The sequence below is a fragment of the Armigeres subalbatus genome, chromosome 3 (assembly GCF_024139115.2).
Source record: "Armigeres subalbatus isolate Guangzhou_Male chromosome 3, GZ_Asu_2, whole genome shotgun sequence".
NCBI classification, from domain to species: Eukaryota; Metazoa; Arthropoda; class Insecta; order Diptera; family Culicidae; genus Armigeres; species Armigeres subalbatus.
The window spans coordinates 248997344-249141522 of NC_085141.1; the positions used below are offsets into that span (position 1 = coordinate 248997344).

The 144179-nt window shown below is 38.3% G+C and overlaps 2 protein-coding genes across 8 annotated transcripts in view; one reads left to right on the forward strand and one right to left on the reverse strand.

Annotated features, from left to right (window-relative positions):
• LOC134227870 (proton-coupled amino acid transporter-like protein CG1139) overlaps positions 1–4608 on the forward strand; it is a 10122-nt gene extending 5514 nt beyond the window's left edge. For all 7 annotated transcript variants that reach the window (XM_062709558.1, XM_062709559.1, XM_062709561.1 and 4 more), the window contains 5 exons: positions 2888–3038; positions 3096–3217; positions 3507–3833; positions 3888–4100; positions 4160–4608. In XM_062709558.1, the coding sequence (XP_062565542.1) occupies positions 2888–3038; positions 3096–3217; positions 3507–3833; positions 3888–4100; positions 4160–4571 (1225 nt within the window). In that variant the 3' untranslated portion in view covers positions 4572–4608. The remainder of the gene's footprint in view (positions 1–2887; positions 3039–3095; positions 3218–3506; positions 3834–3887; positions 4101–4159) is intronic.
• A 9572-nt stretch (positions 4609–14180) lies between these two features.
• On the reverse strand, positions 14181–103781 carry LOC134223341 (proton-coupled amino acid transporter-like protein pathetic). Its single transcript, XM_062702489.1, has 8 exons — positions 103617–103781; positions 103073–103212; positions 59604–59681; positions 59371–59521; positions 42362–42483; positions 15299–15625; positions 15025–15237; positions 14181–14954 (listed from the first exon to the last, which is right to left on the reverse strand). The coding sequence occupies exons 2-8, from the start codon at positions 103144–103146 to the stop codon at positions 14525–14527; spliced, it is 1395 nt and encodes a 464-aa protein (XP_062558473.1). The 5' UTR covers positions 103147–103212; positions 103617–103781; the 3' UTR covers positions 14181–14524.
• Positions 103782–144179: the final 40398 nt, after the last annotated feature.

Consider the following 144179-nt stretch of genomic DNA (forward strand, 5'->3'; position numbering starts at 1 on the left):
TCGTAAAATCTTCCTGTAGACATGTTTTATGTTGTGAGAATGTAAAACGAAACATCTCAAAAAACCAAACAAATGTCAAAAATTGACATGTTATCAGCAAGTTGTGAGAATGTAGTACGAAACTTCTTCTCTGAACAAATTACTGTTTGTTTTGCAAAAACCTTATCATAGCTTTCCTTGAATATCACATGTTTTGTATTTCATTTTCCCGACCTTTATTCAACATCATTATTAGATCTTCGTTAATAATGATGTTTTCGGTGTTACTTGGGCTACTATATAGCATCATCAACAAGCACTGCCCACACGAAGAGAGACCCGACGACGAGAAAGAAACTTTTAATGCATAACTGGAGCAGACATACGATGGATGCCCACTGCGGGACGTCAAATCGTCATCGATCACATGAACTCTCAGAGGAAGGGAGGACATGTATAGACCGGTCATCGGACCGGATAGTATGCATACCGCATCGAACGACAACGGCCAACGATGCATAATCTTTGCAGCGTCCCGCGGAATGGTAGTCCGAAGCACTTTCTTTCCTCGCAAGAATATCCACAAGGGCACATGGAAATCACCTAATCAAGAAACGGAAAACCAAATCGACCACGTTCTAATCGACGGTAAATTCTTCTCCGACATCACGAACGTACGCACTTGTGAATATTGAAGCCAACTACTACTTCGTTGCAGTATGTCTGCGCTCAAAACTCCCGACCGTGTACAGCACGCGTCGGAGTCGTTCACCGCTGCTAAACATTGGGCGGCTACAAGACGGTAGACTAGCCCAAGACTACGTGCAGCAACAGGAAGTGGCACTCCCAACGGAAGAACAGCTAGGCGCAGCTTCTCTTGAAGATGGCTGGAGAGATATTCGATCCGCCATTGGAAGCACCGCAATCGCTGCACTAGACACGGTGCTCCCGGATCAGAGAAACGACTGGCATGACGGCGAATGTGAGCAGTTAGTTGAGGAGAAGAATGCAGCATGAGCGAGATAGCTGCACACCGCACGAGTGCGAATGAGGCACGATATAAACGGTCGCGTAACCGACAACTCGATTTTTCGGAGGAAAATGTGCCAGCAGGAAGATCGAGACCGCGAAGAGACGGAGCAACTGCACTGCGCTAATAACGCACGAAAGTTCTATGAGAAGTTTAACCGTTCACGTGAGGGCCACGTGCCAAAGCTCGATGTGTGTAAGGACATAAACGGGAACCTTCTGGCGGTAGCACTACGAAAAGCACATGAATGGCAATGTGGCAGACAACGATGGCGGTATGGAAATGATCCTAGGAGCACGCGCGTAGGACATACGACTTCCGGATCTGAATCTCCATGAAAACCAGGAGGAGATCGGCCGGCTGAAAAACAACAACGCCCCTGGAGCTGACCAACTTCCAGGAGAGCTGTTTAAACACGGTTATGAGGCACTGGCTAGAGCGCTGCACTGGGTAATTACCAAGGTTTGGGAGGATGAGGTTCTGCCGCAGGAGTGGATGGAAGGTGTCGTGTGTACCATCCACAAAAAAGGCGATAAGCTGGATTGTAGCAACTACTGCGCAATCACATTGCTGAACGCCGCCTACAAGATACGCTCCCAAATTTTATGCCGTCGACTAGCACCAATTGCAGGAGAGTTCGTGGGGCAGTACCAGGCGGGATTTATGGGTGAACGCTCTACCACAGATCAGGTGTTCGCCGTACGTCAGGTATTGCAAAAATGCCGCGAATGCAACGAAAATAGATTTCCAGATAAACTGATAAGGTTGATCAAGGCGACAATGGATCGGGTGATGTGCGTAGTTCGAGCTTCAGGGGCATTCTCGAGTCCCTTCGAAACGCGCAAAGGGCTACGGCAAGGTGATGGTCTTTCGTGTCTGCTATTCAACATCGCTTTGGAGAGAGTAATACGAAGGGCAGGGATTGACACGAGTGGTACGATTTTCACGAAATCCGCCCAGTTATTTATTATGTCACGTAACTGTGAGAGGATGGAGGAAGCCTACATCAGACTGGAAAGCGAAGCTAAACGGATTGGACTAGTCATCAACACGTCGAAGACGAAGTACATGATAGGAAGAGGCTCAAGAGAGGACAACGTAAGCCACCCACCACGAGTTTGTATTGGTGGTGAGGAAACCGAGGTGGCTGAAGAATTCGTGTACTTGGGCTCACTGGTGACCGCCGATAACGATAACGAAGACGTATCATGGCAGGAAATCGTACGTACTTTGGACTCTGCAAAGCGTTCCGATCGAACAGAGTTCGCCGCCGTCCCAAACTGACTATCTAAAAAACGCTTATTAGACCGGTAGCTCTCGACAACGATCCGACGGGAACAAGAAGGCGAGGTGCACAGCGGGCAACGTGCATCGATCAGGTGGAGTACGATTTGCGGACCCTCCGCAGACTGCGTGGTTGGCGACGTGCAGCCATGGGTCGAGCTGAATGGAGAAGACTTTTATGTATTGCACAGGCTACTCCGGCCTTAGTCTGGTAATAATAAGTTTCTTTTATGCCAACATCATTTTACTGGTCGTCGTCGGATATACTTCCGGTCGCAATCGAATTAAGGCACAATCTGCCGTTAACGCAGTCCTCCGTTGGGCCACTTCGGTAGGGTTATCTATGACAGCTATAGCAAATGCGTTCATGGGCACGTTTGTCGAGGAGATACCAATTGTCCGGTCCGAGCATACCATGCCCAACCGTTACATTTTAAAACTGTTTGGTGTATCCGTTGACTGGTGTCTAACCTTGTTGCCCCACTTCTGCGAGGTAAAACTTAACTTTGAACCGAACATTATCCAATCTGTACAGGGCCAACAATAGGGCGTCGTTTTGTCGATTTTTAATGCACTAATTAAATTTTGATTTAGATCCATCGGCACCCTCATCCACTTGGTGAAAGGCTCGCTCGGAACAGGCATACTGGCAATGCCTTTCGCTTTCAAAACCGGTGGCCTTGTTTTCGGTATTCTCGGTACCGTCCTGGTGGCACTCATCTATGTTCATTGTATTCATTTATTGGTAAGCTATTTTTTTAAATCACGGGATATCAATAACAATCATGTTGTCTCTCCGCAGGTCGGAACATCGCAGAAAGCATGCAAACGTAGCAGAATACCCGTGCTAGGGTTTGCCGAAACAGCCGAAAATGTGTTTGCTAATGGACCCTTCGGAATTCGTAAATTTGCCAGCATTGCCAAGTAATGGTTTGTTTCTACTTCTAAGGCTAGTAACTCGTAAGCAACATTCTGTTACAGTGGAGTATCAGCGTGGAAACTGATATTGCTTCACTGGCTCAATTTACGCGCTGATACTCTCTTCGGAAGCTTGGTAGAATAAAGGCCGTACGATTTATGTCAATATCGTCTACGTTTTGATGATAAAATTGGCATTTCCATATCATTGTAAGATTTTTTTAACCTGGAATTAAACTATCTGCCAATCGCCTCAAACCCTCAATATATTCAAATGAGTTCTTTTCATTTGCAGAGCATACATAGACTACATACTGCTCTTGATCAGTTACTTTTCCGTTTGCGTGTACCTCGTGTTCATCTCGACAACGCTTCAAGATGTGATCAATTACGAACTGCAAATCGACTGGAGCACTCGGATATACATCCTACTGACGACATGCGCAGTAGCTCTGATAACTCAAGTACGTGAACTCAAATACCTGGTACCGTTTTCCCTGATCGCTAACTCGTCCATCATAGTGGTCTTCATCATCACGCTATTCTACATCTTCAAGAAACCGGTAACGCTATCGAATCTGCACTTCTGGCCAGAGCTGGAAAATTTGCCGTCGTTTTTTGGGTATGATTGACGCATGTGAGAAATTCCCAGGCGTAATCGGTTTTCCATCCACAGGACAGTAGTTTACGCAATTGAGGGAATCGGCATAGTACTTCCGGTGGAGAACAAAATGAAGCAACCGCAGCATTTTTTGCAAACGTTCGGAGTTGCCAACTTTGCCATTGGTTTCATCACTGTAATGTACAACATAGTGGGATTCTTCGGCTACGCTACATACGGCGAAGATACCAAAGGCTCAGTTACGTTGAATCTACCAACTGATGAGCTGTAAGATCCGAAACATTTAGTTTAGTTCAAGTCCCAATTTTAAACCAGTTTATTTACAGTTTGGCGAAATCAACACAAATTTTAGCGGCGTTCGCCATTCTTCTCACGCTAGGTCTGTACTACTACGTCCCGATGGAAATTCTGTGGAAAAAGATCGGCCATAAAATACCGGAACGTAGACACAACGTTGCCCAGATAGGCATTCGCCTAGCGATTGTGGTTGCAATGATGGGTCTTGCCTTGACCGTACCGAAGCTGGAGCCGTTTATCGGTTTCGTGGGATCGATAGGATCGGCAACGTTGGCATTGTTGATCCCCACCACGCTGGACACCGTGTATCGATGGCCGTCGGGATTCGGTTGGATGAAGTGGCGATTGGTGAAGAATGTTGTTCTGTGGGCATTCGGTCTGTTCATACTCGTCGTGGGAACTTACTTTAGTTTGATGGATATTATTGCCCTTTACGAATAAAGCTCAACACTTTTATATTATTTAAGTAATCATAAAGTTCTAATTATTATTATAATTATTATCATGTCATTAAAACGGCGTGCAAAACGTCCTTCCCATTTCGCATTATCGATAGCTGCTAGGTATACTATGTAGCCTTGGAAGGCCCCGGGAATCGTTTTTCACAGAGCGGTTCATTTTGCCATTTTGCGTGCCTGCTTTTCTAATATCTACCAGAGAAAACATGTTTTTCATATGATGATCATTTTTCCAAAAATAGGAAAGGAAAAAATAGAAAGGATTTCATTTCTGTGATTTTTAACATTAAAAGATAACACAGAAAGATGTGAAGGAATAAGAAATTAGTAAACAAAAAAATTTAAAAAATAAAACTGGAAGAGGACAGCATATGATCGGCTGTACGAACTGTAGACGTATGACTATGAAGATAAGTTAAAAAAATGAAGAAATAATAAAAAAAGATATGAAGAGATGCAAAAATGAAGAAATAAAAAAATGAATAAATGAGGAAATGAAGAAATGAAGAAATGAAAAATAAAGAAATGATGAAATGGAAGTATAAAAAACGATAAATTAACGGAAAAACAAAGAAATGGGAAATAAAAAAATGAATAAATGAATAAATGAATAAATGAATAAATGAATAAATGAATAAATGAATAAATGAATAAATGAGTAAATGAATAAATGAATAAATGAATAAATGAATAAATGAATAAATGAATAAATGAATAAATGAATAAATGAATAAATGAATAAATGAATAAATGAATAAATGAATAAATGAATAAATGAATAAATGAATAAATGAATAAATGAATAAATGAATAAAAGAATAAATGAATAAATGAATAAATGAATAAATGAATAAATGAATAAATGAATAAATGAATAAATGAATAAATGAATAAATGAATAAATGAATAAATGAATAAATGAATAAATGAATAAATGAATAAATGAATAAATGAATAAATGAATAAATGAATAAATGAATAAATGAATAAATGAATAAATGAATAAATGAATAAATGAATAAATGAATAAATGAATAAATAAATAAATGAATAAATGAATAAATGAATAAATGAATAAATGAAAAAAATAATAGATGAATAAAATGAATAAATGAATAAATGAATAAATGAATAAATGAATAAATGAATAAATGAATAAATGAATAAATGAATAAATGAATAAATGAATAAATGAATAAATGAATAAATGAATAAATGAATAAATGAATAAATGAATAAATGAATAAATGAATAAATGAATAAATGAATAAATGAATAAATGAATAAATGAATAAATGAATAAATGAATAAATGAATAAATGAATAAATGAATAAATGAATAAATGAATAAATGAATAAATGAATAAATGAATAAATGAATAAATGAATAAATGAATAAATGAATAAATGAATAAATGAATAAATGAATAAATGAATAAATGAATAAATGAATAAATGAATAAATGAATAAATGAATAAATGAATAAATGAATAAATGAATAAATGAATAAATGAATAAATGAATAAATGAATAAATGAATAAATGAATAAATGAATAAATGAATAAATGAATAAATGAATAAATGAGTAAATGAATAAATGAATAAATGAATAAATGAATAAATGAATAAATGAATAAATGAATAAATGAATAAATGAATAAATGAATAAATGAATAAATGAATAAATGAATAAATGAATAAATGAATAAATGAATAAATGAATGAATGAATAAATGAATAAATGAAAAAATGAGAAAATGAATAAATGAATAAATGAATAAATGAATAAATGAATAAATGAATAAATGAATAAATGAATAAATGAATAAATGAATAAATGAATAAATGAATAAATGAATAAATGAATAAATGAATAAATGAATAAATGAATAAATGAATAAATGAATGAATGAATAAATGAATAAATGAAAAAATGAAAAAATGAGAAAATGAATAAATGAATAAATGAATAAATGAATAAATGAATAAATGAATAAATGAATAAATGAATAAATGAATAAATGAATAAATGAATAAATGAATAAATGAATAAATGAATAAATGAATAAATGAATAAATGAATAAATGAATAAATTGAATAAATGAATAAATGAATAAATGAATAAATGAATAAATGAATAAATGAATAAATGAATAAATGAATAAATGAATAAATGAATAAATGAATAAATGAATAAATGAATAAATGAATAAATGAATAAATGAATAAATGAATAAATGAATAAATGAATAAATGAATAAATGAATAAATGAATAAATGAATAAATGAATAAATGAATAAATGAATAAATGAATAAATGAATAAATGAATAAATGAATAAATTGAATAAATGAATAAATGAATAAATGAATAAATGAATAAATGAATAAATGAATAAATGAATAAATGAATAAATGAATAAATGAATAAATGAATAAATGAATAAATGAATAAATGAATAAATGAATAAATGAATAAATGAATAAATGAATAAATGAATAAATGAATAAATGAATGAATGAATAAATGAATAAATGAAAAAACGAGAAAATGAATAAATGAATAAATGAATAAATGAATAAATGAATAAATGAATAAATGAATAAATTAATAAATGAATAAATGAATAAATGAATAAATGAATAAATGAATAAATGAATAAATGAATAAATGAATAAATGAATAAATGAATAAATGAATAAATGAATAAATGAATAAATGAATAAATGAATAAATGAATAAATGAATAAATGAATAAATGAATAAATGAATAAATGAATAAATGAATTAATGAATAAATGAATAAATGAATAAATGAAAAAATGAGAAAATGAATAAATGAATAAATGAATAAATGAATAAATGAATAAATGAATAAATGAATAAATGAATAAATGAATAAATGAATAAATGAATAAATGAATAAATGAATAAATGAATAAATGAATAAATGAATAAATGAATGAATGAATAAATGAATAAATGAATAAATGAAAAAATGAAAAAATGAGAAAATGAATAAATGAATAAATGAATAAATGAATAAATGAATAAATGAATAAATGAATAAATGAATAAATGAATAAATGAATAAATGAATAAATGAATAAATGAATAAATGAATAAATGAATAAATGAATAAATGAATAAATGAATAAATGAATAAATGAATAAATGAATAAATGAATAAATGAATAAATGAATAAATGAATGAATAAATGAATAAATGAATAAATGAATAAATGAATAAATGAATAAATGAATAAATGAATAAATGAATAAATGAATAAATGAATAAATGAATAAATGAATAAATGAATAAATGAATAAATGAATAAATGAATAAATGAATAAATGAATAAATGAATAAATGAATAAATGAATAAATGAATAAATGAATAAATGAATAAATGAATAAATGAATAAATGAATAAATGAATAAATGAATAAATGAATAAATGAATAAATGAATAAATGAATAAATGATAAATGAATAAATGAATAAATGAATAAATGAATAAATGAATAAATGAATAAATGAATAAATGAATAAATGAATAAATGAATAAATGAATAAATGAATAAATGAATAAATGAATAAATGAATAAATGAATAAATGAATAAATGAATAAATGAATAAATGAATAAATGAATAAATGAATAAATGAATAAATGAATAAATGAATAAATGAATAAATGAATAAATGAATAAATGAAAAAATGAATAAATGAATAAATGAATAAATGAATAAATGAATAAATGAATAAATGAATAAATGAATAAATGAATAAATGAATAAATGAATAAATGAATAAATGAATAAATGAATAAATGAATAAATGAATAAATGAATAAATGAATAAATGAATAAATGAATAAATGAATAAATGAATAAATGAATAAATGAATAAATGAATAAATGAATGAATAAATAAATGAATAAATGAATGAATGAATAAATGAATAAATGAATAAATGAATAAATGAAAAAAAATTTTTTTCTCTTTATTAAGGTGTTTTTTTAATCTACAGACTAAGTTCAACACCGGAAAAATGAATAAATGAATAAATGAATAAATGAATAAATGAATAAATGAATAAATGAATGAATGAATAAATGAATAAATGAATAAATGAATTAATGAAATAATGAATTAATGGATTAATGAATAAAAGAATAAATGAATAAATGAATAAATAAATTAATGAATGAATGAATTAATGAATTAATGAATTAATGAATAAATGAAGGGCACGGCAAATGCTGGGTAAATCGTACCATTGGAATAAAATAGACCCCATTTTGCGGTCCTTAGCCTCTTACCCAGCAACTCCTATCCCTACTTCCTCGTGGTGCTGGCCGGGATACGAGCAACTTTAGGGTAGATCGAGTAACTAACCTCGGTGGGAACTATGGTCGTATGCTGACAGGGAAGGGGAGATTTGCTCCTCTCTGGAGGTGCAAATCTGATCGAGCGTCTGTTCTCCATGTTAGGATTGGCTCACAACAGCGTCTATTCCCCATGTTAGGGGCGGCTGATCATCGTCCGAGTGCCAGCGAGGGACTCTGAGCCAAACTGTGCACATCATGCTGCACCGTGTCAGCATCGAGAAAGCAGCCCCTTCAATGCGATGTAGGTAGCGCAACCCTGGTAAGGTGGCCTACCGAAGATTCTACTGTTACCAATTAAGGAAAAAGTAGAGCAAACGGATTGATTGAACGGCAACGAATAAAGGACAACGTTTGGAAAGTCGGATCTTGGAACGTGAGAACTTGGAATGAACCCGCACGTGTTGGACTCCTGGCTTGTGAGCTGCAGAAGGTCGGCGTGAGTGTGGCAGCAATCCAGGAAATACGGTGGCCCAGAACTGGAGAACGTGAATTCCGGGCGGTGGATCCCATAGCGAACACTTTATTCAAGTACCACATCTACTATAGCGGCGGTGACAGAACAGAACGAGGAGTTGGCTTCATGGTGATCGGGAAGCAGATGAAGCGTGTTATCCGGTGGAAGCCGATAAGCGACCGCATTTGCGTGTTGAGAATGAAGGGCAAATTCTTCAACTATAGCATGATCAGCATCCAACGAACGATAAGCCTGATGACGTGAAGGATGAGTTTTATGAGAGCCTTGATAAGGCCTATGAAGAGTGCCCAACACACGATGTAAAGATTGCCATCGGGGATGCAAATGCGCAGATCGAAATAGAAAGTTTCTTTCACCCTGTCATTGTTACGGAAAGCTTTTGTTCCGCTACCAACGATAATGGTCTGCGATTTGTAACCTTTGCTGCTAGAGGGATGGCAATAAGCAGTACCTACTTCGCACGTAAGAATATCCGCAAACACACCTGGCAACATCCGAGTGAAGACACATGCTCACAGATAGACCACGTGCTGGTCGACGGACGACATTTCTCGGAGTTGCTGAACAGTACCACCAGAAGCTGGACGAGCGGATAGGGGATGCCACCGGATCTGGCGACGTCAACAGATTATAGGAAAATATCCACGAGGCTGTGACTACAACAGCGCAGGAAGTTTTAGGTGCCCGCCAGAGTAAACGCGACGAGCGATGCGATGCGACGCGACTCACGTAAAAGAATAACAATCATCAACAGGCTGTCAAATTGCACTGTCGCGTCGCGTCGCATCGCACGTCGCGTTTACTCTGGCTTCACCCTTAGGCACTGCACAGCGACGCTAACAAAATGGTTGGTTTGATGAGGAGTCCCAGCGAGTGACGGACGAAAAAAATGTTGCTAGGAGTCGAATGCTAGTGGCTCGTACCCGTTCCAACAGAGAACGGTACAGTGTAGCAAGGGCAGAAGAGAAACGAATCCACCGCAGAAAAAAGGCAACACGAAGAGAGTGTGATAGCTGAAGCGCAGAAGAACCTGGATAGAAACGATATGTGGAGGTTTTACGCACTGTCAATGGCGCGCGGTATAAGACTGCGCCAGTGCCCGCCATGTGCAATGACCGAGAGGGGAATTTGCTGACAGATAAGACTATGGTGGCAGTCAGGTGGAAGGAGCACTTCGAAAATTTGTTGAAAGATGAAAATGAAGGTGTATTAAGGAGCAGGATGGACATAGTCGGCGACGGTCAAGCCGTGGAACCACCAACGCTGGACGAGGTTAAGAAGGCTCTAAACGAGCTGAAAACAGTATAGCTGCTTGGAAGGACGAGATCCCGGTCGAACTTCTCAAACACGGAAGTGAGTAGCTGCATCAATCAATCCACCACATTATCCAGAAAATATGGAAAGATAAAGAACTGCCTGCCGGCTGGTTGCAGACTCACAATCTGTTCACAGATTTCAAAGCAGCGTACGATTCAGTGAAAAGAAATGAGCTGTGGCAGATAATGTCCGAACATGGTTTTCCGGTAAAATTGGTTAAACTGATACGTGCAAAAGCGGATGGCTCGAAAACAAGTATTCGGATTGCAGACGAAGTGTCAACCTCGTTTGTGACCTTAGACGGATTGAAGCATGGTGATGCACTCTCGAATTTATTGTGCATTGTAGTACTCGAAGACTCTATTAGGAAATCTGGCTTGCAGAGGCACGGCACTATCATCACACTGTCGCATATGATCTTGTGCTTTGCGGACGACATCGACCTTCGAGGATAGGCTTAACCATTAACTCCATTAACTCTACCAAGACAAAGTACATTGTGGTAGAGGTAGAGGTAGGTAGAGGTAGGTAGAGATAGAGAAAGACCTGTTGATTGGTGCTGAGGTAGTGCTTGATGGGAAGTGTTTGAAGTTGTTGAAGAATTTGTTTACCTTGGAACGCTTGTGTCATGTAACAATGACGTTTCCCGTGAAGTGAGAAGACGTATTGCTGCTGCGAACAGGGCCTTTTATGGATTACGTAACCAGCTTAGGTCTAGCAACATGCAGACGCAAACGAAATTTACTTAGCTGGGAGAAGTGGAAAAGGAAAAATCGATAGTGCATGTTCGAATTGGTGTAAAACCAATTTAAATGATCTAAATGCATTAAATCAAAATGGGCTATCAAAAACAGTCAATTTTGCACCAACTGTGTGGTAATTCATACCATTTTAGTTGCTTGAAATTGATGGAAAAAGATTGAAAAATTAAGAGTTGTTTTTCCACTTAACCCAGAAGGATGGGGTAAGTGGAAAACCCATGTTACCTTGACCTTCAGTAGTTACATATAACCACAGATAACAGATATTTAGGCTAGAACAAATTTTATTGAAAATCCTGTGTAAACTTTTGAATTGATATACGTTGGCCCACTACTGCCATCTACTCAACTGATTGCGGCAGTATATACGGACACAGCTGATCAAAGCCGTCGAATGCAGCCAATGCACTTGAAAGCCGCATTCTGGCTGCGTTTTCAATAACAATGATCCTTGCGCCATCTCCATCTCCACGCGGTCCCAATTTAAAATACATTTGAATTAACGGTTGCCGATGTTTATACACGTATCGGATGCCAGCCTCAATATCTGTTATCTGTGATATAACTAAAATTAAAACGGTAATTGCTCTGAGTATCTTTTGTTGAATAATTCCATTGGCTTAACGGAATAGGTCCCCAAGGAATTCTCGTAATAGCTAGTGGAGGGCTGGTTTTGCCTTCTCGAACATTAAGTGTACGTAAAATCTATATATTCGTCCCAAAAATGAACTTTTTGTAGGAAAAATGGGGTTTAAAGGTATATAAACTAATCAACTTAGTTTAACGAATTGAGATGATGTCTGTGTGCGCGTGTTTGTATGTATGTATGTGTGTGCGCAAAACACGTACAAAATTATCTTCTATTTTTAAGCACTTGTCCTTAACCAATTTGTTCGCACAAAAAATTGCATTTAACTGCAAAACTGGAATAGGTATATTCACCTACCTTACTTATGGATCCTGTACACCTCCGGTGGTGCAAAGGGCCGACTTGAAAGATCTCCATCCTGAGCGATGCCCGGCTATCGCTTTAACCTGTTGCCAGGTTAGATTTCGGTCGACTTCTTTTATTTCTTTATTGAGGCTTCGCCGCCATGAGCCTCTGGGTCTGCCTCTGCTGCGATGTCCCGCTGGGTTCCAGTCTAATGCTTGCTTACAGATTTCGTTTCCGCCCCTACGTAGAGTGTGGCCGACCCAGCCCCACTTCCGATCCCGAATTTCTGTTGTTATCGGCCTCTGGTGACAACGACGATGGAGCTCGTTTTTTGAGATCCAGTTGTGAGGCCACCAGGCCCGAATTATATACCGCAGGCATCTGTTAATGAACACCTGCAGCCGTTGAGTGTTCTCCACTGATACACATTATGTTTCGCTAGCGTATAACAGCACAGATTTCACGTTAGAGTTGAAAATTCGTATTTTGGTGCGTTCACTTATCTGCCTGTTTTTCCAGATATTTCTTAAACTCGCAAAGGCAGCCCTTGCTTTCAGCCCCCATATTCACCTACCGCTGCTATTTTTTTCCTTCTCATACATTTTTTTCATATGTAAAACATGTGAAAAGCATTAATACCTATAGGTGGATTGATCAGGCGTTTTCTTCTATACATTAGTCCAATTACCACTGAAATCACAATGATAACAAAGAAGGAACATATTAAGTTTCACAACTATCAAAATAAACCCTGGAGGGAAGGAAAAATTTGCGTAATCAGAACATTTTCCACTTCCCCCGCAGTGTTTGATACCAGGGGAAATTGTAAAATCTTTGACTTATTTGCTTTCATTAATAACCACTACAAATTGTATGGGATTAGTTTAATTGTATTGTAATAGTCACCTGTGATATAAATTCACTTGAAAAAAGGACAATTGGTGCCAATAAAATTTGATTTTATGAATGGAAAACTCAACTCCTCGCGAAACCTAAAATGACAGTTCAAGCGTTAACGATGTTAGTGTATGTATTATACAAATTTTAATATGGTATTAGTGTGGGCATCAAAGTATATTCTTGCACAATGTTATGGTGTGGTAAAAACTGTAAAGTATGTACAATTTCAATTTTTCGAGTCAATTTTTACACTTACCTCCTTTTTCCACTTCCCCCAGTGTACCTTTCGGGGGACAAAACAAACTTTGAATCTACAAGTGGCCCTTTATGGACATGAAGCATGGACGTTAAAAGAGACCGACCGGAGAGCTTTCGGGGGTTTCGAGCGAAAAGTGTTGCGTACAATACTCGGAGGGAAACTAGAAAATGGTGTGTGACACAGACACATGAATCATGAGTTGTATCAAGTATACAAAGAAGAAAATATTGTGAATAGTGTAATATACGGCAGACTTCAGTGGGCTGGTCACTTAGTGCGAATGTCGGAAGAATAGGAAAACCACGAACGCGCTGGTTGCACGCGGTGGAATCGGACCTGGGGACTCTGAACGTTCGGGGAAACTGGAGGAACATCGCCCAAGATCGACGATTATGGAGCTCTACAATACGCCAGGCATAGGTGTATCGACGCTGTAGACAACCAGGTATCCAGGTAGGTAGGTATTCAAAAAGTCTTTTTCATATACGATATTGTATTTTTACAAACTGTAGTGATATTCACCCAGGTCCACAAAATCGAATAGGAAGTGAAAGTTTTCAGTTTCGTTTATTCATTTCATTGAATTCAAGTAACTTTTTAATCACACTTCTAAACTAGATAGAACAGGCTTTAAATATTACGGTTCTTTTAAAAATATACAGTGTAAAATACTGTCAAAAATTCTAATGCATTTTCAACGCTTCTAGATCACTGTTTAAGGCCCTGCATAGGTTCATGAAATCATTCGTTTCTGTTTTAAATAAAATCGCACAGCTATATCAATCCTCTACGAGGCGACTATCGCTTCGTCAGGAGTATCTTAATGTAAGATGGCATAACAATGGCTCGAACTACCAACGCTGAGCTAACCTACTCTACCCCCAATTCTACACTACTCGGTATGGTCATCTTCGGTGTACAGCTTGATGATTTCCTCAATACTGACGTACGATCCGGAAACAAGCGCGAAAATCGAAAAAGCCCCAAAGATGACATTTTTGACCAGAATCCATTTGAACGTTCCGAGCTCGTTCGGCCACAGAAAGACGGTTTCCACAACGCACGGCACCAGGAGGCCCAAGCTGGAGAAGAAGACCGCACCAACCAGTCCGATGAAGGGTTCCAGATCGGGAACGGCCAGTGCGATTCCTCCCATCAGGATCATGATTCCCGTCCGGATGGCGATCTGCGAGAAGTTGTGCTTGTTTTTCGGAATCTTGTCGTGGATCTTCCTCCACAGGATGTCCATCGGGACGTAGAACTGCAGGCCGAAGGTGAACAAGATCGCGGCAGCGATCAACAGTTGTGCGATTTTAGCCATGCTGTGGAAGTAAATTGGGGGCCGTTAGTCTAGAATTCTAATGCAAAGCTTTGATCATGAATGGAACTTACACATCCTCAGTTGGTAGATTCAGGGTGATACTGCCTGCCGAAAGTTCGCCGTATCGCACGTATCCGAAGAAACCGATTATGGCATACAGAGTGATGACAGTGCCCATGGCGGTGTTCAGAACTCCTGGGCATCCGAGGAATTGTTGTGGTTTTGCCATGGAGTTTTCAACGGGCATGACTACACCAATGCCTTCCATGGCGAAGATGACCGTACTGCGTAAAAAAATGAAAGCTTTAGGTATTTCAATCTAAATGAATTTTTGTATAAACCTACCTGAAGAATAAAGGAAGTGTGGCAAACGACGCAAAATTCGGCTTATCATTGAACTCCAATGGGTCTTTGAAGATATAATACAGCGTGATGCCGAAGGTAACGACAATGAACAGATTGGCGATTGCTGAGAACGGGACCAAGTACTTCAGTGAACGGATTTGACCAATCAACAGGACGGGGATCATTGTTAGGAGGATGTAGATGCGGACGCTCCAGTCCAGTTCGGCAGCCACGTTGATCACTTTCTCGAGTGAACTACCGATGAATACGATGTACACACAACCGGCACTAAAGTACGTTGCCATAAGGCCGTAGTCCACGAACAATCTGAGAAGTAGAAAAAAGAATTATAGAACAATGAATTCAAGTTGGAAGAAGATGTGTGCTTTACGATTATCATTATAGAATAAGAAAAGTCCCTGAGTTTGATGTTCATTAGCAGTATTGTCCTACACATTCTGCAAAACAATATTGCTCTTTGATTTTGCACCATCCAAACGATTACATAATCTTAATTCAGTGAGTGCAACTAATTTTCATACTTGGCAATATCCAACCGTTTAAAAAAGACCAGCGCATGTCGCTTTAAGGCCACCATCGCAAACAAGTTCATCTTCCGCGAAATTGCGAATAGCGAATAAGATCCAATTTCCTCAATGTCGATGTTCAGCGGAAACTTTCTAAAAAACCACAGTAAACACTGCTCTGCTCTGACACATGATGACATGAATCCATCAAGCAAATCACTGTTTCCTGAACGCAAATCCTTCAAAGAAAACCGACCGAAGTTAAGCTAGATTAGGTTCAAGAACCGCTATCCCTGTGAAATTTTTCGACAAAACTAGATTGCCATTCGGCAAACGATTTCATTCCAATTCCTTTCCAGACCAACTTCAGGAACCTAGGAAGGCTTCTATATGCTGAAGAAACAGAAACACCTTCATCATAGACACAGCATTCAACGTGCTATAAAAACACCAGCAGCCAATTCAGTGTTTCATTAAAAAGCCAGGACATCGAACGCTACATCAGCTAGTTCCGGAACCTTTGGATCGACTTATACATCTGCTGACTAGAAAGACGAGCTCGGTGGTTTAGTGTCTATCGCTTCTGCCTCAAGCTGGAGATCGTGGGTTCAATTCCAGGCTTGTACCTTACGCCATTTGTGGGTAGTTTAGTTCTTTTTGTGTTTCACGTTCTACCAAAACGATTCCTACTGTTATGCAGCGTGAACACGGTCAAGCAGTTCGACCAACATTGACTCCACCACTCGTTTAGTCAAGCATCTACCACGTTTTACAAATAGCAGCACGAAAACTCAATTTACTCGACCAATAATATCTATCATATACACGAACGACCGAAACGCCAATGTGAACAGCAACCATGAAAAAATATATGGGGCTGCCGACATTCAAACGGTTGTTCAAAGAAAGGAGCAATCCAAGCCCTTTCTTGGAGGCGGTAGCGGGAATGTTCCAGAATATCTGACGGAAATGTTCCAGGGATTCCAATGAGAATTTTGTGCAGACTCCGATTAAAATCCTCCAGGAATTCTGACAGGAATATTCCAGGCATTCCGACGGAAATGTTCCAGGAGTTCCAACAAGAATGTTCCAGAGCTTCCGTCGGACATCCTCCAGGAATTCCAACGCGAAGGTTCAGGGATTTCGTAGGCAATGTTTCAGGGATGTAGAAGCAAATCGTCGAAGGATTCCTAAGCAATCTGTTAAAGGATTCCTAAAAAAATTGTCGAGGGATTTCAAAGCGAATCGTCAGAGGGATTCCGATCGTCAAGAGATTCCGCAGAAAATCATTGAGGGATTCCGAGGCAAAACGTCGAGAGATTCCAAATTAAATATTCAAGGGATTCTGAAGCAAATTGTCGGAGTATTCTGAAACAAATCGTCAAGGAATTCCGAAGCAAATCGCCGAATGATTCCGAAACAACGACTTCAAAGCAAATTAACGACATATTCCGAAGCAAATCCTCCATGGATTATGAAGGGTATCCCCCACAGATTCCCAAGGGTATCGATAGCGGAAGGAATCCAGTGTGAATTGTTTTGGACTCCGGTTGGAATACTTCGATGATTCTGGAAGAAATTCTCTAGAGATTCCAATGAGAACTCTTCTCGGATTCTGATGGGAATTTCTCTCGGATTCTGATGGGAATTCCTCTCGGATTCTGATGAGAAGACAAGAGGAAGTCTGCTGGAAAACTGTCACTCCAGTCCGAGATGGTTGACCACATGTCTTTGATACCGTTGGATCACTAAGACTACTAATCCAGCACGGTTCGACAACAGCCCCAATGGGGACCCAATAGCAATCAAATTCTTCAAGAAAAAAAGTTGCGTCTGGGTTGGAGGAGGTGCCGGTCGATGTAAAAATGGACGACCCTGCTGGAGGCCAGTGAGGAGGCCGAACATAAGATCCGCCTACCTGCTGAATAGAAGGTGTTGGTGATGTACCAGGCGGCGAAGGCCAGAGAGGAGGCCAAATCGAAGATTCGTCTCCTCTCTGAGGAAAAGCGGCTGGCAGAGAGCCAGACTACTTCTTCTTCTTCTTCTTCTTCTTCTTACTGGCATTACATCCCCACACTGGGACAGAGCCGCCTCGCAGCTTAGTGTTCATTAAGCACTTCCACAGTTATTAACTGCGAGGTTTCTTAGCCAGGTTACCATTTTTGCATTCGTATATCATGAGGCTAGCACGATGATACTTTTATGCCCAGGGAAGTCGAGACAATTTCCAATCCGAAAATTCCCTAGACCGGCACCGGGAATCGAACCCAGCCACCCTCAGCATGGTCTTGCTTTGTAGCCGCGCGTTTTACCGCACGGCTAAGGAGAGCCAGACTACGGTGCTTCGTAAACGCATGGCAACAAGCGTTGCAACTCTGAAACTAAATAAGATCTTGCAAGCGGCATACCCGAACAGTACCTCCGAAAAGAAAGTCTACCGAAGTTCGCCGTGAGAAGGTCATGTAGGTGGCCGACCCTAGAGAACAGCGTCAGTCAGGAAGGTGACTGGAATTTCCTGGGATGAAGACTTATCTTGGAGAGGGTTCGTGATCCCCAAAATGGCGAAGAAGAGGAAACAGCAAGCCGTTAGAGGTGCGGCAAGTGGAGCGGACCAGGCAGTGATAAAGAAAAGTAGAGCCCGTGTTGAAAAGGATGCGTCTTTTAATGGTCGTGGCTAATGAAAAGACAGAAATGAAGCAATTATCGTTAAAGTCTGAAGGTTCAGAGTTTAAGTTTAAGCCCTATGTCCAGTTTCGGTCATTCAGTGCAGAGGCCTGGATGAGATAATCTAAGTAGGAAATTTGGCAGAAGCGCTGAGAGATCAGTGCAACGTAGAGATCCAGAGCTCCGCGATTCGATTGCGGAAAGGCTTTGCGGCAATGCTGGTGGCCTCATTCAAAGTACTTCTAGTTGATGCCAAGAAGAAGCTGGATAAGGCTAAACTGGAAGTGGGCTGGTCGGTATGTACGTTGAACATAAGCCAGCCACCTCAGACCTGCTATAGGTGTCTCGGTTACGGTCATAAGTCTTTTGGTTGTAACAAGCTAACAAGAAAGATAACAACAAGCTCGCACATGTGTGGCTGCCCCGAGGTGTCTGATCTGTTCACTGGGCACTAGGCCTCTAGAAGGGTCCAGACCTAGGATAGGATGTGCCAAGTAGTCGTACCGATTTTCTGTCACAATCGTACCGGTTGCTGATTGGTTGAAAATGACATTCGATTACTTTGATTGGCGATGGCGCGTTTTTCGTAGGGCAGCATGTTGTTAGTTTGGCCGTGTTGCTGGTTTGTAATGTTGATATTTAGCAATAAACGTAAATGTTTGAGTTCGAGTTTTTTGGCACAACATTAATTTATATTGAACTGCAAACTCCATATAAATTATTTTCAAGGGTTGCAAAGGTTTAAAACTGTTGATTTTAAGCATTATCATTCACTTTTCTGTCATTTTCGACCTCAAAATCATTATTTCATTCGCGAAAATGTCTCTCTGTTAGTCTTTCCCTTATTTATTTATTATCAGACTAAGGCCGGAGTGGCCTGTGCTGCACATAAAAGTCTTCTACATTCAGCTCGGTCCATGGCTGCACTTCGCCAACCACGCAGTCTGCGGAGGGTCCGCAAATCGTCCTCCACCTGATCGATCCACCTTGCCCGCTGTGCACCTCGCCTTCTTGTTCCCGTCGGATCGTTGTCCAGAGCCCTTTTCACCGGATTACTGTCCGACATTCTGGCTACGTGCCCGGCCCACCGCAGTCTTCCGATTTTCGCGGTGTGAACGATGGATGGTTCTCCCAACAGCTGATGCAACTCGTGGTTCATTCGCCTCCTCCACGTACCGTCCGCCATCTGCACCCCACCATAGATGGTACGCAACACTTTCCTTTCAAAAACTCCCAGTGCGCGTTGGTCTTCCACGAGCATCGTCCAGGTCTCGTGTCCGTAGAGAACTACCGGTCTTATAAGCGTTTTGTAGATAGTCAGTTTGGTACGGCGGCGAACTCTATTCGACGGGAGCGTCTTACGAAGTCCAAAGTACGTACGATTTCCTGCCACTATGCGCCTCCGTATTTCTCTGCTGGTATCGTTATCGGCGGTCACCAGTGAGCCCAACCCAAGCCTTCAACCTCCTCCATTTCGTCACCATCGAAAGAAACTCGTGGTGGGTGGCTTACATTGACCTCCCTTGAGCCTCTTCCTATCATGTACTTCGTACTTCGACGTGTTGATGACTAGTCCAATCCGTTTAGCGTCGCTTTTCAGTCTGATGTAGGCTTCCTCCATCCTCCCAAAGTTACGTGCCATGATATCAATGTCGTTGGCGAAACCAAATAACTGGACGGACTTCGTGAAAATCGTACCACTCGTGTCAATCCTTGCCCTTCGTATTACTCCCTCCAAAGCGATGTTGAATAGCAGACACGAAAGACAATCACCTTGCCGTAACCCTCTACGCGTTTCGAAGGGACTCGAGAATCCCCTTGAAACTCGAACTACGCACATCACCCAATCCATCGTCGCCTTGATCAACCGTATCAGTGTATCAGTTTATCCGGAAATCCGTTTTCGTGCATTAGCTGCCATAGCTGGTCCCGATCGATTGTATCATATGCGGCTTTGAAGCCGATAAATAGATGATGTGTGGGCACGTTGTATTCGCGGCATTTTTGCAATACCTGACGTATTGCGAACACCGAACTCTCTTGCAATTGGTGTTAGTCGGCGGCACAAAATTTGGGAGAGTACCTTGTAGGCGGCGTTCAGCAATGTGATTGCGCGGTAGATGCTACAATCCAGCATTTTGTAGACGGGACACACGACACCTTCCATCCACTCCTGCGGCAGAACCTCATCCTCCCAAACCTTGGCAATCACCCAGTGCAGCGCTCTAGCCAGTGCCTCACCACCGTGTTTAAACAGCTCTCCTGGTAGTTGGTCAACTCCAGGGGCTTTGTTGTTTTTCAGCCGGCCGATCTCCTCCTGGATTTCCTGGAGACTCGGAGCTGGAAGTCGCATGTCCTGCGCGCGTGATCCTAGGATCATTACCATACCGCCACCGTTGTCTGCCACAACGCCATTCAGGTGCAGTTCGTAGTGCTGCTGCCACCTTTGGATCACCTCACGCACGTTTGTAAGAAGGTTCCCGTTCATGTCCTTACACATATCGGGCTGTGGCAAGTGGCTCTTACGTGAACGGTTCAACTTCTCATAGAACTTTCGTGCGTTATTAGCGCGGTACAGTTCCTCCGTCTCTTCACGGTCTCGATCTTCCTGCTGGCGCTTTTTTCTCCGGAAAATCGAGTTTTGTCTGTTCCGCGCCCGTTTGTATCGTGCCTCGTTCGCCCTCGTGTGTTGTTGCAGCATTCTCGCCCATGCTGCATTCTTCTCCTCAACTAACTGCTCACATTCGCCGTCATACCAGTCGTTTCTCTGATCCGGAGCCACCGTGCCTAGTGCAGCGGTTGCGGTGCTTCCAATGGCAGATCGAATATCTCTCCAGCCATCTTCAAGAGATGCTGCGCCTAGCTGTTAGAACCTGTTGTAAATATTTTGGACTATGTTTGTATGTCAAGGTCAAGCCCCCCTTAACCCAAATTTAAATCTACTCGCGTTTTCAAGGGCACCCCACTCAATACTAAAGTAGCGCACAACTGCCAATTTTATTATTCAACATATGCTATTGAATTAATAACAATAATAGTTGTGCGTTGCTTCCTTATGCAGATTTAAATTTGGATTCCGGGAGGCTTGGCTTTAAATAACAATCGTACTTTCCAACGGGTTTAAAAACTAAAATGTTCTGTGTACGATTAAAACCGGGTTTATTTTTCTTGATTTTATTTTCCGTCGGTCCATTTCCCCCCGAAGACAACCGCTGATGCCTAGAAGACGACTCCATTTGAGCCCTACATATCGTACCCATCAACACATGCACTGAGACCTTCGGCTACCGAAGGAAAGCCTGACTAAACATTTTTCGTCTTAGAAAATGCTAACAGCGAAAAAAGCAAGCTTTTACAGGTTTAAAGCTCAAATTAAAGTTTTTCGAAAGTTTAATTTTTTTGAAATATTTTTATTCGCTACTAAGAGTTTATTATTTCACCCTGCACTACAATTATGTTGGAGAGCTTCCTTTCGCGTTTCCCTAACCCTTTCGATATTGGCAGTAGCTTCTAACTGAACAACGGAATGAAGAACTTGACATCGTTACCAAAATTTACGGTAATAATTATAAAAAATTAACTGAGCACATTCTTTATCATTATTATATTTATATCGTCCTAATTCAATCAATTAATCTATTAATTAATCTATTAATTAATCTATTAATTAATTTAATCTATATATATAAAAACCAATCTATGTATGTATGTTCGCTAACTACTTCTGAACCACTTGGCCGATTTCAACCAAATTTGGTACAGACATTCTCTATCCTCAGAGGAAGTTAACAAAGGGGGGGATGGTCATGTAGAAAAGGGGAGGGTGGTGGGAGGGTTTTGTTCAGAAAACGAACAATTCTGTGTAACTTTCAACTCCCAGGACCGATTTCAACCAAATTTGGTACAGACATTCTCTATCCTCAGAGGAAGTTAACAAAGGGTGGGATGGTCATGTAGAAAAGGGGAGGGGTGGTGGGAGGGTTTTGTTCAGAAAACGAACAATTCTGTGTAACTTTCAACTCCCAGGACCGATTTCAACCAAATTTGGTACAGACATTCTCTATCCTCAGAGGAAGTTAACAAAGGGTGGGATGGTCATGTAGAAAAGGGGAGGGTGGTGGGAGGGTTTTGTTCAGAAAACGAACAATTCTGTGTGACTGGCAACTCCCAGGACCTATTTCAACCAAATTTTGTACACATATTCACTACGAGGAGGTAATCATATGGGAGGGTAATTTGGGAAAGGAGAGGGTCTGGAGGGAGGGGTTTTGTTTAGAAAACGGGCAATTCAAAGTAAATCATGAACCCCTGTACCGATTTCAACCAAATTTGGTACACACATTCTACATCATAAGGAAAAGATAACAAAGGGGATGGGATGGTCATTGGAAAAAAGGGGAGGGTATAGGGGGAGGTGTTGTCTTTGGAAAACGAGCAACTCAGTGTAACTCCCAACCCCCAGGACCGATTTCAATCAAATTTTGTACACATATTCACTACTAGCTTTATGTACCCGGCCTTGCTCGGAATTGCCAGTTTGATTCGCAGTTTTTTTTTTCACAATCGGAAAATGAATAAACCAATTGGTCAACAGGATAATTGCGTTATCTTATCGATACTTCATCATTTGATCAAAAGAAGGCAGATTTCATTTGAAAACATTGACTGATTTTGAAGAAGGGATCAAACTTGAAATCGCCTTTTTCCGGGCGAACGTCTATTTCTAAAGAAGGATAAATATGAACCGATGCCTTATTCCGGGAAAACGTCTTTTTTTTAAAGAAGGGATCACATTCCCCATCCAGAAGGAAACACATTAATCATTGCTTTTACGTTGGGCAAACCATGATTTCGATAAATGGTTGAATTGATCGATAACTAAACAATACAATAATGGGTTCAGAAGTTAGGCTGGAGCACACACACAAACATACAAACATTGAGTTTTATATATCTCGGCAACTTATTCAAAACGACGTATGTGATTTTGTAAACAAAGATGCATACGTCGATTTGTCAAATATGATGACACTCCCACGCAAACCAATACAACGAACATGTAGCCGAAACCTTCCCCTACCTGTATGTGGCGATAGTTTGCGTGGGAGTGCTATCAGATTGCAGAAATCAACGTTTAAATTTTTGTTTACAAAATCACATACGTCACATACGTTGAATAAGTATCCGAGATATATAGATAGCTAATAGCTATATGTATCCGGCTTTGCTAGGGACTGAAAAGTAAATTATAGAATTAAAATGTCCAATGCTGTAGCACGAAACCCACAGAGGTAGATCTACCGCTCATAGAATTGAACCTTTGTATCAATATATTTTTATATCTTTGTTTGGCCCTACCTTTTCAATAAACATCTTCCAAAAATAGAGAATAAGTGTACCAAATCTGGTTGGAATTTATCCTGGGAGTTACACTGAATTGCTCATTTTTTAAAGACAACCCTTCCCCCATAACTTTCCTTTTCCAAAATGACCCTCCCACCTTCTTTGTTATCTTCTCCTTAGAATAGAAAATGTGCACCAAATTTGGCTGAAATTGGTCCTGGGAGTTGGGTGTTACACTGAATTGCTCTTTTCTAAAGACAACCCTTCCCCTTACCCTCCCTTTTCCCAATGATCATCCCACCCCTTTGTTATTTTCTCCTTAGGATAGAGAATGTGTGTACCAAATTTGGATGAAAGCGGTCCAGGGGTTCAAAAGAAACACTGAATTGCCTGTTTTCTGAACAATACCCCTCCCCAGACCCTCCCTCTTTCCCAAATTACACTTCCATGTGATCGACTTCTCTTAGTGAATATGTGTACAATATTTGGTTGATATGGGTACTGGAAGTTGGGAGTAACACTGAATTGCTCGTTTTATAAAGACAACCCTCCCCCCATACCCTCCCTCTTTTTACAATGACCGCCCCACCCCATTTGTTATCTTTTCTTTAGGGTAGAGAATGTGTGTATCAAATTTGGTTGAAATCGGTGCAGGGGTTCAGAATTTACTCTAAATTACCCGTTTTCTGAACAATACCCCTCCTCCAGACCCTCCCCTTTCCCAAAATCTCTCATATGATTGTTTCCTTATGGTGAATATGTGTACAAAATTTGGTTGAAATCGGTCCTGGGAGATGAAAGTTACACATAATTGTTCGTTTTCTAAACAAAACCCCTCCCCCTTTCCTAAATGACCCTCCCACCCCCTTTGTTAACTTCCCCTGAGGATAGAGAATGTGTGTACCAAATTTGGTTGAAATCGGCCAAGTGGTTCAGAAGTAGTTAGCGAACATACATACATAGATTGGTTTTTATATATATAGATAGACTAGCTTTATGTACCCGGCCTTGCTCGGAGTTGCCAGTTTAATTCGCAGTTTTTTTCACCATCGGAATTGGAATAGGTCAAAAGGATAATTGTGTTTTCTTATTGATATTTCATCATTTGATTAAAAGAAGGTAGATTACATTTGAAAACATTGACTGATTTTGAAAATGGGATCAAACCCAAAATCGCTTTATTCCGGGCAAACGTCTATTTCTAAAGAAGGAAAACATACACCGATGCCTTATTCCGGAAAAACGTCTATTTTTAAAGAAATGATCACATTTACCGTCCAGAAGGAAACACTTTAATCATTGCTTTTCTCTGGGCAAACCATGATTTCGATGAAGTGTTGAGTTGATCGATCCCTGTCATCTTCGCCTTCTTAAGAAAAAGAATGTTTGTTCCAAATTTGGTTGAAATCGGGCAAGGGTACAGAAGTTATGCTGGAACATTGGATCATTGCATACCTTGCTTTTATTTATTAATCTTGAATCATTATCATATAATTATCATACCTTTTAAAATTTGGAATAAAGGTTACTCGATTATGGATCACTATGCAATTTGATCATTCATAATCATCAATCATTAATCATATCGATCGTTAATCATTAACCATACACATAGTGTGTCAACATTTAATCACGATCGGTAATCGTTAATCATAATCCAACGGTTTTTTTCATCTATCTTCTTCTTCTTATATATATAAAAACCAATCTATGTATGTATGTTCGCTAACTACTTCTGAACCACTTGGCCGATTTCAACCAAATTTGGTACAGACATTCTCTATCCTCAGAGGAAGTTAACAAAGGGGTGGGATGGTCATGTAGAAAAGGGGGGGGTGGTGGGAGGGTTTTGTTCAGAAAACGAACAATTCTGTGTAACTTTCAACTCCCAGGACCGATTTCAACCAAATTTGGTACAGACATTCTCTATCCTCAGAGGAAGTTAACAAAGGGGTGGGATGGTCATGTAGAAAAGGGGAGGGTGGTGGGAGGGTTTTGTTCAGAAAACGAACAATTCTGTGTAACTTTCAACTCCCAGGACCGATTTCAACCAAATTTGGTACAGACATTCTCTATCCTCAGAGGAAGTTAACAAAGGGGTGGGATGGTCATGTAGAAAAGGGGAGGGGTGGTGGGAGGGTTTTGTTCAGAAAACGAACAATTCTGTGTAACTTTCAACTCCCAGGACCGATTTCAACCAAATTTTGTACACATATTCACTACGAGGAGGTAATCATATGGGAGGGATTTGGGAAAGGGGAGGGTCTGGAGGAGGGGTTTTGTTTAGAAAACGGGCAATTCAAAGTAAATCATGAACCCCTGTACCGATTTCAACCAAATTTGGTACACATTCTACATCATAAGGAAAAGATAACAAAGGGATGGGATGGTCATTGGAAAAAGGGGAGGGTATAGGGGGAGGTGTTGTCTTTGGAAAACGAGCAACTCAGTGTAACTCCCAACCCCCAGGACCGATTTCAATCAAATTTTGTACACATATTCACTACTAGCTTTATGTACCCGGCCTTGCTCGGAATTGCCAGTTTGATTCGCAGTTTTTTTTTTCACAATCGGAAAATGAATAAACCAATTGGTCAACAGGATAATTGCGTTATCTTATCGATACTTCATCATTTGATCAAAAGAAGGCAGATTTCATTTGAAAACATTGACTGATTTTGGAAAAGGGAGCGAATCCATAATCGCCATATTCCGGGCAAACGTCTATTTCTAAAGAAGGACAAACATCCACCGATGCCTTATTCCGAGCAAACGTCTATTTTAAAGAAGGGATCACATTCACCATCCAGAAGGAAACACATTAATCATTGCTTTTTACGTTGGGCAAACCATGATTTCGATAAATGGTTGAATTGATCGATAACTAAACAATACAATAATGGGTTCAGAAGTTAGGCTGGAGCACACACACAAACATACAAACATTGAGTTTTATATATCTCGGCAACTTATTCAAAACGACGTATGTGATTTTGTAAACAAAGATGCATACGTCGATTTGTCAAATATGATGACACTCCCACGCAAACCAATACAACGAACATGTAGCCGAAACCTCCCCTACCTGTATGTGGCGATAGTTTGCGTGGGAGTGCTATCAGATTGCAGAAATCAACGTTTAAATTTTTGTTTACAAAATCACATACGTCACATACGTTGAATAAGTATCCGAGATATATAGATAGCTAATAGCTATATGTATCCGGCTTTGCTAGGGACTGAAAAGTAAATTATAGAATTAAAATGTCCAATGCTGTAGCACGAAACCCACAGAGGTAGATCTACCGCTCATAGAATTGAACCTTTGTATCAATATATTTTTATATCTTTGTTTGGCCCTACCTTTTCAATAAACATCTTCCAAAAATAGAGAATAAGTGTACCAAATCTGGTTGGAATTTATCCTGGGAGTTACACTGAATTGCTCATTTTTAAAGACAACCCTTCCCCCATAACTTTCCCTTTTCCAAAATGACCCTCCCACCTTCTTTGTTATCTTCTCCTTAGAATAGAAAATGTGTGCACCAAATTTGGCTGAAATTGGTCCTGGGAGTTGGGTGTTACACTGAATTGCTCTTTTCTAAAGACAACCCTTCCCCTTACCCTCCCTTTTCCCAATGATCATCCCACCCCTTTGTTATTTTCTCCTTAGGATAGAGAATGTGTACCAAATTTGGATGAAAGCGGTCCAGGGGTTCAAAAGAAACACTGAATTGCCTGTTTTCTGAACAATACCCTCCCCAGACCCCTCCCTCTTTCCCAAATTACACTTCCATGTGATCGACTTCTCTTAGTGAATATGTGTACAATATTTGGTTGATATGGGTACTGGAAGTTGGGAGTAACACTGAATTGCTCGTTTTATAAAGACAACCCCTCCCCCCCATACCCTCCCTCTTTTTACAATGACCGCCCCACCCCCATTTGTTATCTTTTCTTTAGGGTAGAGAATGTGTGTATCAAATTTGGTTGAAATCGGTGCAGGGGTTCAGAATTTACTCTAAATTACCCGTTTTCTGAACAATACCCCTCCCTCCAGACCCCTTCCCCGTTTCCCAAAATCTCTCATATGATTGTTTCCTTATAGTGAATATGTGTACAAAATTTGGTTGAAATCGGTCCTGGGAGATGAAAGTTACACATAATTGTTCGTTTTCTAAACAAAACCCCTCCCCCTTTCCTAAATGACCCTCCCACCCCCTTTGTTAACTTCCCCTGAGGATAGAGAATGTGTGTACCAAATTTGGTTGAAATCGGCCAAGTGGTTCAGAAGTAGTTAGCGAACATACATACATAGATTGGTTTTTATATATATAGACTAGCTTTATGTACCCGGCCTTGCTCGGAGTTGCCAGTTTAATTCGCAGTTTTTTTCACCATCGGAATTGGAATAGGTCAAAAGGATAATTGTGTTTTCTTATTGATATTTCATCATTTGATTAAAAGAAGGTAGATTACATTTGAAAACATTGACTGATTTTGAAAATGGGATCAAACCCAAAATCGCTTTATTCCGGGCAAACGTCTATTTCTAAAGAAGGAAAAACATACACCGATGCCTTATTCCGGAAAAACGTCTATTTTTAAAGAAATGATCACATTTACCGTCCAGAAGGAAACACTTTAATCATTGCTTTTCTCTGGGCAAACCATGATTTCGATGAAGTGTTGAGTTGATCGATCCCTGTCATCTTCGCCTTCTTAAGAAAAAAGAATGTTTGTTCCAAATTTGGTTGAAATCGGGCAAGGGGTACAGAAGTTATGCTGGAACATTGGATCATTGCATACCTTGCTTTTATTTATTAATCTTGAATCATTATCATATAATTATCATACCTTTTAAAATTTGGAATAAAGGTTACTCGATTATGGATCACTATGCAATTTGATCATTCATAATCATCAATCATTAATCATATCGATCGTTAATCATTAACCATACACATAGTGTGTCAACATTTAATCACGATCGGTAATCGTTAATCATAATCCAACGGTTTTTTCATCTATTATTCATAATCGTTAATTATTGTCAAAATGAATTTAATCATTAATCATTATCAGTCATCATTTTCAAAAATTATAATTCATTAATCATAATCTTTAATCATAGAGTTGAATGATTTAATCATTTAATCTGCTTAGAATTGGTCCTGGGGTCAGGAGTTACACTGAATTGCCCGTTTTCTAAAGACAACCGCTTTCCCTTTACCCTTCCTCTTTTCTCAACGGCCATTTCACCCCTTTGTTATCTTCTCCTAGGGATAGAAAATGTGTGTACCAAATTTGGTTGAAATCGGTACAGGGTTCAGAAGTTACACTAAATTGCCCGTTTTCTGAACAATACCCTCCCTTCAGACCCCTACCCCCTTATCCAAATTTCCCTCCCGTACGATCGGCTCCTCATAGTGAATATGTGTACAAAATTTGATTGAAATCGGTCCTGGGGTTGGGAGTTACACTGAGTTGCTCGTTTTCCAAAGACAACACCTCCCCTATACCTCCCCTTTTTCCAATGACCATCCCATCCCCTTTGTTATCTTTTCCTTATGATGTAGAATGTGTGTACCAAATTTGGTTGAAATCGGTACAGGGGTTCATGATTTACTTTGAATTGCCCGTTTTCTAAACAAAACCCCTCCTCCAGACCCTCCCCTTTCCCAAATCCCTCCCATATGATTACCTCCTCGTAGTGAATATGTGTACAAAATTTGGTTGAAATCGGTCCTGGGAGTTGAAAGTTACACAGAATTGTTCGTTTTCTGAACAAAACCCTCCCACCACCCTCCCCTTTTCTACATGACCATCCCACCCCTTTGTTAACTTCCTCTGAGGATAGAGAATGTCTGTACCAAATTTGGTTGAAATCGGTCCTGGGAGTTGAAAGTTACACAGAATTGTTCGTTTTCTGAACAAAACCCTCCCACCACCCCTCCCCTTTTCTACATGACCATCCCACCCTTTGTTAACTTCCTCTGAGGATAGAGAATGTCTGTACCAAATTTGGTTGAAATCGGTCCTGGGAGTTGAAAGTTACACAGAATTGTTCGTTTTCTGAACAAAACCCTCCCACCACCCTCCCCTTTTCTACATGACCATCCCACCCCTTTGTTAACTTCCTCTGAGGATAGAGAATGTCTGTACCAAATTTGGTTGAAATCGGCCAAGTGGTTCAGAAGTAGTTAGCGAACATACATACATAGATTGGTTTTTATATATATAGAAGAAGAAGATAGATGAAAAAAACCGTTGGATTATGATTAACGATTACCGATCGTGATTAAATGTTGACACACTATGTGTATGGTTAATGATTAACGATCGATATGATTAATGATTGATGATTATGAATGATCAAATTGCATAGTGATCCATAATCGAGTAACCTTTATTCCAAATTTTAAAAGGTATGATAATTATATGATAATGATTCAAGATTAATAAATAAAAGCAAGGTATGCAATGATCCAATGTTCCAGCATAACTTCTGTACCCCTTGCCCGATTTCAACCAAATTTGGAACAAACATTCTTTTTCTTAAGAAGGCGAAGATGACAGGGATCGATCAACTCAACACTTCATCGAAATCATGGTTTGCCCAGAGAAAAGCAATGATTAAAGTGTTTCCTTCTGGACGGTAAATGTGATCATTTCTTTAAAAATAGACGTTTTTCCGGAATAAGGCATCGGTGTATGTTTTTCCTTCTTTAGAAATAGACGTTTGCCCGGAATAAAGCGATTTTGGGTTTGATCCCATTTTCAAAATCAGTCAATGTTTTCAAATGTAATCTACCTTCTTTTAATAAAATGATGAAATATCAATAAGAAAACACAATTATCCTTTTGACCTATTCCAATTCCGATGGTGAAAAAAACTGCGAATTAAACTGGCAACTCCGAGCAAGGCCGGGTACATAAAGCTAGTCTATCTATCTATATCTATATATATAAAAATCAATCTATGTATGTATGTTCGCTAACTACTTCTGAACCACTTGGCCGAATTCAACCAAATTTGGTACACACGTTCTCTATCCTCAGGGGAAGTTGACAAAGGGGGGGGGGGGGTAATTAAGAAAAGGGGGAGGGGTTTTGTTTAGAAAACGAACAATTATGTGTAACTTGCATCTCCTAGGGCCGATTTCAATCAAATTTTGTACACATATTCAATATAAGGAGACAACCATATGAGAGTGTAATCTTTGAAAGGGGAGGGTCTGGAGGGAGGGTATGGTTCAGAAAACGGGTAATTCAGAGTAAATTCTGAACCCCTGCACCGATTTCAACCAAATTTGATACAAACATTCTCTACCCTAAACAAAAAGATAACAAAGCGGGTGGGGCGGTCATTGTAAAAAAGGGGAGGGTATGGGGGAGGGTTGTCTTTATAAAACGAGCAATTCAGTGTAACTCCCAACCCCAGTACCCATATCAACCAAATTTTGTACACATATTCACTAAGAGTAGTCGATCATATGGAAGTGTAATTATGTAAAGAGGGGAGGTGGCTTGTTGTATGGGTATTGTTCATGAAACAAGCAATTCGGTGTATCTTTTGCACCCCTGGACCGATTTCATACAAATTTGGTACACACATTCTCTATCCTAAGGAGAAAATAACAAAGGGTGGTATGATCATTGGGAAAAAGGGATGGTAAGGGGGAAGGGTTGTATTTAGAAAAGAGCAATTCAGTGTAACACCTAACTCCCAGGACCGATGTGAACCGAAATTGGGGTACACATTTTCTATCCCAAGGAGAAGATAACAAAGGAGGTGGGAGGGTCATTGGGGAAAAAGGGAAGTTATGGGGAAGGGGTTGTCTTTAAAAAAATGAGCAATTCAGTGTAACTCCCAGGATAAATTACAACCAGATTTGGTACACTTATTCTCTATTTTTGGAAGATGTTTATTGAAAAGGTAGAAGGGCCAAACAAATATATAAAAATAGATTGATACAAAGGAACAATTCTATGAGCGGTAGATCTACCTCTGTGGGTTTTGTGCTACAGCATTGGACATTTTAATTGAATAATTTACTTTTCAGTCCCTAGCAAAGCCGAATACATATAGCTATTAGCTATCTATATATCTCGGATACTTATTCAACGTATGTGACGTATGTGATTTTGTAAACAAAAATTTAAACGTTGATTTCTGCAATCTGATAGCACTCCCACGCAAACCATCGCCACATACAGGTAGGGGAGGTTTCGGCTACATGTTCGTTGTGTTGGTTTGCGTAGGAGTGCCATCATATTTGACAAATCGACGTATGCATCTTTGTTTACAAAATCACATACGTCCTTTTGAATAAGTACCCGAGATATATAAAACTCAATGTTTGTATGTTTGTGTGTATGCTCCAGCCTAACTTCTGAACCCATTATTGTATTGTTTAGTTATCGATCAATTTAACCATTTATCGAAATTATGGTTGCCCAGTGACAAGCAATGATTAATGTGTTTCCTTCTGGATGGTGAATGTGATCCCTTCTTTAAAAATAGACGTTTGCCCGGAATAAGGCATCGGTGGATGTTTTTCCTTCTTTAGAAATAAACGTTTGCCCGGAATATGGCGATTATGGGTTTGCTCCCTTCTTCAAAACCAGTCAATGTTTTCAAATGAAATCTGCCTTCTTCTGATCAAATGATGAAGTATCGATAAGAAAACGCAATTATCCTGTTGACCAATTGGTTTATTCATTTTCCGATTGTGAAAAAAAAACTGCGAATCAAACTGGCAATTCCGAGCAAGGCCGGGTACATAAATAAAGCTAGTATATAAAAACCAATCTATGTATGTATGTTCGCTAACTACTTCTGAACCACTTGGCCGATTTCAACCAAATTTGGTACACACATTCTCTATCCTCAGGGGAAGTTAACAAAGGGGGTGGGAGGGTCATTTAGGAAGGGGGGAGGGGTTTTGTTTAGAAAACGAACAATTATGTGTAACTTTCATCTCCCAGGACCGATTTCAACCAAATTTTGTACACATATTCACTATAAGGAAACAATCATATGAGAGATTTTGGGAAAGGGGAGGGTCTGGAGGAGGGGTATTGTTCAGAAAACGGGTAATTCAGAGTAAATTCTGAACCCCTGCACCGATTCCAACCAAATTTGATAAACACATTCTCTACCCTAAAGAAAAGATAACAAAGGGGGTGGGTGGTCATTGTAAAAAGAGGGAGGGTATGGGGGGAAGGGTTGTCTTTATAGAACGAGCAACTCAGTGTAACTCCCAACCCCCAGTACCCATATCAACCAAATATTGTACACATATTCACTAAGAGAAGTCGATCACATGGAAGTGTAATTTGGGAAAGAGGGGAGGGGTCTGGGGAGGGGTATTGTTCAGAAAACAGGCAATTCAGTGTTTCTTTTGAACCCCTGGACCGCTTTCATCCAAATTTGGTACACACATTCTCTATCCTAAGGAGAAAATAACAAAGGGGTGGGATGATCATTGGGAAAAGGAGGGTAAGGGGAAGGGTTGTCTTTAGAAAAGAGCAATTCAGTGTAACACCCAACTCCCAGGACCAATTTCAGCCAAATTTGGTGCACACATTTTCTATTCTAAGGAGAAGATAACAAAGAAGGTGGGAGGTCATTTTGGAAAAGGGAAAGTTATGGGGGAAGGGTTGTCTTTAAAAATGAGCAATTCAGTGTAACTCCCAGGATAAATTCCAACCAGATTTGGTACACTTATTCTCTATTTTTGGAAGATGTTTATTGAAAAGGTAGGGCCAAACAAAGATATAAAAATATATTGATACAAAGGTTCAATTCTATGAGCGGTAGATCTACCTCTGTGGGTTTCGTGCTACAGCATTGGACATTTTAATTCTATAATTTACTTTTCAGTCCCTAGCAAAGCCGGATACATATAGCTATTAGCTATCTATATATCTCGGATACTTATTCAACGTATGTGACGTATGTGATTTTGTAAACAAAAATTTAAACGTTGATTTCTGCAATCTGATAGCACTCCCACGCAAACTATCGCCACATACAGGTAGTGGGAGGTTTCGGCTACATGTTCGTTGTATTGGTTTGCGTGGGAGTGTCATCATATTTGACAAATCGACGTATGCATCTTTGTTTACAAAATCACATACGTCGTTTTGAATAAGTTGCCGAGATATATAAAACTCAATGTTTGTATGTTTGTGTGTGTGCTCCAGCCTAACTTCTGAACCCATTATTGTATTGTTTAGTTATCGATCAATTCAACCATTTATCGAAATCATGGTTTGCCCAACGTAAAAAGCAATGATTAATGTGTTTCCTTCTGGATGGTGAATGTGATCCCTTCTTTAAAAATAGACGTTTGCTCGGAATAAGGCATCGGTGGATGTTTGTCCTTCTTTAGAAATAGACGTTTGCCCGGAATATGGCGATTATGGGTTCGCTCCCTTTTCCAAAATCAGTCAATGTTTTCAAATGAAATCTGCCTTCTTTTGATCAAATGATGAAGTATCGATAAGATAACGCAATTATCCTGTTGACCAATTGGTTTATTCATTTTCCGATTGTGAAAAAAAAGTCTGCGAATCAAACTGGCAATTCCGAGCAAGGCCGGGTACATAAAGCTAGTCTTCTTCTTCTATCTTCTATATATATAAAAATCAATCTATGTATGTATGTTCGCTAACTACTTCTGAACCACTTGGCCGATTTCAACCAAATTTGGTACACACATTCTCTATCCTCAGGGGAAGTTAACAAGGGGGGTGGGAGGGTCATTTAGGAAAGGGGGAGGGGTTTTGTTTAGAAAACGAACAATTATGTGTAACTTTCATCTCCCAGGACCGATTTCAACCAAATTTTGTACACATATTCACTATAAGGAAACAATCATATGAGAGATTTTGGGAAAGGGGGAGGGGTCTGGAGGGAGGGGTATTGTTCAGAAAACGGGTAATTTAGAGTAAATTCTGAACCCCTGCACCGATTTCAACCAAATTTGATACACACATTCTCTACCCTAAAGAAAAGATAACAAAGGGGGTGGGGCGGTCATTGTAAAAAGAGGGAGGGTATGGGGGGAGGGGTTGTCTTTATAAAACGAGCAATTCAGTGTTACTCCCAACTTCCAGTACCCATATCAACCAAATATTGTACACATATTCACTAAGAGAAGTCGATCACATGGAAGTGTAATTTGGGAAAGAGGGGAGGGTCTGGGGAGGGGTATTGTTCAGAAAACAGGCAATTCAGTGTTTCTTTTGAACCCCTGGACCGCTTTCATCCAAATTTGGTACACACATTCTCTATCCTAAGGAGAAAATAACAAAGGGGTGGGATGATCATTGGGAAAAGGGAGGGTAAGGGGAAGGGTTGTCTTTAGAAAAGAGCAATTCAGTGTAACACCCAACTCCCAGGACCAATTTCAGCCAAATTTGGTGCACACATTTTCTATTCTAAGGAGAAGATAACAAAGAAGGTGGGAGGTCATTTGGAAAAGGGAAAGTTATGGGGGAAGGGTTGTCTTTAAAAATGAGCAATTCAGTGTAACTCCCAGGATAAATTCCAACCAGATTTGGTACACTTATTCTCTATTTTTGGAAGATGTTTATTGAAAAGGTAGGGCCAAACAAAGATATAAAAATATATTGATACAAAGGTTCAATTCTATGAGCGGTAGATCTACCTCTGTGGGTTTCGTGCTACAGCATTGGACATTTTAATTCTATAATTTACTTTTCAGTCCCTAGCAAAGCCGGATACATATAGCTATTAGCTATCTATATATCTCGGATACTTATTCAACGTATGTGACGTATGTGATTTTGTAAACAAAAATTTAAACGTTGATTTCTGCAATCTGATAGCACTCCCACGCAAACTATCGCCACATACAGGTAGGGGAGGTTTCGGCTACATGTTCGTTGTATTGGTTTGCGTGGGAGTGTCATCATATTTGACAAATCGACGTATGCATCTTTGTTTACAAAATCACATACGTCGTTTTGAATAAGTTGCCGAGATATATAAAACTCAATGTTTGTATGTTTGTGTGTGTGCTCCAGCCTAACTTCTGAACCCATTATTGTATTGTTTAGTTATCGATCAATTCAACCATTTATCGAAATCATGGTTTGCCCAACGTAAAAAGCAATGATTAATGTGTTTCCTTCTGGATGGTGAATGTGATCCCTTCTTTAAAAATAGACGTTTGCTCGGAATAAGGCATCGGTGGATGTTTGTCCTTCTTTAGAAATAGACGTTTGCCCGGAATATGGCGATTATGGGTTCGCTCCCTTTTCCAAAATCAGTCAATGTTTTCAAATGAAATCTGCCTTCTTTTGATCAAATGATGAAGTATCGATAAGATAACGCAATTATCCTGTTGACCAATTGGTTTATTCATTTTCCGATTGTGAAAAAAAAACTGCGAATCAAACTGGCAATTCCGAGCAAGGCCGGGTACATAAAGCTAGTATTTATCATTTATCATTTATCATTTATCATTTATCATAAGATATAAAAACCAATCTATGTATGTATGTTCGCTAACTACTTCTGAACCACTTGGCCGATTTCAACCAAATTTGGTACACACATTCTCTATCCTCAGGGGAAGTTAACAAAGGGGGTGGGAGGGTCATTTAGGAAAGGGGGAGGGGTTTTGTTTAGAAAACGAACAATTATGTGTAACTTTCATCTCCCAGGACCGATTTCAACCAAATTTTGTACACATATTCACTATAAGGAAACAATCATATGAGAGATTTTGGGAAAGGGGGATGGGTATTGTTCAGAAAACGGGTAATTTAGAGTAAATTCTGAACCCCTGCACCGATTTCAACCAAATTTGATACACACATTCTCTACCCTAAAGAAAAGATAACAAATGGGGGTTGGGGCGGTCATTGTAAAAAGAGGGAGGGTATGGGGGGAGGTTGTCTTTATAAAACGAGCAATTCAGTGTTACTCCCAACTTCCAGTACCCATATCAACCAAATATTGTACACATATTCACGAAGAGAAGTCGAGCACATTGAAGTGTAATGTGGGAAAGCGGGGGGGAGGGGTATTGTTCAGAAAACAGGCAATTCAGTGTTTCTTTTGAACCCCTGGACCGCTTTCATCCAAATTTGGTACACACATTCTCTATCCTAAGGAGAAAATAACAAAGGGGTGGGATGATCATTGGGAAAAGGGGAGGGTAAGGGGGAAGGGTTGTCTTTAGAAAAAGAGCAATTCAGTGTAACACCCAACTCCCAGGACCAATTTCAGCCAAATTTGGTGCACACATTTTCTATTCTAAGGAGAAGATAACAAAGAAGGTGGGAGGGTCATTTTGGAAAAGGGAAAGTTATGGGGGGAAGGGGTTGTCTTTAAAAAATGAGCAATTCAGTGTAACTCCCAGGATAAATTCCAACCAGATTTGGTACACTTATTCTCTATGTTTATTGAAAAGGTAGGGCCAAACAAAGATATAAAAATATATTGATACAAAGGTTCAATTCTATGAGCGGTAGATCTACCTCTGTGGGTTTCGTGCTACAGCATTGGACATTTTAATTCTATAATTTACTTTTCAGTCCCTAGCAAAGCCGGATACATATAGCTATTAGCTATCTATATATCTCGGATACTTATTCAACGTATGTGACGTATGTGATTTTGTAAACAAAAATTTAAACGTTGATTTCTGCAATCTGATAGCACTCCCACGCAAACTATCGCCACATACAGGTAGGGGAGGTTTCGGCTACATGTTCGTTGTATTGGTTTGCGTGGGAGTGTCATCATATTTGACAAATCGACGTATGCATCTTTGTTTACAAAATCACATACGTCGTTTTGAATAAGTTGCCGAGATATATAAAACTCAATGTTTGTATGTTTGTGTGTGTGCTCCAGCCTAACTTCTGAACCCATTATTGTATTGTTTAGTTATCGATCAATTCAACCATTTATCGAAATCATGGTTTGCCCAACGTAAAAAGCAATGATTAATGTGTTTCCTTCTGGATGGTGAATGTGATCCCTTCTTTAAAAATAGACGTTTGCTCGGAATAAGGCATCGGTGGATGTTTGTCCTTCTTTAGAAATAGACGTTTGCCCGGAATATGGCGATTATGGGTTCGCTCCCTTTTCCAAAATCAGTCAATGTTTTCAAATGAAATCTGCCTTCTTTTGATCAAATGATGAAGTATCGATAAGATAACGCAATTATCCTGTTGACCAATTGGTTTATTCATTTTCCGATTGTGAAAAAAAAACTGCGAATCAAACTGGCAATTCCGAGCAAGGCCGGGTACATAAAGCTAGTTTATCATAAGATTCAAAGTCTTGCTGCCTGCATCATTGGTAACTAATCATTTGAGAACTGCTAACTTACATTCCAGATACTCAAATTATCTTCCTGCTGTACAGCGTCAGTATAATCCGCAAACCTTGAGTCGAACAAATATAAATACCGGGATAACATGTATATTAATGTAAAGACTTCTTGTTGATTTTTCAGTTTCTTATAGTTCAAATAATAATCCAAATCCAATTCAAATAATAATCCATTTCCAAATGCCAGGTTCGATACTTTATGTAGTAGCGATTGGAATAAGCTTTTCCAGTTTCCTAGGAAAACCTCCAAAAAATCAGTCTTGGTCAAATTTGCTGGATGTTAATGCGCCATCCGCCCATTGTTCAATTCCATTTCCTACACTTACCTCCACGTACCAAGGGCAGAAAATGGTTTGTTAGCGAAGATCTAACAGCTTAATACGGACGTCTCATCACCCGCTTCTCAAACTGACAATTCACATCAAGTTTCCATATAACAGAGATCACCTAAAATACTCGTTATCGTTCCACACCTATTTGTAAGGACGTGGCCGTGGTAGTTGTTGATTACTAAAATACACAAATGCAATGGAATTTGCAATGTGAAATTGGTAAATCTATCTAGTCAGTCGATCATATGATGTAGTTGCATCATATATAACTTTCAAAACACGCCTTCCTGGCTTTATTGTCCCAATGTACCTTGATAAATATAGAATCAATGTAAAAAAATTGAGCGAAAACAAATTTCCATATAATCGAGGTAAAAAGTCCACATAATCGAAGTCCATATAATCGAGGTATACCTGTACCAGGAAAAGTTTATTATAGAGACTAACAGCCCTAGGCTGGCTCATCTCTGATTCAAGATGAGTATGTTTGTTTTATTCAGAAAATCTTTAAGTGATCAGAATGAATTTCATTGACCCAACTATTTCCAGAGACCTTAATCCAAAAAGGACCGAAGTCGTTTTTGATCATCAACCAATCCACTAAATAGTTGGGTTTTTCTTGATTCGACTAGGCCAATAGGAATTCCGATAATTGATTTTCTCACTTCATAGATTTCAATGAACCAACTAACCCATTCCAGGGACGGGTAACTGGGTTATTGTGGTTTCTTTCATCGACTCATGTCAGAGCTAATTTATTTTGACGCAACGCAATTTTTCTTGATTTAGTGAGTGGGAGGTTAAGGGTTCGAGTCCCTCCAAGACACGTGGATTATTTTTCGCAAATTTCATATCAATTTGTGCATTTCGAAACATGTGCTGTGCATATGCATAGCTAAGATATTCAACAAAAAATTTTTTTCGTACGGCCGAGTTGCCGAATGATATGCAATTAATCACATTATTCCCAGAATGTTGTTAGATCCGAAGCAGGTCACTCGCACTAACTAGAACATGGGTAGAACAGCTTGTGGACCAATTTTTTTTCCAAGTTCGTTTATTTGGTAGGCTTAGATTGTGGACCAATTGTAGACCAAGGAATACCTTTCGACGAGTGGTTTGAAGATTCAGAGAACGTAAAAGTGGACGATCTAGTCTTGATCATCAACGAAAATCAACGGAACGGTTGGACGAGAGGTCGAGTCGTAACGGTGATCCCAGGAAGTGATGGCCGGGTACGTCAAGCTGTGCTGTAGTCCAGACCACAGGAAGGGTGTTTCGACGACCGGTGTCAAAACTAACAGTGCTAAAAGGTGCAAGCTGATAGTAACGCTTATTCAGTATCTGGAGTAGAAGAACGTTACGGGCCGGGGAATGTTACCAACCCTGGCAACACTAATAACTATATCATTGCGGATATCCCTCAATCGCAACCTGCCGTTCTGTAATAACACTAAATCGAGTATTGCGAAGACCCACTACTGTCTAGGCGATTGTCGAGTGTGTCAAATGTGTCAGAAATGAAGAGGGTAAAAAGAACGTTTGCTGAGTCACGTGCAGAAACATCCATCGCTGTATTTCGTAGAACTATTATTAATTTATTTCTCGTTGTCGAGAACCATTTTCACCGGGTTATTGTCCGATATTCTGGCTACGTGCCCGGCCCACCATAGTCTTCCGATTTTCGATGAATGGTTCTCCCAACAGCTGGTTGCAACGCGTTGTTCATTCGCCTCATTTTTGCGGAGTTTGAAAATCTAACCGACATTCTCCTTGAATGTGGGGAACCGGATAAGCGACCAAAAATGTATTCTGTCTGGTCCAGGCAATATTGGTATGAAACTTCATGTTCAATTTAATTGATTTCAAATTATCAATTCAATTGATTACTTTGTAGCCGTTTCCAGATGTTCCTTGGACCAGGGATAGTGGCCAAAAATAAATGAGTACGAACCAGGTAATGTAGGCATTTGAATTTCACGCTGTATGCACTTCAAATGACTTTCCAAATATGACATTTATTATGAGTAAAACAGTAAAACAGCCCCAGTAAAATTTGGTTTTATAATGGTTTTAAGGCACATATTAAATAATGTTGAAGATCGTTATAAAACTAAAAATGTTACTTGGTAGATAACGAAGAAAAATGAAGAACATAACTTAAGTTGGAGAAAAAGTAGTAACAAATTGTGCAGTAGCAGTAAACCCTAAGAAACTTGTGGGTGCAGTCTGGAATCAAATATCTGCATTTGACAGTGTTACATTGTAAAGAATTATCGGTAATGCAATTGCGGACACTCTCAATGCAATGATGGGTACTTGAGAGGTATTCTAAAAACATCTAAGCTCATTTCGATACAGCATACAACTCTTTGCTGAAAACATGATAGGAACACAGGCTTAATACATTACAGACTTCATCCGCATTCTTTCGTTTAGCCAGGTTATAATTATTTTGGGGCCTACAACGAGACAATCTTAATTAAAATCATGTTCCAATACCATAATACATGATAATACACTTCCCAAGACGTGTAAACTTTGACAGAAAAACTCGCAATTTCAGGTAGCAACACCAATGTCAATGTCGCCATCAAGATTAAAACTAATCGTGTCAGTCTCGCGTTGTATGCCATTTGATACGGTGACGTATAGATGAGGGACACTCTTATCTATAGCTTCTTGAATCGTCTATGTGTGACTAACATTGCAGACGAAATCAATAATCGTTAGACAGGCGAGACCCATTCAAAGATGGTTTGCTTCATCTGAGCCAAAACTGCATAAAGCGGCCTTTTCCATATGTGTGTCATTGCAATTTTGTGTTCCGTGCCCCGGAGGCGTCAGTTAACATATTTGTGCATCAAGGCTAAATACGACTCCTCGGTGTGGGGGCTTATGTACGCGCAAATATTGTTTTTTCGCACATGTTGACGGAACGAACATGTTGTTTGATATGGGAAACTCATTACGTGTCGTGTCGTTTTTTTTTGTTGGCGGAAGGTGTCCTCCTAAATTGAATCGTCGTACTGCTGACTGAACGATAATTATTGGAAGTACGGCTGCTTGTGTACGCTAGTGGCACGCTCGAATAACTATTTGTTGGACATTTGTGTCATCAAAGTGCTAGTTATGTTAACTTATACTAAATGATTGAAATTTTATTACCGTTTAGTCTAAGTAACTCTAACTAGCGCTTTAACTCCAAAACTAGTAAAATTCAAATAACGAATTGTTAGGCAGAGTTGTAGGAAAAACATCGCACCAACGTTCCACCATACAACACGTTTTGAAATTCAACCTCTGAAACGAGCTAGTGACAAAGTACTAAATAATCGAAACCAAACTAGATGGCGCGAAACTGGTATTGATTGTCAAAAAAGATGATTGTCTAGATGATCAAACCCATGCTTGGGAAACAGAAAGTCAAATAATACTTCTGCTACGAGTGGGGTCAAAGAGATCCCCTTCGGAAGTAGTGAAGATTTTGAAACATTGCACCGATCGTTGAAACATTTCAGCTGGAGCTCCTTATATTATTCAGTAGACAGTAGTACAGTATGTTTGACCATGGGACTAAGTGAAACAGATTATAATTTATTATTCTGTCCAAACCCATATAAAAATCCCCACATGACAAATGGATAATAATATCCTGTATGACGAAAAGCTTATCTGATCCTTTGTGTTAAGTGACCTTAAAAACCCAATTATTCACAAACTTTTGATTCGGTAATTCACCCTGCCTGTTTTTGCAACTGCTCATCATCATTCTAAAAGCATACGCGTTCGTGCTAAACGTAACCTTACTCACTTTGAAAAGTTGGCCATCCTCCGTAGTTTGACGGGTCCATACTGGAAGACACGTTCGGCTGTTTCCGCGAAGCCAAGTACCGGTATCCGCGTCCTTTTGCACACCTGATGTGAGGTTTTGACCTGCGGATGGAGAAGGGAAGAAACGACAGACTTGATTATTCATTGTATCGGAGAATCACGGAAAGGTTAGCCATCCTAACCTGTCGTAATGGGCGTATGATAGTGCTCAGAGGGGTTGGAATGTGAATTGTGTGTACTTGTGTGGAAATTTATGCGAATCTTGTGAAGGACGCACATCGATGAGGTTCATCAACACCGAATAGTGGGCATGATGATGCGAGTGCGGAAGTACAAGCACCAATCGGATTATAAAAGTGCCGTTCGATGGGTCACAATCACGGGACGATGGGCGTATGTGCACCTCTTGGCTTTTGCCTTTCTCGTATTAATCTGTATTATATGCAAAGGTCTAGACTCTATTGTCATGTGACCAGCATCATTTGCGTGTTACGGAATGTGCTGTTGATTCGGGCTGCATTATTAGTCTGAATGAATAATAAAAACATTTGAGATTTATAGATTTTTTGTAATGTGATTAATACTAATTTTCTCTTAAAATCATGATATAAAAGTGTATTTTGACCTGAACAGTTAAATAATCCATACTTGTATTTTAGACTTGTGAAGATATTCCACAAACAATTTCAGTGAAATTTTTTTTATCTAAAACTGTATTAAATGACGAATGGGGAGACTTGAAATTCTCCCCTCGATGACGCATTTTCGATCAGTTTCCCCTATTTGCATCCTCATCGATAGTATCGACCCTGTTAGCGTCATCGTCGCGTCGATCGGATTGAATCTGATGTGGCTGATATGCAAATGAGGGATGAGTAGGCAGACGCCTCGTCAGTTGCGTGCGGTGCAGAACAGTTACGGTGGAGGCGCACTATACGCAATATCGCGATATCGAACGTGACGATATATCTACTGTTATTTATGGTCTACAACCGGTACTCGATCGGAGCGGGTTGCATTAAATCACTTTCGCCTTTGAAGGCTTTTCCTCCGCGCACTGATAATTGTGTAAGCAAGGGATAGCTAGACGAAATCGCACGAAAACATTGCCGAATTCCTGGGAATCGGCAACCATATGAAGAGCACGTATGACCTTTCTTTGCTCGGCACTCAATAGACCGCGCGTGGGCAATGCAAAACGTAAACAAAGTCTGCTGTTTTTATGTGATGCAATTTCAAGTTCGAAGTCGTAAAGCAATAAATGTCCAGGTACGGTACTTTGTGTGAATTCTGAAGATCGTTGTGACTTCGTTAGTCGAACAGTTTACCGTATTTGAATCGAATTCAGTCTACAATTTACTATGGTTATATTTAGACTGAACAATTTTTATGCAAAAAAGATCTTCGAGTGAATTCCTAATTAAGTTACGAAATCCTTTTTCGAAATAATTGTAAGGAAATTACGATTTTTTAACCCCATATTTTAGATGCGCACTTCCACTGTTGTCAATAAGGAGTTGTAGATGCGTTCAGCATTAGGTTGCAATGAGGTGTTGTATGTATGTATGCATTTAATCTGATCCCCACTGGCTGGCAGTGGGATTATGGAAAAAGCTGTCAGTATTACTGTCTACAGTCAGATTTAGTCCGGGAGTTGGAAGGTGTCAGAGGCTCCTGTGGCCCATTTCTGACTGCCTGGTTCCTCACGACCAGTCCGAGGTAACTTTTACTTGCAATAAGACCCGCCTGTTTATGCTACCATTATCAATTTGATGGATGCATAAGCGAACTTCCGTAATTCAAAGGCATAGGTATGTATAGTTTTAGAAAATAAATTTTATCAAACAAATTGTAACAATCTCATCAATTAAGTCCAGTTCCAAAGTAATTTGGCAATAAGGCATATATTTCTAGTATACAAACGCACATTTTTTAACCAAAGCACATCTCCGTACACAAACTGCTCGAGCGATTACGCGCACTTCGTCAAGTGTAAAAATTTGAGTAAAAGTTAACATACCACAGCGACCACTAGCAAAAACGTGACAGAAAATTCAAAAGCAACCATCCGCTCGCATGGTTTGCTGCGATTTTCAAAATTGGATGGCTCAAAAATACTTTTCGAATTGTTTGATGGGCCGCCCTCATATTCCGTTCTATTAGATGCCATGATACTTTGGACAAAATTACAGCCAACGCGGTCAACGTCTGGACGGTGCTCATTGGAAGTTTGTATGGGAAATATATGAAGAAACATTAAAATTTAGTAATTTAAAGCTATTTTTATAAACTTTGCCTTATGAAACATCAAAAATTCATTTTATTTCTGTTTCATAGGTTCCTATATTAAAAACATAACAAACTTCACAAACTTTCAAACTTTACCTTATGAAATTTATAACTCGTTCTTGTTTAAATTTTCATAAGGTGATCTTATGAAACATAATGTTTATTCCTGGAGTTCATTTTTGGAGTGACAGAAAAAAAAAGTTGGTTACGTGCCTAAGGTTCTCACTAAACTTAATTTTTACGGACAGCTTCGGCACAAAGTTTCGGTTTACTTCTCGAGAAAAATTTCATAGTTCGTGTTTCAAGCGGGATAGTGATGAAAATATTGAGTGTCGGAAATAAACTTTTGATTTATACGTATATATCTGATAAACAAAGCCCTCCAGGAAGGTCTCTACATGGTAGCTTCCTGAATTCCGGTGGTTACGCCGGAAATGCTGCCGGCGTTAAATTGTCCTTACTGCAGAAACTAACAGATGTTCGGGCAAACAAACGCGGTATGAACCTGATACATCTTGTGGCACTACAATCGGAGAAGGAAAACCCCGAACTTCTCATATTCCCGGGCCAGATGTCCATGCTGGAAAATGCAACTAAGTACAGCGATGCAATATTAATTGTTTTGTGTTTTCAGAACCACGGTTGAACAAATTAGCAACGAAATCAATGCCATAGATAACCGTATCAAAAAGATCGAGCTGCCAAAGACCGGAATGGCGACAAAAGATCGACTCATGGCTGCAAGCAAACGAAGCCGATGAATTCGAAGAATTGAAGAAGAAACGGAAAATGCTCGCCGTCAACCGGCGATCGTATGAGACTGCCAACGAAAGTGATCATGGTAGTAAGCTGGTACCTCTACCGGAGGAAAAAAACCCGACGATAACTCCGCCGGAGAATACGGCGGATCAGATGCCATCGAACTTGTCTATCCCGACTGGAAGCCATCCAGTGCACTTGAGAAGACTGATGTCATGGGAACTATGGATGCAATTTCCGGTGCACTCTAGGTGCACTACCGTCGATTCAGGACAAATCGGCATGGCGGAAATCCAGTTACAATTGCCAAGTGGATCAAGACGCCAGACGATATCGAAGGCAACGATCCAGGGAAAGTACTGGTCCAAGTTCAAACATGCAGTAGATACTTAAGGAGGACAACGAAAATCTGTGATCCAATCGCTGGTTGATCGACCTCCATCCGATCAAATCTACATTTGCCGAGGATCTGACAACACTTCACAACCCGAAAGCGCAGTCACTTCACCAAAGCAAAATGAAGAAAACAAGCAATCTATCTACGTAAGGCCAACCAATGGTAGCGAGTACATTAGAGTGATTCAAATTTTGACTTTTTCGCTCCCCTGTGCTTAAATGACTGTTTTTGCTATTTTAATAGTCCTCCCAAATTTTTGATTTGTATGTAATTTGATTGTGCACGTGCCATTTAAAGGTTACATGAAAATTACTATGAGAATTTCCACTTACTTAAAGGATCGTTTCGTGAAGCAGCCTTTAATTAATTTGAATATATTTAAAGCATCGCCATCACAGAATAGATCTCAAGCTGAAAGTCAGTTGTTGTTGCGAAGCGATCTGACTTTTGTGAGCAAAATTATAAAGAAAACAGAAATGCTCATTATTGATATGCATGCTAATGCATTCATACATTTTTAGAGCTTAATGGACAGTGATGCGGAACGGGTTTTCACAAAAGTTACTATTTTCATAGTAATATTCATACAAGCTGCAAACTGCTTGTGCTCAGTTAAATTACATCCAAATTAGCTAAAAATTTAGGACGATTATTCAAATAGCAAATGCCATCGTTTAAGCTTAGGGGAGCAAAAAAGTCAAAATTTGAATCACTCTAGAGTACATACTCGAAAACGAAGTCCACCCCGGAGACGGAGAAACAATCGATTTACATACGACCGAACGATAATACTCCGTCCACGATTTCATCCATCAACTCATCATGCACTAGCACCAGCGATAACCAGTTATCGGAAAGTGTCCCATCAGTTGCACTCCCACCACGAAGAGGTCGTCGAACGCATTACATCGATGATGAGCAAATCTATATATATAAAAACCAATCTATGTATGTATGTTCGCTAACTACTTCTGAACCACTAGGCCGAATCCACCCAAATTTGGTACACACGTTCTCTATCCTCAGGGGAAGTTAACAAAGGGGGTGGGAGGGTCATTTGGGAAGGGGGGAGGGGTTTTGTTTAGAAAACGAACAATTATGTGTAACTTTCATCTCCCAGGACCGATTTCAACCAAATTTTGTACACATATTCACTATAAGGAAACAATCATATGAGAGATTTTGGGAAAGGGGAGGGGTCTGGAGGGAGGTATTGTTCAGAAAACGGGTAATTTAGAGTAAATTCTGAACCCCTGCACCGATTTCAACCAAATTTGATACACACATTCTCTACCCTAAAGAAAAGATAACAAATGGGGTGGGGCGGTCATTGTAAAAAGAGGGAGGGTATGGGGGAGGGTTGTCTTTATAAAACGAGCAATTCAGTGTTACTCCCAACTTCCAGTACCCATATCAACCAAATATTGTACACATATTCACTAAGAGAAGTCGATCACATGGAAGTGTAATTTGGGAAAGAGGGAGGGGTCTGGGGAGGGGTATTGTTCAGAAAACAGGCAATTCAGTGTTTCTTTTGAACCCTGGACCGCTTTCATCCAAATTTGGTACACACATTCTCTATCCTAAGGAGAAAATAACAAAGGGGTGGGATGATCATTGGGAAAAGGGAGGGTAAGAGGGAAGGGTTGTCTTTAGAAAAGAGCAATTCAGTGTAACACCCAACTCCCAGGACCGATTTCAGCCAAATTTGGTGCACACATTTTCTATTCTAAGGAGAAGATAACAAAGAAGGTGGGAGGGTCATTTTGGAAAAGGGAAAGTTATGGGGAAGGGTTGTCTTTAAAAATGAGCAATTCAGTGTAACTCCCAGGATAAATTCCAACCAGATTTGGTACACTTATTCTCTATTTTTGGAAGATGTTTATTGAAAAGGTAGGGCCAAACAAAGATATAAAAATATATTGATACAAAGGTTCAATTCTATGAGCGGTAGATCTACCTCTGTGGGTTTCGTGCTACAGCATTGGACATTTTAATTCTATAATTTACTTTTCAGTCCCTAGCAAAGCCGGATACATATAGCTATTAGCTATCTATATATCTCGGATACTTTTTCAACGTATGTGACGTATGTGATTTTGTAAACAAAAATTTAAACGTTGATTTCTGCAATCTGATAGCACTCCCACGCAAACTATCGCCACATACAGGTAGGGGGAGGTTTCGGCTACATGTTCGTTGTATTGGTTTGCGTGGGAGTGTCATCATATTTGACAAATCGACGTATGCATCTTTGTTTACAAAATCACATACGTCGTTTTGAAAAAGTTGCCGAGATATATAAAACTCAATGTTTGTATGTTTGTGTGTGTGCTCCAGCCTAACTTCTGAACCCATTATTGTATTGTTTAGTTATCGATCAATTCAACCATTTATCGAAATCATGGTTTGCCCAACGTAAAAGCAATGATTAATGTGTTTCCTGCTGGATGGTGAATGTGATCCCTTCTTTAAAAATAGACGTTTGCTCGGAATAAGGCATCGGTGGATGTTTGTCCTTCTTTAGAAATAGACGTTTGCCCGGAATATGGCGATTATGGGTTCGCTCCCTTTTCCAAAATCAGTCAATGTTTTCAAATGAAATCTGCCTTCTTTTGATCAAATGATGAAGTATTGATAAGATAACGCAATTATCCTGTTGACCAATTGGTTTATTCATTTTCCGATTGTGAAAAAAAAAACTGCGAATCAAACTGGCAATTCCGAGCAAGGCCGGGTACATAAAGCTAGTCAATAATAAGATCAAGATCGATTCCGATAACATTCGCATTCTATCCAGAAGAGCTTTAACCTGTCGTATACTTCACAACACTGGAACCGAAGGCTAGTCTCGCCGAACCCGAAGTACTTGAAGATGGACCATTTGATCGATTACGTACACGGCGTTTTAAAAGGATCTGATTAGTGGCAACGAAACTACCTCGCCAAAATCCCTTCCGGACAATCTACTGGTGGCGAACACTTGTCTAAATCCGGTTGTCACAGCAATAGCGGAGATTGAATCAAGCGATAAACCAAAGGAGGCTTGACTGAATGGTTGGCAAGGCAAGTTGAACCATTCCGTAGAAGATAAGGTGAAGGCATCCGATGTAAGGTCTTTGAAAACTGATTCCCGGAGTAATTTCCGAAGGAGTTCCTGGAGGAATTTCTAGAATAATTCCCGAAGGAATTCCTGGATAAATGAAATCCGGAAGGTTTTTACGGCAGTGTAGGGCATCAAATAGAACGGGTTAGGAGGGCGCCGCATAAACAAATTGAAATAAGTTTTTGAGCCATGATAGTATGCAAATGGATCGGGAATAGAACTCACCATCTCTGGCTTAACAAATTCCTGAAACACGGCTGATGAAACCGCTCAAATATAGGGGAACGGTTCGGCACTTTATCTCATAGCTCCCATTTCCATCCCATCAAAAACAAAGCAATGAAAAGGAATTTGATTGTTTATTTTTTTTATTTTTGTGATTTTTTTCAGCAGTGAGCACGCATGTTAGCAAAAAGAAACGACAAGATTGGTGATGTGTTTTTCTGTTTTGCGATGAGTTGAATATATGTCCAGTGAGATGGAAAATAAAACAGTTGCCCTACTTCATATGGATATACAAATTTGTTTTTCAATTTGACTTTGAATTTGAATTGCAATATTAAATTCCATTTGATTTTATATTTCAATGTTGTCAATTGTGATTTGATTTTTTTTTTCCATATTTAAGGATTTTGAATTTGAATTGTGCAATGTAGTATAATTTTGTTTTTTTTTATGTTTTGAACATTGTTGTCGTCCTTGTGGTAAAAATATTCCAGACATGTACAATGCAGATAAGAAAAAGATTGTTTTGGCTAGAATTTTGCGCAAAAGCATATCACCAAGCTGCACGTGCGCGTGATTGCATTTCAATTTTACTGCCGCATTTTTCATATCCACGTGCTTTTTATTTTTGACAATAAAATTTTAGAATGGCGTTAGCCTAACGTGCTTGCGGCTTCATATGAGTGTTTCCTGCGGTGACATCAACAAAGAAGACAGATAGCAATAAAATTATAATTTACTGCAAGTGTTTGGTTGGGTTTAATACTTTGCTCGAAAGATTGAACGTTTGAGTGTTGTCAAAACGAACAATTCAGAAAAAAAATCAGAAATTGCTGAAATGCATTCAAATAACGCAAACACCTATGAAATGATGAGAAGAATATACACGAGAAAAGCATCGATAGGTGGATTATTTTGGGTTTCTATGCTTGCCATTGCATGAGTACGTATCTTGTCTGGCAAACACAGAGGGTTCATAATGTTTTCCATCTGAAAACTTCTTAAATCGAAACGAGACCCAAACACGCTATCTCAAAGATTGGCAATCCTGCTCCTAACTGGTGGCCCGCAAACGATTTCGGTGGCCCGCCCGCGATTTTCGACCACCCCCTCTCTCCTACCAGAACGGAATTCAACGTATCGAGTCTATTCAACGGAAGTTCGTACGATTTGCTCTACGTCATTTACCCTGAAGTGACCCTCAGAATCTACGAAGATACGAAGATTGCTGCAAGTTATTTGGTCTCGAACCACTATCTTTACGCCGTGATGTGGCCAAAGCATCATTCGTCTCAGATCTGCTACTCTCAAACCTTGATTGTTGTGGTTTACTCGGTTTGCTTAATATTAATGTTCGTCTTCGTGATCTCCGTTCTCATAACTTCTTTCTCATAACTCTTTGTCTCGTACAAATCATGGTAAAAATGAGCCCGTCAGCAGTATGTGTAGAGTTTTTAACAAATGATACAATGTGTTCGATTTTGCCTTCACTATTGGTGCTACCTCTACTATGTTGAAATTGATCAAAACATCTTCTGCGATCAATTTCAGAAAGTTGCTCCCCAGATATGATTACGGATTTTTCTATTCTTTCCAATATTTATCAAAATCCTTTTAATTTATTCAAAATTTCCTTTAGATATTTTTTATATATACAGCCCATGATACGTTTTTTCAAAATTTCTTCAGAGCAGATCCCAATGGTATGTTATGATAGAGCAGGTTTTTCACTCACTGTGTTCTGTTCTGAATAGGCTTTATGGTTTGTTTTAAGATTTTCTACAGAGCTTCGAATCGAACCCACACTCCATAGCACATGCATCTAGACGATTGACGTCGCTAACCGCACGGCCACTAAGCCCAGCAACCGAGCAAAAAGAAGAATTCTACTCATGCATGATCTTGATCGGCATTGAAGCAACCTTGTTACGCAAAATTTGGCTGAAGGACAAGGAGCCCTGCTACTTAAAACCTTATTAACTAATCTCTCTCTCGTATCTCTCTCGGATACGATGCGAGCCGCCCGTGAATTCTTTTCTGAAATGGTTAAAGACCTGAATGGCGAGGTGATCGTAGATGCAGATTTCAACGCGCATCTTCTTTCGTTGGGCCCAGATTTTCCAGCGTGTAGCCGCACAAAATTTATTCGAAATCTGGTAGACCAATCTGTTGGAAAACAAGGAAACCTTAGAGTTCCCTCTTAATCCATTCACTTCACGGCAAGCTACTGATTAATACTTCTTCCAGCAGCTGCAGCTTTCTTTATTCAACAACAGATATATACAATCATCAATAACAATGTTCCAATATTCATACCAAAGAGCAACTACAACTAACCGGAGCTTGCTTCTTACCCATCTACAATAAACTGCCAAGCGTCGCACACTAGAAACGCGAAGCATGAAAGGCGTACTACCTACAAAAATCTCAAAAAAGGTTTATTCCGTGACAGGACAAGAAAGTCACAATATCTGCTTTATTTTTGCTTCAAGCGTGGACATTTGCTCATATATATATTTATCATAAACTAGTCGACCCGGCAGAGGTTGTCCTGCATAGTAGGCGAAAATGTGCGTTGTGAACTTCCCCGCCCATGCAAAATTTCCATACAATCCTTTAGGGTAAGACGGTATAATGCGCCCCACCTGGCCAAAACGCCCCCCTTTGATTTCTAGAAAACTATAACTAATTAAGGGTCAAAATCAGTTGGTACGTATAAGTATTTGTAAACCCATCATACTATGTGAATGTGGAAGTATTTTTGTATTACACAATGAAAATAATAGCAAAATACAAAAAGTTACAGTTTTGATGTAACTTTTTATGTTTGTTGGCTCAACATTCTGGAGCGACTCTGGTATACTGTCCGCAAAACTTGCACTGGAACACTCAGTTGGGCAACAAAATAACTTTGCTCAGTGGTTAATATGATATAAAATTGCTTCCATCTTCAAAAATGTAACGATTTTCGAAAACATGTTTCACTGGCCAAAATGCCCCAGTGTAGGCAGGACGATATGCCCTTACCAATTGGACACAAGCGCAGCGAGCCTGCAGCAGTTCCTTCCAAATTGTATGGAAAATATTGAAATGTAATTCACACCTGCTTAAATGGACCTATGTTGGTTTTTTAATGTCAAGCGCATAAGGATTTGTAAACTTTTTATTATGGGATTGATAAAATACTAATGAAGGGCTATGAAACGTCTTTGGCTAAGGTGGGGCGTATTGCCCAGGCACTTGTTGGAATCCATTTTTTCGCGACTTTTCAAAAAAGCTTTATTACGTGTTATTTGTAATATTTTTATACGACTACTCACGGGCAATGCATTTGCGACATCCTGGACTACCAAATAACACAAAGTTTGCATAAATTGCGTTGAAAAGTAAAAAGTTATCAAGGAGTTGCCTTAGGGGGGGCATATTATACCATCTTACCCTATATCAGTTTTTCACGGTTTAAGGCTCCCCCAGACCTAAGCGATTTCATCGCCGCGACGGCGACAACTAGTCGCCGCGATTCTATCGTTGGGTCGCTGCAGGCAATGTTCTATTTATGCTTACCAACGGCGACAGAATCGCTGTCGCCAAGCGATAGAATCGCGTCTCGACTGTCGCGTGTGTTTGGGGGAACCTTTACTCTACTTTTATCGTAATTTTCGAATCAGGAAAAATCGTATAAACCCGCCGGAAACTATAACGAACATATCTGCTGAAGGAATGAAGAAAATCCATCCAGGCGTTTCCGTGTTATGCGAATACGAACACAGACCATTTCATTTTTATTATATAGACTAGCTATATGTACCCGGCCTTGCTCGGAGTTGCCAGTTTGCTTCGCAGTTTTCTCACAATCGAAAAATGAATATACCAATTGGTCAACAGGATAATTGTGTTTTCTTATTAATGCTTCATCACTTGATGCCATCAGAAGGCAGATTTCATTTGAAAACATTGACTAATTTTGAAGAAGGGAGCATACCCATAATCGCCTTATTCCTGGCAAACATCTATTTCTAAAGAATGAAAGACATCCACCGATGTCTTATTCCGTGCAAACGTCAACGTCTATTTTTAAAGAAGGGATCACATCCACGATCCAGAAGGAAACACATTAATAAATTGCTGAACCATGGACATTCCTCATAACCCTCTCCACTCCGTTACCCGAGCAGCACACATGTTGTACATAGATCACAGAAGCTTATATGTGAGACGATTTAGTCACAATTAGGTTGCTGTAACCAGTTTCATTAGACTTGTGCTGCTTGGGTAGTTGTCCGCATTGTACGGATAACTCACTAACTAAATGTATTGGATTTCACGAAGAAAATCTTCAGAAATGTTTACCCGTTTCATATTTCCTAATTCTGTGGATATTTCATATACTGTTCGAAACTTAATTGTCGAATAGGGAATTAGTGTATTTTTAAACGGCTATAATCTCATTCAACATCAAATATTAAAAAAAACTTTTGCACCGAGGTGTTTCTACAGAGCGGAACTTTCGTCATGAAACGCTTAGAGAGAGCAGAAATATTAACGCCTCTCTGCTCTTTTGCAGTAGTTTTGATCACGCGCATCACCGAATTGCGTATGCGTGGTTTGGTGCGGTTCCCGGTTGGCAGGGACTGAATCCAAAAGAAAATGAAAAAGTCTCTCACTTATCGTCTCTGTATACATATACGATATGGAGCATACCGCGAGAGACTTTTTTCCACCCTACTGCCATCGCCTATCTCTCCAATGGGAAAAAATGGTGGCTCACATCTCTGGGGTTAGCGCGCGGTGGGCCCCACTGACAATTCAAAATTAGTAAACAAAAACATCATTTCAGGACTAATTTTCTGTAATGGAGTAATTGTTGTTAAGCGATTTGAATGAATTTATTACTATTATCGTTATGTACCACGTATTCCGTGCCGTGAAAAAATGTGTTCGATTTTCAATTTAATTGTAATAAGACCGTCATTCACACAACACGGTTAGTACGGTGCAAAACAAACTTGAATATTTGGTAACAATATTGTATACAAAAAATAACGTCCACAGCAAAATAACGACGTGAGATTTATGCTGGAGCCAGTAGCATTGCTGTGTGTCATCCGGCTGCTTTTTTCGCTGTCATGATCAGGGTTTGCAGAAATCACTCTCAATAGATAACAAACAACTATAAAAGAATAATTATTGCCAAAACTGTTCCGAATAATAGCAAGCCATGATAACAAATTTATCAAACTTGTATACAAGTGCGAAAGAACAGAATCGGATAGGTAGCCCCCACAGAGAAGTGGCGATTTTCGCTTTGTTCTTGCTCATTTTGTGTTGGGGTCCGCACAGCTCTGTAGAACAAGTTGAAATCCATCATCAGATTTTTTTTACGCGGCTCATTTTTACCCGACTATTTTCACGTGGGTTTTTTCCTCAAGTTTTTCTACGCGGGTTTTCGAAATGATGGTGGAAATCGTTAAAAATTGATTTTAGATGAAGTCATTTCTTACACGATTTTTGGGATTTATGCGTTTTAAGCGACTTCAGTGTACGCCACACACTCCAGAGTGGCTTGTAAGGAATCACACTTATTTCGACAGAAACGACGCGTTCTACAAGTGCACGACCCATCAAGCACTAATTATTTAACTCCACTGTCTCGTGACTAAAAAATATATAACCCACATATGGCTCGAACAGTGGCTGATGTATAATCACTGAAAATTTGTTAGAAAACTGTCCATGAAATGAAAAAGGAGAAGCTCTGCGTCCAGTTTTCAAAACGTGACTGTTGTTCTGGGGCGTTCTGGAAAACGTGATTGGTGTTCCCAGATCTATGACTTAAATCACAGTATATTTTTGCTGGTTCACGAATTCGAGAACGTGAGAATAAGTGAGTAAAGTCCATGTCCATGAAATTTTCCAGAAACAATAGGAAATTGCCATTAAAGAAATCAGGGTATGAGCAATAAATAAATATGTATAAAATTTGCACAAATAATGCGAAATTTGCATAAACAATTGAGAACTATCCACAAAATAAAAATAAATTAGCACTTTTAAAAGCAAAAATAGCAATTATAAAAGAATAATTTTTTATAAAGAAATCAAAATATACCACGGAAAAAATACAAAATTTCCATGAATAAATTAATATGTATTAGTAACAAACAATTACAAAATTTTCCACAAAATAAATATTTTTTTCCATAAAAATTCAACATTTTCTCCAAAATAAATAATAAAGAGCAATAAAAAAAATAATAAAATTTCCATAAGAAATACAAAAAAGCAAAAAAATTGATAAAAATATTTTCCATGAACTTTAAACGCTATTAAAGAAGGGGTCATCTATGGAAAAATGCTCAGTTTTATTTTTATATTTTTTTATTGCTCTCTATTTATGTTTCCGAGAAAAGTTTTTAATTTTTTTGTAAAATTGTTGAAAATTTTGTAATTGTTTGTTATTTGTTGTATTTATTTGTGGAAATTTTGTATTTTTTCCGTGGATCATTTTGTTTTCTTTATGGAAATTACGCAATTTTTGCTTCTAAAAGTGATAATTTATTTTTGTTTTGTGGAAAACTCCTAACTGTTTATGGACATTTTGTATCATTTGTGGACATTTTTCATTTATTTATTAATTAGGACCTTACAAATATTTAATTAACTTTTTGTCCTACTGGTCTCCGAAAGGTCAAGGGGGGAGGGGGATAATAAAAAATAAATATTAAAATGAAAAAAAAAACAAAAAACTGCTCGGATTTGTTAAAGAATGTTTTGAAAATCCACAAAATTATCCGAATTTTATTTTGTTGCCCCCTCAAAATACTATTTTTTGGCAAAAAAAATCCGAGGGGGGGAGACAAAATAGATTTTAAATATTTGTATCGGTAATTTCTTTCTTTTTACGGGAGTTTATTATTGTAGTCCATAGAAATAGACCAAATAGCATTTCCAGAACTCGAAACGCAAGAAATTACACTTAAAATTTGCCTTGAAATCTTTGTTTCTTTAAAACCGATCTCTGAAAATCAGCATGGTTAAACTGCAGTCCGGAACAATATTCGCGAAAATTACTCCGTCACTTTGATTACAAAAGATTGAAATTGATTCAAAAAATAGTTTTACGAAGCGAATTGAAGTTGCTGTCATTTTTGACTATGACTGCTAATGCACTGTGTAAAGCTGTTTTCATTGTAGCATCCCGAGCAGCATACTTGTATTAGACGAATTAATGTGACTTATATTCTACCGATTCTGGTCGAAAAAATTTGTCCGAAATTTGAAAAGTCTGGCATTGTGAATAGTTTCTCTTCTTCTCTTTTGGGGGCAAAAAGTCTGGCAGTGCCAGATATGTCTGGAATAATGGCAACTCTGCTTGTATACAAGTTTGATAAATTTGTTATCATGGCTTGTTATGATTCGAAAAATCGGATGACCTACACATACAAAATAATGTATGTATGGTGCATGATAAAGCGTTCTCGGATGAATGTTCCGTGTTGAAACAACATGTGGTAGTGGTGGGTCGGTTCGGTATCGCAGAGTAAAATATAACGCGCCTCCATCGCAGCATTTTGGTTGCCTTACAGCCAAAAATCCGTCCATATACAGTGTCGTCCCGATTTTATCACTCTCCGATTTTGTCTACTCCAGATTTTGACTGCCCCCGATTTTTTCTACCCACCATTTTATCACGTTTTCGACCCGATTTTGTCACCCCAAAAAAAATTAAAATTTTAGTCGTTCTTTTTATTTTTGTGAAAAATACCGCATTCAACAATGATTTTCATGAAACAACTTTTACCGCCTGTAATTTATTATGAATAACTTTTGAGTACCTGTGAAGGATTCTGTAAGCAATTTTGACAAGAAATAATGAGTACCGTTCACTAATTTTGCCTTTCCAAGGCATAAGCTGATTCATATTTTGTGAAATAAATTAAAAAATTGAAAATATTTTTTTTTTTATTTTATCACATGCCAAAATTTGCAAGGGGGTGATAAATCGGGATATTACTGTATTCCGTTTATGTATTTTATCGTCAAATTTGTTCAAAACATATATCCAATGCACATGACCCAAATATATGTTTGGATTAGTAAGACAAGAAATCTAACAATATTTTAAATGTTGGTGACAAAATTGCCACATGTGCAGAGCACAGGTTGCACATGCGGACGCGACGCCTCTGGGTACATCATTCAAAACTGTGTTGTACGAATCAAATGATCATTTTTTGTGAAAGAGTCAAGATTGGATTGTTCTGGTATGATAATGTCAAATATCTCTAGCTTATAAAACCGATACTCTGTTGGATAATGAAAGGCCAACAAATCAAATTATGTATTCCGTTATAAACTACCTAAGAATGCATCAATTAATAGCAAAGCGATTCGCAGTTCCTATTTGAATGGCCAACCTTGAGCTCTTCCGTGATTGTATCGAGAAATCGGTATCAAAAAATCGCATCATCCACAACCTACGTTCAGTACCTAAACCTGTCTCCTATGTAGTCCGGCACGTGCCCATTTACGCTTCTGCGTTGGCCGGTCGGTCGGTCGGTGCTATAATAATCGAAAAACAAAACAAAAATATTTACAGCACGCTTCACAAAACTCGTCAACTACCGTATAGTAACGTGTCTGCAATGCGGGCGGCGGCGGCGGTGGTAATAATCGACTGTTCATACATTAGCGGAACGTGCTTCGCATCGCGGATGGACCCGCTGTAATAGCGGTGCGTCAGCGTGTCTCCTATATGTAGGATGATCGAGGAGCAATCGGAAACAGTCGTAAATTGGAGAATAGTGTCTCATTCGTCCAGAGGATCAGCGGACCGGAAACATAATGGGGTTTGGCTTTGGGGATAAACTTTTAATGGGCCATTGATGGATTAGTTCCTGGTTTAATAAAATAATGTGATAAGAATATTGCGATCTCAATAGTGGACGCCGTAAGCAAACACGTTTTGTACGATAAATCAAAGTGAACTGAAGTCTTCCTATTTCATGACATTTATCAAAAACAATATCCCTTCCTGGATTCGCTGTAATTGGCGTAACGAGGGATGATGAACCACATTTTATACAAATAACTTGCCTGTCGTTTTGATTACAAATCGACTACTTCTTTGTGACGTAAAGCTCCGGAATGCAGCTATAGAGACCTTCTGGAGCAACGTGTGTTGTCCGGTTTTAAAGAATAGGCAGTTTGCCAATTCAATTCAGCCATTCAATTCTTCAACGGTTTATCGGAAACAATTCCGTTCACCAAGATGGGAAAATGATTCATTCATTGGTTCGAAATTTTGGGTGCGCTTTCTTGTTATGGAACACATTCGTCAAATTTCAGTTTCAAAAATGTTTATTTTATACGAGAAAGTTGCAATAAATTCTAGCAGATTCAAATAGAAAAGTACATACAACAACGTGTTTTATTATCCAAATATATTTTAGCTGAATTTCTCACCAAATTCAATGTTAAGATTTGAGTGTGCTAGCAGGCAGCAAAATTGTTTCTTCACCAACTCTCTGCAGAGTAGAAGTTTTCAAGTCATTCTACTGAAACCCTAAGCACGGGAATAAAGAAAGCTCCCTATAATACCCTTCAGGCATTATTTTATTTTACGAATAATTTTGACTTTTTAGTGAAATGTATATATTTTAGTAATCGTAAACGACTAGCTAATAGCAAGAGACATAACATTATCAGAATAGCTCTAATATAACCTATAGTGAATTATTTTCGGCTAGCAACCGTCATCATATCTGAAGCTAAGCAACATTCTATGCATGGGCCATAAATATTTCCCTCTGTTAGATTACAGCTGATTACCCGTTGCTGTTAGGACTATAGATAGCTCGCTGGGATTTCTATTCGCTGCGAAGAGACATGAAAAAGAGCCGTTCGCTAGTATAGGTGGCGAACTTCGATTGTCGGATTGTCGTGGGCTTATCAGAGTCCGTACAATTAGACTTTATAAAGCGTCATTTTATTGCCAGCAATTGAATCGGCTGGATTACGAGTGTAGGTAGCTATCAGTACCATGGGGATTCGAGTCAATCATTTCGAAAGTATTGTTTGATGGCGCAATTTGTCAATTGGTTGTTTTGCAATTGCGAATAAATCGATAAATTACCTACAGGTAGTACAGATGACGGGTTACTGATTTTTTAGTGATTTCCCATTGTTTTGCTTGACTGGGGGAGGTACTCACCAGAATATGGACACAATGCGTACAGATTAGACCTATTATCACGGTACCGATGGCACCGAACAGGAGACCAGCGTTTTTGAAGGCTACCGGCATAGCCAGAATGCCGGTGCCCAAGGAACTTTTGAGTAAGTGGATGAGAGAGCCGCTTGTACTGTAACGAAAGTAAAGAATCACCCATTAGCAGTTGAATGAAAACGGTGGAACCGGATGCCATCAATCGATCGGTACATTACCTATTTGGTTTGTCAGTTTGGCGATGCTCGAATGGATTGTAGTCATCATCGTCTATTTGGTTGTCTGCTAGCTTTGTGCTGAAAAGGGAGAGAATAATGAAAGTGTTGATATATCGGACTCGTAAAGGATTGTTTTATTGGATAACCAGTAATTGAGTTAGTCATGAGGAATTTAGAACGGAAATTTAATCAAACCTACAAATGTTTTGTAGTATGTCGTAATGTTGTTTAACAACGATTGCACATGACAAAACCCTTTTCCGTGCGTTATCAACATTCATACAAAACCTCTGTTTATCGTTTCAATTCTCACGTTTACATTTTTGCGATTAATTACTCTCTATTAACTTCGCTTTTCATTGAGCTTGTATCTAGCTACTAGCACTCGGTCATTGTAGCATTTATAGTCATTCTTCACTTTTGTAAAAAAAAATCTGTGACGCTTCATGGTCATTTCTGAAAAAAGCTAATAATTCTGAGCCATTGTGACTGCATGGAAGATAGTTTATTCTTCAATATGTTCTAACCATACCATAGTTAAGTGCATCATAATAAACTATATTAGGTTTAGTAGAAGCAGCTTCTTCTTCGTAACACAAAACCTAATCACCCTCCTTCGATATTCACCATAAAGAAATAGTAGAAAACGCTGAACGCCTAACCAACAGTTTGAATAAACCCTTACTGGTTTGATCCATTGCCATCTGGGTGCCGACTTTCGACGAGTTTTTTTTCATTTTCAAAAAAACTAAACATGATTTTATTTCGTTCAAACAATCTTTTTTGTTTATTTTTTTATATATTGCGGATCTTTTCAAAATTTTCCATTTTGCGGATTCCGCAAAGTTCTTCCGTAGCTGTCAAAGTTCTACCGCCAGCTTGAAAATCTCCGAGACACTGAAGCAAAATCAAGATATTTGGTGTTGTCATCGTAGAATGCCATGCAAAATATCTGAGTAAAAGTATGAAGTGACAGTTGCGGTAGTTTTTAAGTTGAACCGTAAAAGGGAAAGTTATCTCTGGAACAGCAATATTTTAGGTAAATTATTCACTTCGGTGAACCGTGTTGATAATATGGAAATTTCTTTACTTTACCAGTCTTTAAGAGAGAGCCTTCGGAAATTTATTTAGGAATTTGTTCAGGATGTGTTTGAAAAAAAATCTACAAATTGTTTTCCACGAAATCATCCAGGAATTTCTAAAAGAATTTCCGAAGAAATTCTCAAAATATTTCATTTAAAAATGTTGATGCATTTCCAAAAGAATTTCTGAATCTATCTCCGAAGTAATTTTCTGAGAATTTGCCGAAAGAATCCCTGGGGAAAATTTGGAAGAAATTCTTCAAGTTGCAAAAAATTTCTTTTGGAATTCGTTCACAAATTCCTGAATGGAATTCCGGCGGAATTGCGGAAGCCGAGTGAATAAAATATCTGGAAGAATTTCTGAAAATATTGCTAAAGGAATAGGGGGAAAGACGGCTTTGGCAGGTTTTGTTCTATTATTGGCAAGGGGGTTTTTGCCGACCGAATTTTATGAAATTTGGCCACAATATTCTTTGATATGCAAAGAATGTTTAGGCCAAATTTGAGCCTAGTCAGTCATAAAAAAAACCCCTGCCAATAATAGAACAAAACCTGCCAAAACCGTCATTCCCCCTACCTGAAGGAAATTCCGGAGGAGTTTCTTAACCGATTCAATACGGATGGGTCATATATGACCCAAGACGAAAATCAGCTGTCAAAAATCAGTTTTATGAGATAGAGCTTTGCTTTCTTCAGCAAAAATGTTCAAAAATAACTGCTCCATCCAGGAAAAATATTGCAGAGTTCAGGTTACGGGCAATACGATGATCAAGAGCATCCAAACTATCCTTGAGTTGAAATTTTGATGTTCTTAGGAATCAGCACCATACTTTACCATATTCTTGTTAAAAAATTTAAAACGAAATGATTAATTATAAAATCCAGCGCCTGCCCAACGGTATAACAGATCTTTTTTAATATACAATAATTCAGATCTTAATGTTCAAATCGATCAACAAGAAGATCTATGATGTCCTCACTATTTTTATGAGTTAGAATAGCTCCACAGTACCTCGTAACACCATTACAGACACATTACAGACTTCACTCGACATCTATGACTCTCCAAACTATCCTTGAGTATAGATCTTAATATTCAAATCGAATAACATGAAGATCTTCGATGTCTCAACTATTTTTATGAGTTGAAATAGCTCTACGGGACTTCATTACATCGTTACAAACAAAGTAGAGAATTCGTTCGACATGTACGACACTCCAAACTATCCTTGAGTACAGATCATAATATTCAAATCGATCAACATGAAGATATTCGATGTTCTAATTAGTTGGAATAGCTGCAAGGTACCTCGCAACACCATTACAGACACACGACAGAATCCGATTAACATCTACGACACTCCAAACTATCCTTGAGTACAGATCTTAATATTCAGTTTGCGCTCACCCTTTGAGCTAAGTGGACGTTCTGTATCGAGTTTCCCGTGATAATTGATACTACGTTTAGTCGTCGCGTTTTTCCGAAGTTTTGGTGCCTCAGGCACATATTCGGGCGTTTTAATCGTTAATTGATCGCTCCGCGCGAAAAACCGCGATGAAGCGCCGTGAAAATACGTTTTGCATAGACTATTCCGCAGTGACAAAGAAGCCATCTTACGAAGAACTTCACCAATTCATCGGAACCCAATTAGGGTTAAAGCGAGAAGAGGTACAACGAATACAGTGTAGTAGGAGTACTGGCTGTGCTTTCGTAAAAGTTGTCGACTTGGAGTTGGCACAAAAAATCGTGACAGAGCACGATAACAAGCACGAAATCGTAGCCGATGGACAAGTTTTCGCATTGAGACTACGGATGGAAGACGGAGCAGTGTCTGTTAAACTTTTTGATCTCACAGAAGGTACAACATCTGAGCAGATTGTTGAGTATCTGAGTGCATATGGAGAGGTGATCACAATCCAACCCGAAGTATGGAGCGAAAAGTTCATGTTCGGCGGCTTAGCCACTGGAGTGTGGGTTGTCAAAATGATGGTAACAAGGAACATCCCGTCGTATGTTACCATCGATGGAGATACCACTTACCTGTCTTATTTTGGCCAGCGCCAAACTTGCCGCCATTGCGGTGAATACGTACATAACGGAACGTCTTGTGTACAGAATAAGAAGCTGTTGATGCAGAAAATATCTGTTGATTCAGCAAAACCCACGTATGCAAATGTGACGAAAGCACCTACATCATCGGCATCTTCAACCTACACCAAGAAACCACCAGGCGGTGGTCCATCGACGCGCTCAACAGGCAACAGTCAACCTACATTTGTAGCACAAACATCAACTTCAACAAACACAACCACCACTGAACGACCAGCTGACACCGAGCAGTTTTCCGGCCAATCCATGCCCAGGAGGCATGTACCGAGTCAAGCAGACTCTTCTATTTCGAATTCAACACAAACATCCGAGTTACAAACTTTGGCACTCCCGGTAACAGCTCCGACGTATGCATTCAGAACACCAAGACTTCCAAATGTGATCGAAGATAGAACTAAGAAATCCACTAAGATCAACGATGAAGATACCGATGATTCCTCTACATCTAACAACAGCCGCCGCTCACATGGCCGGCCACCCGGCAAGAAACAGAAACACGGCACTGGCGTCGATTTGTTCGGAGACACTAAAAACGCGTAGATATGGATTTCTCAAGCTATAATATAGGCACTGTAAATATAAATACAATCACAAACTCAAACAAACTAGATTCTCTTCGTACGTTCATTCGATCCATGGAACTCGATATTGTTTTCATGCAGGAAGTTGAAAACGAGCAACTATCTATTCCGGGTTTCAATGTCTTGTGCAATGTTGACAACAGACACCGAGGAACTGCGATCGCTTTAAAAAGTCACATTAATTTCACACACGTTGAAAAAAGCCTGGATGGACGGTTGATCGCAGTCAGAGTAAACAACGTTACTCTCTGCTGTGTTTACGCGCACTCAGGGAACCACATGCGAAACGAAAGGAGAGGTTCCTGAACAACACTGTTTCGTACTACCTACGGCACAGCACACCACATAATCCTAGCCGGAGACTTTAATTGCATTCTTCGTCAGTGTGATGGAACGGGATCAAACTTCAGCCCATCACTCCAAGCTACAACTAACCAACTACAATTGAAAGATGTATGGATGCAACTCAAACCTCGAATACCTGGCTACACGCACATCACCCATCACTCGGCATCCAGATTGGACCGTATATATGTATCACAAGGCCTGACAAATCAGCTTCAAACTATAGATACACACGTATGCGCTTTCTCTGACCACAAGGCGGTCACTTCCCGAATACTGCTGCCGTCCCTCGGTAGGGAACCAGGTCGTGGGTTTTGGACTCTCCGCACACATCTACTCACTGTCGAAAATATAGAAGAGCTGCAAAGCCGGTGGCAATACTGGACACGCCAGCGGCATCACTATAGGTCTTGGATGCAGTGGTGGATCTCTTTCGCGAAGCCAAGAATACAATCATTCTTTCGATGGAAGTCTAAAGCTGAGTATGACCGCTACCATTACAAGTATCAACGTTTGTATGCTACACTACGTCAAGCATATGATGATCTTCCAGGCCACCCAGAGATACTCGTGACTATAAATCGGCTTAAAAGCGAGCTACTAATACTACAGCGACATTTCACTCGAACATTCGTCCGTGCAAATGAGTCTTTTCTGGCAGGAGAACCTATATCATCGTTCCAGCTGGGCGACAGGAAGAGAAAGAAGACAACGATTACCACACTGATGGATGAGCAAGGTATCAACATCGAGAGACCAGAAGAGATTGAGCGACACATACTAGCTTATTTCCAAGACCTCTACACCGATGAAGAAATGGATGCTGCTGCGGAGGAGGAGTTCTTGAGTGACCAGGTTATTCCGAATGAGGATGAAGCGAACATTGCGTGTACGAACGAGATCACCACCGCGGATATTTGGCAGGCGATTAAAACAAGTGCTGCAAATAAATCTCCTGGACCAGATGGAATTCCGAGAGAGTTTTATCTGAGAGCTTTTGACGTAATACACAGGGAGATGAACCTAGTTTTGAACGAAGCACTGCACGGGAATTTCACTTCGGAGTTCCTGACCGGCGTTATAGTGTTAGTCAAGAAGAAGGGAGCGGGAGATACAATCAAGGCCTACCGGCCTATATCTTTGCTAAATGTCGACTATAAGGTTCTATCTCGCATTTTGAAAACGAGACTCGAGGCCGTTATGAGAGAACACAGAGTCATAGGGGAAGCTCAAAATGCGGCAATGTTGGAAAAAACATATTCCAGGCTACTCTCTCAATTAAAGACAAAATTGCTCAAATGATACAGCGAAAGCAGAAAGGTAAACTGGTTTCGTTTGATTTGGAAAATGCTTTCGATAGAGTTTCTCGACGATTTCTCTCAAAAACTATGACATCTCTCGGCTTCAACCGGCAGCTGATAACCCTACTTGATAACATTGCAGCACGATCAACATCACAGATAATGATCAATGGTAAGCTATCCCAGTCGTTTCCCATTCAAAGATCGGTTCGACAAGGCGATCCCCTGTCAATGACTCTGTTCGTGCTTTATTTACACCCACTCCTTCGTAAGCTGGAACAAGTATGCGGTACAGATCTCATCGTAGCTTACGCTGACGATATCAGTGTATTGGCAACGTCAGCTGATAAATTGGAACGCATGATGATTCTCTTCCAACGTTTTGGATGTGCTGGGGGCGCCAGGTTAAACTTAATGAAGACATCAGCAATTGATGTGGGCTTTATAGATGAAGGTGTACTACCAGTACCGTGGCTAAATACCGACTACAAAATTAAAATTCTTGGTGTGTTTTTTGCAAACTCAATCCGTGTGATGATAAAGCTCAATTGGGACTCTGTAATTGCAAATTTCTCCAGGCTAACGTGGCTGCATTCGCTTCGCTCCTTGGCACTACATCAGAAAGTATCGTTATTGAATACCTATATCACATCAAAGATATGGTATATATCATCAATACTTCCAGCTTACTCCAAACACACAGCAAAGATAACGGCTATAATTGGTAGTTTCCTTTGGAATAGAAGCCCTTTTCGGGTTCCTTTGCAACAGTTAGCTCGGAAACAGGAAGATGGTGGCCTTAAACTACAACTTCCACTCCTGAAAAGCAAGGCACTACTGATAAATAGACACATCCAAGAAAAAGAGTCCATACCATTCTACACATCATATTTCGATGGAGGGAACAATCAGCCAGCAACCATACCAGCTGATCTACAGTGTTTAAAAGTTCTTCGTCAGTATTTGGAGATTATACCAGATCATATTCGACAAAACCCTTGCTCCAGCAGCATACATGATGTATTCGTCAACCAAACTGATATCCCTAAAGTGGAAAGAAACAATCCAGCCCAAAATTGGAAAAGAATATGGAAAAACGTCAATGATTCACACATTGCAACAAAAACAAGAAGTAAGCTTTACTTGATCACAAATGAAAAAGTAGCAACAAGGAAGCTGTTATATGTAACTGGACGAGCTGATGGAGAAAACTGCAATCACTGTGGTGCAACAGTGGAAACTATTCAGCATAAATACAGTGAATGTCGGCGGGCAACTGAAGCATGGAATCTAACCCAAAGAAGAATCTCCGCTATTTCTGGGGGCTGGAGAAGGTTTTCGTTCAACGACTTATTACAACCAACCTTGAATGGAGTTAGTAGACGGTATAGAAATAAGATGTTAGAATTATTCACGATACATTTTGCTTTTGTTGATTCATGTGAAAACATAATAGACATAAATGAACTAGAATCTGCTTTACAATATGGAATGTAAATAGGCATAGTTTTGAATTTTACAAATAAACAAAACAGTATTTTATAAAAAAAAAAAAAAAAATATTCAAATCGATCAACATGAAGATCTTCGATGCTCTCATTAGTTTTATGAGTTGCAATAGCTCCAAGGTACCTCGCAACACCATTACAGACACACCACAGAACTCGATCAACATCTACGACATTCCAAACTATCCTTGAGTACAGATCTTATTATTTAAATTGATCAACATGAAGATCATGAAGATCTGGCTATGTAGCTGGCTATTTACAATATTTTAATGTGCTTTCATGAAATAAAAATCCATGAAAATTTTGCGGAATTCCTTTCATTGTTTACGTTTTCTTTGAAAGCGAGAAAACATAAATAGTACCTCGTAACACCATTACAGACACATTACAGACTTCACTCGACATCTACGACACTCCAAACTATCCTTGAGTACAGATCTTAATGTTCAAATCGATCAACATAAAGATCTCCGGTGTCTCAACTATTTTAATGAGTTGGGGTAGCTCCACGCAACTTCATTACACCATTACAGCCAAACTACAGAATTCGTTCGACATCTACGACATGACGACAAGCTATGAGTACAGATCTTAATATTCAGAACGATATTCAAAACGATATACAAGATCTTCGATGTCTCAACTATTTTTATAGGTTGGAATAGCTCCACGAAAATTCGTTACACTATTATAGACACATTACAGAATTCTTTGAACTTTAACGACACAACAAACTGTCTTTGAGTTCAGATCCAAATATTCAAATGGATCAACAAGAATATCTTTGATGTCTCCACTATTTTATGAATTGTAATAGCTCCACGGTACCTCGTAAGAGCCACTACAGACACACTACATACTTCGGTCGACATCTACGACTCTCCAACTTGAAGATCTTCGATGTTCCTACGAGTTTTATGAGTTCGAAAAGCTTCACGGGACGTCATTACACCATTACAGACACACTACAGAATTCGTTCAATATCTACAACACTCCAAACTGTCCTTGAGTACAGATCTTAATATTTAAAACGATCAACATGAAAATCTTCGATGACTCAACTATTTTTATGAGTTGGAATAGTTCATGTATGGTATCGTAGATATTATTTGTATATGCTGGTGTAATGATGTCCCATGGGGCTTCTCAAACTAACATACAAGCTCGAGAACCTATGGATTACTCTGTTGATCTTGTAGACCTCCAATATATGAACTCAAGAATGCTTTGGAGTATCGTAGATATTATGGGTATATTGTATTATGTATATACTGGTGTAATGATGTCAAATGGGACTTCACCAACTAACACACAAGCTCGGAAACCTATGAATCATTTTGTTGGTCTTGTATACTTCCAATATCTGAACTCAAGAATGACTTGGAGTACCACAGGAACTCTGAGAATGTTGTGATTTGTGTATACTGGTGTAATGATGTCCCATGGGGTTGCTCCAACTATCACACAAGCTTAGGACTCTCTGAATCACTCTGTTGGTGTTGTAGACCTCCAATATCTGAACTCAAGAATGGTTTGGAGTACCTTCGATATTCTGAGAATGTTGATTTTTTATATACTGACGTAATAATGTCCAATGGGGCTTCACCAACACAACCTCGGAAACCTATGAATTACTGTGTTGGTCTCGTAGACCTTCAATATCTGAACTCAAGAATGATTTGGAGTACCGCAGGAACTCTGAGAATGTTGTGATTTGTTTATACTGGTGTAATGATGTCCCATAGGGTTGCTCCAACTATCACACAAGCTCAGGACTCTATGAATCACTCTGTTGGTTTTGTAGACCTCCAATATCTGAACTCAAGAATGGTTTGGAGTACCGTAGCTATTCTGGGAATGTTTAATTTCTTATATACTGATGTAATGATGTCCCATGAGGCTTCTGCAACTAATACACAAGTTCGGGAATCTTTTGAATTACTCCGTTGATCTTGTACACCTCCAAGATCTGAACTCAAGAATGGTTTAGAGTACCTTCGATATTCTGAGAAAAATGATTTTTTATATACTGACGTAATAATGTCCTATGGGGCTTCACCAACTAACACACAAGCTCGGAAACCTATGAATCACTCTGTTGAACTTGAATATCTCCAATATCTTAACTCAAGAATGATTTGGAGTACCGCAGGAGCTCTGGGAATGTTTTGATTTGTATATACGGGTGTAATGATGTCTCATGGGGTTGCTTCAACTAACACACAAGCTCAGGACCGTATGAATCACAACTATTGGTGTGGTTGACCTTCAATATCTGATCTCAAGAATAGTTTGGAGTACCATAGCTATTTTGGGAATGTTGAGTTTTTTAAATACTGATGTAATGCTGTCTAATGGGGTTCCTACAACTAACAAACAAGCTCAGGTTCCAATCAATCACTCTGTCGGTCTTGAAGACCTCCAAGATCAGAACTCAAGAATAGTTTGAAGTACCGTTGATGTTCTGGTAACACTGCGATTTGATGAAAATAGTTTTATTACGTCTCAAGTATCATTTCCAACTTCATATTAGGATTGAGGTCCCGTAAAACGCTTTGTTGTTTATGTAGATCATCAAGATCTGAACTCAAGGAAGGTTTGGAAGCCCTAAAAAATCTCAAAAAAAATATTTTTCCCCATATTTCTAATTTTTATGGTTTGCATACGTTTTTAAGCAGTATGTCCAAAATTTGTGTTGAAATACGGCGAAAAAAAATCCGTTTTGAATCGGTTAAAGAATTCTTGAACAAATTTTGAAGATTTTCTCGAAAGAATTTGTTAAGGGTTTTCAGAAGGTATCACTAAATTTGTTTGCATAGCATTTTTGAAGAAGTTCCTTGAAGAATTTTGCAAAGAATTGCTAGAGGAATGTCTGAGTTTTTGAAGATATGCCTGAAAGATTTTTTGAATGACCAGCCGAATTTATTTCAGGGGATGTTTTTTACGAAAAATGTCTGGAGGATTTTCCGAACGAACTTTTGGATAAATAATTTATGAAATATTACATGAATAAATACTGGAGAAATTTCCGAAGAAATAAATTTTCAAGGAATTCTTGAGAATATCCGAAGTAATATGATGATGATAGATGGATGTCAACTCCGATATTTTAGGGTTTTTATATTTGGCATGAAGTCTTAATTCCAGATACTAAACAGGGGTTTGTTTTATTACAGTCTGGACTTTCGAAGGAATTCGCGGAGAAATTCCTAAAAGAATTCCCTGAAAGTAATTTCCGCATGATTTTCTGTAGATATCTAGAAATTTAAATGAAAATTACAATAGGTATTTATTTAAAAATTGAATTGAATTTTTTTTTGTGGATTCCTTTGATAATTCTTTAGGACAACTTTTACCGAGTCATCGGTAATCGTTACCGAGATCTCGGTAAAAAGTCAACTTTGCCGAATGTCGGTAAAAGTATGACGAAATCTCGGTAAAAGAATCGCTGAATTTCGGTAAAAATAATTACCGAGATCACGGCTGTTGGAATCTCGGTGAAAATTTTGCTGAGGTCGGCAAAATAATTTAACTGTAGTTCGACAAACAAATCAAAAGGACAAAACGTATATATAAATGAATAAATTTTGAAAATCAAGCTGTATCTGGGAAATGGGCGAATGTCGCAAGAGAGAATTCTCTTCATCGACTTCCCCTCATTTGAATAAAAGTGACAATCAGAGGATTTCACCTCTTCACCTTTAGGATGCAAGTTCGCATTGTTTTCTATCGTTCTGATGAGATAAACCACAAAGAAATCAATTGCTTGTCACTTTTATTTCAAAGAGGGGAAGTCGACGAAGAGAATCCTCTTTTGCGACATTCGCGCTTATTCTAGATAGAGCTTGAAATGTTCAAATGTTGCATAAAAACAAAATATTGGATAATATGTTAAGAATATGCTTTGTAACTAAAATGTTGAGTTTGAAGGTACGAAGAGGCATGAAATTTTTTTTTAAGAAGTGCTCAGTTGCTTAGTTGCAAGAGAATCGTTCTTCGCATTCTTCTACGATTCTCGGAAGCCTCCTTTGAAGAGGCTCGGAAGCCTCTTTTCAAAAGGATCAGAAGTCTCTTTCATGAGGCTCGGCAGCCACCTTCCCAGAGACTCTAGGGATTCTTTTCAAGAGGTTCGGCACCTTTATTAGAAGAGGCTAAGAGTCCTCTTTTAAAGAGATTCGGAGTCCAACTTTCAAGAAGTTTGGGAGGCTCCTTTAAAGAGGCTCGGAAGGCTCTTTCAAGGGGCTCGGGATGCTCCTCTCAAAAAGTTCGGGAGGCTCCATCAAAAAGGCTTGGAAGGTTCCTTTCAATATGCTCGGAAGGATCCTCTAAAGAGGCTCGTAAGCCTCCTTTCAACAGGTTTGGAAACTTTCCTTCAAGAAGCTCGGAATTTCCTTTCAAAAGGCTCCGAAGCGTATTTTCAAGATAATCAGAAGCCTTCTTTTCAATGCATTGGAAGCCACCTTTCGAAGGCTTCTCGAGCAGGACAAGTCCGACAAAAATGGTTGCAGCAACTTCATTGTGACTAAATCTGGTCACATATGAGTAGCAGTAACCCATATGGAACATGTGTGCTACTAGGGTTGGAAGGTTCAAATCAAGAGGCTCGGAATCCTCCCTCCAATAGGCTCGGGAGCCTCTTTTCAAGAATCGCGGAAGCCTATACTTTGAAGAGGCTCCGAGGCGTCCTTTCAAGATGCCCAGAAGCTTCTATTTAGGTGGGTTGGAAGCCTCACATCAAGAAGATCGGAAGGCTGCTTTCAGAAGACTCGGAAGGCTCCTTTCATGATGCTGGGAAGGCTCCTTCAAGAGGCTCGGGAAACCCATTTTTAAGAGGTTCGGAAGCCTCCTTTCTAGAGGCGTAAAAGCTTTTTTTTAAGAGGCTTGAAATTTTACTTTCTGGAATTTTGAAAGCCTACTTTCATGAGGCTCAGAAACATTTTGAAAGCGGCTCGAAAATCACCTTTCAAGAGGCGTGGAAGGCTTCTTTTAGGAGACAAGTCCTGTAGGAATGTATAAACCTAACAAAAATCATTTCACGTACTAATGAAAATATCAGCCAACTTTCTGAAGAGTCGTACATCCCGTTAGTTTTTAGGTGCATTTTTCATATACCTTATTTACACTTATTTTCATTTACACCATAGAAAGGGGGGAGGGGGTTCCTCAAAGTATGCAAAAGTTGGAAGGGATACCTCTTATGTAAAAGGTTGAGAATCGCTGCTTTAGGAAATTCTTTCAACAATTCTTTCTGTAATTCCTCCAGAAATACATTTGGAAATTCCTCCAGGAATAATTTACAAAATTCTCATCCAGAGATTTTTACATAAAACCTCCCGAAAGGCCTTTGTGAATTTCTCCAGAAATTTCTTTAGTAAAGCAATGTAAAATTCCTTTTAAAATTCCTGAAGGAATCATTCCGGAAATTTAGTTGAAATCAGAGTGTAAAATAATCGAAATTTTTTGGTGAAGTCCACTTTACTTCACTTGTCAGCTCACTACCAGACATATTTATAGTCAGCTCTGAATATTTATGCACATTCTACAAATTATCTGAAAAATTATCTGAAATCAGAACACGTTTTAATTACTCATTTATCATAATAGATAAATTACAAAGAAGTGAATTCCATTTTCATCCGCGAGGCTCTTTTAACGGTAAACATGAATATAAACAATGCTAATTATGTTTTTTTTTCTGCATATAGTAAGAACACTCAGTAAAAATCGAATGAAAGAGTTGGTGGAGTAGTCATCTGACTATTTCATTCTATGTTTTGAATAATCAAGCGATGCTTATCAAAATTCGAACCGAAGTTTCTTCATGAAGATGAATATTTTAGGTTCTGGTTGAAAGAATTCGTCCGGAAAATTATTGAAGAATGAAATAGGAAATCATAAAAAAACGAAGAAATATTCGAAGGAGTTTCTAACGAAAATTAAAATGGAATTCCTGAAAAGTATATTTCTAAAATCTTTTAATGGAATTTACGAAGGAATCCAAAAGGAATTCCTACAGGATTTTCTGAAGAGATTCCAGAAATGTGCTCAAAGGAAATTCCGTGCGAATTTCTAAAGGAATCTTGGAAGGTCTAAAGGAATTTCTAGACGAGTTGCTTAAAAAGATCCGGAAAGATAACCGAAGGACTTCCTTTACGAGTTCTAGAAGGAATTTCAATAATCTTTTCCTAGAGTTCTCGAAGGGATATCTTGAGAAAGTACTGACAGAAGTCTTTAAATATTTTCCGAAGAAATTCCTAAATCAAGGAATTTCCAAAAGCATTCGTAAAAAAATGTTGAAAAGATTTCTCCTGAAGGAATTTCCGAAGGTATTCCTGAAACAATTTTAATATTTATGAAGGAACTTGTTTTTTTGAATTTCTTCAAAAAAATCTTTTAAAAATTACTTCGAAATTCCTCTAGGAATTCCTTTGTAAATTCCATTAGAAATTTGTTTGGAATTCCCGCAGAAAAACCTTCAGAAATTCCTTTGAGAATACCTACCTTCCTTTAAGAAAATTGTTTCAGGCAAATCTTCCAAAATTTGTTTTGGGGAATTCCTTCTATGAATTTCTTTATGAATCACTTTGGAAACTGCTTAAGAAATCCCTGCTAAAATTGCATTATGAACTACTTTATTTGCTGAGGAATTGAATCAGAAATTGTATCAGGATTTTCTCGAACAAATGCTTCCAGTAATTCATTAAGAAATCCCTTCCGAAACTTTGGGAAGAAAATCTTGGGAATTTATTCGGAAATTTATTAAAAAATACTTTTAGGGATCATTCGGAAATTACTTCAAAACTTAATGAAAAATTTTCATCAGTAAAAACCCTTTAATATTTCCGCTTAAAGCCACAGAAAATCTTCCGGCAGGAATTTCGTATGTTTTTTTTTAAACCCAAAGAAAGTTCCGGAGGAATTTTCGGACAAATTTACAAAGTCTTTCTATAGAATATTCCGAAGGAATCCCAGGAGGAATGTCAAAAGAAATTAATTGCGTAGTTTTCTAAATTATTCCAGGTGATTTTTTTCTGAAGAATTGTCAGAAGAAATTTTTAAAGAAAAAAAAATGAAAAAACATGAAAGATTTCCGAAGATTTGATGATGATGATGATGGTCCCGCCACTCACCCCCATTGATTTGCAAAGGAATTGCAAAAAGTATTTTAGAAGGAACTCTTACTGCAATTTACGATGGAATTTCCAATACAATTTCCGGATATATATTGAACTTTCTAAAGAAATTCCTAGATTCTTTAGAGAATAACTCCAAGAATTTTCTTGGGAATTTTTCCTCTCCAAAATTAATTGAAATTAGCGGAAAAACAGTTTTTTCTTAGAAAAGTTTTGGCTTATACAATTAAATTTCAGGGAAATCTTTGATTTGGTGGCCCACCTTTCATTTAGGTGGTTCGGCTTTCATTTTCGTCAACATCATTTATAATTGGTGGTGATTGAGTTCTCTAACGTTGATAAAGTTGATTGTATTAATAGCGTCAATACTTGAGGAATATTGATCGCTTTCGCATATCGATTCTTTTGGTGAATATGCAATGGCAGGGAAATATCGTCATACCTATATGATTGCTTTTCTTTGCTTAAAGCTGTCACAACACCATTGATCTTTTCTGTCAATGCTGGTGCTCCATCAATCGTAAGGTCACTCAATTTTTCGAAGAAGAAAAAAAGGTTCCCTTTCACACACGTCTCAACAGCCCCCAGGTTTTTTTTTCCGTTAGTTGTTTCCTGCATTGGGATCGAAGCTGCCAATTTCTCTGTCATTCGAAGATGATCATCAATTCCTCGTATGAAGAAAGCCACCTTTGCCACGATTTTCACGTCAGTATTTTCATCGTTTGCGAGAAAAAGAATATGAAACAGAGAGAACTTTTACTTTCCATCGTGTTTCACATAAACTATAGTTTGCTACTGAAGGAGGCTATTTCCTTAGGACACACGATGTAAACAACAACCGAAATGCTTTCTTTAATAAGTTCTTCTAAGATTAATCCATTTTACCAAAATCTTACTAACGGCAAAACTGGCCCGTACTACATTCTCTGACTTCGTAATTGCTCGAGTGAAGAGAGTTTGTTGCTTCTATAATCCACTGTAAGAATAATTTGAATCAATAAATGAAGAGTTAAATTGATGAGAGCCGTACCTTTGAAGCTCTATCACCTTTTGTTTCCTACCAGGGCCTTTTCAAATATCATATCCAAGGATGTTATCGATCATTTAGTAATTCGCGTTCGATCATTTAGTAGTTTATCAATAACTCATTCCAGAAGCTGAATTTTAAAATGTGTTGTATGGTGGACTTCTCGTGCGAAGGTTTTTCTGCAACTCTGTTTTATGGTTCGTTGTTTGAATTCCACTAATAACGGAGTTATAACTATAGTATCAGTAACTTAGACTAATTGATAACAAAATTCCAATCATGTAGTTTAAGTTACTGCAACTAGCGCTACAACTCCGTTATTAGTTGAATTCTAACAACGAATCATTAGGCAGAGTTGTAGAAAAATCTCGCACTAGAAGTCCACGCACTAGAAATTCAGCTTCTGGAATGAGTTATTGACAAACTACTAAATGATCGAACGCAAATAACTAAATGATCGATAACATCCTTGATCATATCTCATAGAATGCTTGGATTCAGATTTTATTCCTTCAATATAGAAAAACTTTCCGAACAAATTAAACAAACTAGCCTTATTTTTTTTAAAGGGAACGTAAACTGCTCTGGCCAATCTTCATTGAAAACACGATGTACCACATCAACTTTTTGTGTCTCACATCTATGGGGTCGCTTAGTGGAATTTTCAATTAATTTACAATATAATTTTCGTTTCAAATTAAAAAAAATGGTTTTGCAGCGCGAACTTAAGCTAATGAATTTCTGTCTGTCTGAACCTTATAGACTCGGTAACTACTGAGCCGATCGGCGTGAAAATTTGTATGCAGAGGTTCTCGGGGCCGGAAAAGGTTCTTAAGATAGTTCGAGACCCCTCCCTGATTTGGAAAGGGAGGCTCCCATACAAATGAAACAACAATTTCTTCATAACTCTAGAATTAATCAAGCGAATGGGACCAAATCTGGCATGTAGAGGTTTTGGAAAGGAAGATATGTTTCTGTGGTAGTCCCCCCTTCTGGAAAGGAGGGCTCTCATACAAATGAAACAGACATTCATGCATAACTCGAGATCTAATCAGAGAATAAATCAATTTTAGGCGAAACGAAGTTTTTCGGGTCTGCTAGTGAATAATAAAAAAGAGGTTCTCGAGCCAGATAGAAAAGCAGGTGGGTCGATGATGAGGTTATTTTTTTTACACGCCGCGGGCTACAAAAAATAAAACTGAGGACCGCACGTTGGGCAGGCAGCCCTGATTTAAACAATAGATTTCCTGTATACCTCTTGCTATGAGTTTGAGTTAAAGTATAATATAACTGTACTTCCGGGAAAAGATCAAAGTGTGCCGCGCTCGCGAATGGTAGAGATCAAGATGAATACACCACTAGGTGTTCCAATCTGCCAAATTCACGATTCAGCCATCTTGGATTTTAGTATGGGAGAGCCAGCCGGTTTGTTTATGTTTTGCATCGAAAATGAATTTTTCACCCCCGCCTTCTTCTCTTCCATAAACTGGGCAGGTTGAAACACCTAGCTGTGTATTCATCTTGGTAGAGATGTCGTAAAATCCCGATTAATCGATTAGTCATTTGCTTAAAATGATACTCCTAAACTATATTCTTTACCAACCATCGAACTCCTTGACATCTATTGTCGGTGTAGCACCAACTTAGAATTCGGAAGTCGGGACATCCGAACCGAACTTTCTTCCGAAGTTTTATCTGTCAAACTAATTGATGCGTTGTTTAGCGCATCTTTAGGCGAATCCAGCGCACTACTTCCGAAGTTGGGAAAGTTGCCTGTATTTGGAAAAAAAATCAACTTCGGTATAAAAAGCGTTTTAACTTTGTTCCGGATAGAAAATGGACGTCGGTGAGTCGCTAGTCTCTCGTTAAGGTGACACGGGAAGTACTAACAATCATCAAATCGTCATCATTTTCATCATTGAATGCTTAACTTTTTTTCTACAACAAATATGATTTTGAAAAAGTATCACCGGCGCGTGCTTACTCGCAATCTACATGCTGATACATTTACAGTTACATCACTCAACTGAAAACCGAAATACGCCGCTTCAAAGTTGCGAGGTGATAATGCTAGAAAGAGACGAAAGATAAGAGAAATAACACGGTGTTTAGTGCCTCCCCGAGTCACCTTAAGTAGATGTCATATCATCATTTCCTTCCCTTCCCTAGTAACAGAGAAGATGGACGTGGCCGGCAATGGTAGCTGTCATGCTTTATCATTTTAGATCTCCAATTGGATGGTCATTAAATCCCTAATGGCAATCCATAAGCAACAGGGGTGAGAAAGGTAAAGTATATACATGATAGCTATTAGAACGCAATCTACGAAATACTCGTATAACTCTACTTCCGGGAAGTTCAATAAGAAATCCATCTAAATTTTTTGATTTAGTTACAATAGAACGCTCAACAATCTTACATCGTTACATCTTTACTAGAGGCCTGAATAAGAGAAACGCGGATAGGTATGTGCCGCCAATCGAACCGTCAAAAAACAGCAGCCAATCGAGCAGGAGACCTGTCAAGCAGCCAAAATGTTGGCTCAAATACTGAAAACGGCTAAATTCGATTTTATGCCATTTTTCGATAAACAAATTTTACATAAGTTTGCAATAATATATGCAAGTTACTTATAGATTATGAAATGAAATTGCATTGTTTATTGAATGATATTGTTTAGTGTTGTGGACACATTAAACAGCGGATTTTCAGATTTTATCTACATAAACCATTTCTTCCTTTTCATGTGTTGTTCTTTAATGAAGAAGAATGAATGCAGTGTTGGCAGAGTCATACTTTCTATCCGCGTTTCTCTTATTCAGGCCTCTAATCTTTACCTACTGGAGCTTTTTTGCCGATTAAGTAAATTATATGCTGAATCGTTTAGCGTGTTACCAATCCGATTGCCAGGAAGGTATGAGTTGAAAAAAGGCGTGAGAAGTTCGAATGCCATGTCATTGAATGGATCGATTTTGAATGGAAACAAATTCGTTTAGCCCTTTGACCGGATTTCAATGTCTTGCGTTGTAATCGCAACTCATGCAACGGACATCAAACTAGTTTCGTTGGTGCGCTGCTGATTTACTTTGAAGCAGTGTTATTCAAGTTCCCTGTTAGTTGTCGAATATGGTAGTTATTCTAAAACCAGATTTGATTGCTCGATGCTCACGTGCGATAGCTAAACGTATTGTGGTTTGTAGCTAGAACTTATTCTATTATGAATTATCAAAAATAATGCAAGTTGTAGTCTATAAATACTACTTTCAAGGGTACCCTTGACTATCCTTTAGGGGGTTAACATCAGAATGGTGTAAGTGAAATTTTGGTCAAAATTGAGATGACTACAACAAAAAACCAAAGGGTTTTGAGCTTTTCGGTAATATGCTGATTAGGGTGGCTCAAATTAGTATGGGAAATTTATCGATTTGGCTGAAATTTTGTCCAGAGCATCAGGGTATAAAGAAGAACCGAATAAGAGGGCGGCCCATCAAAAAAGTTGAAAAAGTGTTTTTTGAGCCACCCTAATGCTGATATAGTTTGTACAATATTTAAAATAAATGTAAAAATTCACAGAAAATTAGTATTTTTTTTTAGCTTCCATGCAATTTGTATGAAACGAAAAAATAACCGAAAACTTTGCACCCATTTTTCTCAAAAAAAAGTTTTTGTCACTTACACCCTTTTGCGTTTGATTTCCTCATATGTATTCAGAATCTAATAATTTGATGAGTTCAATTTTATTTTTTCATAGTTATGGAATGCGATCCTGTAAACGGAGAATCAGTCCATCTCGAAGCAATCGCTTATAACAGACACATGGTTGTATGAATTTTGGTATGGGTAATGCATCTTCCTCGAATATGCCAATAAAAATAATTGCTGACGATATGATGTTAATTTTGAGCCTCATGTTGGTAGTTCATTAGGATACCGGAGCTGATCTTTGTTTATTTTACCTCATGTATGTACACATTTGTTAGCAAAATATTCGAGTTTCACGTTTTTTTTTTCGAAATGGGTTTCTAATGCTGATTAGTGGTTGTTCGACAAAATAGAACGAAAACACGTGACAAAATTATAGAACAAATGCTAATCGAAGACGCGCTTATGATAAATGAATTATCGGTCAAATGCCACATGCGACTTATCAGCTTTTGATTCGTTATGTCGATTAAACTATTCGACAAACACATACAATTCGGCCGTGTGACTAATTAAATTGTTGAATAACTTGACAGCGTACACTGCAGGTAGACAATTTGATTGGCGTAAATAGAATTTGAAAAGTAATTGGCAGTGAAATCAGTTTTTGACATATAGGACTTGAAATTACTGGAAAAGTTTGAAGACAAAAGAGCTGTCTCCCATATTCTTCCTATCATAACGAAATGAATTATAGACCAATGGGCTAGTCATGTGCGCTGAGCGACGGGGTTTGTCGTAATTTTATTCAGCGGCGGAAGCTTTTTTTCGAATTTTCTCGGGAAACTTTTCAGAATATTCAAGGGAATTTCTTCTGAAATTTCTCGGGAAATTCTTCAAAATTTCCACGAGTTGCTCATCAGATATTCTTGGAAAAATTCTTTAAAATTTTTTCACTATTTTTCGAAGATTCTTTGGGAAAATTCTTCAGAAATTCTTCGGTATTTCTTCGATAATTCTCTGATTTTTTTTACGAAAAACTCCCCGGAATTTGTCAAAATGTCCACGAAAAAAACCTTTATATTTTCTTTTGCAAACTCTTCGAAATTTCGTCGAGAAATTCTTTAACATCTCTTAGGAACGTTCTTCGCAATTAACTAGATTTTTTTTTGCGTAAATCCCTTGGATTTTTTTCTAAGTTTTTTCGAAAAGTTTACGAATTTTCTCCAAAAGTTGTTCGGAACTCCTCTGAACTTTCTGTTTGTAGTAGTTTTTATCAGTAACGTGAAATGGATAAAGTTCCATGATAGACAAAGATTAAAAAGCACTGACGGTCGAGTGCACGATCTTTTGCTCTTCCTCATTTCACAAGTCTGTTGGTGAAATGATGAAGAAGTTTGTGAGGAACATAACTTCCTTGGCATTTGAAATGGGGTACAAATGCGACTCGAAACAGCCTACATTCAGAAAAAATATTTTAAGCTCAGCCTACAAGGTCAGCCTACATTGTCCTTCGTCCCATTCGGGAAAGACGTTTGCTTGGAAACTCATCCGAACCAGCCGAAAACATACAGACGGTGTTCAAGACATGAACATCTCCAGCACACAGCGCCGTAGCATGCGGTTGGCCGGATTGCCCTCAGCAAGGGTGCCTTCAATCAAGAGTTACAGTGTGATAAATAGCACAATTTTATTAAATACAGTAACTAGCACAAATGAGAAACCGACTACAAAGTTCAAAGGTCTATGGTGAGGATATTTTGAATAATCTAGAGCAAAGAAAATTTATTTTATCTCAAATTAAAATGTCGAATGGTTTGCTTTTTTTAGGAGGGGTCCCGTATCGAAGTTGGCTACACATTCGCCTTATAAGCGGATGGTCATGGGTTCGAATCTTAGCCCCTCCATCAAAACCCTCGCCAGTCGTTATTAGAAAACTATGGATCAGATTATTTTATAGGTACGAGTTTAATGGGAATATGTATCTCGCTAAAATTTCCGTTTTTCAAGTAGATTAGCAAAATTTATCCGCATTACAAACAGTAATGTGCTATAAAAGCATTCATCGCCTCACTTCACCACGTAGCCCTCCTGCTTCCGATGGCGATTCCGATCTCTTCGAAGCATTTTATTAACCAAACAAAGTCCTACAACAGTGTCTCTGACAGACTTATTTTAAATATGGAATTTTCTTGATCCGAAATCCGATATCGATTTCGCTCATCGACCAATCTACTTCAGAGTTGGATTTTCTTGTCCCAATCATCTGCAATGTGTCTATAATTTGTAACGATTTTTTATTCTTCTTTTCCTGTGACCCGATGAGCAAACTTGATTGTAACTGAATCTGGTCACATATGAGTGGCAGTAACCTATATGGTGCGTACTGCTGGAGGATGTGCTTTAAAGTAAACCAGTTCATTCAATTGAGTGCAAGAAACAGCCGTTATGGACAGTATGAGCAGAAAAAAATCATAAGTAAAGATCAAGTAATGCCCTCGACTTTGCAAAGTTTCTCACATATGTTGCCATATTTTGCAAATAATAAAGTAATATCAAAAAATTTCAAAACTTAATACAGCTTGTTATTTGAAGCACCTTCAATCCTTAACTTTATCTTACTTTTAGTTTAGATTGAAAATTTTTACGGGAATGTTTTTTCCTTGGCATTAGAGTGGCGCCCAAAAAAGATTTCGCCAAGGGCGCTGGGAATCTGCACTAGGACTTTGTGTGGACATTATTCTACCGAATAGTAGCGAAACTACAACAACACAAATAACCACCGCATGAAAAAGTACTTCGTGCCAACTTGCTAAAGCAGAAGCCAATAACATAGCCATAACATAGTATAATATCTGTTTGGCTTAAATTTCAAATTGATTCATTCGTTAAAATAAGAGTGATTTTCGAGAATTTTAAGAAAGAAGCTCAAAATACAGAAAACAGATGGAGGGGATATAGCCCCACCTAGCCAATGACAAGCTGATAAAGAAAAAGATTTCAAAATCTTAAAAGTTGTTAAGAAAATTATTTTGAGCTTTTCAGTGGAATGTCTTCACTTGTCATAAGACGAGTTTGGCTTGTCATAAGACGAGTTAAGGCAATGGTGGATGTGATCCCTTCTTTAAAAGAAGGCGTTTGCTCGGATTAAGGGGATGTTGGATGTGATTCCTTTTTCATAAATATTCACTTGCTCGAATTACTACAATTGTGGATATGATCTCTTTTTTAATGAAGGCGATGTTGGATGTGAGCTCTTTAATTACAAGTAGGCGTTTGCTCGGATTAGGACAAGGGCTGATGTGATCACTTCTATAAATGTAGGCACTCACCAGGATTATGGCAATACTGGATGTGATTCCTTCTTTAAAAGTAGGCGTTTGCCCGGAATAAGGCAATGGTGGATGTGATACCTTCTTTCAAAGTATAGGCATTTGCCTGGATTAAAGCAATGGTCCTTTGGATGTAGGCATTCTCCTGGAACAAGGCAGTGAATTTAATCCCGACCGTTGGCCCTTGGTATGGCAATGGTGGAAGTGATTTCTTCTTTGAAAGTAGGCGTTTGCACGGGTTGAGACAATGTTAGATTTAATCCATTCTTCGAAAGTAGCTGTTTGTCCGAAATCAAGCAAGGGGAATCAAGATTCTCTTTTTGGATGTCTAGACCGTTCCGATAAATACATTAAGAAATAGACGGCAAGTGAAATGGCGCTTGATATTTCATGCATATGTCGATTCATCTTATAGATTACAACGTACTCTTTCACGTGATATATTAGTTCCGAATTGTTTGCTGAAAATTAAGAAAATATGAAGGTTTGATTTTTGACCGAATTTTTTTTTGCGCTACATTTTAGTTATTTTTATTATATTTGAAACGTGTTTTTCGGTAAATTACCTACAAAAAAATGTATAACTGTTAAATCAATATAATTTTCAATACAGATACATAAAAATGTCTGTCGAATGAACGAATGAACGACGAAATCTGGTTGAAAAATGATTTCAATGACCTAAAAATTCCGAAAAACCTTAAAAATTATTTCGAAATTAAAATATTCCTCATGAGTAGGGGAAGGTGGGTAGACTTGATCCCCGGGGAGACTGTTTTATCGAGAACTAAAGTAGTTTTGTTCTAGCGTATTTTTTAATATAGATCCTCTAAACAAATGACCTTTATGTGGTGAGTTATTTTTTGGATTGACAACCTTATTTATTCTGCAGGGCGATTTGTATGTTTTGACCTTCCCAAAGATTTTTTTATTGGCCACGCAAAATTTGAACTACTTTTCATAACAATGACCGAATGCTTTCGTTTTTTCACAGCACAAAGCCATAAATATGCTTAATGATCTGTACTGATGAAAATGTCAAAATTTCATCAAAGTTTTAGGATATTTGGATTTGAAGTTATTGCCTCAATATGGGGACACTTGATCCCCCATTAGTCACCCATACAAAAATTTGGCGAAAAAATTCAAAAAAAAATAAACCTATATTCAAGCTTCTAATTTTTTGTAGATTTGACAGATGTGATGAAGTTTTGGCAGGAAAAAATATTTATTGCGTAGATATCATAAAAAGGGGATCAAGTCTCCCCAAATTTTAAAATTGCATGTGCTGTCGAATTCAATAAAAAAATCGTTCATGTATACGCACAGCAATTTGAAAATTCTGTATATTTGGAAGGAAAAATATTTAAAAAATCGGAGGACACCTTTCTAATTTTATCAAAGCAAGTTCTTGGAGAGGGATCAATTTCCCCCGAAAATTCAAAAAGTCGATTTTTGACAGCATTCCAAAAAAACGATTGTGTATCAATAACAACAATAATTTAAGGACTGTCATACATCAGTAAAGTTAAATACTATATTTCTTTGAGGGTCTGTGTGGAAATCGCGTATGTTTATTTATTTTTGGCTGTGGTACATCGGAAATCAGAAAAGCGGATCAAGCCTACCCAGTCTCCCCTACGGATATGGCGTTAGAATCAGTCGATTTTCAGGTACGGTATATCTTGGAGATTGATCTAGGCACTAATGACACAGACCACATTGCTCCAAAATGTAAAAAACTGATTGCATTAGTGAAAACGAGAGCTCGAAATAATGTTTAATGTTTTTTGAGACTAGTCGCTGTTAATTTGAAATTGTTCTAATTCTAGTCCGTTTGCAATTATTTAATTTTCAAAATCCACAATACTTGTTAAATGAGTGCCAAAAACAGATCCTATGGAGTAAGTAGAAATATTCATGAAAAAATTTAGTAATAGCTGAAAAACATGTTGTGCAAAATCATCAAAACAATGGGAAACAAAAATTCATAGAACATAATAAATATTCGAAACATTCTCGAATACTCGATGCTATATGAAAGTGAATAAAATTTTAGGCCATATGTAACCATAAAATAGTAGATAACTTGAAAAAAAAATGGATTTATTGAATAAAGTGAATTTATTATTATCGGAACGGTCTATATGCGTTTTCCTGGAATAAGTCAATGACGCATGTGAACCCTTTCTCGGAAGTATAGGTCTGCCGCTTAATTTGTCCGTCCTTCCGAAAAATGTTTATCGTCAGTCTAAATCTATCAGAACATATCCTCGATTTTCTATAACTATGTGAAAAAATACATCAATAAACCGTTTCCCCTTAAACAGTTCCAAATTATCCCAAATGTCTGTTATGCCAAAAGAACCGCTTTTTTGTTGCAGTTCAAAATTATGCCAAATGGCCTTTATGCTAAATGACCTTATGCCAAATGGCGTTATTCTAAAAAACTTTATGCCAAATGACCCAGACCCGTTAACAAGTGTACCTAGTGAAAGTTGGCGAATTACATCGATTTTTATGACGATGCTGCTTGCCGTCGCTGGGAGTGGAAGCTGTGGATTTATTTTCGTCGTACGGATAAGGTGAGAAATCGAATTGCAAAGTTTGTTTGAAGTGTATTTCAAGAAAATAAAATCGGAATGTGAATGTGTACACTTTCTTCTATCTCGCCAGGTGATAAATTCGTTGATTTAAATTAAATATGATTCGCAAATAATTAGTGAATCAGAATTTTATTTTTTAGTGGAAGGGGAGGGAAGTCATGGGCGAATTAGCGCATGACCTTACATAGAATTGTGGAGGTTTTACGATGTTCTCTAAAACGTCCTCGAGTTCAAACGCAGTAGGCCTGGCCGCTTCGACGTTTATGTCATACCACTACTGGTATGCTGTAAGACTCAATATTGACAAGAATAATTGGACGTCATCCAACCCAATTATTTTCCAGAAAGTTTTGTATGTACTGACTGCGTTTGTGTTCGAATATTTATATTAGATTAGATGAGACATAGTTGCATGGCAATTGTATTTTCAATTATGGAACCACATTTTGTTGAAATTGATTCAAATTTGGTCATTTTACCTAAGTACTGTCAGAGTTACAGGGAGTCCACGGAATTTAGTTCCCACGAAAGCAAAAACAAAACACATAGATTTAGGACACACCGCCTGGAATCCAAAACTATATTGGCTCACGTTTTTAAGGGCACACCATTCAATACGGGAGTAACGCACAACGGTCCTTTTTGCCTTTCTCGTACAACAAAGTTGTACCGAAAAGGCTATCATTTCACTCCGAAAACGAACTTTTTATAGAGGACTCGTAGACCCATAGTGTTATATACCAATCGACTCAGCTCGACGAACTGAGCAAATGTCTGTCTGTCCGTGTGTGTGTCCGTGTGTGTGCGTATGTGTGTGCACACTAAAACATTAGCCAACTTTTCTAGTACTAAACCTTAATCGATTATACCGCAACAAGTTGCATTCGATGGAGAATGTTTTCTTTTTGTTCACTATTGAATTTCAAAACGGTTGAACTTCGCAAAAAATAGTAAATAATCAAATAGTTATCACATATGATTATTTCGGTATGAAATGCTCTCGGAAGACAAGGTTATGTTCTCCCAAGACACAATTCGAAACTGACAGCATTCAGTTTTATAGTATGAGCGCTCGATAAATCAGGCGCAGCAAGTTAGCCCTTCTCCGAAAACTTCTTGTTTGTGTTCATATGGTGTGCAATTTTTACTAACACAAACAAAACCATTCATGTCGGAACCATTTGACGTTTATTATCTACGCCATGAGAGCGAAAAGAACAAAACAATATTTTATTTCGATCAATTTCGAATCACTTTTCCTTCTCGCTCTCACCCTCAGAAAATAACAGTTTGACATTTGCTCCGTCGCGAATTGAGATTCTCACGTCCGAATGTGTGAGTAACGATAAAAGGAAAACAAACACTCCTAGATGGTGCAACTCAGCAAAGATTGGGTAAAAACGAGTATATTTCCATATATTTTTTGACTCTTTTGAAATCATTGTGATGACCCGATCATTTTTGAGGTTATGAGCAGAAGGAAAACAAACATGTATTTACACATGACGAATTGCACATTAGTGTGCGAGCGCTAAACGTCACTCATCTCTATACCACACAGCAACAACTTGTTTGTCCTGTTGATTTTTTTTAAGAAAAACGGATTGTTCGGTTGATTCGGAGAAAAATGGCCCTCAAGGACCAGGATGCGCTGCTCAACATCAAGACGCTTTCGGGGATACATCATCCGATCCAGATGAAACCTGCCGATAGTGAAAACAATCGAATGAAACTGTTTGTGGGAATGCTTAGTAAAAAGTACGAGAATAATGTGAGGCATCCGTTTTCCGGCCATTATTCGATTGAGGAGTGTATGGTGCTGCGGGATTCATCCGAATAGAGCAAAGACTGTGATTTCGTTACAAAACCAAACACCAAACAGGCGGCGATCGGCCCATATATGCGTTGCACCGAATCAGAGCCATGAATGGTTGCTCGGCTCCGCTGGTAGTAAGTTTGCCGATACGCAAAAGGACAAGGATACCAAACGGATACAGCAGATGCAGACGAACCTGTAGAACATAGCCGATATCAACCAGCCAAACTCTGCGCAGCAGCAGATGCGTTCCTGGCGGCGGGAGCTATCTCGCCGTCGTCACTGACGTGGCTGCAGCAACTACAAGCGGTGGCCCTGCAGCAGCAGAATTCACCACAATTTTTTTTTTTTTTTAATCTTTATTAAGGTGGAATTCACCACAACGCGTTATCTAATCCTAATCCTACGATGGCACAGCCAGTGACCGCGGTCACTGAGAAGCAGATCGAAGATCCCGTTCGGCAACGTGGTGTCCGCCAAGGTGTTCATCGACAAGCAAAAGCAACCTGTCCAAGTGCTTCGGCTTCGTGTCGTTCGACAATGTGGCCTCGGCGCAGGCCGCCATCCAGGCAATGCACGGTTTCCAGATCGGCACCAAGCAGCTGAAACGATCGAAGGACGCATTGAAGCCATACTTGAGCCGGGGATTTTTAAACAGGAATTATCAGCGGGAGAAAGAACTATTTTTTTTATAGTGGAAGGACCGGTGGTATGAAACGCGAATTGTGCCAAAGGGGAGCAGCTTCTACGTTCGTTCGTCGTTTTGTTCGTAACTTCTCAGGCTGCTTCGCGCTCGATAAATCTGGTTGATGGTGGTGAAAAAGGAGTGTACGAAGGATATGTCGATGTAATGGCACACTGGGTTGCCTCGATCAAAGGTAATCCTGTAGAACAAGTGGCCACTGCATAACTGCTGGAATTCAAGACATCAACTGCTTCAGCTGGACCGGGCAAGGTAATTTTTATTATTAAGATCTGACAAAGTTAAAAGGTTGATTGAAAAACATGTAGTGGTTATTTGGGAACATTTGCTACTGCATCACGTAGTAGAAGGATTTTAAGTTCTCAAAAAAGTGTTACTAGCAAACTTTGCTGATATTTAAAAAAGAAATACGGTGTGAATATGAAACCGTTGTATGCTCCTTATTTCGCGCATAAAAATAGGATAGTTCCTAATTTCGCGCAAAAATGTTCCTAACTTCGCTCATGATTGGAATTGAATATCGTTATTGGTTTGATGAAATATAATCAGTTGACCAATAGAAGCATGCATCTATTGTACAAAATATGCTGTTTACGGTATCAGACAGCCGTCAGTGACATTCTTTAGTCGAAATGGTATGCCCAAAAGATATTGTAGTTACTAGATAAAGATTGTCGCTGTCCGGAACATCTTTTGCTGGCGAGGATAGGGGAGCTAAATGTCAAAGAAGGAAAATCCATACGATTTGACAGCTTGGCACCCAACATGTTCCGGACAGCAGAACAAAGGGAACCGAAGCGACAATCTTTATCTAGTAACTAAAATATCTTTTGTATGCCCCTATATTTCGACCCTCTGGAGCTTTGCTTAGATTTTACTTTATGATTTTTAGTTGACACAAGTCATAATTCCTAATATATCGTTTTCTTCTGAACTATAAACCGTATTTTAGAAATAAAAGGCTTTGTATGTATGAGCAATGTTTAGCTGGTGTATAAAAAAGTTTTAATTTAAGAGACGTCATGTATGAAAGTCTTAAATTCCGCTATCTCTTACATAGTTTTCATAAAAGACATCTTCAATATTATATATCGCTAGTCAAGTTGAAAACCGAAATGGGGGACTATCGAAGTTGGATTTTTCTTGCAATCCGTACGTTAAACCTAACTTCGCTAGTAGTGCGCTAGTCTAATTAGGCCCTAATTAGACTAGCGGACTACTAACGAAGTTAGGTTTAACGTACGGTTTGCGAGAAAAATCCAACGTCGCTAGTCCCCTATTCCGGTTTGCAACTTAATTGAGTATACATTATCGAAAAAGAAAAAGATGACTGATAAACATATCCAACAGAGCATAATGGATACAATTATTTCCAAAAAGTACCCACTTTTGTACAGTAAAATCATTTGTTATGCAAATATGGCGGTCGATAGGAGGACCAAACTGAAATAATTTTATTTAGTGTACTAAACCAAGTTTGTTTTTCAAATTCTTTCGTGAAAAACATTTAACAACAATGATATTTTGTAATCCTCCAGATTTTTCAATTTTGACTGGTATCTAGATTTTGAAAAAAATAAATGATTTTGTAATGCGCGAAGTTAGGGCGTGCGTGAAATTAGGGCACATCACTGTATTTGAAATTTCCTCCTTTTCTTGAATTTTTAAATCAGATCAGATCAAAATCCGATTCACTTATCCGTTTAGTTCAATGAAAATATAGCTTTATCCTCTTTTTTCTAAGCTAAGTGTGTGTCTGTGCGCAAAAAATGAAAAATGTCACTGATTTTTAGCCACTTATCCAACAAGTTGCATTCGACGCAGAATTCTGTCCCATTGTTTCCTATTGAAAATCCAGATCAGACTATAGGCTCGGAAGTTATGGCCAAAATACTATTTCTATAACACACGAGAAAGGCTCCATCACCGCTAGGTGGATTAATCTGGGTTTTTTTTATTATTCTAGCTTTGCTGCGTCGCAGCATGCGTGAAATAATAAAAGTTCCATTCGTGCGTTGTTTCCGTATTGAGTGGTGTGCCCTTGAAAACGCGAGTTGATTTAGTTTGTGATTCTGGGAGGCTTGTCCTCAATGCAACTCATATGTGACCAGATTTAGTCACAATCAAGTTGCTGCAACTATTTTTGCTGTCCGGGTTACTTTCTGATTTTACATTTATGATTTTTATTGTTCAACTTAAACGTGTAGCGTCTTTTTAAAATTATTATTTCAACAATGACAGTCAATTCGTTTTGTATATGTATTCCAATCATCATATGCATCGAGTTAATTAGTGACGACATGATGCTAATTGTGGGCCACGTGTTGGCAGTTCATTTTGATAAACAGGATTTGTCTCCACAAATCTTTGTTTACTTGTCTGTTTGTTCATTGATTAGCAGGAAATGAATGAGAATATGAAGTTGAACGTCTTCTGGAAATTACATTTTAATTCGGATTAAAGGCCGCTCTACGTAGCGGAACAACAGCGCGTGGCATAATTAGATAATAATTGCTAAATCTGAGACGAGCTGGGGATAAATGATTTTTATTGATTATTACTGGATAACAAAATTTATTAGGAAGAAATTTGATATTGAATGAACCTTCATCTCAATACTTTTGGGTCATGTGTTTACTGTCAAAACCTAAGGACCTTGCGGAATTAAAGTGAATACAATGTAATAGGGCCCTCCTTAGCCGTGCGGAAAGATGCGCGGCTACAAAGCAAGATCATGCTGAGGGTGGCTGGGTTCGATTCCCTGTGCCGGTCTAGACAATTTTTCGAATTGGAAATTGTCTCGAATTCCCTGGGCATAAAAGTATCATCGTGTTAGCCTCATAATATACGAATGCATAAATGGTAGCTTGGCTTAGAAAACTCGCAGTTAATAACTGTGGAAGTGCTCAATGAACACTAAGCTGCGAGGCGGCTCTGTCCCAGTGAGGGATGTAATCCCAATAAGAAGAAGAAGAAGAAGAACCTATTCATATGATAGGAGTACTCATATATTTGTAGTTAATTTCAAATACGATTATTTTGTTAGTAAATATTAATTATAAAATATTGTAATTAGATCAGATGTGGTGTTTGTCTATAATTCTGTATTAAATTCAGTACGTAATTGGTAAGTTTCAAACTACCGCTATTTTATGAACTGCTGTTGTAAACAAACCTGAACAAATTATTTTGTTAGTAATTATTAATTATAAAATATTGTAATTAGATCAGATGTGGTGTTTGTCTATAATTCTGTATTAAATTTAGTACGTAATTGGTAAATTTCAAACTACCGCTATTTTATGAACTGCTGTTGTAAACAAACCTGAACAAAGAACCGATTAAAAATAACTGATTCAAATGCGTACACGCATGATTTCTATTTAAACAGCCAATAACAATATATTTGACTATGTGAATGAGCGAAATGAATCGACTTTTGTACATGGTGTTACATGACTCATTCTGCTCGTAAACGCGTAAACAAATTGGAAATTGTCATGTCGCATTATAACAATCGATTGATTGGCATTGTACTCAACTAACTGTTAATGACTACTGTCAATTACAATTCTAATAAAAAACAATGTGCCTATCTAATCTTACTGATAAAGATACAAGTTTTATAAGTGTACAAAAGGATTTGCAATTGAGTATGCATTATTTATTCTTACTGACAACATCATAGCGTATTATCAAAACAGAAAATGAAGGAATGCAGTCGCTTAAGTGGAATTGATCCATCAAATTTAACCGTGAACTTGTTTTTATTGAATTACTGTATGACGCTTGTTTCTATGTCGGATAATCGTAATGCACTCCACGGGAAGCAGCACGCAATGTCATCTGTTAACGTAAAAAGTGTAATCTTATCGCATAAGACCTTCAAGCATTGCTTACAAGATAGGTAATCAACAGACATAATTGAAGTGGAGATCAAAGATGTCTTTTCAATGGATGAAAACCCAAAATACATAACGAGTACGACAGAGAACATGTTTTAACCAAATAAATAAGACTTCTCGAAGAAAGTGACTAACTCGTTCGCTAGCTTGTACCTTTAGATAGCGAACTTGTTTCGGTAGAAGCGTTCAAATTCAGCATTCTTCAACCAAACCTGTCACAATGTCTCCGCTTTTAGGTGTTTATACAAACCCTCCAACAGAAGCTCCGGGTACCCCCAATCAAGTCCCTGGTGCGAATTATCCAGTTCACTCCGGTGTAAACTAATTATCCACGCGAATCTGTCGATGATCGCACTTTTGTTGAACCTGCAGCAGCTCACGATCCTGTCTGTCTTATCGACGCGACACATGTGCCCATGCCTTATTATTCTTCTGCAAAGGTGAAGCTATTGACGAACGGCATTAAATGTGCTTCGGAGATTCGAACTGAAAACGAAAACTCGTCAGATGAAAATTGGGTAGCCATTTTACACGATCTCAATTTGGTTCTAAATTCTAGGTTGTCCTAGGTCTTAATTTAGTTTAGCATTTTTTCACTGATTGATAAACCTCCTAATTCAATAAGATATTCATTGATAACTTGCATGTGCTTCATATTTCTAATTTTAAAATGTATAACAAATTAATTTTATTGAACTTTCACCAAAAATATGGTTTTCAATGCTATTCCATCTCTGCTAAGCATCGGAAGCGTTGAAATTACATTTACGGTGAAGAACACAATCTAATCAGAGATAGAGATCATGATTCAGCAAGATTTTGTCATATGGGACAAAATCTCGCTGAATCATGACCTTTTCAACACGAGATACAAATGTAGAGGAAGGTCAGTGCTACATAAACTGGTGCCAGCAAGAGTGGTACATGTGTGAACGGACAAATAAACGTTCTTCCTAAAAATCACAAAATTCAAGCCGATAAATTTTTGCAGACCAATTGAACGGTTTGTGAAATTTTATAACGTACTAGTTGACCCGGCAGACGTTGTCCTGCATAGTAGGCGGGAACTGCCCATGTAAAATTTCCATACCGATCTAAATTTTAGTTCTTTACGATTTACTCAACCTTACTCGTGATTTTCGCATGAGGAAATATCATATAAACCCGTCGGAAACGTTAACGAACATATCAGCTGAAGGAATGGAGAAAATCCATCTAGCCGTTTTCGAGTTATGCGGATACGAGCACAGACCATTTCATTTTTATTATATAGAAGAAGATATAGAGAAAGATTAAAATTTATTGCTATCTAAAGACGTATAGGGAAGGTATCACAAGGAAAACGTCGTAATATTGGGGACCTAAACCACTTACGTGAATCTTAAATAGAAGCACTACGATGGCTTGAAGTCAATTTAGTGGAAAACAATTGGATTTTGTGATATTTTTGAAAATGAAAATCAGGATGAAAAAATCTCGGTTTGAAAATATGCGGGTGAAATGGACATAGTATGTGGGTAAAACGGACATGTTAATAAATTAAGCCTAAAGCAGTAAATTTAGTTGATAAATTGTATGCAAAGGCTAAGCATCTATAAAATGTGCCTCTTGAAAAAAAAAAATGCTGGATGATTAATATATTGGTAACTTACCATGATTTTACCTAAAAAGTTTGTTACATCAATAAAAATCGCTCAAAATGTCATTGATCTGATCAAAACTCGGAAATTTGTATATCCTGTTTGGTGTAAACATTACAAACTTTTCAAAATAAAATTTTGATGAACAAAATGTATATGATGTACATACATGGTCCATATTACCCACACCATAACATGTCCGTTTTACCCCACAATGATCCAATTTCTTAAAAAAAAGCTCAAAAAATCGACTACGAAAATGCTAAGTTTGAGATCCCCGAGGATCATGCGGATTATTTTTGCCAATTTCTGGATTCGAATCCAGCCCCCTTTAGTCTTGATCATGCTTCATAGCCTTGTATCTTACTGCTAGGCGGGGGAAGGCCTCTGGCGTTTCGAGCAGCGTGACGATTTATACAAAAAATCTAAAGGTTTATTACAAAAAGTGTGACGAAGATGGGAGAGAGGGTTAAAAATCACTAATTTTTGCTTGGCGTACTTCATGGATCATCCCAAATACCGGAGCGCTAAGTTCGAGGTTTCCACCCAAAATTACATATCTACTCAAATCTGACCCTTGAAAATTAAACGATTTTTTTTTCGTATGCAGAACACAGTTTGTTTTTGAAGTTTGAATTGACTATGTTTCAACTGGATCCCGGTCATTCGAAATAGCTTGCAATCCCATTTTCGCAAGCCGATTTTTTTTCTCTCGATCCAACAGAACGAAACGTTACAATATCCAACGTTTGGTAGTTGAAGTAGAAGAGTAGCTGAGCAGTATCGCCAAAAGCTGAACGTGAGGTTAGAAGATGAGATTTTTACTTTTTATTTCTTACTTCCAGTCTCTTACTCCTCACTTTTAACTGACCATTAATCACTTCCCTTTTTTCATGTCGTTAGATTGAGAAGTGAGAAATGAGGAGATAAATATGCTAAGTGGGAAGTGAGGCGTCTCACTTCTTACTTCATGTCACTCATTTCGATGAGAGAAGATGTGAGAAGTGGAAAAAAAAAGAAAGTAAAAATTTGTATCGTGTTTTCTTCAGTAAGCAGAACGATCGGCTGGCCATCGAAACTTTGTTCTGCTTTGTGTGGGTGAGTAAATTAATCAGAAAGTAGAAATTTGTATCGAGTCCGGTCGTGTTTTCTTCAGTGAGCAGAACAATCGGCCGGTCATCGAAATTTTGTTCTGCTTTGTATGGGTGAGTAAATTAATCCAAAAGTAGAAATTTGTATCGAGTGCCGTCGTGTTTTCTTCAGTGAGCAGAACGATCAACCGGTCATCGAAATTTTGTTCTGCTTAGTGAGGTCGATAATTAAAATAATTAGTGTCCGTTCGAATGTGTTTGCTTAAAATCAAACTACGCGCTATACACGGCATAGCATAGTTACGGTGTACTTCGTAGATTCGACACTAGTGATACTCAATGAGTATTACTCATGTTTTTCTTTTGAGAACCTTATTCAGATTGCTATCAAAAATCAAGGTGGGTAATTTCAATCTAGGATAAAAATCACAAAAACATGAGGATTACTACTCCTGGCCACGCCCATCTTCACCGTAACTTGGGAGGGGAAGGAAATGTTGGTGTAGTACTTACTTAACGAGAGGCCCCCGACTCAGCGACACCCTCATAAGTACCACGGAGTTGGATATTGGGGGAGGTATTCATTGGGTCAGGATTTGCCTGTAGCTGACAATGTGACCGTGGTAGATCTTACACCGTAACACACCACACGCTGTACACGGCAGACCGTTTACCAAAACGAACCCTGCCACACTTCCTACCCCAAATATTCCGCATCCCAGTGATTTCTCGTGGAAGTGCGGATAACTCGTCGGCTTCTATCAAAGCGAGTATCATGTCAACATTTTCCTACCCATTCCTTAATTGACCTGGATTCGGACACGGCCGGCGCTGGTATTGCTTATTTTTGGGTCATTAATTCTTACAAATTGAAGATGATGTTAGTCCAAAACTTCATCTGTTGGTTCTCTGTATAATTATAGCTGGCCTGGCAATAACGGAGTAGCAACCGTAGGCGGTCAGTCATGCTCATGCTCAATAAACCATTCATCCCAAAAAAAATGAAAAAATGAAAAAAAAATCGAAATATTTAAGCCTACAATTTCTGGAACTGCCACAGTTAAAACCGTTTGAACGAAACCTGTAAATTTCCTTTCAAGTCGATGTAACAAATTGACCTCCGTGTTCAATAACATAAACTTGTAGGGTTATAGGTCGATTTAAATTTACACGTGTTATTATAATTGGTTCATATTTTTAATGGAAAATAAAAAATAGGGCCAACAGCCACTTAAGTATTTCAACTTCTTGAAAGCGAGTCGATCCAGGTACAACGGACTCTCTTTCAAGGCGGAACTGTTGTAGATTGAGTTTGCTGCAAGCATCACAGATTTCTCGACGGATGAAGCAAAAAAAAACAAAGCATGACAGCGATGACATGAAGCGTCATAAAGACTATTTTGTTTTCATATGCAAAAATATCCGTTGTGGTTGATGGTTATATAAATAAAAAACCCTGATTAATCCACCTAACGGTGTTGGTGCCTTTCTCGTGCAAAAAAAAGCTAAAAAATATGAGTGAGTGTTTTTTAGCGTGTTTGCGCCTAGAAAATAGTATTTTGGCCATAACTTTTGATCCCATAGTCCAATTTGGCCAATTTTCAATAGCAAACAATGGGACAGGACTCTCAGTCGAATGAAACTTGTTGCGAGTAATTCGGCCAATGCTATGTTCCAAAAAGTGTGTCTACAAAATTTTGTACACATACACACACACACATACATACATACACACAAACAGACATCACCTCAATTCGTCGAGCTGAGTCGATTGGTATATAACACTATGGGTCTCCGGGCCTTCTATAAAAAGTTTGTTTTTGAAGCGATCATATAGCCTTTATCGTATACTTAGTATACGAGAAAGGCAAAAAGGTGCCAGCTGCAGTTTGCTTTAAATGCAGTGAAGTTTGTTTCGATTTGTTTTGACAGCCACGTGCTCGCTCACCAAGGTTTCCGATAGAGTCGTGTAAGATGTACTTGATTGAAATTTCAATATTTTTTTATCATTTATATTACAGAAACTTAAATTATGATCTGGTACACATTCTCTTCCCAAATTTTACATTCAGTCGTGGCTAATTTTCATAATATTTTACTGTGTGTCTATAAGATCTATTCTTAGTGATTTTTGCATTATTTATTTTGTAATGTGTTTGTTTATATCTGGTCTGGATGTAATCGACCGGATGATTGTTACGATCAAACAACATGCTGGACTTAATTAGAAATGGTCTTTTCTCTCAAACGATATAATTGGTCGAAGGTTTTTCTCGCCCATATCATTTGATTGACCCATTGACATTTTCGGTCATTTGTTCCATTCGGCAAACGACATTTTCGACCAAATAACCCATTCTGCCAAACGACCACTTCGGCATATGCCTGTTTGGTCAAACGACATTTTCGGCCGTATGTCCTTTTTGCAAATGAATTACGGCCTAATGGTTTGTTCTGCCAAGCAGCTTTTGATCTGTTGACATTCGGCCAAATGACTTTCAACTAGACGGCCCTTTCCTTTGAGGCAAACCATAGACCAACGCAAAATGAACTCTCTTAAGAACTTACCGAACTTTTTGAAAGAAATTTATCATGAGATAGCCTCCCGAATCAGTGCTTTATCGTGAAAGTTTGTAGACAAAATTCTCTTATGGTATGCTACACAGTGGCGTAGCCAAGGAGGTGGTTTTGGCCATAACCCTCCCCAAAGACAAAATATTTAGAAAAAAAAATTTTCGGAAAAAAAATGTTCAGAACCCCCCCCCCCTCCCGACCTATGATAAGATAGAGACTTTTTCATTCTCTTTTGGATAAAATCCATGGTGTCAATGTTTTTTAATAAATCGAGGCTACTTTGATTGGATCATGTAAACATTTTCTATATCTTGAATGTCAAAATGGTACTCACTTTACTGCCATTATTGAGCGCAAAATACTGGATAAGGGTCAGACAGACAGAAATTCAAATTACAGACAGACATATTATCATGTGCATCATGCAGGTTGTGTAAATAAGCGTGCAATATATGATTGACTATTGGCAACTTAGTGTTAGCCGTAAGTGAATTTTGGAGTTTTCAATAGATTGCTCCGGAAGTTCCCCAAGGAGTTCCTCCATATATTGCGGATCTTTTCAAAATTTTCCATTTGGGGAATCCGTAAAGTTCTTCCGCAGCTGTCAAAGTTCTACCGCAAGCCTGGAAATCTTCAATACACTGGAACGAAAATCTGATATTTGGCGTTGTCATCGTAGAATGCCATGCCAAACAGCAGAGAGAATGTATGAAGTGACAGCTGCGGTAGCTCAAAAATTGAACCGTAAAGAGGAAAGTTTTCTCTGGAACAGCAATATTTCTCTTAGAATTCTTCCGGAAGGTCCTCCTTGAGTTCCTTTTGAAAGTCCCAAATGTATTCTCCCTGATTTTTTTTTCAAAAGTTTTTTCTTATTCAATCTGTGGATTTTCTATAGGAAATAGAATCTGTCAAAGAATTCCACTAAAAATTGCTTCAAAATTTCAAGCGTGAATTCTTCCGAAAACTTCCCCGGATTTTCAAGAAAAGCTCCCTCGGAAATTCTATCAGTAATTCCGCAATCAATGCCTGAGCGATCGAAGTGTGCCGCGCTAGCAAAAAGACGTTAAATTTTCTGCTACTGTAATTTTTTTTCCAAAAAAAAGTTCCCGAAGCCGGTGAAGAACACTATGTATTTCGGCAGAACCTGTTCCGGCAAAATATATTGTGGAAGTACATTTCGAAAAGCCACCAGCAGCGAGGGATAAAGTTGCATCAAATTTCGTACTTCTGCGTCGCTCGCTCTTCACCGTTGAGATGGTCCACAAACCGGAAATCCGCTCCAGAAAGTCCAGCCATTCGTGTTGTCAACAGCTGAAAAAAGAAATAGTCCTCACTCTAGAAGTCCGTCGAAAGATCAAGACCAGAGAACAAACTGCGCCACACGCGAAGTTCCGGTAGCAGTCTAGTAGATTGAAGTTGTGCAATACAAATCGGTCTCCGCGCACAAGAGTTGGAACATCAACCGTTCTCGAACAGGTACCGCTATGCAACCGTTATGCAGTGGTCACAGTGTACATCGTTCCATCAACCACAAAACTGGTCCAGTGAATTGCAGAACAATCCTACGATCATCTGTTTGACAACACGAACCGAAAGTTTCCAAAACGACGAATCCAGGAGGTCCAAGAATGGCAATCGCGCGCGACTACTGCAACATAGGCCAAGTTCAGCGAAACTGTGGCGCCGGCGATGTTCAACGTATGGAACCCAGACCTGCTGGGAGCTTTCCGATTCAGCATGGATGAATAGACGGACGGGAATGTAATGGACTACGCGGTGAGCTCGTTTCATGCTTCCTATTTAAAATCTCTTTGCAAACATTTCAATGGAATTTTGTCATTCCTTCATATATATGAAGTAATTTTGACAAAGAACGGCATACCTATTTGTGTACTGTGTAGTATGGGTTAGATTTCCACAATTGATGTAGGCACATATTGCGTTTTCCCTTTTCTATGTGCCAGACTAAATGTTCAGTCGTACGAATTCTGCTCTAAGAGACCGATTTTGTCTTTCTTATTTTATAATATTTCGATGTAGGAAAAATAATATGGATGAGGCTTTTTTTACTTTCTGTCTCGTTTCAGAGAGCGAGAAATGGTTAATTTAATTTTATTCCTTAAACAATATGATTGAATGTTTAAATGAAATATATCACTTTCAGTATATCTAAATATGCCATTCATACTTTTAAGACTAATTTCTTACCAATGAGATGCTAATTTCGAAAGATTTGAAAACGGTTCAAGCCATGGTACGCTTTTGCACTAGTGCTTGGATACCCTACACGGAAGAAATAAACTACCCAATAGTGAGTTTAATTCACCCAACTTCGAACATCCGTACGGGAAGCCAAAATTGAGTAAGTATGGTCGAAGTAGTTTGCCTTTACTGCCATGTTAAAAAAGTACCCAACGGAAAATTTATTTACCCAAATTTAAGTTTAATTAACTCAACTTCGACTTCAGGTAATGAAACTCACAATTGGCTTCCCGTATTGAACTGGCGTCGTTGGATTGTTTGGCTCTTTTGTTTTTGACAACAAAAGAAAGAGTGGATGAAAGAGAAGAGAAAAAATAACTCAAAAGTAAGTTTACAAATACTCAATTTTAGGTACTTTTTTTCTTCCGTGTACCAGACAAATTTTATTATCCACGCGGGTGTTTATGGAAAAGATACAATCAAATTATAGTTTTTCAAGCGTTAGGAAATTCAAGAACGTAGCACGTATTAATGTCTGTGGATGTACATAATATCATTTATATATACCTAGACAAGAGCGAATAATGTTTTCAAAGAGGGGCAATAAGTACACTCAATCCTTGACATAAATACTTTTAATTTGAATTTGACATTAGTACATGCGGGGAGGGGTTTTCCATATATGATTCTTCTCTTCTCGTTTCAGAGAGCGAGCAATGGCGCTTAAACCTAGGCTTATTAGCCAGGGCAAGTCTAATACGTTGTCCCATTACAGGAAGTTAAACATCTAGAAAAACGGAGTGACATAAATTTCTTAGCATGGTCACTCCCAACGTTTGAATAAACTTATCATATCATTTGCTTATGATGATATTCCAAAACTAAATTTCCTACCAACCATCCAACTCCTTGACATCTATGAGGGCGTCGGTGAGTCGCTGGCCTCTCACTAAGTAGATGTCAAATTATCATTTCCTTCCCTTCCCTAGTAACGGAGAAGATGGGCGTGACCGGCAATGGTAGTTTTCATGCTTTATCATTTTGGACCTCCAATTGGGTTGCTATTAATTCCCAAATAGTAATCCATAAGCAGTTGGGGTAAGCAAGTTAAAGAATATACATGACAGCTATCAGTATGCAATCTACGAAATACTCCGTTACAACGCAACGCAACGCAACGCTGTAATTCCGCAATCAATACATCTGAGAAGTTCTATAAAAGTTCTCTCTGGAGTTCCTCCAGAAAATCCCCTAAAACATGTTTTAAATCACTTCTCCAGCTCAACAAACATTACTTATGTCGAATTCGTTTTTAAAAAGTTCCAACCTAGGTTGGAAGTTGGAACCAGTTCCAACCTATTAAGTGCTGTCAAAGTGTTTTTTTTATTCGCTCAGGTTGGAACTAGGTTCGCACTAGCACATTATCTGTGCCTTTTAGAACTTACCATTGCCCAATTTACTCGCAACAAGTTCCATTCTACGGGAAATGCGGTCCTATTGTTTGATATTGAAAATTGGCCTGATTGGACATTGCATTTCGGAATTATTGAAAAATCATTGTTATTTTTAAATAATTCAAAATCAAAAATTTGTTTCTAAGAATGGTGGCAATGCGTCTTAATTCAAGACAAAATTTTCAAAACGACTTATCTGCTTTTGTAAACAAAGATTCAAACGACAATTTGACGAATCTGATAGCTCTCTCACGCAAACCAACACCATCAATAGGTGAAGGATTCCGCTACCTGTTGATGGTGTTGGTTTGCGTGGGAGAGCTATCAGATTCGTCAAATCGTTGTTCGAATCTTTGTTTACAAAAGCAGATAAGTCGTTTTGAAAATTTTGTCTTGAATTCATGCAAAATGATAGAAAACATGCGATCTATTCCCATAAAGTGCTTTTTTGGCCTTTCTAAGTTTCTAATGTGATTTTTTCAATATATTTTATGATCCACAAGAAAGACATTATCGCCGCTAGGTGGATTAATTTTGGCTTTTAGATTAGTCTTTGGTTTGAGCAATAACGCACACTCAAACATATTATTCATGTGTGCAATAGTCCTTGCCAGGGAAGAGAAAAATCATATTTTCATCTAATCGAGGTTGGTCAACAGTCCCACGCAGTCCTACTTTTAAATTATCTATTGATGAAAATTCGACAGCAGGAGACAATCGTATTTATTGATATGAAGCATTCACTGTTATATCTATCACGAAACCATAACGCCAAATAGAAGATTCAACGGGACTGTTGACAGTTAGCTGGTATTAGTAATTTTCACATTTGAATAATCATTATGTGCTTATTATCGTTTGAGTCCATCATTTGGGAAGTTATCGCCAGTGACAACTCGCCTACTGCTCTCATTTGAGAAGTTGTCTAATTAAAATTGCAATAATTATCGTCTGATAATGATCCAGTACAATACTGGTAGTGGCTTTCCAATTCCTTGTTATCATGAGAAAATCTGGATTAAACATTTTAGCCGATATAAATCATTTTAAAATCCAACAAAATAAAATAAAACTTCACTTCAAAAGTAACACTTACAAGAATCAAAGCATTAGTTTTTTTGCCAAAAGTCTTAGATACGAACGGTGAAAATTTTGACTGCCTTCACAAAGCTTTAAAGGAGATTCCGGCGGCATCAGGGATTGAACTTATCATTCCATTATCATTTAGTATTCAGCCAATAACTCATTTCAGAGGCGAAATTCCGAAAAGTGTTGTATGGCGGACTTCTAGCGCTGATTCCCCTCTACAACTTTGTCTAAGGATACATTGCTCTATGTCTGATATTCATTGCGGGAAACTCTAGTATCATTTTATATACTAAATGATAATAACACTTATTATCATTTAGTATATTGAGTGTTCCTAGCGTTTCACGCTGTTAATATTAGACATAGAGCAATGTACCCTTAGGCAAAGTTGTAGAGGGGAATCAGCGTAAGAAGTCCGCCATACAACACTTTTCGGAATTCCACCTCTGGAATGAGTTATTGGCTGAATACTAAATGATAATGAAATGATAAGTTCAATCCCTGGTCGGCATCTCGTGAGTAAAAAGTTTTTTTTTCACTGAAAACAAGTTGCATTAATTGCAAAAAAAAATGATAATCAGATCGGGCATTAGAACCACTCTCTTAAACATTTCAAGGAGGAAAGTAATTAATTTTAAGGACGTCATATTATTCGGAAAGCAAACCATAATTTCAAACGTTTAATTTTTATCAAAGACTAGTGGACCCGGCAGACGTTGTCCTGCATAGTAGGCGAGAATGTGCGTTCCGAACTGACCATGAAAAGTTCGCATAGGAATCACAATTTTAGTTTTTCACGATTTGCTCAACTTTACTCGTAATTTTCGCAATAGGAAATATCATATAAACCCGTCGGAAACTATAACGAATGTTTCTGCTGAAGAAATGAAAAAAATCCATCCAGCCGTTTTCGAGTTATGCCGATACGAACACAGACCATTTCATTTTTATATATAAGAATAATTTGACCAAGCAAATATAAACATTTTTTGGCATCAGCTGCACTCGATTTCGCAACTATCAACTAAGAGTATACGGTGGTTTGTTAATCCAACCATATCATAGTAGATTGATTTTCGTATCTGGCTTTTAGACATAAATGTTAGCGTTGACAATTTTATTTAATCGCTGACGTTTTGTTACAGGGATGGAATATTCTTTATTCTTTATTAGGAGCAGGAAAAGCCCGGTTGAGTGGAACGAACTGTTCTGCCTCAAACGGGTGTAAAAACCTCCTCTTCTAATCCTCTTCTAATGATACATCCTAATAAAAGTCTAATGGAGTCCAATCATATATGTTTATAAAATAGCAAGCGCTGTCGGTCATTTAATTCTTTGTCGCTTTTTTTGGCGTGAAATGTGAAATGTTTCGATTAAATGGCTATAATAAATAGAAATTTCAAAGGATTGAAATACGAAGATAAATTATCTGAAAATTTAATTTTGAACATCGATAAAGTCTCATTTTTGTACCCCGAATTATGCTGATCTTGACAAGCCGATAACAGGAAGATATTCTTAAATGATGACACAAGAATGGATTCGTATTACCTCCTACTGTATGATTTCATCACTTTAACTGTATTTTAATAAGAAAAAAATCATAAAGCTCACGAATTTTTTGATAAAAAAAAGTCAGTAGCTCTCACTCTCTCTTGGTTGAAACTAACCGAACTTACCACCAAAAAAAAAATCAATTTAAGAATTACAGCATTTCTCGCTTAACTTTTCAAAAGGACCTAAGTAACATTTTTTTCATGAATTAATTTGAATAGCGCAATCAGCAGAAAAACATGAAAGCTTTCGATTGCAGTACTCAAATTAATTCATGAAAAAAATGTTACTTAGGTCCTTTTGAAAAGTTAAGCGAGATTTGTTTGAATAAATTGCAGGATTTTCTTTTGTGTTTTCATTGTTGGAAACAATAAATTGCCATTCTTCACAAAATAAAAGAAGAAGCAATGGATTTTATTGCATGTATAAACGCTTTTAGAAGCGATTTGATTTGTTTTGCAAATAAATAAATTGATGCGATTTTGTTTCCTCGTGAGAAGATTCAAATTTGAGAATGATTTTACCAACACTGGTCTTGATAGATACAAGTCTTGCGTTGCGACCTAAATTGGAAGGTTATAAGCAGGGCAGGTCATTGGTGACAACTTTACAGTTGAGGATGAAATACTCGCCCTCTTTAAATATATAATAAGAAATAACCAAACCCTTACAATAATCCTTAGAATGCTTCCGTCTAGCTTTTCTCAACAGAGCACAGTAGGAATCCCGCGAAAAAAAACTTAGCTTATTAGTTACACTTCTATACTCACGTTGAATTAAAATCACTGGCAACGAACTGCGGTATCGCAGGATCGGGATTCGGTTTTACTTTTTCGTCAGTCATTTTGGCAGTTCTATGGACGTCGTTAATTTCTGTAGGCCGTTATGCCAGACTGCGTTTGCCGTGCGTCTGCAAGTGGATGCAAGAAGGTTAAACACTGATTAGCGCCTCCTTGAACTGATGCTTGGGTGCGCTAGAGCCAGACAAACTTTTGGGCCGGATCGATGAAGAAGCAACAAGTGTTTCGATATCACAACTGAATTTGAATTACTGGAACTAATATCCGTATCTATTTATACATGATTCTTTAGCGAAAATAATGAGAATTGTTCTGTCAGCACATCAAATTTGAATCACTTCATCGAACCGTTTGTCAGAAATCAATCAAGCTGATATCCGGCAGTTACATGTGCTCCCGATTGACTTTCAGATGAACGAAATTCAAAAAATAGATAGAACGGGTTATCCAGCTCAATTGTTGCTCTATTAACACCACTTTAGATCATATCCATCATCGCGGAAGCGATAATCACCTTCGCTATTTAGAAAGGTAACCACTTGAAACAATAAAAAAAGTCCGTTTGCCTGTCAACGCGAGAAGTTCGCGGGTTTTAGACTCGTCACTACCGCGCACCGGAAAAATAACTCAACCGTACCGTACACGACAAGATTCCGCGAACGACTGAGCGAAAAATTTGTCAATCGCTGACCATATCAAAAAGTTGAACCGAATGCTTCCATCCATCAGGCTGGAGGGACCTCACCCCTCCACCCTCGCAACCCGCGGGCCCGGCCAGGTGAGCATGAGAGGCGCTATCATGAACACAATGCGCGAACGATCGGCGAGGATTGCCGCTGACGATGACTTTATCTGCCCGACCGACAGTATCTTATGGCTTGGCCCGCGCTCCTCTCTCGCACCTTCGACGAGAACATGATGGTTAGATACAGTCAGTAGCAACAGGTGAGTGACTACTAAGGCAATAAGTGCAAATAATGGCAATTGAGATTGTTCAATAAGAATTTCCCGGCTCTTTAATCTTTAAGCGGTTCGTGTTTTTATGGGCTTATATGACTTGTGATATATGAGCAATGTTGGGGGTAGATTTCGCCTGGATTGTCGTCCTCTGCTTGGCAAACAGATAATGTCAGACCTTTGATAGGATCAATTTGAACTAGGTGTCAGCATTCCAGACCTGTAGTGATGGGGTTTTCCATGCAGTTTATTCAATATCGGCTATTTGTTTCATCTTACTAATAGAACGAAATGCCAACAGGAAGCAGCATCATGGATATCAATAGCAGTTCACGTCAAATAAATCGACTGGAGTGTGTTGTTTGTTTGAAAAAATTCCAAGATTATTTGATCACGACATGGGAACTTTCCTACCTGAAAACGCATTTGAATTTTTCTTGATTCAGTTTTAAAAGGCTGACCAGATCATTTCGGTGAAAAAACGGGACAAACGCACTTGCAAAACGGAACATGTCAAAAAACCTTGTGAGAAAATTCAAGAGCTGTGGAAATGTCAAAATTGATGGGCTTAATTTTCATTTTAAAAAGTTGAAGAAAATTTTTAGAGTGAATCATTCACTACCATATCCTTCGCTTGTATTAAGTTAGTTGTGGACAAATATCACAAATAATTAACTCCTCAAAGGGCACGGAAAAACACGAAGGAACAGGAAAATTCGAGCGCGCCTACCAGTAAATTTTCCACCAAAATCATCATAGTCATTCATGCTATCACTTGTTGTTGATTGTGTATCCTATTCTGTCATTCGAATGTGTTGTTTGGACAGTATTAAACAAACAAATTTTGATTGAATTAAAAAGCTCTGTATTGTTTTCAGGTAAGCAGTGAGTTTTTACGGGTGGAACACACCTGAAACACTTTTCGTTGAACTTGTAATTGAGACATCACGCCTAACGCATTGCCCAAAACGTAAATAATGTGTTGAATCGCATGGTATGGTAACTCAGAGAAGATCGTTCAAACCTTCATAAGATTTCTTTTATTAGCATAGCAATTTTTATTACATATTAGCAATGAGTTTGTTACATTTGCCAAACAGACATGGAAGTAGAAAACTGGTAAAATATTAGTGCCAAATTCTGTTAGTTAATATTTTTTAGTAGAAAAAGTCACTCATATTAAAAGGTCGCACGCTCGTTTAGCTCTGCCAAATTTTGGGTCAGTTTTCCAAATAATTGACACTGGCTTAACACAAACATTGATGTTGTAGCCTTGATATCAGCTTTGAGTTATGTAGGCGGATAGACAAAAACATTTTAACACATTTCAAAATAAATTTAAATTATGAGCATATAAGGCTACCATTCACTTAAATTAGGTACATATAAGGTGCCACTCACTTTAGATAAAATATATGAGTTACGTAAAAATCTGGATAAAGACTTTTGTTCAAAAACCCAGATTAATCCACCTGGCGGTGATGGCGCCTTTCTCGTTCAATATGAAATGTATCGAGTAATGCACAATAGAATAATCAATAAACAGCTCGTTATATTGATACAGGGTGTCTGCAAATTATCCGTACAGATTTTGATAGTTTGCTTCTACAAATCAAAAACAGACAATAATGGACTGAATCCACAAAACAGATAGACATCATAGAACAAACTGCAAATTTCAAAGTTGGCTCTTTGTGTATCAACAATCGACGAACGGCACTTCCGTATATCCAGGGCGACAGAAAGAGAAAGCAAAGCATGCGATGCTGCTCTGTCTTATGTGCGTTGTTCAGTAAACCTTGACTTCCACCGCTAGGTGGCGTTCCAAAATCATCGAAGGACCACATTCCAATCGGTCAACGGTTGGGCTGTGCTAAACTCGTTGAAAGTTTACATGGATAAATGTATGCAGAAACATCCAAAAATAATGATTTGCAGTTGGGCGGCACAATTTACAATCAAGAACCATGATACTCATTCAGACCCTGAAGATTAAATTCAAAATGTTTTGCTGAAAACCGCGAAAAGATTGGAGTTTATTAGGAAAAGATATTAGCATTTTACTGGAGTGTTGTAGGGGTGAATTAATTTCTTTTCAAAGGTAAAAGAAACGAAATTTGCTCAAACCCCACTTCAGAGAAATGCTAATAACTTAGCCGGGCAAACTCTAATCTTCTCGCAGTTTTCTGCATAACATTCTGTATTGAATTCTTCAGGGTCTGAATGAGTATCATGGTTCTAGATCGTAAATTGTGCCGCCCAACTGCAAATCACTGTTTTTGGATGTTTCTGCATACATTTTTCCATATAAACTTTCAACAAGTTTAGCACCGCCCAAACGTTGACCGATTTGGCTGAAATTTTGTCCATAGCATCAGGGCATCAAATAAAACCTAATAAGAGGGCGGCCTATCAAAAAAATTGAAAAAAGTTTTTCCCATACTAATTTTTTACTACATTCGAAAATTTCAAAGGAAATTAAATAGTTGGCTCAGTTGTTTGTAATGCATTTCAATATTCATCCCTTCCTTCAATGTATGCGTACATAAAATTGTTGAATTTTTTTCTCTTAAGTTTATTTATTTGAAAATAATTTCAAAATACGCCTATTAGATGTGACAAAATTGAGCGTACAGCGAATTTTTTTCAATAAAATTTCTTATTATAAACACGAATAATGTATTTTCATATTGTTTTTTTATGATTATATTTATAATAATAAACATCCGCTACTTAAACATTCAATGTTTTGAAATTGAACCAAGTGAGACGGAAGAACATTGCTATTTAACAATTCAATGCTTCTGGGCAAAATAGATTCTTTAATTTGTATGTTTCACCGGTATCGTATCTTATATATGATAGATAATCGAAATCGAGCGAGACATACGATTAATTTGGAAAAATTCAGTCGGTAAATGATGAAAACAGATGTAAACATACAGAGAAAACGACAAATGTTAGGAATGACATAATTCAAATTTAGTATAACTTCAAACCGTTGTATCTCAGAAACGGTTGCATTTAGAAAAAAAGGCGTATACCTTTTCCATTGGAAATTTAACGTACTTTCATAAAATCGAATTGATAAAAACGTAAAAATAATATTTCAACCATTTTTGAAAAACCAACTTATTTTAAAAAATTATAACTTTTTTGTCCATCATTTCTCCATCATGACCCATAGTGCAAAATAATACATATATTATCTGCTACAACATATCAAAAAATAAAAAATATTAAAAAAATGGTTTTAAGAAAATTAATTTTTAAGTTGAAAATTTTGAAAATAAATTTCAATGTTCAAATTTTTTTTTCACAGTGTATATTTTTTCACATAGCCCCATTGATTACCTAAAACTTTGCCAAAGACACCAGAATGAACGGACAAGCCGTTTTCAAGTTATATTTTTTTTAAAGTTTTCAAGGTGCTTTTGCTTAGGCCAATGTCAAAAGTTACACCAGAGTTAAAATGGCAAACCAATGATGCAGTTTTTTGGCCATAGAGGATGTATATTCAAGATTTCAGGGTAATAAAAAAATACAAAATTTAAATCTTGAAAAAAAAAATCTTGTTTCCACAGAGAATTGCTCAATTGTAATTTTGCTCTGTGAGCTGGGTTATTCGGCAGTTATTGAACGGTCACTTTTATGCTTAATTTGAGTTTAATTCAGAAAGTGATAGAAGGCTTAAGGTGAAACTGTCCAGAACCCAAATAAAATTCACCTACACTCCAAATAATCTAAACGTTGTTTCCACCTGATTTTTCAGGTGCATTTTACGTGCACACGTAACTGCAAATGCTTCAGAAAATTCAGGTGAAACTTACTTGTCCGGTGAATTCTATCCAAAACTCAGGTACAACTTACCTGATTTTTACGTAGAATGAAAATTCTATCGAAAAATCAGGTAAAAGTTACGTGAATTTCAGGTGGAAAAAATCTACGTACTTTTTCAGGTGGAAACAACGCGCAGATTTTTTTGGGTGTAGCATTTTCAGAGGCACCAGTCTCAACAATGAAACCACGAAGAAAGATCACCAAGGGGTCCCCAGTAAGCCTTGCGAGCAAACGCGTAGTTTTTTTTTAATCCGGACACGGCGAGATTGATTCTCGGTTCTGTCCACGATTTTGTCGAGTGGGAAACATTCCTAACTCTCTGGGCATTGTTCAAAAACAGGAAAAGTTATAGTTGTAATACACTGGATTCTGTTTTACACGATTTAGATTTTCTCAATGTTGCACCCATTCTAAATGTTTCATGCATATTAATGTGAAAACTATAATCCGCAAAACCGCGCTGGGGAAGGGAATCTTCGGTAGATCGAAAAAAGTTGAATACGTAGCTTTGAAATTCAAGTTCTCAATATATTCGAAAGTAACGTATCGCAATAGGACCGGTCCTTTGCTTTCCACATTTGTGGAAAGAGAATAACTACTGTGCTCAAGAGAATAAATAGCTCACGCATGTACACTGGTCCTAGGGTTGTTCAATTTCTCGGTTCAACAATCGGCCCACCTGACCACCATCCGGCTCGGATGGTGACAGCACGTCTTTGTCAGTAAACTCGTCATCGGTGTCGAAATCGTCCTCTTCTGCAGATGGCACAAATCGCTTCAAGAACTCCGCACACGTTGAAGTGCGGTTAGGGCCCTCATGTACACCAACTTTATCGACATCGTAACGCTCGTTCCTCTTCTTCTTGATCACTCTATACGGTCCAAAAAACTTAGGCGCGATCTTCAGATGGGTACCGAACTGGGTTCGGCTGATGGCAACGAGATCTCCAACTTCGTAGTCGATGGCATTCCTACGGGTACGGTCAAAATTCTTCTTCATACTTCGTTGGACTCGCGCAATATTGTTTCTGGCGTCAATGCGGCTTTTATCCCTAGAATCTTCGAATAGTCTTACCCACTCTTGTTCGACAGTTTCGTCAAGTTTAAGATCTTCTGGTGAACGCATTTTCACGCCAAACAGCAATTCAAACGGTGTACGCCCAATACTGCGTTGCAAAGTATTGTTCAAAAATCGTTGCAAATCACCGATGTAACGGTACCAATGATCTGGATTATTTATAGATAGTTTCGCTAATGCTGGTACTACTATCCCATGGATTCGTTCTACCTGTCCATTTCCCCGAGGTACACCTGTTGTGATTAGTAGATGCTCAATACAGCCATCAGCGCAGTATTTTTCAAAAGTCGTCGAAGTGAAAGCTGTGCCGCGATCGGAAATAATGCGTCTGGGATTACCAAAAATACACTTCTGTATCTCTAGCTTCTTCAGTACTTCGTCGGTTGTAGTGGTTTTTACGGGATACAACCAAACAAACTTGCTGAATGCGTCAACAACTGAGAGTATGTATCGATATTGTTTCCCAGTAGTTGTTAGTGGTCCAAGGTGGTCAATGTGATACGTTGAAAGCGGTACTTCATCCTTCTGGATAGGGTGCAAAAATCCTTCCTTTTTCCCCATTTTCCGAGAAGCCAGGATACATGGAATGCAGTTTGAAACATATTTCTCCAACTTCGTCGCCAATCCATCAATCCAATATTCCCGCCTTATCAGCTCGGTCATTTTTTTTACCCCGAAATGTCCTTGGTCGTGCACACTCCTAATTACGGTGCTGTGCATTTCACTAGGAATCACCAGCAGCTTGCCTCCTTGGAAGTTCTTATACAAGATTCCATGGTCCATGAAAAAATCTCCATAGTTGCCCACGTCAAGCGCCCAAACTATTGCCCCAAGTTTTTCGTCCTTACGTTGTCTCGCTTTGATCGTTTCTATTACGTTCGACTTCAGTAGTAGCACCGTAGGGTTGCGGCTGAGTACATCAACGTGCTTCATTTTAATCCCAGGTCGATGTTCCATAGTGTATTCAAACTCCTCCAAAAGTAACGCCCATCCTGCAATTCTTGGTGCAATTTCTTTCCTCTCTATGGTCATTTTGAAAGCGGCGCAGTCAGTAACTATTTTGAAGGGGATTCCCAGTAAATATACCCTGATTTTTTTCAAGGCAGACACGATAGCGAGCACCTCCAGTTCATAGCTGGTGTAGTTTGCCTCTGCTGTAGATGTTTTCTTGCTATAGTAGTATACTGGATGAAAAACACTCTCGCCTGGGAACTTCTGCAACAAGATCGCACCGAAACCAACCCTACTGGTGTCAGTATGTAGCTCGGTCAACGCACTCGGTTGGTACAAACTTAAGGTAGGCCTTGAACATAGTTTTGCTTTCAGCGTTTGATTGAGTACCCTTCGATGAACTTCCGGAAATATCCGGTTAGCCCAAGAAACTGCTGAACTTCTCGAAAGTTTTGGGGTTCCAGAAACTTGACCACAGCCTCGGTTTTCTCTAGAATTGGTCGAATTTCTCCGCTGCATATATCATAACCGAGGTATTCAATTCTTCTTTGAAGAAACTGGCACTTTTTCCACTTGATACGTAATCCGTTTTTTTCAGCAACGTCCAACGCCATCTTCAATCGTTCTAAAGCTTCTTCCTCGTTCTCGGCCGGTATTAGCAGATCGTCGATGTCGAGACCACGACTATTTTGTCACGAATCAGCTCACTGAACACATCATTAATGAACCGTTGGAAAACGGTTGGTGATGTGGATAATCCGAAAGGAGCCTTCAGAAACTCGAATTGCCCACACGGAGTTACAAATGCGGTGTACTTCACACTTTCTTCGTGCACTGGAACATGGAAAAAACCATTCTCCAGATCCAAGGTAGTAAAGACTTTGGCAGATTGTAGATCATCTAGAATGTCCTCGATCAAGGGAATAGGAAAGTGATCGCGAATTATCACCTTGTTCAATCGGCGGTAGTCGACACAAAGGCGCCTGGTTACATCCTTTTTATGCACTAGTACTATTGGGCTACTGAATTCAGAGGTGCTAGGGCGTATAATGCCCTGTTCTAGCCAGTTCTTAACTTGGATCTGTGCAATGTCTTTCTCTAGTGGAGCTAATCTTCTTGGTAGTTGTTGGATCGGAGCCTCATCCTTCAAGACAATTTTGAGCTTGACTTTTGTATCTGACACTTGCTGCGGAGAGTAACTGTTGATAATTTTCTTCACTTCCTTGCGAATATCCGGATTTTGAACTTGTGTTAGTACTTCTTCGGTATCGTCCTGCACCATGATCCTCAAAACAAAGAGCTCATCCTTTGGTTGAAACTTCGCTCCTTCCGCTGTAACGTTGACGTCTCCATAGAGAAGCAAGTTTCTTCCGAGCAATACTGGCTGAGGCATGTCCTTCGCATCAAGGACATCGAAAACAATCTGCAGAATTACATTTTCTACTTCTACCTCCACACAACACGTTCCTTGCGTCCACACCGGACCGTTGAAAGTTGTCAGCTTCTTTGCATCTTTCGTAATCATGGGTAAATCGAGTTTGTTTTTCCAGTTGGTGCATAGTAGTGATACATCAGACCCTGAATCGAAGAATGCTCTCGTCGGTACTGTGTTCAACTTCACTTCCATATACGTGCCGCGTATTGGTACGGGTAATGATTGGCACACATTCACAGCTCCTTGGGACGGTTTCTTGGAACATTCTTTAGCAATATGACCGTCAACCCCGCACCGGTAACAAATCACACTTCTCGCATTATTTATTCTGTTCGTCGTTGGTTTAACGATCGAGCTTCTGCCGTTAGAGTTACGATGACTTTCGTTTGGAGGGTTGTGTGGTCTGCTATCCCTACCGTATTTGGAATCCTTCAAACCTTGATATATACGCAACTTCTCTCGGAACTCTTCCATAGATTTCGCACCGTACAGCAATGTCTTGTCAGGCCCATTATCATTAATGCCGTTCACTGTATGTGTGATGATGGCATCTGCGGCCTTTGCTCCTATCTCACGCATGACCAAAAAGTATTCCAACACATTCTCACCAAGCACGGAGAGCTTCATGAATAACTGCACTTTTCTCTTTTCTCTGGAACTCCTTCAGCAAAAACTGTTTCAGTAGCTTCCAACCGGTAATATGGCTCACACTGCCCAATGATAGCTTCGCTAGGCCAGTCATCTTTTTCTTCGCCAGAACGAATCTTCGCAAATCGGTCAGTCCAATAGAGTCAGCCATTTCATCGAAGTCAGCAATCCACTTCTCGACGGAATACACTTCAGTGCCACTAAACTCGTAGAAGGCTGATTCCACTTCATTCACTGTTAAATACTGCTCTCCGATTGGTTGTCCACGGCTGGAGGCAGCCACTGCTTGTTCTTCATATACTCGCTCATTTTCTATATTGCCACCGATATCATTTGCCACTCCGTCCACTATGTTTCCACCGATTGAGTATCGTGCACCACTGTGTAGGGAAACATCGTCATTGTTTCTACGATTGTCTTCACAATATGAAACACCATGATTATCGTTTATATTATCACTCTGCCTCACGCTGTTCCGATGCGGCGTGCTTGCCACTGGTGGCTCAGGATTCGTGCGACTCATGCGGAGTTCGTTTGACAAACGAGTATTGACTTCCCTTAGGGACTGCATTTCAGTGCGCATTTCCCCCATCTGTTGCGTAAGATTTGCGAGGGTCATGTTCGAGAAATTCAACTGATTCACCAAACGAGCGAACGTATTGTCTGGATGGATATTCATCGGTGGTGGATTAGCCATGGTCGGTGGATACGGGGGCGGAAACGAGTAGTTGCCGTAAGGGTTATCCATTTGATCTTTTCGACCAAACGCAGGAGAATCACTAAATAACACCACAGACTACGAGTTATTGTTTCACACAGAACTATTGTCTTCGCCGAACCGTTGTGGGATGCTATATAGTCACTGTTAACACACGCTACTCGATGCGGTGTAGATCGTTTTTTGTGCACTGCTCCACACGGGATGTTATGTCCGTAAACTATGATCCTTGAACTCTTGGTGTATAAACCACTATATCAACGTCACAAACGACCGCGATTTCCCCAAAACTGTGAAAACTATAATCCGCAAAACCGCAATATATTCGAAAGTAACGTATCGCAATAGGACCGGTCCTTTGCTCTTCTGTTTCAGTACTGACTCTTTAATATAAATTCTAGTAACATTTGTGGAAAGAGAATAACTACTGTGCTCAAGAGAATAAATAGCTCACGCAGAAGGCAATACACTGGTCCTAGGGGTCTGTTCACAAATTACGTAACGCTTTTGGGGGGAGGGGGAGGTCCAGCTTGCGTTATACTTTGTTACACCAATAGGCGGGGGAGGGGTGGGTACTACCAAATGTTACGCATAACGCGAATTAAAGTTTATTTCAAATGTTTTTTAATCACTGATTGAAGTAATCGTTGACATGTCTTGACGATGAATACGCATCAACCTATCCTCTTCACTACCACACTTCCCATAATTGTACCATGTTAGTCTTTGTAGTCAGAGCAGGCTATTTTGGTGTATTTTTTCTAATTCTACGAGACAGCGAGTTTTGATCGAAACATTGTTGCTAAATTTCTAGGCATTTTTGTGTCACGATGAATATTCACGATTGCTACAGATTATATTATTTTATAGAACGACCTCGGAAACGACGCTTTTATTAGTATTGTATTTCATGAATAAATCTTCCAAACCAAAGCCAAAGTTATTAGAGGCAACCCAGCTTCAACCATGTAAATATTCAATTTAACTGATATGTTCAAAAACTATTTGAATGGTCATGGTCGCAAATTCTATTTGCGTTTCTACTAGCTGCATTCTTAATATCCTTGATTTTTGATCATGTGCCATTCGTATTATAACAGTGTTCAAAAAATACCAAAACCTTTATGTTTCAGAAAAGGAAAAAAAATCTGCCTTTAAAATTTTCATAGTTACGCGTTATATGGAGGAGGGAGGGGGTACCGAAAATGTTACTTTTTGTTACAAGGGGGAGGGAGGGGGTCAAAAACTCGGATTTTTGCGTTACGTAATTTGTGAACAGACCCTAGGGTTGTTCAATTTCTCGGTTCAACATTAATTACCATGTGATTTATCTTTGAATTATTTAGGATTTTTTGAAACATGTTGCAAAGATTTTGGTGGCAAATTGTCACACGATCAAAATTAAGAGCAAAAAAAAATCGTGAAAAAAGAATCCTGTATATAGCACTATTGAAGGAAGATGCGACGAAGACTCCCAAAATTAAACACTTTGGAACTTTTTCGCCATTTCAACCAAATTTGGAACACATGTTCTCTGTTCTGTAGAGACGATTATAGGGAGTTCGGGTATTATTAGGAAAAGGGTGAGAAGTGTTTTACAGGAAACTAGTAGTTTAGTTTAGTAGGAGTAAGAGAAAAAGGAAGAAGAAAGAAACACGGGAAAGGATATAGAAAAAGAAAGAAGAAATAAACGAAAAAAAAAATAGATAGAAGGAATGTAGAAGAAGAAAAAAGAATAACAAATCAACGAAGGTAGAAGAAAGAAGAAAGAAAGAAAGCCCAACGGCTAGAGGTGTGCGCCGGTCCAAAAATCGGCGGCGGCGGCGTTTTCGGCGTCACGCCGAGTGCCATTTAAGCCGGCGGCGGCGGCGTGAAGATTTTTTACGTTTGTTTCTTGAAGACCTTTTTCTGCATTTTTTCAGGATGTTTACAAGACTTCATAGGAAGAATCTTTTGAATTTCGATATTCATTTGAAAATTATTTTCAGCAACTACTATGAAGTTTAGTGAGCTCTTTGGAATTTCCAAGGAAGCACTTTGGAATTTCTAAGGAAAATTGTTTCAAGTATCCACAAGAAAATGTTAGAGAAAATCCACGGAAAGTTTCTGATTATTTTGTGAATTTTACACAGAAAATTCTTCAAATTTCCCGCGGCAGATTGTTCAAAATGTGGACATCAACATAAAAATTGGATTTCAACAGCAAATTGTAAAAAAGTTCCTAGGAAATTCATTGGAGTGAATGTGGTGATTGTGTGAATGATTGAATGTGATTCTTTTAATTTTCTATGGAAAATTATTTGGAATTTTCACGGTAAATTTTACAAAATTTTAACCAAATTGATTGAACCCAACGGGATTTAAAAAAAAATTCTGGGAAATCGTTCGGTATTTCAACAAAAAAAATAGGATTTTTGGAGGAATTTCTCTGGATTTCTGGAGGGAATTCTTTGTATTGTACATATGAAATTCTTTGGAAATTTAATGGAAAAATCGTATTAAAGAGGAAGGCTCATTTGTCCGAAAATCAGAAAGCCATTTGGTCGAATAATACGTTAAGTTGAAAATCATCAAGCCGGATTGTATTTGCCCGAAATGAAGGTTTTGGGCGAAACGGTTATACAACGGAAAACAGTTTGGCTAAAAAATTCATTAGGCCAAAGCAACGTACGGCTGAGAATTCGGCCGAAAAAGTACTCTTTTCAAACACGTCATTTAGTTGAAATGGTGTTTTGGCCGAATAGGTTGTAAGACAAAAAATGGTTGTTTGACAGAAAGGGCCATTTGATCGAAAATGTCATTTGGTCCAACGGTCAAATGATGATTACTGATGGTCAAAAATATCCACCTGTTTAGCCAAACAACATTCTCGGCCAAATGGCCTTTCTGACAAACGACCATTTGGGCCAAACAACTTTTTGATAAACGTTTGTCCGAAACTGTATTAGGTCGAAAATGGCTTGACCATAAATAACATTTAGCGGAGAGCGACAAACAGCCGAAAGGCTCATTTGGCCAAATTGGTAATTTGGCATTTTATTAGGATTTGAAAATTTAGTTAGCAGTGATATAAATTTTCAACATATAGCATAATAAATTACAGAAAAAGTTTGAAGACAAAAGAGTTATCTCCCATATTCAGCATATCATAATGAAATGTGTGGAAGACAAATGAGCTTTTATTTCATTTCTGAGAATGATTCCTGTGTGGCAGTAAAATTGCACTTGTTGTTAATTATGAAAAGGCAATATCTAAATGAATTGAAAGCATAAAATTAAACTTGATTTAAACAACAACGGAGAGCCACCAAAATATCAATCAAAGCAAATGTGAAACTTTGCCAGCAGTCAAAGAAATGGGGTCAACCATCACAGACTTGAGTGACAGTTTTCCAGCAGACTTCCGCTTGCCTAGCAGCATGATAATTTCCACAGATACACAGCATCCGAGAAGAATTCTCATTGGAATATCTAAAGAATTAATTTCAGAATCTTCGAAGTATTCCAACCGGAATCCAGAAAATTTCACATTGGATTCCTTTTAGTATCGTTAAGGAATACCCTTGGGAATCTTTGGTGGATACCCTTCATAATCCATGGAGGATTTGCTTCAGAATCTCTCGTTAATTTGCTTCGAAGTTCCTCCGGAGTCATTCGAAGATTTGTTTAGAAATCGTTCGGAGAATTGCTTTGGAATTCGTTGGCATGGATTTTTTTGACGTAAACTACGTCTAAGGGGAAGACTCAGATACAGGGTGTAAAACCGAAATTTCCAAATTCGAGACCGTCACGAAATTAGGATAGATTTCAAACGCTAATAGCGTTTTTATCTTTCGATGGATTTTCGACATTTGCTTATCAATCGATTCAGAAACTCTCCAGCAATTTGCCAATTCTATTGATACTATTGATTATCAACGTTAAACTATTGAAAATGTTGTTTGTTTCCAAACCGGGTGAAAAATTCAATTCCGTTCATAAATCCCCAACACGGACATCAAATTGCAGTAAGGTACGGGCCTTTTGATCCACTGCTTCGTTTTCCCTGTGTATAAAAAGCCCCGTGTTTCGGTGGTGGTGGCGGTGGCGGTCGTAGAAGCAGCAGCACATCAATTTCAACAGTGTCCCATCTTCGGCGGATCTGGCAATCGACGGCGTTCGTTGAGCCGAATCATCGGATGGCGGTCGCGCAGCCCAGTGGCTGCTGATAAGGCACATAAGTGGCAATTAATCGGTTCTTTTCAGGACCATCATTATATTTGGGAGGAAGGTTAAGTTGAAATAATTTTCCTAAAGTGCAACCGTTAGGAACTGGAAAATTCTTCGGTGAAACTTTCTAGCGTAATTCGGAGTTGTATGATTTTAGTGATTGAGAATGTTGATATTAGACGAACTTTCTTCATAGAACAAAGCATAATTGTTTGGCATCGGTAGCGGAATCATAGCATTAGTGCCGGTCCGAGCATAGGCTGTCATCGGAAGATTGCTACAGCAATTTATTCACTAACGTGGCGTTTGCAACGATTTGGATGTTGTCGGCACAACATGAAATTTTCCCGCGAGACTAATTTTGTATTTTCCTGTTGATTGAAACAGAAATCGGTTCCGAGATGAACTTTATTCAAAGCGCAACGCTAACGTCGGTAGTTGAATCCCAAGCAAGTATCGGAAGGAGACCATGCAAACAATTGATTCGCATTATGACTGAAAAAAATTGTATGGCGTCAGAATTGATGTTTGCTACAGATTTTTTGACGTAAACTTCGTCTAAGGGGAAGACTCAGATACAGGGTTTAAAACGGAAATTTCCAAATTCGAGACTGTCACAAAAATTAGGATAGATTTCAAACACTAATAGCGTCTTTATCTTATTTTCGACATTTGCTTATTAATCGATTCGGAAACCCTTCAGCAATTTGCCAATTCTATTGATACTATTGATTATCATTAATGCTTAATTTTTTTTCTACAACAAATATGATTTTGAAAAAGTATCACCGGCGCGTGCTTACTCGCAAATCTACATGCTGATACATTTACAGTTACATCAAACAACTGAAAACCGAAATACGCCACTCCAAAATTAAGAGGTGACAATGTTAGAAAGAGACAGAAGATAGGAAAAATAACACGGTGTGTAGTGCCTCCCTGAGTCACCGAGCCAGTTTCATTGAAGGTAGCCGATCGTTAGTACTTCATATCAAATATCATATCATATCATAGAATCATATATCAAAGAATATTGTGGCCAAATTTCATAAAATTTGGTCAACAAAAACCCCCCTGACAATAATAGAACAAAACCTGCCAAAGCCGTCATTCCGCGAAACACGGGGCTTTTTATACACAGGAAAAACGAAGCAGTGGATCAAAAGGCCCGTACCTTACTGCAATCTGATGTCCGTGTTGGGGATTTATGAACGGGATTGATTATTTTTGAATTTTTCACCCGGTTTGGAAAGAATTAACATTTTCAATAGTTTGTCGTTGATAATGAATAGTTTTAATACAATTAGCAAATTGGTGGAAAGTTTCCGAATCTAGTAATACCAAAATCTCGAAAATCCGTCGAAAGATAAAGTCGCCATTACCGTTTGAAATCTTACATGATTTCGTGACGGTCCCCAATTTGGAAATTTTCATTTTGCACCCTGTATCCGAGGCTTCCCCTTAGACGTAGTTAACGTCAAAATGCGCGAACAAAAAACTAAAATGTTACTATGGAAGGCTTCTATCATGTAGAGAACATTTTATGCACTCAGACGACTTATACGAAAAATTAAAAAAGTAGAAGGTTGTATCAGAGACACGACCGCAAAATCAACGTAGAATTACGTATTAGAGTACAGCGACTCAAAACAGTAATTATAGGTTTTTTGTCTTTAATCATTTTTCCATATTGATTTTTAACATTTAGCAATTCTCGCGCCAGATGACAAATAGCCGAAATGTAGACAATTAACTGTGTATACCAAGTTTTCAACAGTGCCTAACGAAATTCAATTTTTCAATAGTTTAGCGCCTTTATTCAATTGTTTTAATAGTTGTGCAAAATCTTAAAGAGCTTGTCGATCGATTGATACAAAAATCATCAAAATCGGTTGGAAGATGACTGAGTTATTAGCCAATACTTCCTGACCACTTTTCGTGACGGTCTCAAATTTGATTCTACAGAATGACCCCCCTATGTTTTCCCGAAGGACGTATTCTACGTCAAAACACGTCCATACGTGCTGCTGTCTCGAACTGGAATGGGCCACGCGCGCGCGGGAGAGCAGTTTTCTTATAATCAATAAAGATGGCTCATTAGTCCCGCCTCTTTGTTGTCCGGTACACAGCAAATAATTTTGAAAATTCAACGACGTGTAAAATTGCAGCTTATCCCATCAAACGAATTAACATTCGATATTCTATTAAATTTGATTGAATTATACAAGCAAGCACCGTTTACATTTATTTCGATTTAAAATAATAGAGATATCGATTGAGTTTTAAGTTTATTTGCATGCTCCAAATATGTGCATGAAAATACATTTAAAATCACAACATATTTTTATCTGTGTATGACTGCAAATATTGTGTAATCGTCACACACCCCCCAAAGGGGCGTGGCTACATGTTCAACTTAATTGATTACAAGAAAGCAGCTCTACCGCGCGCGCGACCCATTTCGTTCGAGATGTCGCGGAGAGCAGACCGTGGTACCACCTTCGGCATCGGCGGAGCTCCTACGGGAAATTTTATTCCCGGCGATGGTGTGGGTCGCGCGGTCGTCGTCATTAACATTAGCAGCGCCCAAGTAACAAAATTATTGCTATTGGGTTTTATGTGAATTTTAATAAAGTTTTATTGTGGGAATAATTAAAGCCTATTGTTTTATGATGGCCATATACAATGCTAACTAAGAAAGGTTTTATGGCACTCTTAAGTTATCTATAAAACTGTAATAAACCATGTTTTAAAACTAAAACTTTTGTTAGCTTATATGTTTTAACAATTGTTTTATTACTGCTTTCAAATGCTCCATAAAACCAATTTTAATCACCGCCATAAAACTACCAAACATGACTCGATCACTTCGCCATGTTGAATTTGGAATGCAGTGTTGCTGTATATTTTTATGTGTAAATCATGCAATAAGATACTTTGAGGTAGATATATTTTAAGTGACATGTTGTGCTGAGTTTCAGATTTAATTATGATGCTACACATTTTGCTAATTGAAATAAAACTCATCCTAAAAGTGACAGTTAAAAATCAATAATTTAACGGTCATAAACATTGGAGGTGCTTCCAATAACACCAACTAAACGGTTGTCAGAAACAAGTCGATGTGTGTCAAAAGTAATAATGTTCTGCGAGCAGGGTTATTTGGATTTTATTGTGCTGTCACTTTTAAGTTTAACTTGATTTCAATTTGGGAAATGAGACACGTACGTATGAAATGCTCGGAAATATATATACAATTGAGTTGATTGTGTCTTTTAATAATTTTTTTTGTTAGTGATGCGATGAGGAATCTATGCTATATTTATGAAAGATATTTTAGTTACTATAGATAAAGATTGTCGCTTCGGTTCCCGTTTGTTCTGCTGTCCGGAACATGTTGGGTATCAAGCTGTCAAATCGTATGGATTTTCCTTCTTTGACATTTAGCTCCCCTATCCTCGCCAGCAAAAGATGTTCTGGACAGCGACGACAGCGGCAATCTATATCTAGTAACTAAAATATCTTTTATATTTATACACGAGGATTTCGAGTTTGTATGAGAAAGTAAAGAAATGAAGGGTTTTTCTTGTTTTACATGCACATTTCACATTATTGTAGATGATGTATATTACCTTTTTCTTCTACATACATACATCTAATTCCTACAAAGTACATCTAGCAAAAAATACGAATGGTAAAAATTACATATATCCATAAAAACACTAATTTCATCGAAAGCATCCATTTTCATGGATCTGACATCGCTGCCCGCTGGAAGAAATAGTGTTTCTCGTTTCAACCACTAGGCTGCATGTTATCGCAACGAACGCCATCTGTTGCAGGGAAGTGCAATCATGACAAAGTTTTATAACAAGTTTAAAACGGTCATGATGTAACCACGGAGCATTATTGAGGTTATCACGAAAACTATTAAGCTATTTACCGTCAGATTTTTTTGTTTCCATAAAAATGTCTGTCGCCATATTGGTGTAATGATGAGCTTCGATAGCCGCTATTAAAAATACATGACTTACATTAATTAATTAATTCTCACAATCATAAATAAAATAAGAAGCATTATTTTTCGCACATCAGTCATGGAGAACTGTTTTTTATATATCGAAATTAAAAACAAAGGGAGTGGAATGGAAATAACAATATTAGAAAACACGAAATCAAAATTGTTTTATTATTACTCTTATAATGGTCACTATAACCTCCTATAGAATATCCACAAATTATATACAATGTTTTATTGCCGTTTTATTACTACTCTTAATATGGGTTTAATAACTTCTTCTAGAGTGGTCCATTTAGCCAGAATGCTATCTTAAAGATGTTTTGAAGAGGTTTCGGTGGAGCTGTTAGTTTTATTCGCAACTGGTCATGAAAACCTCTTATGGAGCGTTATAAATCTTAAAATGTTACTTGGGCGCTCAGTTTAAATTTTCTTGTATGAAGTAGGGGGAATGACGGCTTTGGCAGGTTTTGTTCTATTATTGTCAGGGGGGTTTTTGTTGACCAAATTTTATGAAATTTGGCCACAATATTCTTTGATATATGATTCTATGATATGATATGATATTTGATATGAAGTACTAACGATCGGCTACCATCAATGAAACTGGCTCGGTGACTCAGGGAGGCACTACACACCGTGTTATTTTTCCTATCTTCTGTCTCTTTCTAACATTGTCACCTCTTAATTTTGGAGTGGCGTATTTCGGTTTTCAGTTGTTTGATGTAACTGTAAATGTATCAGCATGTAGATTTGCGAGTAAGCACGCGCCGGTGATACTTTTTCAAAATCATATTTGTTGTAGAAAAAAAATTAAGCATTAATGATAATCAATAGTATCAATAGAATTGGCAAATTGCTGAAGGGTTTCCGAATCGATTGATAAGCAAATGTCGAAAATAAGATAAAGACGCTATTAGTGTTTGAAATCTATCCTAATTTTTGTGACAGTCTCGAATTTGGAAATTTCCGTTTTAAACCCTGTATCTGAGTCTTCCCCTTAGACGAAGTTTACGTCAAAAAATCTGTAGCAAAACATCAATACTGACGCCATACAATTTTTTTTCAGTCATAATGCGAATCAATTGTTTGCATGTTCTCCTTCCGATACTTGCTTGGGATTCAACTACCGACGTTAGCGTTGCGCTTTGAATAAAGTTCATCTCGGAACTGATTTAATTTTCAACCAACAGGAAAATACAAAATTAGTCTCGCGGGAAAATTTCATGTTGGGCCGACAACATCCAAATCGTTGCAAACGCCACGTTAGTGAATAAATTGCTGTAGCAATCTTCCGATGACAGCCTATGCTCGGACCGGCACTAATGCTATGATTCCGCTACCGATGCCAAACAATTATGCTTTGTTCTATGAAGAAAGTTCGTCTAATATCAACATTCTCAATCACTAAAATCATACAACTCCGAATTACGCTAGAAAGTTTCACCGAAGAATTTTCCAGTTCCTAACGGTTGCACTTTAGGAAAATTATTTCAACTTAACCTTCCTCCCAAATATAATGATGGTCCTGAAAAGAACCGATTAATTGCCACTTATGTGCCTTATCAGCAGCCACTGGGCTGCGCGACCGCCATCCGATGATTCGGCTCAACGAACGCCGTCGATTGCCAGATCCGCCGAAGATGGGACACTGTTGAAATTGATGTGCTGCTGCTTCTACGACCGCCACCACCACCGACAGAAAAATTTTCATCCGCACCACACCACCGCTGAGACAGCCGTTGTCACTGGGACCGCTTCTGGACGCCCTGGTCCGCTCGCCGTGACATCCAGAATGAAAATGACGCGCGCACGCGAAACACGGGGCTTTTTATACACAGGGAAAACGAAGCAGTGGATCAAAAGGCCCGTACCTTACTGCAATTTGATGTCCGTGTTGGGGATTTATGAACGGAATTGAATTTTTCACCCGGTTTGGAAACAAACAACATTTTCAATAGTTTAACGTTGATAATCAATAGTATCAATAGAATTGGCAAATTGCTGGAGAGTTTCTGAATCGATTGATAAGCAAATGTCGAAAATCCATCGAAAGATAAAAACGCTATTAGCGTTTGAAATCTATCCTAATTTCGTGACGGTCTCGAATTTGGAAATTTCGGTTTTACACCCTGTATCTGAGTCTTCCCCTTAGACGTAGTTTACGTCAAAATCAAATGAAGTGTCGACTATAGAGAAGCAATTTCCTATTATGAACCCTCAGGGGGTCTACTATAGGGCGAATTCAGTCAGACTTTAAAATGTTAATTTCAACATATAACGTCGTGTATTTATATATGTATCGTGAAGAGGAGATGCAGAACTTTGTATTAGATATCAAGCAGAATTAATATGTGGAAAATTTCTACTCCTTATGATAGGAAGAGCAAAATTCCGCTACTATGGGTTCCACTATTGGGAATTTTCCCCCCTATGTATCGATCTGTCTTTCTGTCAATCTTATGTGCCTTTGGTTCCGCGATAAAACATTTGAATTGCATAATTTACTTTTCCATCCCGATCAAAGCCGTGTACATAAAGGTAGTTTGTTAATAAAAACTAAAATCCACATGTATAAAGTAAGTAGTCCCATCACAAAATAAAATCTCACGCTGTAGAATATCCTTTGTATTTGCATTCTCTTTGTTCTCTTACAGCTAGATTTTTGCTACATTAAAGCACAACACATCTCATCGCAACTTGAACGCGTAAACCAGTTGTATCTTTGTTGAGGACTTCGAAATGCATTCTTACGAATCCTGCTTTTTTCATTGATAAACTTCGCTACGATTTCCCCGGGGCACAGAGTAACTTAATAACTGCAATCAAATGCAATTGGACCAATCCCCATCGAAAATCCTTGGACACTAGGGCTACATTCATAAATTACGTTACTTTGAAGGCATGTTTCACAAAGCACACTGATTTGCGCGAATCACGACGTTTCACGATCTTTCTCATACTCTCAGAAGCATGTCATAATTTAGGGACGTCCCCCAGCTTCTCTGTCGACATTTAAGGCGATCGTCATCAGAGCACAGGACAGTTTCATCAGCCTCTGCCGCGAACCGGTTCAAACCCGACGCTACTACGTATTGTTTCCGTCCGAACCTACTCGTGAGTACCCGTAGTGCCGCCGAACCGATCGAACCCACGGATCATAATTGGTCAATCATGCAACATACCGCTTTATAATTGCAGTTCAGGCTCCCAACCAGTTCCAATATCAGGGCGCGCCATTTGATGAAAGCGAACTTTACTTCGGTCAACTGGTCCGACAAGCATTCGGTCGCATTCGTGGTGGTACAATTTACAATTTTGGGGGCTCGACGTCCTCTCCGAATACGACGCGACCCATTGTCTCGAAGATCAGTCTGAGTCCTGATCAGTCATTCGTGAGAAATATCGGAAACTGGTTTAGCTCATCTGCGTAATCACAGTGATCGGTAGAAGGATCGTGCGATTGTGCATATCATGCAGCTTACGTCGAATGCTCACGGTCATTATGGAATCTATAGGAACGTGTCTTTCAGCGCTGTATGCCATAACGAGAAACCAACAGAAATTTGTTTGGAAGCGGACACAACAGACCAAAGAGAATATGCTTTGTTTGCGATTCAGTCGACTAACTAGCGAAAAAAAGTGTTTGGCGACTGACGACTCAGGGTTCATGATCAAGGCCCGTGAGGACACCTAAGAGTTGAAAGTCAATCTCGACTCCACATCTTCGATACACGCAACAGAGCGGATTTGGCGGCGGTGCATTCGTAAACCTGTTCCATAGCAAAACAAAACTCAATAATTTTATTCGGTTTAGAGACAGTGATTGCGTGCAGTGGTCGGTAGGTGTGTGCATGGCGATTGGCTTTTTTCGCGGGCTGTGCAACTTTGAGAGATGTGTGCCATTGATCTTGAACTGATTTCCGTCGACTGGGTTGGTTAGTTTGTGACAGTAGGTAAATATTGAATACTGGTATCAACTGGATTTGTTTATGACTTTATTGTGATGTATCTCTACTTGTGATTCTGTTTGAACACGTGTTGAATCATCCGGTGGATTGTTGTCCAATTAAACGATTAACTTAAGGCTCAACATGAATGAACAGAAACCTTATACTTTACGGATGTGGACTGAGCCTCTCTTTCTTCAGCGTTGCTCATTGAAGAACTATAAATCATTTGCCTCGCCGAGACACTGCATCGTAAATGTCCAAGTGAATTCAAGATAAGCCTTATCAATCACTATTCATAAAGACAAATAAGCTGCATTGATCGATTAGCGAAAATCCTCGAGTCACACGTTTCTCTTCAACTGTTGTACTGGACTCGTCCTTCAGATAGTACCATATCGTAAATCGGGGCGACATTGTTCAGAAAAAAATATATTCAATATGCATGTGCAGAATAAAGCACATCATTATGCACCACCTAACGGCACTATTGGTTTTCATCACTAGGCTAGGCACCAAAGTCATTGAGCTATGCTACACACATAAAAATTCGGTTTTGTCAATTTAATTTGCATCAATAAATATTAAAAACGTTACGAATTTTCTAAATTTATTAAAAATTTCCTTAGAATATATTCTATTCAAAACTAATACTTCTAGCTATTATGGGTAAGCTGAAGATTGTTTTGATAAATCGAATGGCATTCTTCGTTCCAAACTATCATTATTTTTCATTCACTTCATTTGTATGTGTATTTTTTGTCCAATTGGGATTTATTTACGAAACTTTATATCATTGCTGTAATAAAGCCAATATCACAGACATAACACATTGAACATTCGCTCATCAAATTCATCGTCGTACAAACACTAACGACATCTGTTGTTTTCACTAAGTTGGGCAAATCACGAACCAGATGGCGGTAATGAGCAAACGGCAAACCCGAGCAAATCCGATGCGCGCGCCACGAGTGATCGATTGGCCAACTAATGATTATTTAAATTGGTCAGTAAATCAGTGAACGATGAGAATTTCCCAAGTGTTATGTCTGTTTGTTTGTGCCAATATGCTTATTTCACCGTACATGAAAGTAACCAACGTGTATCCAAGTTTTCACGGAAATTATATCTACAGTGATGGCTCGGATACATGAATTTCCGAAACTGACCTCAGATTCTTGATCGGGCACACCTACATCCGGTAATGGTCGAAGGAAGAATCGTCAATTGGCCACTTTCATATGGACGAACATTGCACACGAATTCCACATAAACGATTTTATTGCTGATTTTCTTCAGAAATGCACCCAATACTATTTCAAAGATGACGCATAATGAAGGCAGACAATATTTCTACAGATGTTCTAGGATCTCCAAACCAATCTGGATTTCAGAGCCTTGGTCTACTACCAATCCATGGTGTTCATACAGGCCTTTAGAGGCTATGCGCATAATTTACGATCTAAATATATCCAAACTGGATGTTCTAAGTGCTCCAAATCATTCTGGAGTTCAGAGGAATTGGTCTACCAAGACAACTGGGCTCGATACAAAGCCATAGAAACCCCTGGTGTCCATGAAATGCCTTGGAGTTCATGCGCATGATTTACGATTTAGATATTAGAGAAGGCCAGAAGCAGAGGGGTGTAAGTGACATTTTGGTCAAAATTGAGTTGACTACAGCAAAAAAGCTTGGGCAGCAGGTCAACAGCGAGTTGTGATGCCTGCCTAGGTTGTGGTGGGGTTTGACAGTGGACTCTGTTGAACTTCTATAAAAAATCAAAAGTGGTGTGTATAAGACACGACCGCAAGGTAGACGTTGGACAACGTAAGGATAGTGTAACACAATTCACATTGCAATTTATTATGATTATGATATTAGTGTTACCTAAACTATTATTGTTTTGTTGGTTAAAATATGAATATGGTTAAAGTAAAGCCTGTCCACGTTAAATTTCGGACACTTAGACAATGTCTAATTGCATAGGCGTAACTAGAGTCACGGGCTAGGGGGGACCATGGCATCAGCTGGTATAATAGATTTTTCTTAGACGAAAAAATTGTTTGCGTGTCTTCTTCTTCTTATTGGCATTACATCCCCACACTGGGACAGAGCCGCCTCGCAGCTTAGTATTCATTAAGCACTTCCACAGTTATTAACTGTGAGGTTTCTAAGCCAGGTTACCATTTTTGCATTTGTATATCATGAGGCTAACACGATGATACTTTTATGCCCAGGGAAGTCGAGACAATTTCCAATCCGAAAATTGCCTAGACCGGCACCGGGAATCGAACCCAGTCACCCTCAGCATGGTCTTGCTTTGTAGCTGCGCGTCTTACCGCACGGCTAAGGAGGGCCCCAGGTGTTTGCGTGTAAAAAGCATAAATAGCGACTCTGGTGTGAATGGGTGGTCCAGACTGGATCTGGTATTTCTAAGATTTTTTGAACATTTAAAAAAAAGTTATGCTCAGTGCTCTTCTTTAAAATCTTGGGGTGTAGAATAAATTTAATAAAATTTCGTCATGTTTAGTACAAGTAATCCATGGATTTCTTAACATTTATAAGAGCTACTTAGTATACTACAACTTGTGTTACAAAGATCGACTTTTGAAGGAAGAAACTTGAATAGTGAGACGTTAATTTTTAATTAAAGTTCCCAACAAAAAAATGATGAAATTTTTAGTTTTGGAAATTTTGGAAAAACATTCATTAGATTCCGGAAAAGACAGTTCCTGTTATACAATTAAAGGTTATCGGAATAATGATTTTGAAATATTTTAAAGATCCGGAAGGGACATTGAAGCAACAAAAAAGAAACGCATGAGTTCCAGGGATTTCAAAGAGAATTTTGAGGTGTCGTGGGGAAATCAGATAAATTTTCTGTGTCAGAGTTTTAAATTTGTGTAATTTGCAAAGTGGTAATTCGAAGGGATCGTGAAATGAACAAATCGTGGTATAATTTAACTGGTTAACAGGACGACTATTCTTTCTTATTCTACAATATAATTAAAATGTGTACATGTTGTTCGAATTTAAAGCACGTGGGCAGAATTATATTAAATCGGGAAACTAGTCTTTTCGGCTTGTAAAGACATTCCACTGAATATCTTCATATGAATTGAATAACAGTTTTGCGACGTGCTTAAATAATAACCAATATCTATTTTTGTAAGGTTTTTAAAAGAATTATCGTTTGAGCTTTCATCAGCCGGAATTACCTGATTCCAACAATAACTATATGAAGTCAGTTGTCGCGTTCGATTTCCATTCATTTGTGGTCGAAAAGTGTTCCAACTTCATTTGAACGCGACTGCAGTTGGCAACCTAGGCTCGATGCTCCTAGGCTCGTTTTTCCAACGCTGCACGCCCGCTGCGTTAAAAAGACGCATATGCACAAAGGGAAAAAGTGGTAACGCAGCGAAGCCGTGCCGATGCAGAGCTATGTTATTTAAACAGATCTGCATCGGCGTTGCTTCGTTGACATTGGCCCCTAATAGAAAAGAAATACGATTGATGGAAATACATATCTGAAAATCTATACATAGTCGCCTCTCCACATCTCGATATTGAAGGGTCCATCGAGATTAGGAGAGGTCTAGAGGAACAGAAGGAAATTTCAGAAAAACCTCGTTGTTTTAAAAAACGAAAACAAAACAAATATCATATCATGTTTTTTGATGTGTTTGTTACTGTCCAAACATGGTATAGTAGCCTACAAATTAGAATATATTGACATAGGGAGAGATAATCATGAGCAAAATATAACCAGAATACATTGAGATAGGGAAATATCGAGATATGGAGGTTATCGAGATGTAGAAAGTCCAAATGTACATATGTAGATTGAAAAGGCTGAGAAAACCATCTACATAGGGAGTGATAACAACATTCGAAATCTGAATGCAGAAATATGTATATATAGGGACACGGCAGGTATTTTCGTCTGTTCGTCATAGTCTCGAAAACCAATAAAAAAGACGCTTTTTTGTAAAACTCATACGTGCCAAATCGTTAGCTTAGGAGAAACGTTCTGCTATAGTGGAGTTCTAGCAAATGTACGTTGCTTTTGTTGGTTTTAGCCCCTACGACGATGAACGGAAATACCTGCCGTGTCCCTATATATGGTAATTGAATTTGACTACATGTAGCGGAATTTCCTTTTATTTTTTTCTGGTGGGGGCCACAAGTGGGTCTGGGGTGGGCCAGGCCCCCCTGCCCCCCCTTATTTACGCCAATGTCTAATTGATTTGTAGCCATTTTATCAATTTGGACGAGAATGAAAACATGTTGGAAGAATCACGTAAAGCGGAGAGATTCATCTGTCGTGTAAATTGATATTTTCGGTGGTTTATGAAAATTTTAAAAAATCGCATTGTATGATGGGTGTCAGAAATTTAACGTGGACAGGCTTTATGAACACCTGAGACACATTTTGATCAAACATGTTGTGGATTGTGGAATGTTAACATCACAATTAGGTTGATCTTTATCGTCATTCAGAAATTCCTTATAATACAGATCGACTTCCTTACATGCAAACAGCATCCGAGTAGCATTTAGCTTGGTGTTGCTGTCGAAATGAAGCGGATTAGAACTGATCTATTAAACCAAGAGGCACTTTTCAGGGCAACAATAATCACTGAAAGAGGAATATTACCGACTTGATTTTTATTCATTATTGATTGAAAAGAACCTACCCAGGTAACCAGTAAGCATTATATAAAGCATTTAAGTGGCATTATATGCGCCTTTACTGCAAAACTTTAAATGCCAATAAGCCCTTTAGTCGCCTTTAATGCTATTTTAATGCAGGTTTTGGCCCAATATATGGCTGCTTAAATGCTCAATCCTACTTTATCGATAAAGTAGACATTTTGCTGAGTAGCATTTATTCAGCATCCGAAATGCTGAATTAATGCTTAATTTTAAAAACAAGAAAAAAGGTTTTTTTATTGACATTTTTTCTAATTCTTTTTTTTACATAGTTTTTTTTTCATATTATATCGTTATTGTATTTCTCATATTTGAAATGGAACATAATTTTTTACTTCCTTCGAGCGGGATTCGAACTCGCGCTCTTGCCACCCGACGCTGTTGTTGTCATCGCCCTTACCAGCTGAGCCATAAGAGATAGATGGTAATGGGAATAATGTTGCCCAACATAAACACTACGCTCCTTCAGGAACATTGAAACTTAATCTAACTCATCTCAGAATTCAACCGTCACAAACGTCATACCCAGTTGCAATGAAACAGCTACGGTAGTGCTGCTTTAATGCATCCATCGAAAATAGTGCAATGGAATAATTAAATGTATCTAAATTATGTAATTAGTGATAGGGTTAGGTTAACGACAAGTACTCCTGTCAATGGTCGGAATGGAAAAACATTCTGCACGTACCGATTTCTATTCTCAAATGTAAGTTCATTGGACAAATAGTCCCCGCTATATGGTTTCATATTGGAAAACGTTTGACGTATGAACACTACAGGCCTTAAAGTGGCACTAATGTAGCTGTTCCATTGCACTTAACGAAAAACAACATTGTGCATTCAAAATGCTATTATAAGACTATGCCTCTCATGATTGCTTTGAAAATGCTTATTTAGAACAGCCAGGTTTTCGAAATGCTTATTTACAGCATGGAGCATATGCAATGCCAGTATAATGCTACTATAGTGCTTACTTTAATGCTTATTGGTTACCTGGGTATTCTAGTAAAAAGAATTATTGCTGATCATCATCACTCGAATCACAGGTTTTACTTCCATCCATGCGAATACATTTTTGCAGCTAATCCTGAATAAATCGTAATCCATGCGAATAAATAGGTGTAGTATCTCTCTTCGACGCGCGGTCGTGATTTTGCTAAGCATGGCAATTTCCTGGCGTCGCAAAGCGATTAATTTGCACTTTGAATAAAAAAGAATCAATTTATTAGTCCTGCAACAAAACCAGATCCAGGACCATGCAAGAAAATTTAACTGCAGTGATAGCCACTCGATAGTTTGTCGCGTAACCGCTACGGGTGAAGGAACCACCCCCTTCAATGCTAGGACCGCTACCAACGCCATCGTTATGTGCGCTCTCCCTTCCCGCTCTCCCGCGAGCGCGAATCATGGGCCTTTTTCTACCCGGAGAAAATGAAACGGTGGGTCACAAGGCCCGTAACTTACATCATTCTGATGTCCGTGTTGGGAATGCATGAATGGGATGGGTTGTTCTGATATTTTACTGGGTAGGACAAGAATTAAAATTTTCAATAGTTTATCGTAAATAATCAAAAACTTCAATAAAATTGACAATTTGCTGGAGAGTTGCGGAGCCGATTGATATATAAATCTCGAAAATCCATCAAAAAATAAAGGCTCTATTAACGTTCAAAATCTTACATGATTTCGTGATGGTCCCTTTTAGATTCTGATTTGGTACCTTCGGGTAAGACGTTGTCGAACGTCAAAAATTGTATCGAGTTCAGTCAAGTTTTCTTCAGTAAGCAGAACGATCGGCCGCGGTCATCAAAGTTTTGATCTGCTTTTTGTGGGTGAGTAAATTAATCAGAAAGCAAAAATTTGTGTTGATTCCGGTCGTGTTTTCTTCAGTAAGCAGAACGATCAGCCGGTCATCGAAATTTTGTTCTGCTTTGTGCGGTCGATAATTGAAGGGGTTAGAAGCAGAGGGATGTAACAAACTTTTTTGTCAAAATTGAGTTGACGATAGCAAAGTATGCTTTGGTGTGTACGTTGTTTATAAAAAAATGTAAAAAATCTCAGAATATTAGTAATTTTTTGAACGTCCATATACAATTTGTATGAAACAAAAAATATTGAAAAACTTTGCACTCATTTTTCTTAAAACTAACTTTTTGTTACTTACATCCCTTTGCGTTTGACCCCCACAAATAAAATAATTAGTGTTCGTTCGAATGTGTTTGTTTAAAATTCCTTGATTAATTATTTTACGAATTTCTTCAGAAATTCTTCTAGAAAATCCTTCGGAAATTTCTTTAGGAATACATACGGAAACTGTTTAGGAGAAATCCTTCCGAAATTTATTGAGAAATATCTTCAAAAATTGGTTAAGGAATTTCTTCGGAATATATTTTAGAAATTCTCCCAGTAATCTCTCAAGAAATCTCTTCGAAAACTTAGGGAATCCCTTCAAAATTTCCTTCAGGAATTTCTTCGGATCTTTTTCCTGAAATTCTTCCCAAAATTCTTTTAGAAATTCCTTCTTTCATTCCTCTGGTATTTTCATAGCAAATCTTCCATATTTTTTTTTGACCTTTGGAATCTCTTCCGAAAATCTTTTAGAAATTCTTTCAGGAATCTTTCGAAAATTTCATTTGATAAGTTCCTTTCGAAATTCCTTCAGGAAATCTTTTGGGATTTCCTTTAGAAACTCTCCAAAAACTCTTATAGGATTTCCTATTTCATTCTTCAATATTTTACGTAGATTTCTTTCAACTAAATTTTCGGAAGAATTCCTGTAGGAATTTTGGAAGTAATTTTTTATTGTTTTATTTAAGAATTTCGGAGGAAATTTACAAAGGCCTTGCGGGAGGATTTCGGTACGAATCCTTGGTATTTCCCAAAAGAATTTCTAGAGAATCTTCTGGAGAAATTTTAGAAAAAAATTCCCGGATGAAATTCGAAAAGTATTTGAGGAGGAATTTTTGAATGATTTCGTGAAGTAATTTCCGAAGAACAATCTGAATAGATTTTCGAAAAGAATTTTTAAACTAATTTCTGAAATAATTGTTGAAATAATTTTCTTATGAATTTATTAAAAGAATCCACGGAAAAATCTCGAATTGAATTTCCAAATAAATAAGTATAGGAATTTTCATAGAAATGTCTTGATTTCTACAGGAATTCTTTCTGATATTACATCAGAGACTTCTGCAAAAACTCCTGCAAGAACATTTGAAAGAATTCATTCGGAAATTCTTCCCGGGAATTCCTTCGAAATTTTTGACAGTAGTAAAACAAAACCTTGTTTTGAATCCGCAAATTTTTTTTTTTAAATCCTCTGCAAATGAACTTAGATATTTATTCAAAAATTCCTTCAAACATTTTTTCCGAAAACTCTTACAGAAACTGCTCAGGAAATTCCTTTAGTAAATCCTTCAGCAATACTTTCAAAAATTCCTCAAAAATCCAACGGAAATTCCAATCCCTCGTCTCCCTTGATTCATTCCAGAATCTAGATTATCCTTCAGGAATTTCCGAACGAAATCCGAGATTCTTGAATTTCTCTCCGGAATTTCCTCCAGGGATTCTTCCGGAAAATTATCAGAAAATGACTTCGAAGATAGATCCAGAAATTATTGTGGAGTTGCATCAAAGAAGATATTTTAAGAACTCCTTCAGAATTTCCCAAAGAAATTCCTTCAAAGTTTCTATTGGATATAGAATTTTTTTCGGAAATTGCTTCATAAATTCCTTCAAAGAGTGGTATAGAAATTCCATCAAACTTTTTGAAGAAATGCTTCAGCAATTATTTCAGGAATTTCTTGATAATATTTATTCTTCCAGTAATTCCTTTAAAAAAATCATCGGAAGTTTCAAGAAGAAATTCTTGGATTTCGTTGGAAAATTCTTCAGAACTTCATCCAGAAAATCTATCGATTTTTTGGAATTCCTTCGGACATTCTCCCGGAAAACTTAATTAGAAGCTCCTTAACTGCCGCTAACCGCAAGTCGAGCACATCTGTATATGGCGTGCATATACAGATGTGCTCGACTTGCGATTAGCGGCAGTTAAGACCTTCGGACATTTGTTTAAGATTTTTTTTGGGAATCACATTAGAAATTCTTTCATTCAGAAATTCTTTTAGGAATTTTTCCGAAATTTCATTTGAAAATTCCTTTAGTATTTCCTATTTCACTCCTAAATAAGTAACCCGAAAAATTATTCCAAGAAAATTTCCGGAATAATACTCGCAGTAAACCCGGTTTTAACTCTGGAATTGCTTGCTAGAAAGCTCCCCTAAATGTCGCGTTTACAGTCTACATTATTATACTTCTTCGGATATCCTCAAGAATTTCAGGAATTGAAAGTTTTTGGAAAAACATTCCAAAGAATTCCCAGAGACCTTTATTACCAGATTAATGTTCTTCCCAGATTATGTTCTTTCAGATATTATTACCAGATCTATGTTCTTCCCAGATATCATCTCACCATTTCGTAGCCCAGCATCCTCAATTCCGCCTACAAAGGTCGCCTACATCCCAGATCATCTTCCGTCGGCTGTCACCAACCAATAATTAATGAGTTCGTGGGAAGCTACCAGGTCGGTTTTGTTGACGGCCGCTCGATAACGAAAATAATCTTAAAAGCTTCAAAAATGCCGTGAATATCAAGTTCCAACGCACCATTTGTTTATAGATTTTAAGGCGGCATACGACAGTATTGTACTGAGTATATAGACCGCCTAGAGCTATTGCATGTCATGGACGAGAAAAGGTTTAAAGCATAAGACAGGTGGTCCTCTACGGACATGAAACTTGAACCATGTGAAAGTTGGAAGAATACGACGGGCATGGCATGTTGCACGAATGCCGGACAGTAGCCCAGCAAATATGGTGTTCGTCTCCGATCGACAGGCACGTGATGGCATGGAGCGCAGTGAGCTAGATGGACGAACAAAACGATTTGGTGAGCGTGGGGCGCAACCCAGAACGAGGCGTCAAATTGTTGATTCAGTGTTATCTGTTTAGATGTAAAAAATAGATGATTTATGATTCTTTGAAGAAAATTTATTTTGCTTTTAATCCTCTACTGATTTTTTTTACAACTTGAATTCTACAGCGAACTAAGCATAGTTACTATTGAAACAGTCATTGTGATAGAAAGTAGTGTACTTAGTAAATTATTATTCCTTATTCATCATTATACTCATTAACCTAATCATGAAGGTTATTATTTATTTCATTGGCAGAAAGCCGAAACAACAAAGTTAAGTAATTATAAGTAGTTTGGATAAACTGCAAAACTGGAAAGGTCAAGTTAATAACCGGCTTTAAAGATTCCATCACTGATTTATTGAAATCAGGAAGTACATAATTAGACGGGGATTTACTCTAAGCGCAAATACGCAAGTGCTATTCCGTTGCTAGATTCCAGAAAAAAGCTGTTTGAACTGCTTCCATTTGGCGACCGCAGTTTCGCCGTGATGCACTTCCTACATTAAGCATCGATATCGGGGGAAACCAATGTTTCAGGCTGCAGTATCGGCAATAGCAATAGAGTTCCATGCTGGCGCTCGCGATTCGCGAACCATAATTCATCATTTGACAATAGTCTATAAAACCAATGAGTAATAATGCATTTGTCCATCAATTAATTCTTTTCTGGTGCAATGTGATGTTATGTAAAGATTAAAGAATAAGTCTTAGTTAAAAATAGATAATGTAGTTTAGATTATTCATTGTGATAGCAAGACGCTTTCTTTGTGTTTAATGTTTCAAGTAAAGCACTGTTCTAGAGACAGTGGATCAGCGAGCTACATCTGTTAAAGACAATCGTTCTTGCTATTGTGATGGGATCGTTTCTACACACTGCAATATAATGCGATTGAATCATGGTTGACAATATCCTCATGACTACAGTAAAAAATATGATAACAATCTGCTGAAGGTGTCATTGATGACTAGAAGGACCTTTCACCAGATTTAGGAAATCCCGTTTTTTGTGAAGAATTGGGACCAAAAGTTTTTTTTTGACAGATTTCACTTCAACACCTTCGAACGGTGCGTCGATAATCAGCAGTGATATCTTCATTCCGTCTACGCAATATGTTTAAATTGTGCAACAGGAATATCAGAATGCTGATTAAAACCTATTCAAGAGATGAATAGCTTGGGTAGCCGCTATCATCACCCGACGATAAGACTGATAATTTAGCAAACAATGGAAAACGCAAATCTTGTACAGGTTGTACTATTGCCGACTACTGTACGAATTTATTGAAAGCGGTGGTTTACGATGCGAATGCTCCAAAAGGGGAGGGGTTAGACCTAAAAAAAGCACCTCCTTGCGCACGGCCCGGGTAGTCACTACTCCCCATTGACATCTTAAATCTGTTTCACGTGCTTCCAAATGATGACGACTGTTGGCGTAAATGGGAATTTGACACGTCCACTTAACTCATAATTTGCTACCGAATCTCCGCCGGAATGGTTACTGTCCTTTCTGTCTATAAACGGGTGCTTGAAAACAGACAGACGTTTAATCAGAAGCTCGGATTTCTCACATGCAATCATAAGTAGCTCTTGACAATGGCAATTATCGCAAAACAACGGTAAACAGCGTAGACCAATTAAATTATAATGACCCCGGTGAGAGCGATGCATGCGGATGGTGCTTATCTATGCAGCTGTAGATTTGAAAGCATTGTCGATCGTTGCTGTGATTTAGAATCGATATAATGCATGTTTTCGTTTTCATGAGAAAAATGATAAAGGGTTAAGATAAGCTAATTAGCAAAACAGTTTATGTAATACTTATTTGCACGTGAATTTGATCTACTTCTTATTGTATAATATTGAAATGTTTTGTTTTCGTATCCGAATAGCTTGAGAACAAATTGGTGAATTTTCTACATTCTTTCAGCAATTGTGTTCGATATTATCTCCGACAGTTCGACAAAGAATAATTTTCTCATACAAAAATCACAGCTAAAAATATGAAAATAGTGGAAAAATAAAATTACTATTAATATGGGTGTGCAGTGATTTCCGCTGGCATCTGCGGCTTATATTAGCCGAGATTACGGGACTCTGAAATAAATTAAGACTTGTTGGTTTTAGGAGTTTGTTCAGGCTGCTTGATTAATTTTATTGCAACTGAAGTTTTGCATTTTAAGATCACAATTCAATATCAAATTTTTAAAACGACTTTTCTGCTATCAGATTCGTCAGATGGACGTTTGAATAATTGATAAAAAAGCAGATAAGTTGTTTTGAAAATTTGGTATTTAATTAGGTAAATAATTTTGAAATAGCTTCATGGGGACGCATGGTTGAATACTGTCCATTGAAGGTGTGCGCCAGACAGAAAAACGGTGGCGGCGTTTGTTAAAATTTTGGTCTACGAGACGAGGCAGCATTGGGCTAAAAGTATCGCTAATAAAGATATTAAAAACAAATTTTTTTGGTCTGCGATGGTGTTTTCAGCATAACACCGAAAGCCATTTTGTCAGGCTGCTTGGCGATTTATTATTACACTCGTGTCTTAACATTTTTTCTGCCATTTTTTTTAGATATTTTTAAGACATCAATGGGAGAATTTTTTTTAAAGTTTTTTTCAAAATAATAACACATAAAGATTTTTGGAAATTATTTTTGGATTTTTTTACGGGAGCTACCGTAGTGGATCGAAATCCATCTACCTCATGAAATATCAATAAAATAAAGAGGCTATAAGGTATTATATTTATAAATAATTTATCTTATTATGATGTTCATATACTTGGAAGCAAGCTTTTAGACCATTGAGATAAGAACGGAAAGTAGACTTTGAAGTTTGAAATCAAAAACAATTCGTTGCCCAACAAACGCAGAAATTCTGGCGCCATTTGTTTGGGTGTAGATCATAATTGCACCAAATTGAAATTACGAATCATAAAGTAAGATAAGTGGAATACAAATCGAAAAGATCGCTTCTCAAGGTGCGTATTGAACTATTTGTGGTTCAGTTAATCAGTCTGCTGCAAATTTAATAGTTTTTAAAAATAGCTCTGCAAATTTGGAACTTTTGATTTGAAATCCGTCCACGGTGGACGAATTTCAATTCAGGATCTGTTGATTTATTTCATTATTTATATTTATCATTCATTATTTTATCATGTTTTTCATAGTTTTTATGTGTGTGGTGATATGCTTGTGGGCGAGCTATGGTAAAGTTGCAGATAAATAATAAAGAAGACGTTATTCCAAAGCGGTAGTGTTAGCTTTGTTTCATTTACCACAAATTGGCGACAGGATCGGATTTTTTTGCTGTGTTTCGTCGATGAACCATACGGAGGAGCCCAAGGGTTAATAGCGCTAAGTTTGGTAAGGTTGTGTTAATAATGAATATGGAAATCCATTCACTTGATTGAAAGCTTTGGCGTGCATATCGAACGATGGTTTTCGATGGAACGATGGTTTTTCCTACGATATTGTTTATCGTAAAGGGAATTCAAACATCGCAGACTCATTGTCGCATCTGTCATGTCCAGCAGAAATCGAAGAGTGTGATCCAGACTCCGATGTTCATATCAGGAATGTTATAGAATAGGCAGCTGTTGTAATAGAGAAAGTTGAGGCAGCCGCCGCTAATAATTCAGAATTGCTAGCATTGAGAGAATGTGTAACCTGCCAAATTGCTTACATTAGAAATTTACCTAAATTTACTGTACATAAATTATTACTCATTTGGTTTCGCCGACGACATTGATATCATGGCACGTAACTTTGAGAGGATGGAGGAAGCCTACATCAGACTGAAAAGCGAAGCTAAACGGATTGGACTAGTCATCAACACGTCGAAGACGAAGTACATGGTAGGAAGAGGCTCAAGAGAGGTCAATGCAATGTAAGCCACCCACCATGAGTTTCTATCGGTGGTGACTAAATCGAGGTGGTTGAAGCATTCGTGTACTTGGGCTCACTGGTGACCGCCGATAACGATACCAGCAGAGAAATTCGGAGGCGCATAGTGGCTGGAAATCGTACGTACTTTGGACTCCGCAAGACGCTCCGATCGAATAGAGTTCGCCGCCGTACCAAACTGACTATCTACAAAACGCTTATAAGACCGGTAGTTCTCTACGGACACGAGACCTGGACGATGCTCGTGGAGGACCAACGCGCACTGGGAGTTTTTGAAAGGAAAGTGTGGCGTACCATCTATGGTGGGGTGCACATGGCGGACGGTACGTGGAGGAGGCGAATGAACCACGAGTTGTATCAGCTGTTGGGAGAACCATCCATCGTTCAAACCGCAAAAATCGGAAGACTACGGTGGGCCGGGCACGTAGCCAGAATGTCGGACAGTAATCCGGTGAAAATGGTTCTCGACAACGATCCGACGGGAACAAGAAGGCGAGGTGCACAGCGGGCAAGGTGGATCGATCAGGTGGAGGACGACTTGCGGATCCTCCGTAGACTGCGTGGTTGGCGAAGTGCAGCCATGGACCGAGCTGAATGGAGAAGTCTTTTATGTGCAGCACAGGCCACTCCGGCCTTAGTCTGATGATAAATAAATAAACCTGGCGTGAACGCGGCGTCCACGCAGCGTAAATAACCGCTACGTGGACATCGGCCCTAATTCAGTTGCAACAGCGTCTTCTTGGACGACATGTTACGTATACGGCTGGCAAACTGCTTTGAAAGGAATTATGCTACGGTATCACCAAAGGCCTGGTGTAGAGGTTTCTACTCTATTTAGAGTCCCGCCAGTAAACCTTAAAAAACCTTCCTTTGCAGCTTTCCATAAATCGTTAATTTTTTTTTTGTTCTTTTTTTTCGACTTAATATGTTTCCTAACGTCATTCCACAAATTATTAATCGAGTTGAGGTCAGGACTTTGAACATGCCAAGGTGAAACGTTGATCTTTTGATCCGAGAGCCATTGTTTCACTAGCCGTGAAGTATGCTTTGGGTCATTGTCGTGCATTAGCGGCATACCTTTTCCGACAAATGGTTCCATGTGATTCAAAAAAAATCCTTTGTAGTAAAATTGTTCCGTTCTATACGGAATTCTGACTATTGGACCTACTATGTGCCAGAAAAATGCAGCCCACGCCATTATGCTACCCCACCATGCTTTTGTCTTAATTGTCTACTTAGAATTCAATTGTTGCTTGGGCGGACGCCACACATTACACTTGCCATCAGATCCAAATTGGTTGAATTTTGATTCGTCGCTGCATATACGTTCTGCCAGAACATCATTGGCTTCATCTAACAGACCTACTGCTGATTTCAATGCTGTGATCTTTTCCAACTTTGCCTCTAATTTCTGCCGAGGTTATAAACGGGTTATACTTTGTCATGCGCGAAATAATTCGATCTTCAGCGGCAGTTGTTTTCCGTGTGACATGTTCGACATGGCTTCCACACATCGTTGTCATTCGTTTGATGAGAGATTACACCAATACATTCAAAAGTCCATATGACCAGTATGTCAAATAAAGTGAGGAACAAATTTTATTATAGTTTTTTTTGGGTACACGTGGGCTATAATGCAATTTGGGTACACGTGGGCTTCTCAATAGACTCTTAGTTGCCTGTCAAGATGTGCAAGTTCTAATATTATGCATTTCAGTGCATGCAAGGCCTTCCAAAACATTCTTGAGTTCAGATCATCAGATCTACAACCATGAAAAAGCGTAATGTGTGTTTAACACCAAGCTAAGGTCATCCTACTCTGTTCAAGAATATCAGTTGAGTATATGGAAATATTAGGCATTCTCCACAGTAGTGGTATATTAGAATTCACAAAACGTTCTGCACTATAGATTATGAGGCCTACGTAATAACGGCCTTAGAAAATTTTTATGTCATTTTTCAAAGCTCTTTTCAACACATGCTTAGAAGCCTGTGAAAATATGTGACACCATTCTTGCTGCATTCCAACACACCATAGGCCATCCAAACGCGTTCTTGAGTTTAGGTCGTCAGATCTACAATCATGTAGTAGCGTAATGCGTGACCTAATTCAAACTGAGGTCATTCTGTTCAGTCCAAAGATATGGAATAACATATGTGGAGATTTTGCTATTCTCCATAGTGACATTCTGAGATTCGCGAAACGTTCTGATATTTAAGTAGTAAGGCCACGGAATGGTTTCTAAAATGTTCATAGCATCTGTCAATGCTTTTCTCAAAATATACTTAAATATTTTTACCAAATATGTAATTACTGGCGGAGCCAGCTATTGTTGTTTGATGGGACACAGTTTGGCTTAAGAACAATAACCTTTGAAAACAAATATGTGATTGCACCTCACCTCTGTCTTCATCTGTGTATGTGATACCAATCTTGTTGCAATACACCGACAACCTTCCGGATCGCTCTTCAGTTTAGGTCGTCATATGTAGAATTATGAATAAGCGAAATGCGTTTAGGCCACGTTGAGACCCACGCATAGGGTGACCATATGGTATCCTAAAGGAGGACATGTCCTCCTTTTTCGATAAAAATTGGATGTCCTCCTTTTGCGCTGAAATGTCCTCCTTTTTGTACATTTTGAGGAACAATTAACAATGCTAGATATTAATCTCTGAAGAGATTTTTTTTCTTGTTATCGCTGAAGAAAATATTACAACAAAGATCCATTCGCAATTAAAAAGTACGATTTTAAATATACATTTGCGTTTAATTACTTTCCTGTTTGGGACCCTTTCCATCTAGTTTCGGTTTAAAATCAATGTTAATACCAAACATTAGATGAGTATATTAGAAGATGTCAAAAAATGTTTTGAAATAATAGTTTGATAATTTCACGAAATTGTGAGTAATGGGCAACGAATAAAATGATTCAAATGCTTCTCAAGGAGTACTGCGAGAAAGCATACATTGAATGATTGAATCTTTCGATCGTAACACATGATACGTTTCCTCAAAATAAGTCTAAAGAAATCTTAAAATGGTCACCTGTCACAAGTCGTGTTTAGTACTATTCCATTTAATTCCAACGGTGCGCCCCATAACAGGTGGAGACATTCCACTAAAAGAGCTTGAAAAAAGTGTTGGAGGAAACAAGGGACTCAAACTTATGACCCTATTGCAAAGACGGGTGCAAAAATATATTCCCTATCCAACGATATTCTCTAATCAAACATAAAGTTCCAAATTTACAGTAAATGAAAAATTAATTGTAATCTTTCTTGGATTCATCTGAAAATAATACCCCGCAAAACTTCTAAATCGTCATGAAAATCTCCGTAGATGTATCCAGCCTGAAAATATTTTTGATTTTCTACGAACAACTATTGAAAGTATCGTGGCCATAGTGTACGCCGTCTAGGTGCATTCGCATGCCATGAACTTGTTGGTATTCAAGGAATAATCTCCACTGGTCTTCTGGGTGTCTTAAGTAATATACAATTAGTTGTCTATTGCTCAACGTTGCGATGTATGCGATGGTTAAATCATATTTCAGTTTTTCTTGCTAAAATTCTGTGCATTGCTGCCTGAAATATATGCCCAGCATATTGATACACCAAACATTTGTGTACCATTGTTCAGATAGGTTGAAGACTGTTTAATAAAATCTCACTATAAAAATGGTTCTTTCTCTTATTTTTATTTCAATAAACTTGTATGTCGTATTTGACTCGACGCCCCAAAAAACCAATCAATTTAATATCAAATACAGGAAATTTTCGGTTTGGTAATTTATTTCACATGTCCTCCTTTTTCAACCAAATGCCCTCCTTTTTGGCACGATTTGAAGGAATTGTCCTCCTTTAGAAAATTTTCATATGGTCACCCTACCCACGCAGCGATGGCCTCCCAAATGATCATATCGTTTAGCAAAAATCCTTCCAACATATCATTAGATACTGGCCAAGGTATGTGATGCCAATCTTGTTTCATTTCAGTTGGCAGGTCTACAATCATGTGGAAGCGTAATGCATGTTAAAAACCCATGTAAAAATATGTATAATGCCCTAACTTGTGAAACATTCAGAAGTTGTGGTCATAAGTCATATGCAATAAAAGAAGAGAGAAATAAGGAGTGATAAGTGAGACGTCTCACTTTTAACTCCTCATTTCTTACTTCTCACTGTGATAAGTGAGAAGTGCGAAGTGAGGAGTGAGACGAATCACTACTCACTTCACGCTTCTCACTGCAAAAAGTGAGAAATGTGAAGTGAGTATTGAGACGTCTCGATTCTCACTTCACATTACTCACTTTTCACAGTGAGAAGTAGAAAATAAGTAGTGAGACGTTTCATTTTTACATCTCATTTCTCATTTTTCAAATGACCTATTCGGCCCAGTGACCAATTCGGCCAAATGTCCTATTCGGCCAAATGTTCTATTCGGCCAAATGTCCTGTTCGGCCCAATGACCAATTCGGCCAAATGTTCTATTCTGACAAATGTCTTATTCGGCCAAAAGTTCTATTCTGACAAATGTCCTATTCGGCCGAATGTCCTATTCGGCCAAATGTCCTCTTCGGCCAAATGTCCTATTCAGACAAATGTCCTATTCAGCCAAATGACTTGTTCGACCAAATGACGTATTCGGCCAAATGACCTTTTGTGCCAAATGACCTATTCGGCTAAATGACCTTTTCGGCCAAATGTCCTATTCGACCAAATGTACTATTCGGCTAAATGTACTATTCGCCCAAATGTCATATTCCGCCAAATGTCCCATTCGGCCAAATGACTTTCGGCCTAAAGGCTTTCGGCCAAATGGAATTCAGCCGAACGGTATTCGGCCAAACGGCCCTTCCCCCTAGCCTTCCCCATAATAGTATCAAATTTTCATATTGCGCGTCCGATCGATTTTTTTTGGCACGCAAAACGATCACGCCATCATCGAAATATTCTGTTCTGCATAATGCGGGTGAGTAAATTAATTAGCAATTGAAAAATAATGATCATGATCATCGAAATATTTTCTGATGCTTTGTGTGGACGGTAAATTAATTAATTAATGCGCGTTCGATTGTGTTCTTGTTTAACCTCAATCAAACTACACGCAACACCCGACATACCTTTTACCAAAACGAACCTTGCTACAATTCCTATTCCATACTTAAAAAATCTTTGATTTCTCGGCTTCCTTCAAAGTGAGTATCACACTATATACAAAACGAATCAATTTGCCAAAATCATTCGACAATAAACACGTTGAAGCTTTAGAAGCCTTCGGCAATTCGGCATGCGTTTGGATCAATTTATAAATAATATCTAATGGGGTTCCTGTACTTGAAACTTTCGGAGGTGGTGAAGCGATTAGTTTTAGGAAATCAGTTTGATAAAAAAGTAGAGGGTTGTGTCAAAGATACGACCGCAAATAGATCGTAGAATTACGTATAGTGCGATAGTGGATGCGAAATCTGATCATCAGCATTTAATGCATGTTCATGCCGGATGGCTTATAGCCAAACTGTAGGCAATTTACTGTTAAAGTGCAATTTAAACATTGGTTGGCGAATCAATTGTTTACAATAGTTGTATAGAATCTTAGAGAGTTTACTGATCGACTCATACTCCGGAATCCATTGAAAAACGGGTGAGTTATATTTTTGTTTATCTACC

Coding starts and splice junctions, on each gene's coding strand:
- LOC134223341 (XM_062702489.1), bottom strand. CDS start 103,146: ATGACTGACGAAAAAGTAAAACCGAATCCCGATCCTGCGATACCGCAG. Junction 59,682..103,072: donor GCCAGTGATTTTAATTCAAC/GTGAGTATAGAA, acceptor CTCCCTTTTCAG/CACAAAGCTAGCAGACAACC. Junction 14,955..15,024: donor AATCTACCAACTGAGGATGT/GTAAGTTCCATT, acceptor TTACTTCCACAG/CATGGCTAAAATCGCACAAC.